This window comes from Schistocerca serialis, chromosome 9 (genome assembly GCF_023864345.2).
Source record: "Schistocerca serialis cubense isolate TAMUIC-IGC-003099 chromosome 9, iqSchSeri2.2, whole genome shotgun sequence".
Classification (NCBI taxonomy): domain Eukaryota; kingdom Metazoa; phylum Arthropoda; class Insecta; order Orthoptera; family Acrididae; genus Schistocerca; species Schistocerca serialis.
Genome location: NC_064646.1, coordinates 512,558,909 through 512,703,087, shown reverse-complemented (window position 1 = coordinate 512,703,087; position 144,179 = coordinate 512,558,909).

Below are 144,179 nucleotides of genomic sequence, written 5' to 3'. Positions count from 1 at the left end.
CTTTTGTAGGTTGATAGGAATCAATAAGTGCGTCAGTTTGCAAACTTATTCCTGACGTTTGCGTCTGACAGTCGCTGCTGAAGAAAACATTATAGGAGCAACGAGTATCAGACGCAAACGTCAAAAATAGACTTGTAAATTACTCGCTTATACTGATTTCCATCAACATTTAAAGGCTCCAGAATGTTTTGTGAGTCATAAGAAGCAGACGCAACACTTAAAACAGACAGTAAGTCGAAACAAGCTTGTAGTGTAAATGGCTGAAGCTAAATTAAGTTGTAGCAGCTAAATTGGACTACAAATGTTCCTGAATAATAGGTTTGTCATTGCTGTATTGCAATGTGCTATACCTGTGCATAGAATGTCCGGAAAACTGAGATGAGAAAATTACAAGGAAAAAAAAAACGTACATGAACTAGGAGGGATGCAACCCGCAATGTTTATCCTTTATTAGTTAATCTCCATACCACTAGAGGCGCTGCTGTCGGTCCGTGTTTCCCTTTTTTAACACAGGAGTTGCGTTTCTCTTTTCTTGTTGTTCTGTGGAGCCATGTAAACAGCTGTTTCGGAGCTGTAGCGTTGGTGAGTTGAGTACCTTTGTGAAATCGTTTGCTTTTCTGCTCTTTGAAGTGTATACTGCCTGTGGCAGTTCAGACTGATTATCACCTTGGTGAATAAATGTCATGGTCCTGGTTGTGACGGTAATTATGACGAGAAGAAGAATGTTCATATTTTCAAATTTCCAGCTGATGAGAATACACGAAGGAAACGGTTATCTGCGATCAGAGGGGAGAACTTCATTCCTAGCAGACATTCTGTGGTGAGTGCCTTTAATTTTAAGCCATACTTATCGACGAAAGTATATGGCAGTTGAAGTTTGAGTATCAGTACAAGTTTCAGCGACATTCCTGCAGTATATTACTTTTCACTTCGTCTGCCACTTGCACTTCTGCGATGACGATATACTGTGGGAAACATAAGCAGTAGACTGAAAAACTGGGGCTATGTTAACTGCACCACTAAGCAAGCCACAACTCTGGCAAAACGCAGTCCCAAGCAAATTTCCTAACTGTCCTTCGTATATTTCAAAAGTTGTACCAAAAACCAGAGAATCTCCTTCTGAAAAACAGGAGTAAAGGGGAGCTGCTGCACTGAGAACATCCATAGAGAACAGTATTAAGTCTCTATAAGAATATAATAGGACGTTTTCCTACAATTTATTTCAAGAACTGATAAAGAAGTTTGACTCTGTTACTTATAGTAGGTCAAAAGCAGTGAAAAATTATATATTTGCACTGTTTTTTTATGTAGGCACTGAAAGAACACCGCATCATATTTTGTACATAATTATTAATCAGGAACTCAGTGTAAGCATTTATGTTAAGGGTTGTGAAATCATTTTCAAGAAAGTTCCAAAACTGTACGTAATATCCATGATCTAGACAATATTATAATATTTGTTGAAGGTTTAGTGTGCAAAAAGGAAGAATAACAACTTCAACACATCATTATTGAGTTGTTAGATAACTTAGAATGTAAGGGGAAAACTAAACCTGATGCTGAATTCATAAGAATCCAGTTTCAGTTAAGCTTTTCGCCTCCTGAGAGACATAAGTTTCCTCCCCACACTTTAGTATTTACTTCTTTGTTGTTTTTTTTTATTTCAAGCCATGCTTACAGATTCATACAGAGCACTGGAAATATTATTCTGTCTCATCCTAATACTATTAGAAACATCTGTGCAAATATTAATGTTGATCCTAACAGTCCAATCTTTCTTATTTACATAAGGGAGAAAATACCAAACCTGAAACATCATGACTGTTTTGTGGCACTCATGTTAGATGAATTACACATTAAGCCAGCCATGGTCAACAAAGGAGGGAATTTAGTTGGCATGACATGTGATACCACTACTTTTGCATCTACTCGTGTGTTTATGGTGCAAGGTGTAATTTCATCATTTATAGATTTGTCTGTAAATAAAATGACTGCTGCTCTGTTGTCCCATGTAATTGAAAAAGTATTGATTGGGTTGGAAGACTTAGGTTTAAATGTTATTTTATTTGTTCTGACAATAATTCAATTAACAGAAAAGCTGTTTGTAATTTTGCAAATCCACCACAACTTAGTATTGCTTACCCACACCCTTCAGATCATTCCAACCCTTCTTTTATCTTATAGACCCAGTACACATTTATAAATGCATCAGAAATAACTGGGTGAATTTGAAAGATGAACTTCTGATATTTTACTGTCCCAGCTTTGAAAACACATCTGTGAGAATGCAAGCTTCATTTTCTGCAATTAGGTCTATATTTGACAATGAAACGAACAAATCATTGAAATTTGGGTATGGCTTAAGTATGAAAACTCTGTGGCCCTCTTAACTAGAAAAACAAAATGTAAGGCTTGTTTGTCAAATTTTCAATGACAACATCAAGTGTAGTTTACTGGAGTTGAGGCCTACAAATAACACTAAAAATTATGAAAGAACTGCTGAATTTATTAAAATAATAAGCACATGGTGGAAAATTGTGGATGTTAAGTCCGCTTTGAAATACCTTAGACATAGAGAGGAAATGCAAAAGCCCCTAACAAGCCACAAGGATGATGAGAAGTGTGAATTTCTAGAAAGTTTTCTCAATTGACTAGACAACTGGAGCTCCATGAATTCTCCAAGTGGGAAGCTCAGTAAGGAAACACACTCTGCCCTCAAGCATACAACTTACGCATTCTTAGAACTAAGAACATATTGTCTGTCAGAACTTAAAATGTCATACTTGCTGTCTACAAAATTTCAGACTGATGGCTTGGAGGCCAGGCTTCGATAGTATTGACAGCTATCTGGATACCAGTACAGTGTGTCAATGAGGCAAATACGCTGTGGCTGCTCCGGGGGAACTGGGTTCGGTCGCGGCGGCGGCCGATTTAAATACCCTCCGCCCGCGGCGCACTCCCTCCACCGTCGGCGCCCCGCGAGACGGTAGCGCAGTGGAACAGATTGCGACGGCGTCTGAGATGACGTCGGTGTGATGGCTCTGTCCGCCGTGGTCGTCACAACTATAAGTTTGCTCGATTTACTCTTGATTAACCCAATCGCTGGTTGCCAAGCCTTGCTAAGATTATAGCCACAGTCACGGTTTATGAGGTCGTCATTGGTGCGAATTTCGATGGCCTGTCTAACAGCGCTGTCCCAGTATCTCGACGTCTGCACCAGAATCCTCGTGCGTTCATACTCCATAGCGTGATTTTCCGACAAACAATGTTCAGCGACCGCCGACTTGCTCGGATACATCAGTCGAGTGTGCCTCTGGTGTTCACGGCATCGAACCTGGACGGTACGCATCGTCTGACCAATATACGACCTGCCACATTGACACGGAATCTGACACACGCCGGCCTTCCTCAAACCGAGGTCATCCTTGGCGCTCCCCACCAGTGCACGAGTTTTATTCGGAGGACAAAACAGTTCCGACCCGGTGTTTCTTCAAAATGCGGGCGATTTCCCCCTAGAGTGCGCCTGTATATGGAATAAACCCAGTGCCTACCTCCTCCCTCGTGATTTCATCCATCTCCACACATTGTGCTGTAGTGGTTGGGCGGAGAGCACGTTGAATCTGCCACTCTGAGTACCCATTTTTTCGAAATACATCTCTCAGATGTTCCAATTCCTGGGGTAGACTCTCTGCGTCAGAGATAGTGCGCGCCCTATGTGCTAGAGTTTTAAGTACCCCATTCCTCTGTGAAGGGTAGTGGCAGCTGTCTGTGTGCAAATACAGATCAGTGTACGTTGTCTTCCGATACACCCCATGACCTAGGGTGCCGTCAGAACTTCTCTTGACCAAGACGTCAAGGAAAGGTAATTTACCCTCCGTTTCAGTCTCCATAGTGAATTTGATGTTGGGATTTATGGAGTTTAGATGTGTAAGGAAGTCAAGGAGTTTATCCATACCATGTGGCCAGATGACGAACGTGTCGTCCACGTAACGGAAAAAGCAAGTAGGTTTCCATTCGGATGACGATTGGGCTTCCTCCTCGAAGTTCTCTATGTACAAATTCGCTACCACCGGTGAGAGTGGGCTACCCATGGCGACTCCCTCCGTTTGTTCGTAGTATCCTCCATTAAAAAGAAAATACGTGGAAGTCAAGACATGCCTAAAAAGTTCAGTGGTCTTCTCGTCAAACTTCTGGCTAATCAATTCTAGTGATTGTCGCAGGGGCACCCTCGTAAACAAGGAAACGACGTCAAAACTCACCATGATATCTGACTCATCCAACCTGAAGCTATCAAGGCGTTTAACAAAATCCACGGAATTACGGATGCGATGAGGACATTTACCCACATAAGGACTTAATATTCCCATCAGGTATTTGGCCAACAAATATGTAAGTGCCCTGATGTTGCTGACAATGGGGCGTAATGGTACCCCCTCTTTGTGAACCTTCGGGAGTCCATATAGTCTAGACGGTATCGGACCTTGGGGTAACAATTTCTTAGCGTCACCGTCCGATAAATCTGCGTCCTTGAGAAGCGACCTCGTCTTGTTCTCCACCTTATTTGTAGGGTCCACGCTGATCTTCCGGTAGGAATCGTCATTTAGCAGGCTCTGCATCTTATCAGTGTAGTCCTTATGGGAGACAACAACTGTTGCATTGCCTTTGTCAGTCGGTAAGACAACGATTTCAGAGCGCTCCCTCAGATCACGAATGGCCGCCCTCTCTTTACTGGTGATATTTGATTTCATCGGCTTGGATTTCGTCAACGCACGACAAGTTTCACGACATATTTCCTCAACTGATTCAGCGGAAGTCGAGCCGTAACCTGTTCAACAGCACTAACAATTTCTGCGACCGGAGTGAACTTGGGAGTGGGAGCGAAGTTGAGACCTTTCTGCAAAACCGAGACAGCATCATCACTCAACACCATGCCACTCAAATTGATGACAGTCTTGCACAGAACCTGCAGAGATGGTTTGTCAAGGAGACGTGAGAACTTAGCTGTTCGACACTGTAGACCGGCAGTACACCCGTGGATATTTTGATTAGCATGTAAATTAATTCTTGATTGTGTCACGGCCAATGACGATTTTGCAGTAGATGTCTGTGACAAACATTCAGCACAGGAATTGTGTAAATCTGTTGTTTGGACAGGTGATAATATTTTACTTAATAACTATTGTAAAATGGAAAATGACAAGGTGAATAGGTCATTAAACAAAAGGAAACTGAAAAGTTGGTGGAAAGACATATTTTAAACAAAGAAACTAAAAAGAAATGTACATAATTTTCACTAGCGGTTGACCACTTTTGTTATCATTACCAAGCAAGTTTTCAGTACTAACTACAGCACATCTAAGCTCTCCCTATACGTATTTCTTTCTTCGCCTGTGATGTTACAGAACTTTCACCATTTTCAATATACTTTGTGTCTAGTATGTTACTGTAATGATTATTACTTAGTGGAGTTTAGGATGGTGACTGAGCTGTTAAGTGTTAAGAGGAAGGTCTGATAAGTGTATCTAGTCATAACTGTTTGTCATGTTCCTCCTATTACATATTCTCAATGTGTTTTAAAAATACTGCTGGCACTTGTTATTCCCATAAGTGTGGCTCTTGCCTCTGATGTACGATATTATCATTTTAGATACTATGCAAATGTGAAATATTTAGTGTGGGTGCAGGATGATGTGAGTGTGCAGTTAGGTGGTAAGGGAAGGGGGAGATAAGTGTCATTAGTCATAGTTGCTTCCCTTGTTCCTCCTATCATTTTAATGTGTTTTGAAAATATTTGGTTTCTGATATCCAACAAGTCATTTAAGAGTTTTCTAATTTCTATTGTTCTTTGAGTGCTGCTTTCCTTAAGAATGAGGGGTGTGCTACTGCTGACACTTTTTATCCAATTCCTTTTACTCTTATCCTTGATGTGAGGTGATGTGGTTTCACATAGTATGCAAATGTCAAATAGTGTGGGTGTGGGACGGCGTGAGTGAGTTGTTAGGTATTAAGAGGAATGACAGGTAAGTGCATCTGGTCATAATTGCTTGTCTTGCTCCCCCCTATTGTTTTCACTGTGGAATATTTGGTTTCTTATATCCACCTGGTTATTTATGAGATGTCTATTTTCTATTATTTTTATTTGAGTTTTGCTTTCTGGATGGGTGAAGTGTGTGTTTTTTCTGACACTTATTCCCATACGTTTGACTCTTGTCCCTGACGTGAAGTGTTGGTTTTAGTTAGATAGTTTCAGGCTCCATGGATCATTTGGCACAATAAACCATAATGATATGGAATGAGTCATTTTAAATTCACATTGCAAATTAATTTGTACCTATGGCTAAATGCTGAAGATTTTTAGGTGTATTTTACCACGCAAATGTGAAATGAGCTGTTCCACACTTGTTACCTGCTTTTCTGTGAAATATTGTGCTGGTCATATGCACCACTTTTCATATTGATATTTGAACTAGTAAAATCTTTGATTCCTAATGTTTTAATATGTACTTTTTCTTAGTTATGGTGCCGTTTTTGTGCTACATTGTGTGTTTTCCGAACATGTGTACTCACCCTAATATTTAGATTGGTCTTTTTCTGCTATATAGCATACCCTATTAATTAAAAAAAAAAGCTGTTTCATCCCTCTAACAATCTGCTTGTAGTTTTCCATTGGAAGTAGCAAACTCTTGTTTCACGTTCAATATGCAATGATAGCAAATTTAGTGACTCTAAGATGGCTCTCATTCATGTTGCACAGCGTTCTTTGCCACATTGCCATTTTGTAGAGTATGGTGAGAAGTAGTTGCATGTCTTTGACCACGTGCTACGTTGATCCTGCTTTGAAAGTTAATTGTGGCTGGACAAGGATGTCATGTTTGTATTTCCTTTATGTATCATGAATTTGGATTGTCTTGTTTTTCTTCCTCTATTTGCGTGAAAGTGAAACGAACATAGCAAATGAAAACAAGGCTACATTCTTGAGGACTGCTAGTTTGTAACTCTGTGCAATGTTTCCATAAGTGTAATGTAAAATGAATGCTTTCATTGTTAGAGTAATGCTGGGCTGTTCCATGCAATTCGTAGATACTTCTGTATGTTTTGGTTGTTCTCAAAGGTTTAGTGAGAGTTATCAGTAATCTTTTTTCCACTTTTATTGTTTACGATTTACTTCAGACCATATATTTGAAATATGGATGTATATTATTAGTTGTTGAACATCGTTTAGATGTGTAAGCTGTATATTCTACAAATTTGTGTCAATTTTACGAGAATGAAACTGTATCAGTGTAAACTTTGGTGCAATTGAAGGGGATGGCCTTGCCGCAGTGGATACACTGCTTCCCGTGAGATCACAGAAGTTAAGCGCTGTTGGGCGTGGCTGGCACTTGGATGGGTGACCATCCAGCTGCCATGCGATGTTGCCGCTTTTCGGGGTGCACTCAGCCTCGTGATACCAATTGAGGAGCTACTCGACCGAATAGTAGCGGCTTCGGTCAAGAATACCATTATAACGACCAGGAGAGCGGTGTGCTGACCCCACGCCCCTCCTATCCGCATCCTCCACTGAGGATGACACGGCGGTCGGATGGTCCCGGTAGGCCACTCGTGGCCTGAAGACGGAGTGCAATTGGAGGGGCCTGTGGAAGAAAATGCTAGCCATCAATGAAGGATTAAACTGTTAACTTGTAAGGTGGTAACGGCCTTGCACCTTAGATGAGTCCATTTAACGTGACACTTTAGGTTTCGTTGGAATAATACTCTAAATTACAGTGTAGGAAATCTATGTGGAAACGCATCGGCACGCAAGAATTCCGCGATTTTGTAATTATAAGATTTTGCGGAAAGGCAGTACGCGAGACAGAGATCGGCTACGTCCCCGCCTAGCCGCCGAAGGCCACAGCCTGACGGTGTGAATGGTGAACTGGGGGATTTCTGTAATCCGTTTAGAGAGGCCACAGCGGCTGCCAACCTCTGAGGGACGCGCGGCTGCAGGTGTTCAAGTGTTTACCAAAACAGAGCAGTGGATAGCTGGACGGGCTTTCCTGTGCTTACTCTCGCCTATGTCCCACTAATTTTACGCCTTCGAGTAAGTGGGGCAGGCCAGGAGTTCCGAATAACAAACTTTCAATGCAAGAATCTGTGTTCGCTACGACGAGGAATCTCGAGTGGTCTCTTGGGAGAAAACTTCCAGTAAACGTGTTATTGCCCAACGCTGTGGTTCTTCCCAGCCGGCGAGGGCGGAGTTTGATTGTGAAATTTTGTAGAAATAAAAGAATTGTGGAAAAGAGTTCTATTCCCAGTCCTTACATTGGTCGGCACTGGCAAACCGGGTATTTTGAGAGCTTCTAGTGATGTGATTCGCTTTGTAAAAGTTGAGGGTAGAAAACAAAGGTGAAGAGCGATCTTGCTGGACTCTCGGTCGTGGTCTTCCGTTCTGGGCTCTCGTACTGAGAGGGCGTCAGCCAAGTCGTCTCCCGTCTTGGTCTTTCGTTCTGAGAGGACGTTAGCCGCGCCAGCTCACTGCTGTCGGAAACAATGTCGCAATTAGAGAAGTTTGCGGATAGCAGTCTGGTGTTCGAATTCTGTAGGAGTGTACTTCCCGAGATGCCACACGCCGACCGCACGGCCGCGCCGGCGCCGGCGCCGTCGGAGACCGCCGCTACAACAGGAATGTTACGGTGAGATCGCTCCCGCTTCGGCCTGTGTTAGGAGTAACGTTAAATAGTTGGATCACGTGCAGTTGCTGTTTCCACAGAGGTTTCACGGTACTTTGGAGTGTAGTGGTTCTTCGTATATATGTTGTAAGGGATCGCGTTTTGGACCGATTTTAACACAGTTACTGCCAATGCCAGTTAGGAGGATAATTTGTAAATTGTTCATTGTGTTTTATTCAGCATTGATCTGAAGGTTATAATAAAATTATTGTGATTCAGGAGAGCCTTTACTTTCAGTAGTTGATCCTGAATTCACCCTTTTGCTTTACTTTATTTTTGTGTATGTGTTTGATGTCAATGAACACCCTAAGTGTTCGTCATCGTTCGTGTTTGGAAGTAAAAAATAGGTGTGATTTATCGTCAACACTACCACCGCAGATTAATTAGGGTGACAGGGCCACATTTAAATATAGCGTTATCCATTTTTGCGTACAGTTCCACTCCCAATTTGTCTGTAAGTTGCAGTCAGGGGCGAACACACGCAAAAATCAGACAAGCAACTGGTGGGGTGTTGCAAACTTTATTTGTTTCCCCAATACACAACGTTCTGGGAGGTAGTAGTTTCATGTGTACCGTCAGAATGCACTGCCTACTCTGTTTATGTCCTTGTCTTTAAAATTAACGAAACATATAACATACAATAACTCAAAATATGCTGTTGTTAATTAGCACTGTTTTCCGCCGTCTGCTTCAGTGTCGTAAGTTATTTTACACCTGACATACCTTTAAAAATAAGTTAAGTGCTTTAAGCCTAAGTAATGTCATTTCTTACGGCTCGAGATCTTTTAGTCCCTGGAATTGCCAAAGTTGTGTTAAGCGCAAAAACGTTTCCTGATTCTATATGTGACACAGCTGAAAACAGTAAATGTTGCCGCTTTTTTCCCAGAGGTAACAAATAAACTCGCAGTAATTTCACTTATAGTCGAAGTTCGATCGACTTAACGTCTTTTACTGTCTTATCTTCAACCGTTTCTAAAACGGCGTTACCGCAACGATTTGGCGAAAGGCAGAGTTGACGCTAAGTGCCTCGCCTGCATTGCGTGATGTCATAGCTGAGCTGTTTGGCCTTGTCATCTAGGTGGCGTTGGATGTGCGGTAAAACGAGCGTTACCCAATTATTTATTGTTCAGTTTTATTCCTTGCGAGAAAATTCTGTAGTTAGTTTTATGTTTATTCAATTTTGATGAAAGTAGCTTCAGTCTAGCTCTTGTTCCACGATCATGGCAACAGGTGTTTGTGCAGTAATTATCATTGTTATTTTTCGAGTATACAACTGACGGGTAAATGTACACACATGGTATAGTTACAGTCCCTAGAGTTCTGGATAGATCTTTACAATGAGCTCCACTGCTATTTTTGGATAGTCATATTTTGTGTATTGTTCCCCAGAAAAGAACTGCACAGCTAAGACTTGAGTGTAGGTATGAATAAATAATACAAGGGTTGGAACTTAAATAGTGGCAACTATTAATTCATAATCGATACAAAAGAGTTACATATTTGCACCTGTTACTGTCCTTCAAAGTAGTCACCAGCGTTGTGTATAACACGTTGCCAGCGATGTGGAAGCCGTAGTATACCGTTAGCAGAGCCTGTTCTGTTAATGGTGCGATTGGAGCGGTCTACTGCCTGTCGAATCTCTGGAATAGTTCTGAAGCGAATGCCACGAAGTGGTTCCCTCATCTTCGTAATCAAATCAAAGTCACAAGGACTTAAGTCCGGGGAGTATGGTGGATGGTACAGTACTTCCCAGTCCCATCGACCGAACAGAGCAGCCACAGCTTGCGCTGTATGCGCCCGCGCATTGTCGTGCAAAATGATGGGTGGGTTGCGCAGAAAGTGTCGTCGCTTCTTTCGCAAAGCTGTTCGCAGGTGATTCTCCAAAAACGAACAGCAATACTGTGCACTGACGATCTGACGTGGAGGAACGTAATGCGTTAGGATAACACCATCACAGTCGTACACGAGAATCATCATAACTTTCACCATACTGGGGCTCTGATGCACTTTCGACTATCGTGGCGTCCCACGTACTTTCGACTTTGGCGGCGTCCCATAATGACGCCATTCGTCGGATTGGCATTCCAGTTTTGGCTCTTACGATGTGGTCCATGTCACATCCAGTGTTACGATACGGCGTAAGAAAGCCTCTCCTTCGCGCTCGTAGCGCTCCAAGGGCGTCTGAGCAACGTCGTAAGGCATGCATTTCTGCATTTCCATCAAGTCATACGGAACCCATCGTGATGGAATTTTTCGCACGCCCAGACGTTCCTTCAGGATGCGAAGCACAGTCGTATGTGCTAATCCGATTTCAGGGGCTAGCTCGCGAATTGTATGGCGTCGATCACTGTCAATTAACGCGGCAAAAGCATGCACTTTTTCTTCAGAAGACGCTAGGACGACCTGCCCGATAGATGTCTGTCACAGTTTGCCGACCTTCGTCGAAGGCTTTTACCCAACGTGCCACTGTTCTGTACGGCAATGCCGACTGGCCGCACGCCTCTGGAAGACCTCGATGACACTGTCGTGTTGTACGACCTCTGGCACATTCAATCTCGATCCAATTCCGTTGTTCCTGTTTCGAAAACATAGTGACACCGTTACGTTAGACAGCTCGGTCACAAGTGACTGTGTTTTCCTCGATCGAGCACACGCCTTTGACGTGGGACGGGCGACTCTATTTGCTCGATGTAGATATGTCAACAACGTGTGCTATCAGCGGCAATAGTAGATTCCGTTGCATAGTGTCTCCACAGCAGTGTTGCCACTATTTAAGGTCCATCCTACGTATTATGATGTATCATGCAGCGTAACTTGCTGTGACAGTGCGAGAGAGAGACAAAGATATTGTTTATTACTCTGTGGCGGACAGCGCTCACATAATTATTCTTAGGATATAGTTTTTGTTTGTTCTGGTTAAGAGTAATTTTTAGTAGAGGAGAGCCATTCTTGTGATGTAAAAAATCGACGCCATTGCGAGTTTTTGTTTCACATTGTAAAATATAAGTGTATATGGAAGGAAATCAGTTAATAGAACAATAAAATATTGTTCATTTCAAGAAGGTGCATCTTATTATACACCCAGCGATGTACTGCTATTGTGATTTACTAATAAACACCAGTTGAGAACAGTTCCGACGGGAGCGTTCAGTTCTAGTGAAATAGTTCGATGTTTTCTTCGGAAAAGAAGTCACTTCATGGATCATTCAAATCCACAATAGTTACTGGACATTTCTCAGAACTGAAAGCAATCTGATTGCTATGCAACAGACCCCAGAAGAATATTTCTCCGTATTTTGGTTACCACTTTCAGCTCAACACGGTATCTGCAGCATCTGGAGCAGATTTCTACAACAGCGGAAGCGTGTAATCGCAATCACTTTCACACACCGCCCTGTGTACGCTGTATGTATTTACCCATAACAGTGAACATACAGTTACTCACACAAATAGAAAGACAATACTAGGTGGTGGGGGAAACATTTCAGTATAATGGCCCTGTAGAGCTAAACAGTAATTAGCCTAGTAAGAAAAGGAGTCGTTATAAATGTCTACCGTTAGACAGGACACGATCCTGATACAACACTCATAGTGAACCTGCAATATAAATGTTAGTAATTTAGTAATTAATGTTTCATTGTGTGTATATATGTCTAGTTTTACAGAGTAACTACATTATGGTCCTTTGTATGTTTCATGCTAACTGAAAGTGCGGGAGTATCTTGTGAAGAGAACGAGTACGCCGTCCCAGCAGCCGAGCAGAAACTTCAAAAAGGCCAGAACATTTGAATTACTAGCTTTCTTGAGCATTTATGCATTGTAGTGACCCTTCATGTAGAAATTTTCTAAGTATAAATAGAGTTGCTATATTACTTTTACTAGAATTCCAGTATTTCAGTAGATATAGTAAGACAACATTTTATGTGTTATCTATGCACTGTTTTTGTGTCACATTGTAAAGTGTACATTAACAGCATTAGGACATTAACGTTTTTGCGTGTGTAAAAGTTTAATAGTCACTTTTGTGGGACTTATTTAGAGGAGAAACTGTCAATTGCTCATTTACATGGTGATAACGAGATCTATGTTCAAAGCCAATAAGCAAGCACGCATCACAATGCCACAAAATGAATTAAATAGTGTGAATGCATCGTCAACTAGTGCCACAGAATTTAATACCGCCGTAGTTAGCGATATGTCGATTACGGCTGAGCAACCAGCAATAATTAATGCGCTCATGCCGTCGACACAAACGGTTGCTAGTTCCGACATTCATATGTCGAAAGAAGTCCAGAGAAATATGCAGCAACCAACAAACAACATGAATTTCATCTCTGACACAGACGCGTGCGAAAACGAAATGACTGTACCGAAAATTGTGTCGGTACAATCCTCATTAAGCCCAGTGCAATCGCCAATTGCTGAGAATACCGATTTGTTATCCCAGCTGATGTCAAGTTTGACTGTCATAACACAAGGGATTAAGGCATTGGAAACATCGCAATCTAATCTTGCAACGGCACAATCCACGTTTGCAAACGACATGAATCGTAGATTCCAGGCATTGGAGAGTGCGCAATTTAATTTGACTCAGGAGCAATCTAATAAACTAAAAGAAATAAATGATAAGATTACTGAAAAATTCCAGAGTTTGGAAACAAAGCAGAGTCACTTGATTACCAGTCAGGCACAACTCAATAGTTACACAAGAACAACAGTATCAGGAATTAACAAACAAATACAAAGACATCTTATGTCGTCAAGATACACTAAATCATCAAGTGCAAGAAGTTATTCATGTACAGAACACTATTGCGCAAGACGTGAATACAATTAAGCACGATAACGAGCAAGCTGTCATTGAGCTTACTCGGAGGATAGACACTCTCAGTCTCGAAGGCGAGAAACACATAGAGAAACTTTTCAATGAACATAAGATCGCATTTTCTAAGGACATTGAAGATTGGGCGAAAGAGCAAACCGAGACAGTGCGAAATTATGTTGACAAAACCTTGAAAGAAACGGCTTCTAACGTGCAAGTTAACAACGAAGCTGCACAAGAACAACTTAAAGCAGAAGTTAAAGAGGTTAAGGAGAATATAGGAGATGAATTTCCTGCTTGGAAAGCAAAGATAGAAAATACATTAAAAGCATGCCAGCAGGGTCTAGTTAATACTAGAGGGGCACATACTACTTGCAGTTTATCAAAAGCAGACATCATTCCTGATGAAACCAGTGAAATCGAATCCATGCAACAATATCCATGTACTGGTGCATATTTACGTAATCAACCAGAAACAAATTATCGAGATTATCATTCACCGCGTAGTAGCCACCAGAATACACCTGTGACTATGAATGAAGAAAAAATGGTTAAATATCGTCAATTCCAGATATTTATTCCCGAAAGGAAGTCGATCAATCCCGTGGTATTTATCAAGCAATTTAAAGGGATATTGCCGCGAATGTGGACTGAGCAACAAAAAATTATGTACGCTGCAGGATTCATACATGGAGATGGATCGATGTGGGCGTCAGAAGCATCCGATTGGTGTCAAGATTATGACCAATTTGAACGCGCTTTCTTGCACAAATACTGAAATAAAGGTGTACAAGAAAGACTACGTAAGGAAGTTTTTGACCCACAACCTTTTTCTTCAAAAATGGATCTTTAAGAGAGTATTTCGAGAAGTATATAAATAAAAGTAAATACTGGAATGAACCAATCCCGACGCAGGATACCATTCGAATATTAAAGGGCAAACTTCCACTTGAAGTTAAGGAAAAACTTCTACATGTGCCTGAACAACATGTGGAAGATTTTCTAGCCACATTGGATTCAATAGACATTCTGTTCGAAGAATCTCGTATGCGCTATAACCAACCAAGTTACCAACCTAACAAATACAATAGTAACAACAAACAGTATGGAAACAAACCTTTTGCACACAATTCACCAAACCCACAGGTGAATTATTTCCAGAAAAACGTGAAATTTGGTAACGAAAATCCCGACAAGTGTAATCATGACCAACAATGTGAACAAACATATAAACGGAAATGGAGGAAGAATAATAAGAAGAGGAAAGGATACTATCAAGAAGGGAATTATCAGCAAAAACGCCGATATCAGCAACCAACCCAAGAATATCACAACCAACCACAAACTTCAGGTTGGATACCAAATGATAATGCAAATGAATGGAGAAATCAACCACCAATAATAACCGACGTAACGGAGCAGACATCTACTAATAATGGACAATCGTCAAACTAAACTCGACTGTCAGAAGCCCCGACGGTGCAGTCGAGGAAGTTTTCAGGGGCGAAAATTCAAGCGTCAATTTATTTCGGTACAATGATGGCAAATTATTAATAGAAAAACTTCAGCAGGATATGATGCCTTGTCAAGAGGAACATATCACTGAACCTGTTGCGAAAATTCAGGCGGCAATTGAAGGCATTACTGTGCAAGTTACTTTAGATACAGGAGCAGCAGTAAATGTCATTTCTGAGAAGTTATTTCAAAGAATACTTCAGAAAGCAGATCCACCGATTTTTCCTGTTCAATGTTGTAGAATTGTAGGTCCTACTGGTCATAAGTCTTCTCAGGTTAAAGTGCAGACTCAACTCCAGTTAGATATAGGAAATGTAGCTATAAATTGCACGTTCCTTGTAATAAAAAAATTGGTTGAGGACTGTATCCTGGGTATAGATGAATTTAGAGAGAGAAATTGGCATATCGATTTTTCTCTAGGCCGTGCCAGTTTTACAACAATGGATCAGAAACATCAAGTGAATCTTCTCAGGGAATATAGTACCCATGGAAAGTATTGTCATGGACGAAAGCTGCAAATAAAGTGGATACATAGCAAACCTGTAAGGTATTACAAAATTAATTACTTGCAACTAGTTTTAAACCCTGAAGATATGGTATATGAAAAGGTACAAGAACCTGAATATTTGCAACAACATCAAAGAAAGCAATTATATGATCTTCTACAGGAATATCATGAAGTCTTTCAAGAAAGACCTGGTGTAATCAAGGGATACACATGCCATTTATATGTGATACCACACCAAGTTTTCTGCCGTATTTTTTATCCAGTACCGTGGCACCAACGAAAGGCGGTTGATGCGGAAATCCACCAGATGCTTGAATGGGATCTGATCGAACCTTCGACGAGTCCATACTGTAGTCCGCTTCATGTTGTCTCGAAAAAGGGAGGAAAAGTTCGTCTCGTGCTAGACGCACGGCAGATAAATAAGATTATCATGCCCGTGCGAACTCACCCGGAAAACATCGATGAGCTAATTCAAAAGTTCGAGGGGATGAAATACTTAACAAATATTGATTTGAGAAGTTCATTTTGGCAGGTGGCTCTAGACGATCCATCAAAAAAGTACACCGCATTTGTACATGCAGGTAGAAGCTATCAATTTAAGGTTTTACCTTTTGGGCTAAACGTGAGCTCAGGAGTTTTTATAAATGCTCTAGATCATGCATTGGGACCTGCACTTCGAAGCAATTTAACTTTATTTGTGGACGACATGCTCATAGCTACGAGCACACGGGAGGAGCACGTTGATTTATTGAGAAGAGTGTTAGAACGTTTCAAGGAAGCAGGCATAACCGCAAATCTGCAAAAGTCCCATTTTGCTCGAGATAAAATCAAATTTTTGGGTCATCTTATAAATGAAAAAGGCATCTTACCGGACTCCGAGAAACTAAAGCCAATCAAAAACTTTGCAGTTCCAACAACAAAAAGACAGTTAAAGGGCTTCCTCGGAGTTGTCTCTTTTTTCAGGCGTTTCATTCACGACCACTCTATTAATGCAGAACCGTTGTACAGCTTGTTGCGCAAAAATACTCCGTGGGTGTGGACGCAACAATGTCAGAATGCATTTGAAGCAATAAAACATGCCTTAGTCAATTCACAAATATTATATCATCCGGATATGAGCCAAGAATTCGGTTTAATGGCAGATGCTTCGGAAATTGGAATAGGTTCATGCCTCTTCCAAGTAAAGACGATAGATAGGAAATCAACTTTCTGTCCAATAGCTTTTGCTAGCCGACTCTTAACTGCTTGTGAAAGAACATATACGACTACCGAAAGGGAAGCGTTGGCCGTAGTCTGGTCATTTAAGAAATTTTACTATTACTTATATGGAGCGAAGACAACAGTATACTGTGACCACAAAGCGTTAAGTTTTTTGCAAACATGTAAATTATTACATCCAAGATTAGCAATATGGACGCTCTCACTCCAAGAGTTTCAATTTGAAATTAAATACCTAAGCGGACAGGATAATTTCATTGCTGATGCACTGTCTAGAATGCCAGATGGAGATTTGTCAACTATCAACATCACCGGCAATCCGTCCGAATTTAATGTTCTTATAATGACTGATAGAATATATAGGAAACATTTTCTTGACATGTGTAAGAACATGGAAAAACTACAGAATGAAGATCCTCGTTGGCATTCAATAAAGGAAACTTTAGCAAAACCTGGAAACGATGATCTGAAGAGACTGTACAAAGTTGAGGACGATGTCTTATTTTTCAAAGGGCATCTTGATTCAGATAATTGGAAGGTGTGTATTCCCGAGAAGAATGAGAATGACTTAATTTTGCACACGCACATCACTTGGGGACATTTTGGAGTATTAAAGTGTGCAGGAAAGTGCACAGACAGTTAAGGAAATGTAAAATTTGTCAGCTAGCCAAACCAGGAAATTTTTGTGTGAAAGATTTCCTACATCCTATTATACCCACTAAACCGCTGTCAATCATTTAGGTCGACGTCTGTGGTCCTCTACCATCATCAAGGGGAGGATGCAAATATATTGTAGCTTTTCTTGATATATTCACTAAGTATGTCAAACTTTATCCATTAAAATCAGCTACTGCTGCATCCATAGCCAAGAAGCTGGTCAAAGATTATATAGTCAAAGTAGGCAAACCAGAGGCTATTCTTTCTGACAATGGGTCAATGTTCACTGGATTTCGTTGGAGGCAAACATTAGCCAGTTGTGGTATAAAACAAATTCTAACATCAGTGTACCACCCTTCGGCGAATCCCGTGGAACGAATTTTTCGTGAATTAAACTGGTTCATGAGAACATATTGCCACAACCAGCAACCCAAATGGATCGATTATCTTCACGATTTTCAGGAAATTGTAAACAATATGCCACATACTACGACAGAATACACCCCATACGAACTGATGTTTGGAAAACAGGAACAGAATGACTGGATTCGACCAATTCCTAAAGTAGCTATTAACAAAATAGACCTACAAAATAAAGTACGACAATCCTTACTCAATATAATGGACAAGGCAAGAAAAAGGAAAATATATTTTGACAATCGACTTGGAAAAATAAAAACATATAAAGTGAAAGACCAAGTTTTAGTAAAAACTCATCCTAAGGCTTCACTTATACAGAGGAAGAACACAAAATGGCAATTATTGTATCAAGGACCATTTGTGATTACCAAAATACCCCATCCAGGAACTTACGTTTTGAAGGATGTGAAGAATGGAAAGGTGAAAGGAATGTATCCTCATCACTTGTTAAAGCAATTTCATGATGACTGAAGATTCTGAAGATTGAAAATACTATTCTTATCAAATAATATTGATTAGAGAATTTTCATTAAACCTATGAATCATACTTAGGATAGTTTCTTTTTTTTGCAATTTAGTAGTTAGTTTTCCTTTTCAGGCATACTGTACGAGAGATATGCAGACATTATGTATAGGTTTTCCACTGTAAGGATAAGTTTTCTTTTCAGTATGCAGAGAATTTAGCTATAGTATGAATGATTTCTTTTAAAAATTTTTATTTAGTAGATAGTAATTTCAATCAGGTTTCACAATGCATAATGACCATGGGTTAGTGACTCAAATGAATCTGGTCTATGGCAAGATATTTTTTCTTATGTCAACTTAACAATCTCAATGTATGTTTGTATTTGCTTTTTTACTCGCTGAGCTAAAGTCATGCTGTTCGGAAGGGGTAACCCGTTATCAGTTTTAAAAGGACGCCTATTACTTTGTTTCAATCTTTTGTGACGAACATTGTCTTTAGAATTGTACTATTGTTGTAACATACCTGTGTATGTAAATTATGTTATATCAATTGTTGCCCGCGAAGTTACCAACTGAGCGAATGCTTTTCAGTTATAAGCCCATCAACAAGTGTTAAAGTCCATCTGAAGGATGACGAGCATAAATTGACACGGCAGCTCCAGTTGGATTTGTGTATAGTGCATTCTAGGGTTGTTGATAGAAATGAAGAACACCTTACGACTTCCGAATATTTCGAATTCAGGACAGAGAATTAGAAAGAACTTTAGATTAGCTTCTATTTCAGCTCAGCATAGATCAAACACCTTTTCCACGGAACTTACACTGACTCTTATTTTCATGTTAACCATATGCGGAAAACCATAATACCCACGAGGAGACGGTGAAATGGGAATAGAATTCCATCAGTTACCAGGAGATGACAGATAGAAGGGAATCGTAGATGGACGTAAACCAACGCGTCGACGGTTCACCTCAAGACACAGAAGATTAACAGTGTTGTGTTTCTTTTGTGAACAGTGTTTAAATTCATTCAACAAAAAAATTCCATATTGTAAATATTTTTTTTTATTTTCCATTGTAATTCAATTAATTATCCTTGCAAATGAGAAATACGAGGATGGTAAATCTACCCCGAGGTTTTCCTTGGTTTTCCTTTGTGGGGCTTGGCCGAATGGCTAGATTATCCGTTTGAGACATCCCAAGGCGAGTGACAGAAGCTTTGAATGATGATAAAAAAAGGTTTCTGATCACATCTCATGCCATCCTCGACAAATGAATAAAAGCAAGCATGTAAGCTATGCATATATGCTGCATCAGGAATTCGGCACAGGCTTTGTCAGCAGTATATGCACCCAAATCAACAATTTACATTTAGATAGTCATTCACTAATACCAAAATATCATAAGAAATACAGTGGACATTAATACTCTAGTGGACTTTAATACAGCGTCATAAACAATCACCGATATAGTGTTGTGTGAACGCTCGTGTTTGTTTTTGCCCAAAAACGTTCGTCCACAAGAGGGGCATATATGATGTATCATGCAGCGTAACTTGCTGTGACAGTGCGAGAGAGAGACAAAGATATTGTTTATTACTCTGTGGCGGACAGCGCTCACATAATTATTCTTAGGATATAGTTTTTGTTTGTTCTGGTTAAGAGTAATTTTTAGTAGAGGAGAGCCATTCTTGTGATGTAAAAAATCGACGCCATTGCGAGTTTTTGATTCACATTGTAAAATATAAGTGCATATGGAAGGAAATCAGTTAATAGAACAATAAAATATTGTTCATTTCAAGAAGGTACGTCTTATTATACACCCAGCGATGTACTGCTATTGTGATTTACTAATAAACACCAGTTGAGAACAGTTCCGACGGGAGCGTTCAGTTCTAGTGAAATAGTTCGATGTTTTCTTCGGAAAAGAAGTCACTTCATGGATCATTCAAATCCACAATAGTAACTGGACATTTCTCAGAACTGAAAGCAATCTGATTGCTATGCAACAGACCCCCGAAGAATATTTCTCCGTATTTTGGTTACCACTTTCAGCTCAACACGGTATCTGCAGCATCTGGAGCAGATTTCTACAACAGCGGAAGCGTGTAATCGCCATCAGTTTCACACACCGCCCTGTGTACGCTGTATGTATTTACCCACAACAGTGAACATACAGTTACTCACACAAATAGAAAGACAATACTAGGTGGTGGGGGAAACATTTCAGTATAATGGCCCTGTAGAGCTAAACAGTAATTAGCCTAGTAAGAAAAGGAGTCGTTATAGTATGTAGATAAAAGATTGGTCGTTACACACTAACGACAGGACTCTAAACGTAAAGTATGCTGCTGACATTCTGTCTGCAACTATCTTTGTGCATTCGCGTCACTTCAACCGAGAATCAGTATTCCCTCCTAGAAATGTTTTGTTTGTTACGCAGTCTATAGAGGGAGGCGTCGTCTACATTTCGTTTCACAGTCTCACTTTCCCTCTTCTCTCTGCATTGCACGGAATTTGTTTTATTTACGTTCAATGTCACTCGACTATATGCTGATCAGCTGTAAACTTTATTGTGGGTTGTGTTTGTTTTCTCTCGAAGGAATCCTCTCGTTTTCCCAGTGACTCTTAACATTGCGGTCGTCAACAAGTCAACAAATGGAATTTTGTCAGTATCAGTATGGGAAAAAAAAGAACGACGCACCACGAAGGAGCTAACCCAGTGGGACGGAAATGGTACATGCGTGTGGGACGCACATGTACGGATAAGCAAGTGATCACAATTTCAGAAAAATTCAATAAAATTAGCTTCAAAAAATGAGTAAATCGATAGCGCGTCGGTCCGTGTCTCGCCCTTATGCAAGCAGTCTTTCAGCTTGGCATTGATTGATAGAGTTCTCGGGTTATCGGATACCATCGTGAGGGATATTGTGGCAAATTCTGGCTAACTGGCGCGTCAGGAATCTCACTGGGTGGAGTGGAAATGTCCTGAGTGACGAGTCCCGGCGACGTGTCTGCAGGCGAGCGGTGGGGTGGCAGGCGGCCGCCTGGCTTACACTTCAGCAAGATAACGGCCACCCGCACCCGGCGAGAGTCTCTACTGCTAGCCAAACCCTACCTCGGATGGCAAGGTCGCCGGATCTCTCCACGGTTAAGCACCTTTGGAAAGTTATGGGCAGGGCCCTCCGACCGTCTCGGGATTTTGACCATTTGACGCTCCAGCTGGACAGAATTTGCCACGGTGTTCCTCAGGAGGACATTCGAAAACTCTATCGATCGATGACGAGCTGGCTAACTACTTGCATAAGGGCCAGAGATGGACCGACGCGTTATTGAGTTGCCCAATTTTTGATGCTCTTTCTCTCGGATAAATCATTCGATGTTTCTGAAATTGTAATCGTTTGTCTGTCTCTACATGTTACAGTGTATTTAGATATTACCTTACAGTAGCATTGGTTATCACGACATAATAATCACAAAATATGTTTTCTTTACTTTCCTTTAAGCAGTTAAGAACTTTACAGCACCGAGGACATAACTGCTTTTAAGATTTTCGTGGCAGTTCTACTAACGGCGTCTTCTGATAACTACAGTATATTACTGAGCAACTATCCCGGAAACCGGAACACTCGACCGCACAGCAGTTCCGGGCTGCCTGTCTATTTGCTTCCGGAGGCATCGACAGCTCGGTTTTCAGTATTCCGAGTAGTTATTGAAAAATTTAAAATACTGTAATTATCCGCATTACGGTTAGAAACTGTGTCTTTGTCTCGACTCGGGAGTAACTGACCCGGACATCATTCATCCAGTGTTTGAGAATGAGGGCGTTTAGCGACTTCTAGCAAACTTAACACGCAGTTTCAAACCTTTACGAAACTTTTTCTCGCTAACACACCCCACAAAATTATCAAAGGGGAAAAGTATCTCGGTTACTGCATTTTCGCTGTTCGTACAGTAAAATTTCAGTGTGAGACACAACGTTTTCATTTATTACTACATTAGCACCCAAATTTCTCCAAAGTTTTTGTCGATTACGTGCTGAACATCAAATATGTGGCACATTAACTCGTTTGAAGCCGTTCTACGCACGGCAGTTCGAGTGTTTAAGGAATCGGGGATATGCTGGTTACAACTCTAAACATCGTTCAGACGACCTTCCAGTCACCAGAAATTTCAGTTTCTCCTAATGTTTTTTCAACTTTAATTTCCTCTCTAATAACTGTCTTTTTTCTCTATTGTTCCCCGTGACGCCATTAATAATTTTTCGTAGTCGGCAATAGAAGTCGGAATTCAGCGAGCAAATTAACGAGAAGTATGTCGGTATTCTTTGTTATCACTTTTCGGCATTCATAGTTAACAATATATTAGCTTTTTCAAATCGCGTCGCCAAATGAGAACACTAACATAACTCTTGACGGTGGTTTCAATATGCGATGTGGACCATAAGATTGTTCCCTCTCTCAATCATTGGACTTTGTTTCGCACAGTGCAGTGGTAGTCACGTGTGAACTTGTCCTGGCTGAAGTGTTCGTAAGTCAGTTAACACTAGCTGTTTGAGGTTTTTTTTCTTTTTTTGTTACGTAAAAAATGGTTCAAATGGCTCTGAGCACTATGGAACTTAATATCTGTGGTCATCAGTCCCATAGAGTGCAGGGGCCGATTCCTGACTGGAAAGGGGATTCTACGAGCACGTGTCCGGAGGTGGACGGTGTGCGCGCGACGTGGACGCATCGTCCCGGAACGCGGCACACAGCTGCGTCGCGCCCACGCCTCCACGGTGGCCTCCGCGGGACTGAAGCTGCCCGAGGCGGCTCGCTCGGGCGGCTGCAGCTCGTACCGGGGTCGAACCCGGCCCTCCACGTCTGGTGTACGCACAGTCCGACGTCCCCCGGCACTTTCTCAAAGGACCCACGGTCGCACAGAAGCCGAAAAAGTGCTCGAAATGTTGTGTGACGTGGTCGGTGTCTGTGAATGTACTCGTTTTGGTATAACCTTGCTGCCTCTCGACCGTTCCCATCTGCTGGGCCGTACATAAACACCGTCTCGGCTTGTTCCCGACACGAATACCGGACCACTCTGCCGTTACAGTACGCTGCGTCAATCGTACAGCCTGCAACACGCAGGGAACACGCGGTACGTCGGCATCTACCGTGGGACCGATGCATTTCTGGACACGTGTCTGCATTTCCATTTCCAGTCAGGAATACGTCCTTGCAGTTTGTCGGTTTTAGTAATGTTCAGACTCCACAGACCGGGAGCAGCAGAGGCCCTGTAACAGTCAATTACTACGAACTGTGAAGTTTCTGGCAGTCCTTCATAGGTACGCAATTTGATTAGAAGTCGCTTGTGAGGAACGGTGTCAGAAAAGCCGTTTGTGAATCTAGAAATAAGAAGTCAGACTGAGATATCCAGTCAGTAGTACCCTTTACTTGGTGAGAATAATGACCCTGTTGCATCTCCCAGCAACTCAGCTTCGATAAGAGGTCCGAGTGGAATCGTTCTTGGGTACTCGTCGTGATCCCAGCCGCAGCTGGGCTCGGCCGGCGCCGGAGCTCCCCGGGGTCGGCCGGCGGCCGCCTGCAGTCCGTGACTGCGGCAGTCGTGTAGCCGCGCGCTCCAGCGGCCGCCGGTCACACTCCCCCCGTTTACCGTCCATTTGCTGCTCCACCCAATGCGCTCCAGAAACAAAAGACAGGCGTTACTTTACTTTTCTCACACGTCACAGTGAAAGCTGTGGGTCGAGGCAACCAGCTAGATGCAATGTTTCCTGATTTCCGAAAAACATTTGACTCCGTTCCGCACCTACGCTTATTGTCAAAGCTATGATCGTACGAGGTATCGAGTGAAACTCGTGACTGCATTGAGGACACAGCATGTTATCTCGGATGTTGGGACCCTTGCCGTTCGTGTTATGTATTAACGACCTTGCAGACAATATTAATAGTAAACTCGGGCTTTTTTGCAGATGATGCAGTTATCTTTAATAAAGTACTGTCTGAAAGAAGTTCCATAAATGTTCAGTCAGCTCTTGAAAAGATTTCAAAGTGGCGCAGTGATTGGCAACTTGCTTTAAATGTTCAGAAAAGTAAAATTTTGCACTTCACAAAACTAAAAAACGTAGTATCGTATGACTATAATATCAATGAGTCACTGCGGGAATCGTTAAACTGATACTGTTGTGGTTGGCAGGAGAGCCAACACCGTGTTACTAGAGGAGGCCGAAAGGCACGCGTCTTAGCTCACGCAGGCTGCCGTGAGTTCTGGAACAGGACAAGGAAATTAGAATTTAGAAAAACGGACGTAACTTTAATCCATTAATGATGAACGTCGCTCTTGACGGTACATGATTCACAATATCAATAGTAACTGAATATGGCGCCTTGCTAGGTCGTAGCAAATGACGTAGCTGAAGGCTATGCTAAAATATTGTCTCGGCAAATGAGAGCGTATTTTGTCAGTGAACCATCGCTAGCAAAGTCGGTTGTACAACTGGGCGAGTGCTAGGAAGTCTCTCTAGACCTGCCGTGTGGCGACACTCGGTCTGCAATCACTGATAGTGGCGGCACGCGGGTCCGACGTATACTAACGGACCGCGGCCGATTTAAAGGCTACCACCTAGCAAGTGTGCTGTCTGGCGGTGAAACCACAGATACAAATACCTGCGTGCAACACATTGGTCCGATGGTGGGTAAAGCTGGAGGTACTCTTAAAAGGAATTGCTTATAAATCACTTGTGCGACCAGTTCTACCATACTGCTCACATGTGTGGGAGCCATACCAGATAGGACCAACAGGGGATATTGTAGGTACACAGAGAAGGGCAGCACGATTGGCCACAGGTTTGTTTAACCTGTGGGAGAGTGTCGCAGAGATACTGAGGGAACTGAACTGAAAGACTGTTGAAGATAGTGTATTAATAAAGTCTCAAGAATCAGCTTTAAACGATTACTCTAGGAATATACAACAACCCCCTACATATCGCTCATATAGGGACCGCGAGGATAAAATTAGAAGAATTACTGTACGCAGAGAGGCATTCAGTCAGTCATTCTTTCCGTGCTCCATACGTGAATGGAACATGAAGAAAACCTTAATAATTGGTACAAACGGACGTACCCTCTGCCATGTACCTCACAGTGGTTTGCACAGTATAGTTGTAGAAGCCAGCCGCCGGTGTGTGACGGGGGTGGGGTTACCGGGCACCCGCCTTTATGCCGACACGTCTGGCTGCCTACGGTCGGGACGTTCGGCCTGTGTGGCTTTTCTTTACCTTTGTAGCGATGAAGCACAGAAAGCACAACTACGGCTTGCTTCGAGCTAATGAAGTAAATCTCCGATCAAAGTTCTCTCGGATTTTTAAGGCGATTATCAGAGACACATCAAAATCAGGTGAAAATATTTAGAGCAACGTGAGTAACACGTACGCAATTGCCAAAAACTGTTTAAAATCCTGGACATGTGAATTTAGTGCCTAATCACAGCACTTTCAGTGGATGAGATTAGCTGGTTTTCAACATGGCAACAAGCAGCAGAAACTATATACAGTTTACGACCCAACCGAATTACAGATATTACCTGCCAGTTGGCATTGATTTGTATCAGTGGGGCAAACTGAAAATTTGTCCCGGACGGCGATTCGAAACCGGGCCTCCTGCTTGCTAGGCAGACGTGCTGAGCAGTATGCCATCCGGATACACAGTGGTGACATCACGTCCCAGAAAGTAAAATTCTTTCATAACGGGTTTAAATTTGGTGTCGTGTAGTTCCCATGCAGCAACAGATCCCAGGGTGAACAGTGTGTACAGTCAGACATACGCTGACGGTAAAAGATCGAACACGAGGAAGGAGTCGCGTGACATAAAAGAAAGGTGGTAGGTGTGTTTCTAGTTTGCACGTGGTGAGTTGATGTTAGAATGCGTTTAAGGAGACAAAGACGTCTTTGTCAACCCCCCTCCCCGCATCCCCTCCCCCCCCCCCCCACGGAGTTTGAACGAGATCGAGTAGTAGGGCTACGAGGAGCTGGGTGTTCCTTCTGCGACACTGCAGAAAGACTTGACAGGAACGTAGCCAGCAGTCGCCACGAGAATGTACGCTCGCCAGAAGACCGCTCTCCGAATGGCCACGTGGCACTACCGAGCGGGATGGCGCGTCGTACTGCATCTGCAGCGGCAATATGAGAAGCAGTCGGCACCACAGTGTCACAACAAGCTGTTACAAATCGGTTACTTCGTGGACAGCTCCGAGACAGACGCCCTGTAGCGTGCAGTCCACTGACCCTAAACCACCGCCAATTGCGACTCGAGTGGTGAGCTCCCTGGAGGGCAGGCTGGACGTCTGGTTCTACCCCAGTGCCAGCGACGGCCGCGTGTTGCTCACAAGGAGGGCTGCTGCGCGCTGGACCCACACGAGGCGACACGGCCTGCAGTGACAGCAGCAGCAGTCTCTCGGATATCCCACGCACCCAGGCTGAAAGTCTGTACGACACTCCGGGGATTCCACATGTATCGCTGCAGTTGATGAACATCAGGCCAAGGTCTGTTTTCCAACAGGATAACGCTCGCCCACGTATCGCTGTTGTAACCCAACATGCTGTGCAGAGTGTCGATATGTTGTCTTCGCCTGCCCGATCACCATTTCTCTCTCCAGTTGAGTAATTGTAGAACATCATCGGACGACAACTCCAACACATCGACAGTCAGAATTAACCGTCCCCGTATTGGCCCACCAAGTGAATAGTGTAATACGAAATTTTATTACGGAAATAACTCTGTCAGATACTGTTCTGCGTGTGGGAACTAAAGAAAAGCGAGCGTTGCCATGATATTATCTCTGATTTTTATTATCTCTGTTGTTGAATGTAATGCTAATGAGTACGATTTTGTTCTCCCTCTGATAAAGACGAAGGCAGCTTATAACTGTGAATATTACGTATTACAACTGGATAGTAACAGTTGTATTTAAGGAAGAAATAAACTAGTACTCATCTCTGATAAATAATTAGGTGAGACTCGAATGTAAATATTACTCTTTCTAAACTCTGTCCATCATAAGAATAAAGCTGATGTAAACTACGCCATGTATTCTTCCACGTTTGCTTGAATCTCATTGGATTCCGTTTCACGTGGAGCGGAAGCCAACCTGTGACCAGTACAGTCAAGTACGATCGTAAGGATACGTTTTATGCTGTCTCACACGAACACAGACTGAGCGGTAATGCGGGACAACAGCTTTACCGGCTCATTAAACTTGGACAGCACTGGCCAGCCAGCTGGTCTACAAAAACTGCAGTGATGTGAGCAGCTGCAGTTCAGACGTAAAAAGAGACGAGCAAAGAAATAATACAGCTTCGAAAGTCATGTAATTTTTTAACAGAATGAGATAACATTCGACAAAACTCCAGCATTACTTAGGGGACCAGACGGAAAGCATAAAATACGCTCGTTCTCACCTGACATAGTATTCTAATTAGAAACAAAGAGTGATGAAAATTCCTAACTTAAACAAAGGATAATTTTTCTGAGCGAGCCATATGTGATGCAAAATCATACTGGAAGAATTTCACCGTAATGCTGAGTGCTGAAGCCACTGGTGATATTGCAGTCAGTCGTCTTCCGTATCCGAATCCGAGAAATACATTTCAGTTCTGTCATCTGCTACGCTGATAACGAGTCGATCAACATCAGAATCCACGAAGCCAACCAGGCGCCGCTTTTCTCCTCTTCTTTTATGACGAGCCGTTCTGTATTCCGCCATCGTTCAGCAGTGACATGTGAAAAAGCCGTGTGCCTTAGTTCCAGTACGTGTGGCAGCTTAACAATCCTCTTACTTCTCGGCCCAACTCCCGTAACTTGACTCCAGATCACTTCTGTTGGGTTCATATTGTAATGGTACAGCGGCGAATGTAAAAGTGCAACATTTATATGGTGTGCTTGATGCTGTGAAAATGTTTCTACGACATTTATCTGCATCTGTGGCATAAACCAAAGGACATAGTCCAAGTAAACAGTATTTGGTTTTTCATATTTGCCTCAAAAAATTAAATTTTTCTGGTTTCTTAACTTAAATAACCTTTATAATTAAGAATTTATGTTTGAAATGAGAACAGGAATTTCGCGTGCAGTACGCAATTAGAAAAAAGAAGAGTGCATTTATCATAAAAAATGATGATGAATTTTACAATTACGAGATGTAGATATTTCAAATTGAGTGAGATAAAAAATACGACTGTGCTGAGAAACGTGCGAACCGTTTACAGTAACAGGTTACGAAACTACTATTCTACTGACTACGGTATACGCTTTTTTTTTTTTTTTTTTGTTAATCTCACTTTATCCTACCTGGTTCCTTGAACTGGTTCGTGGCGGACGTCCGATGACATGCGTTCACGTTTTCGTTGATCCGTTCACTCAGTATTTTTACTACCGAGGGTAGCTAACCCCTCTGGCCGAACACGCTGAGCTACCGTGTCGGGGATACGCTCGCGGCGCTATAACGTCTCATTTGTATCTAATAACGACCCTGGGAAAATTTCAAAGCCTATTATCTCTATAATATTATGAAAAACATTGAGAACAACCTGTTTACTGGCACATTTTAACCGTGCCCCACACGCTTGTTTCACTACTGAACACGAAGCAGCAGCGCCAGCTATTTCCATACTCCGTATTAACAGCGCACATGATTTTTAAAATAAAATTTACATAGCTAAAGCGTGATTAAAAACATTAATGGCTGTTAATACATTTCAATATCTTAAAGTTTCATTTAATATAACGTAGTAGTAATATATCTAATATAAGTATAGCCTACATCCAAGAGCGCAACAGCACTAGTGCACGTGTGCTACGCCTTCTGACCAATCATCGCATTTGTGTTTGTTTACATCAGCTTTATTCTTACCGTGAGCGGAGTATAGTCATTCTAATAACTATAGTAAGTTTCAGCTACACTACGACGACGTGAAGTTGCGGAGACGCAGGGTAGGTTGGTGAACGAACCTGCAAATAAACGCGGCGACTTTCAGTGGACTCGACAGCGCACAACAAGAGGTCTGCTACAGGTCTTTGCCGAGATATTACCACACGACAAAACACGCGCAAGGCGAGTTTAGTACATTTCAATAGGAAGTCATAAGAAGTTTAAAAGTTCGAGGTGCAGTACCACCGAGATTTTATGGTCGTCCTAAAGTTACAAGATGGATAAGGATGAGCGTCTAGAGGACTTGTCTATCAGACCTATAACGAGCACTATTGGTTCACCAACATATTTTTCTACCAAATATTTAGCTTCCTTATTATAATCATTGGTAGGAAAATGTAGTCACCACATTCGTAATTCTGTGGATTTTATTCAGAGACTTAATAATGTCAGGCTAAATAGTACGGATGTGCTTGTTAGTTTTGACGTGGTATCATTTTACTCCAAGGTACCTTTAAAGGACTCTTTATCTCTTATCGGCCAATATTTTGATGAGAACATTACGGCCTTATTTGAACATGTGATTTCATCATCTTATTTTCAGTTTAATGGTGACTTTTATGAGCATATTGATGGTGTTGCCATGGGAAGCCCCCTCTCCCCTCTGGTAGCTAATTTATTCACGGAAGACTTCAAGGACAAGCCACTGGACTCAGCAAGTTTAAAACCTACGGTCTTCTGGAGGTACGTGGACGACACATTCGTGGTATGGCCCCATGGTATGGATGAATTACATCGATTTCTTGAGCATTTCCATTCCATCCATGCTAGCATTAAATTTACTATGGAAATAGAAAAAGAAGGCTGTCTCCCTTTTTGGATGTTGTCGTTCGCCGTAAAAGTGATGGCACATTAGGACATGCCGTATATCGGAAACCGACGCACACAAATCTATATCTTCTTGCCAGTAGCTGCCATCACCCTTCACAGACCATAGGTGGCCTTAAGACCTTAGTGCATCGGGCGCACTGTATATCCGATAAAGACAATTTACAAGAAGAGCTCACATACCTCAAGAGCATTTTTAAATCGAATGGATTTTCTCCGCAACAAATTCGTAGAGCATTCGATGCGAAACCTAAAAAGCAGGGATGTGATGGGAAAGAAGATAGTAATCCCTTCAGATCTAGTGCGTTTTGCCCTATGTGGGTGCTCTTTCCTCAAAGATAGGACGTACCCCTGAGAAACACTGTGTTAAGGTGATCGTGATCTTCCGCCCCCCCCCCCCCCCCCTCCCACGAAGATTGCAGCTGTACTCGGCTCTGTGAAGGACGATTTACAGCTTCGTAAAGCGTGGGTGTATCAGATTCCTTGCGGAAATTGTGAGCAGTCATACGTAGATCAAACAACACGCACCGTTCATGAGAGGTGTATGGAGCATCGAAGATACACACGCTTATTACAGCCAGACAAGTCAGCTGTGGCCGAACATTGTATTGATACAGGTCATTCCGTGAATTACAGTGATGTGAAGATTTTAACATCCACCTCTTCTTTTTGGGAATCTGTCTTCAAGTAAGCTATAGAAATTAGATGAGCTAACAATTTAATAAATAGAGATGATGGTTTTAATTTGGACAAAACATGGAATCCAGCTCTTGGAGTAATTAAACTGCAGAGAAGTCGTCATCGTGTCACCGCCGCCGATCATACATCGATAAGCGAATCGAATGTCTGTACGCCTTCGCCACAGGCGGCGCATGTGTAATCGTACGTCTCTGCCGCCGACCAGTGTCTGTGACCCTCATGCGCAGTACCGCCGCAGTGGAGCATATAAGGCCGCGCTTGGCATCTTGTCGTCAGTCTTGTTACTCACTCTGAGGATGGCCGGACGAGACGCGGCCGAAATATCAGTGGAGGAAATTTTATTTGCGCGGCTGCATGACCGAAAGTTAATGGATTATTTCAATACACCATTTGAAGACCAAGAAAACATGCTAATCTTATCTATAAAAGCATAAAATACGATTAAAAAAGCAATGTAAGAGGCACGAGCCTCCAAGCCACAAACTGACATCCAGCACTTGTACAGCACAATGCATGCACGTTTGCACGTTTGCATTCGTCATTGTGGCGATATCGCGGTTGTTACCGCATCAGCATTTCATATTTGGAGTAGCTTATCTCGCGTTTACAATAACCTGCCATTTTGCAATGTTAATAACTTTACCTATGTTAAGTAGACAAATTAATTCCCAGAATTTCCTTACCACAAGTAATTTTTTTTTTTTTGATGCGATTTTTTCCCGTCAGTGTACTTTAGTGATCTACTGTGATCAATAACCGAGTTTGAAACTACTGGAAATTACCCTTTTATAAGACGACCAGCACTCTGTCTGCAGCAGAAGGCTTGTGCTATGCAAGCTGATACGCTCTGCAGGCATCCGCGAAACCCGGACCCTTCTACCGGATTGCCAAAGGACACATCCCGACTCAGCCGTGTCCAGTTACCTCCTGTCCAGTGGCGCGACAGGAATGTGTGGCTTAGAGGAGCTCGTCCGCCGCTGTGCCCCATTCTTCTTAATTCTGTATGAGCAGTCATTTTGTTGGCTGGACTGCTAGCAGCATTTTGGAACTCACGGTTGGTCCCTTCCGCTGATTTCATATGATTTATTACAGCCACCCTCTCCAGTGCTCGATGGTTCCTACTTGTCAGTAGACGAGGTCTCCGTGACTTGGTTTAGCTGTCGTTGTTCCTGACGTCTGGTGGCAAACTCCGCATTACAAAGGGGCGCCCGGATACTTTCGATCCGATGCTGTATTTGCTGTCTGTAGCGGGTACAGTCAACCGAGGTATGGGCCCAAAGCATCAGTAGTAGCACAACCTGCCAATTTTGTTCGAAGTAGTGGATCCGAGATGGTGGCGATCGATATGGCAGCATCACAATGACTCTCGGTGGGAAGTTAAAATTTTTTCGAGAAAATAGGTCAATTGGTCTACCTCACATAACCTTAGAAAATGGCGGAATAAAGTTCACTCGGGCTGTCCCCAATAACCTAAGTCATCCCAACGCCACCTCTTCCTCGGAATTGGTGGGAAATGGACTCAGCCTGTGCTGGGGTGCTGGATAGGGTGGATGTAAGTCTTTATTTCGAGTGCAGTTTTCATTTAAACAGTTCGAGTCGTCATCGGCAGTAGATCCGTCCGGCGCGTTCACCATCAGGTCTGGCGTCTGACTGACGTAGTACACAGTACCACCACCAGAGGCTGCTGTCGTCCTGTGGCAGTCTGGGGGGGGAGGGGGGTAAATGGCGGGAAAAGGACTCAGCCTGTGTTCAGCTCCTGGAGATAGGAAGGAGTGCACTTCATTTATTTTGGAACAAAAAATTTAAGGACAGATTTTACATAGTTTATTCATTACACTAATACAAAACACTCACTCTGATGTGCTTGGGGTCACAGTATACAGCCTAGATACCTGAAAACTACTCTTAAATCACTGAAACAATGCAGTACACTGATGTACAGACACGAAAACAAGTCGTAAATTGTCAAAATAATGTGTGTAAAATGTTATGCAAACATGCTCACTAATTATAAACTGTCGAAATAATGCACTGCACAGCCCACAGACATATTCACAAAATTGTGCAACATAAATGGAAACAACTCGTAAATTGTCAAGAAATAATGCATGTGTAACACTATTCAATCATTGTGAAAGGGTACAGTACCACCCGACATTGAAAATAGGTACAACATACTTCATTATTTTTGTCAGAAGAACACATTTTTTTTTTTTTGTAAAATAACTCAATTTCAATTAATACAGCGAAGCTGGATACCAGTGTGGGAAAGAATGACAATTTATTTATTTAATTGATCACATGTGCACTCCCACAAAGTAAATCCCTACATCCAGTTTGGTGAGATCTGTGAAATGAATGAATGTATGGTCGTCTGCTAACCGCAGATGGTGAATGTGAATATATGATCATCTTTGAGTCGATCCTCTGGCCACCTTTGGTGGGACCAAAGAGATGAAATTTACCAGAGCTTTGAGCGCCTGAAATGTGGCTGACCAATACGATAGCAAGGTGCTTCCACCACCTCGACAGAGATGTGAGAGCACCTAGAGAACGGCTATGTTTCAGCACTCTGCTGCTGGATCTTGTGCTGTTAAGACCTGTTTTAGTTGTGCTCCGTAATGACGAAAGAGTGGAGACATGGTATGCATGTGGAATATTTAAGAGTAGTTTGAAATATTAATTTCTCTATTTCAGGAACTTTTGTGGGGAGAATTACATGTCAGGCAGGTAATATTAATGGGATTGTAGGAATCTTCGGAAGTGACCAACGGTCACAATGAAACCATGTGTAGCAATAAGTTGAAATACTTCCGTGTGCTTAAGTTAAGCTGAATTACTAGCGTGTGTACAATAAGTTGAAATATTTAAGAAATAGCGTGTGTACCATAAGTTGAAATATTTAAGAAATGGCGTGTGCAGGACTTGAAATTAGAGACGAGTACTTCCATGTGGTGAGTACTGTGTGAGTCTCAATCCGTGTATGAGACAAAGGATAAAGAGAAGTACTCGTCCATGGTATCAGTTGAGGACTCGCGTGTGTGATGTTCTTAATATTATTTTGCGTGATATGATTCCGTGTGACGCTTGATTCAAACTCTGAGAGAGAAGCAAGGTGAGTCGGCCGTCTATCCAGCAACGCCACTTGGCTTGCATTGCACAGGAAGATGTGCGAATATCTCCAGAGTTCATAGTAGGAAAGTAGAACTGCGAAGTGGGGCAGTGTCGTGTGAAACTGGGATAAATATTAATTGAAGTGGGAAAGCTGAAAGTGATAATGTTGTGACCATTCTCTGTGTAGTATTTCATGTTGTAGTGTGGTGTATGTCATGTAATTTGGGTATGTGTGGTTTGCACGGGAGAGTAGCGAGGTAGTTTCAAAAGATTAGTGGGTTATGCTTGTTCCTTCGGTACCGCTTGGTCTGGAGGAAAGTTTAGTGATGATGATTGTGAGAGTCGAAGTGCACTGTAGCGTGAAAAATAGTTACGAGACCATAATATAGAGATTCACCATTGTAAAGCCATGCCCACTGGGCGGAATTTCTCACGTGTTATTGTTGTAGGTTATAGAATTTGTGTGTTTAGGTTAGAGAATTTATCGGAATAAATAAGATAGTGAAAAGAAAAATATTGGTGACTTTTCCTTCGAATTGTATGTTGTAATAATGTCCCGAATTTATAATGTGTGCGCCATTCATATTCAGTGCGGTGCTCACATGTCGATAAAAGCCGTTGAATAAAAGACAAAAAGAAAATGTGGTATTGCCAGTGCATAGTGTCCAGTCAGAGTTCTGTAAATTACTGATAGTCAGATGCGTGTTTCCATTGCGTATTACTCATATAGGAGGATAACTTGTAACTTAAGTGTGAGTACTAGAGTTCATGTTACTCGATAAATAAGAATGAATCCACTCGCTTGGCAGACCACTCATCTTGCAGGCCTGACTGCCTGATGCCACAGTATGAGCAAGGCATGTGGGTGCCTCTCATAATTTCGACCCTGCCAGGATATTTTGTTGCCAGGATAATTTGGCCAGGAGATATTTTGCCAGGATATTTTGCTGTTAGGGTTTGATGGAATATATTGTGATAGCGCTAAGAAGTAAATTTTTTTCTGTCTGCAATTTCTTCTGGATTGGTGAGGATCTTTTATTTATTTTATGTAATTAATTGCTATATCGTCCAAGGCGGGAAGATCGTTGTATAATTTTTTTTGCGTAAAGTCCGTAGTAACTAGGTTGCAGTCGAAAAGTGTAGTCACCATGGAGAATAGCGATTCTGGCGTGAACGTAGCAGTGCAGCAGGAAGTAGCTGTTGACCATGGGTTAATGAGCGACAAAGACAAACACTCCGAAGGGGCTGTGTTGTTCAGTGGACCGCTGCTGGGTGATCCTTTATGCGGCGGGCTTTGTTCACAGTCGGGGGCTTTTCCTGACGACGCGGGCGAGCCAGGACTAGGTCAGGTATGCAGTGAAAGTGCAGCTACCCTTAGCGAGGCTACGGTTTCTCAGGCGAACGAGGTGAGCGCGTCGAAAGTAGCAAATGATAATGTGATTCTACAGTTTTTACAGAGGATGGATAGAGATAATAGGGAGAGAGATAGGGAGAATAAGGAAAGATTGGAAGCAATGGATAGGCAGTTTAAGGAAATGGTGGACGCGATGCGTAGAGGTAATAAGGAAAGATGGGAAGCGATGGATAAAGATAGTGAGGAAAGTATGGAGGCATTGGATAAGGGAAATAAAGAGGCAATGTGGAAGCTACACACAGTTATCGATGAGCGTCTGCCCACAGTTAATAATCGGTTAGATGAGGGAGAGAAGAATCTGGGTGCGTTGAAGGAAGTATGTGACGCCGTGAAAGGAAAAGCTAATAATTTGGAGGTACGAATAAGTGCAATAGAGAGTGATACTACTGAGCATAGGGACGTGTTGCCGGATGAGCGAATCAAAGAGGTAGTGGTCAGAATGAATACGATTAGTGCAGATGTAGAAAAGATCAGTATAAGAGGCGAGACAGGCTCTGACAGTACGCAGCGAGAGGTTTATGCCAACCAGGGGGAGATACAATCGCTATTACAGCTTAAAGAGGCGCAATTAGTAATAAGTAGGAAACATAGTGAAGAACTAGCACAGTTGCAATTAGCGTGCAGTAGCGAAGGTGACACACTACCAGGTAGATTGCAGAGGGAGATTGAGATAAACTCAAAAAGCGAAAATAGGCAGAAAGAGGAAGACGAATTCAGAGAGTCAGAAGAACGGTTGTGTCGGATAAAGCAGGTGGCAAACCCAACTGAGTATAGTCCAAGGCTGTCTCAATTTCAAGATTCATTTTCATCGTGGGGACCGCTCCTCAAAATGAAGTTTGTGTGTAGCCATTTGAGGGACGAGGCTAGAGCGAAAATGCAGGAAGTTATTAAAGACTGTAGTAGCTACAAGATATTTTGTGACAAGTTTTTAAATGAGTTCTGGTCGAAAAGTAAGCAGGACCAGGTTAAGCAAAGCATATTGATGATGCCAAATTGTAACGAAGGTGATATAAGAGATCCAGTGTCGTGCTATCAGGAAATGCTGAGACGAAATAGGTATTTGGATGTGCCATACGAACCTGGGGAGTTCATTAGGATCAGTATAACGAAGTTGCCAGTGAAATTGCACAGAGATATAGCGATAGCAGGCAGAGGCTTAGACGATTCTGCGTCATTTCAGCACTTGTTACAAGAATTGGGTAATGAGAGCAATATCGTGAATGGAGACACGACTCATAGGTCAGATAGTGTCGAGGGTAGGAACGGCAGAAACTATCAGAATGACAGGAGAGCATGGAATCCTGGCATTTCATTCTTGTCATAATGGACTGAAGGATAGGAGAAACTAATCCAACATATCAGCCCTTAACATCTTGCTTTAAAACACATGCCACTGGCACTGAAAATTGTCTATGTAGCAGACATACTCTACTGATATGTAGGAATGCAAATACCATACTTCTGATCAGAGAATAAAACACCAGTAATGGCTTCTGTTAAGCTGGTCTCTCAGAGAAAAATTTGAAAATTTTTATTTCGAACAGTAAAGTAAAAGAACTGTTTCTTCAAAAAAAAAAAAAAAAACAGTTGCTAAAAATGTTTGGTTAACGCCAATGAGTCCAGTTTAATTGGTGCGATTTGATTATGGCTGGTACTTAACACGTAATGTATAAAGTAAACATTGTGATCTGTATGGAACAGGGTACGTTTACACTGCTGTTACAGGTAACATCTGTAATGTGATCGAAGTTTTTTAAATTAGATGCCATCTGATCTATAGTATGTCATAGTCGTGGTGACAGTTATAATGAAGTGCTGTGTGTGGTTGTTCGGAATCTGGTGTTAGTGAAAGAGGCCACTAGCACCAAAGTTTCTAACACTTGGGCTGTCCCATCTCTCCCAGCTTGTATATTCTCTGCACACATTTAATTTTCATGTAAACTTAGATTCCTAACTAGCAAATTCTTTACTGTGTATAGTGGACCATTCAGAGTGAGGCGGATTGTCCATGAAAATGCTGTACTGATTGAGACGATCAAGGGAAAACAATCTCGTGGGCTTCATCACATTTCTAACATCAAATTATGGAAAAGTTAAGGATAGATCTAAAGTAGGCAATTTATGGTAGATAGTCAGTGTATTTATTTGTGGTGTGTAGCGTTGTGCAGGGTCAAATCGAACATAAGAATTTTTAGGCGGGATGTCAGGAAGTATGACGGAATAGACTGGTCAGATGAGTCATGAACAGGAGTCGACAGAGTGGTGCATGTACGTATTTTTTGTCATATGAATAAAGATCAAGCAGAAACGACGTGATGATTAATGAGTGGATAAAGATGGTAGATAGAGAAGCGACGTGATAAATAGTAGTGGATAAAGGTGATCTTTAAGGAGAGAAGCGACGTGAAGCCGTGTGATTAATAAATAGAGATTCGACGTGATGAAACAGTGGTAAATAAAGGTGAGTAGAATTAATAATGTGGAGATGTCTTAGATGTATGTTACAGAGAGGCCTGTGTATGCTGCAATAGAGATTGATGCCAATGGCGAAGGAAGACCAGGAAATGATGGAGTAATGGACGGACGGAGAGCCGAAATACGAATGAAGAGATGAGGACAACTGCACAATGTGAAAGGACATAAAGGGAGTATGAGATCCAGATGGTGAACGTTGTGGAATACTGACGTAAGATGTAATATAAGTGTAGATCTAATTCTTAGCATAACATATGCGATTTGGCAAAAATAATATTTGTTGTTGTTGTTGTTGAAGCCTGGTACCAGTATAACTAAAGAAAACGGTACCAAGAATGTGTACAGTTATTTTGCAGGTTGAATAATTTGTGTATTTTTGTTCTTAGATGAAATGTCGCAATTCTAAAGTTACATTTAGCAGGAGGAATAGTCGGTAAAGCAAATGCAGAGGTAAGCCGATGGAGAGAGGTGCCAGAGTGAAAGGACGAATTCGGAGACTGGAATGCTATCTCCGAAACAGCTTCATGTGTTATGTGGTTGAGTATAAGGGAGCAAAGGTATGGTATGTTGTGAGTGTGGTGGTGTTATGAGTGTAAGGGAGCAAAGGTATGGTATGTTGTCGTGAGTGTGGTGGTGTTAAGGTTAGCTGACTTCTAGACCTATTCTGTTAGTGTATTAATGGATTGAATGAGAAGGAAAATGTGATGTCTGGTGAGTGAGAGTCGTAGAGTAGTGTGATCAATGCGCACACTCCTGTAAAGGGGATGCTACCGATCTGTAACTAAAACATTATTGTGTATTGTTTGATTTGGATGAACCTCGGTGGCAGGTCAGGATCTGACATCATGTGGATGGTACATACGTGTCCTAGAAATGTTGTTATACATAATAAAAAAAGGTAAAATATATAAAGAGATACTAATTTCAGTCAGTCACAAGCACAAAGGTGCATTGTATGTTGTAGATTTAGAGTCACCAGTTTCTAAAATGTTTATTGTGATAGGATGTTAGAGTAGTCTACCATTTTATATTGTAATTATGAGTCGTATAGATTGTTTATTATTCCTTTTGTTTTTTTTACACTTTCATGTTTTGTATGAGGGACGACAGGTACAATCAATAGCGCAAGTGTTGGCTGTATATAGAAAAGGGATAAATGTTGATGTATGTGTAGAAAACTAGGGTGTATAGTTTTATGTTTTTTAGAACAAAGATTCTTTCATTACCAATGTATCTAATAGATCATACATGAAATCAATGAGTATTTAAATATATCCTTTTGTCTGTAATGTTGCGAGATGCATGGAAGGGTCTGACTGATTGGGTGTCGTAACGCCCATACCGCTAGCGGGCCGAGCTGACGTAGCCATGGCGACGGGCGACAGAGCCGCGGCACTCCCCACTCCACTGCCGGACGGGGTACACTCCACGTGCCCACTACAGCAGGTCAACGGCCTGAGGCGACACGCACGTACCACTGGCCATTCATAAGTTCCGCCACCCTTACGACTGGGGAAAGTATCCCGGAGAGGCAACAGCGGGTGGTTTCTTCTGCTCAACGGCGTGCGCAGCGGCGCCACGGCAGAAAGGACGACGCGCGACAGAGCCCGGCGGGCATTTGTTACCAGCAACTATTAACTAGTACTGGACTGTGCAGCCATGAAGCAAGATGACTGCTCGTATGTCTCCATAAGGTGGAAAGTGAAAGACTGGTGTTCCCACGTTGTGAGTAGTGGAAAAGATTTTGTCTTTAGCAGACAGGACGATCGTTTTGTTTTGTCTTGACCACTGAATGGTGGGATCCATAAACTTTTGGCAGTGACTTGTTAAGTGTGCTTTGTGAATTGCATGTGGGACGCTTGGTATTCTTGAAGAGGACAGTTGTCGTTTGGTGACTAATTATTGTATGAACGCAAGAAACTAGAGTGGGACATTGACATTTTCGTCTGTAGTAGGAGACATTTCTTTAATTGGTGCGGGAATAAGTGCTGTTTATTGGAACTTACGACTTTTAATTACACCATGAACTGAAAGGACAGAACCGTGGGTAATAGTTGTTGTAGGGCCATTTCTGGACGACCAGATTGGTGTGGATGGTACGCTGAGTGTGGCTATGACATTTGTGTTTAATGTGAGATACAGTTTACTGTTCAGTGCATGTTCAAAATGCCGATTTGAGTGACTTAAAGAGTTTCGTCCGGGTAACCATGGGAGAGCTTTGACACCGAGACAGTGTTTCTAGGGAACCTGTCAGCAACTTTTTAGACCCCAAGAAAATCACAGACTGAAATGATTCTGTGTGACTCGCAATATAGGGAATAATGTATTTGTAATTGTGTAAATGTATTCTTTTATGTGTTTCATTACTGAAGGGACAGCAAGTGTAATTGTATTTTATTAACATTTGTGTTTAGAATAGTTAGTGTTTTTTTTGTTTGTTCTGGGTTATCAAGTTCACGTAGCATGTTTATTAGAATATTTGGTACAATGATGCTTTAATTATTAGCCAGTGGCGTAATACTAACGTAGCGGCCCTTGTAGCATTGATCAGTAAGATTGTCACAAGGGACAAGAGTTTGCATTGCACAACAAATATCGGCATTAACTGATGCATTTTGATGTCGTGGACAGTAATGATCTTGTTGGTGTGTTGACTGAAGCCACTTATTTTATTATCACAGTGGTGATATTTCACATTAAAGTGTAACAAAGGCTAGTCGAAATGCAAGTTCTTGTGGTCTAAATGTGTGACAACAGAGAAATGAGCAGTAGAGTAAGATACGAGAGCTACTGGTGGATTCAAGCACTTATTGCTAACTATTTATTGCGTGTATTGATATGGAGCCTGACTTCTACGTGTAACTAGTGTACGCAATTTTTTTTCTTTTCTTGATTTTGTTTTGTACTTAGACATTGCCGTGTAAAGATTATTACAAAGCAATTTATGAGTATTTTCTTTTATTTGTCATAGAATTAGTGAAGTTTGGATTACTCATAAAAATAACGGAGATCCCGGTAATTAAGCAATTTTTTATCTCACCATTATTTTTTATTTGTATGATGTAATGTTTTATTTGTCATGTGGATTGTTGCAAACTTGTATGTGTACGTTACTCCGGATTGTGGAGAGTACAATAATGGAACAATTGTGTCAATACTTTGGTAAAGTAACAGCATTTGGTCGTCTATTTGAGGTCACCAGGGGCTAAGGTCTCCACCTGGTTATATTGATGACTTGCTACGTTTGTTCGAATACAGTTTTCTTTAAAAAAATGTTTGGAACTACCCTCGCATTGCAAGGATAGTACCATGCCATTTTTTTCTGCATGGGTAGCCGGTCGTGAAAGGGTACAGTACCACCCGACATTGAAAATAGGTACAACATACTTCATTATTTTTGTCAGAAGAACACATTTTTTTTGTAAAATAACTCAATTTCAATTAATACAGCAAAGCTGGATACCAGTGTGGGAAAGAATGACAATTTATTTATTTAATTGATCACATGTGCACTCCCACAAAGTAAATCCCTACATCCAGTTTGGTGAGATCTGTGAAATGAATGAATGTATGGTCGTCTGCTAACCGCAGATGGTGAATGTGAATATATGATCATCTTTGAGTCGATCCTTTGGCCACCTTTGGTGGGACCAAAGAGATGAAATTTACCAGAGCTTTGAGCGCCTGAAATGTGGCTGACCAATACGATAGCAAGGTGCTTCCAACACCTCGACAGAGATGTGAGAGCACCTAGAGAACGGCTATGTTTCAGCACTCTGCTGCTGGATCTTGTGCTGTTAAGACCTGTTTTAGTTGTGCTCCGTAATGACGAAAGAGTGGAGACATGGTATGCATGTGGAATATTTAAGAGTAGTTTGAAATATTAATTTCTCTATTTCAGGAACTTTTGTGGGGAGAATTACATGTCAGGCAGGTAATATTAATGGGATTGTAGGAATCTTCGGAAGTGACCAACGGTCACAATGAAACCATGTGTAGCAATAAGTTGAAATACTTCCGTGTGTTTAAGTTAAGCTGAATTACTAGCGTGTGTACAATAAGTTGAAATATTTAAGAAATAGCGTGTGTACCATAAGTTGAAATATTTAAGAAATGGCGTGTGCAGGACTTGAAATTAGAGACGAGTACTTCCATGTGGTGAGTACTGTGTGAGTCTCAATCTGTGTATGAGACAAAGGATAAAGAGAAGTACTCGTCCATGGTATCAGTTGAGGACTCGCGTGTGTGATGTTCTTAATATTACTTTGCGTGATATGATTCCGTGTGACGCTTGATTCAAACTCTGAGAGAGAAGCAAGGTGAGTCGGCCGTCTATCCAGCAACGCCACTTGGCTTGCATTGCACAGGAAGACGTGCAAATATCTCCAGAGTTCATAGTAGGAAAGTAGAACTGCGAAGTGGGGCAGTGTCGTGTGAAACTGGGATAAATATTAATTGAAGTGGGAAAGCTGAAAGTGATAATGTTGTGACCATTCTCTGTGTAGTATTTCATGTTGTAGTGTGGTGTATGTCATGTAATTTGGGTATGTGTGGTTTGCACAGGAGAGTAGCGAGGTAGTTTCAAAAGATTAGTGGGTTGTGCTTGTTCCTTCGGTACCGCTCGGTCTGGAGGAAAGTTTAGTGATGATGATTGTGAGAGTCGAAGTGTGAGGTACAATAAAAGATCCACCATCCTATCCAGAAAGTGCACTGTAGCGTTAAAAATAATTACGAGACCATAGTATAGAGATTCACCATTGTAAAGCCATGCCCACTGGGCGGAATTTCTCACGTGTTATTATTGTAGGTTATAGAATTTGTGTGTTTAGGTTAGAGAATTTATCGGAATAAATAAGATAGTGAAAAGAAAAATATTGGTGACTTTTCCTTCGAATTGTATGTTGTAATAATGTCCCGAATTTATAATGTGTGCGCCATTCATATTCAGTGCGGTGGTCACGTGTCGATAAAAGCCGTTAAATAAAAGACAAAAAGAAAATGTGGTATTGCCAGTGCGTAGTGTCCAGTCAGAGTTCTGTAAATTACTGATAGTCAGATGCGTGTTTCCGTTGCATATTAATCATATAGGAGGATAACTTGTAACTTAAGTGTGAGTACTAGAGTTCATGTTACTCGATAAATAAGAACGAATCCACTCGCTTGGCAGACCACTCATCTTGCAGGCCTGACTGCTTGATGCCACAGTATGAGCAAGGTATGTGGGTGCCTCTCAATTGTCACAACAATTAAACAGCCGAAAACAATGCAATGCAGAAAACACTCATTGCACGTAAAAACACTTTGGAACTATAGTCAATTACAACGTACCAGCGAACTGTCGCCTACAGAACTCCGAGGTACGCAAACGGGGCAGCGCGCTGTCGCCGGTCACACACACGAGCCGCCTCTCGGCTGTGCGCACACGTCTACCACTGCTGGCGCGGTGCCTTTCTACTTGCAGTCCAGCGATGACCGAACTGTCGAGCGGCTCACCGTCGTTGGCGCGGATAAAAGGTTGTCAGTGGTATGCTGACGTCACAGGTCTGTGTAAATAAGAAGCAGATCTCCCTCTGGACGCACTATAGTAATGTTTTGTAATGCTTCCCAGAAAAGCACAGGTGCATTCTTCCTAGCGATAATAATGAGGCAGCCCCTCCATAACATGTGTTTCTTCCCAGAAATCTTAAAGTGTCGCAGGAATAGTTAACGGTCACTTTTGTAGGAGCTTTCGTGATGTCTCAGCTTGTCTGCATAGAAATTCTTGCCCTAACCGGAGCTGTTTACGATAATAGCCCAGAATAACAGCGATTGCATTCTTCCTGATGGTTCTAAAGAGGTATTCCTAGAAATGGCGACGTCCTGCTTCCAACATAGTCTCAGGAGTGGCCTCCCCCGCGTCGGCCCCCTGCGGCTGGCCGCCCGCCTGCCCCACGGGATCGGCCCGCGCTGCTCAGGCCGCCCTCTGCTCCGCACTTCTCGGCTCATTACGACTCGCGCAGAGCCAGCGTGAATTTTTGGCGACTTTGAGCTGTAATACCTCGTGCAATAGTTTTTGTACAGAAATCAAATTTGGCCATCTTGTACAACTTTAGGCGTTTTCTTAAGAATAATGATGAAAAGAATTTTGCTAGCCGTATTGAGCCACAAAATTGTAGGTAAATCGGCCAAAAAAAAAGGCGCACGAAAAAATTTCAAAGTTTGGCTTCTTGTATCTCCTGAACTAACGCTATGACGAACGTGAAACGTGGCATGTAGTAACCTAACAACACAAAATTCTCAAATATAAAGTTTCATTTCCATAGTTCTTTCCAATACTGAATGAATTAAGCACAAAATTGAAGATTTTGTAAAAAAACGTCAAAAAAGCGGTATTTTCGTTCTGATTTTGCTAAAAAACTATGCTCTCTAAACCATACCAAGCTGTATAACTGGAATGAAAGTTGGGAGTGAAAATCAGGTCCGAAAACAGTGTTAACTTCTGATTCGCTTATCTAGTAGAGTCAACGCATGATGAAAATGAAATTTAGAGTGCAATAGAGTGACAGCACAACGACAAGGAATAAAAATTTTTAATCCCCTACTATTTTCCAATAATCTACAAATTAGTCGAAAAGATGTTGATTTTTATGAAAAGATGAAAGCAGGGTATATTCATTACTTCTTTTACAAGTACAGTTTTCTATTAGTGCTTCAAAGCCAGTCTCATTCGAACAACAAATTTTAAGCGCACCACCCTCCCCAGAACAATGAGTTTAATTTCCAATATTGGCTAGCAACAGAGGCAACGTAGTAAGAAAAATCGCATTGAGAACAGAGTTTTAACTTTGGCATGTTGTTTCTCGTTGATCAAAGGCGTTTAAATCACTTATGAACAACAGGTTTTGTACAAGTAGACGGTGTCGTCTATTCTCCGCCCTGTGAAATTTCCGCCCAGAAAAGATCGAGCAAGGGCGCACCAATCCCCTGGGGACGCGAGCTAGCATACTCAAGCCGTACGGTACGAGCCATACTACATGTTGCATGTAAGAATTTCGGTGTTATTAGTTCTGATATGCATATGTTTTTACTTAGAGAGTTCTTAGTGATTAAAAGTAAAAATTGATTCTATTAATTTATGCAGAAATTTGGTTTAGAACAAATACACAGCGATGTTGCTCAAGTGGAGCACAAAATAAGTAAATCAATAAATAAACAAGTAATTTGCGGTCAGGTTTTTGAAGGGCCATTTGTTGGCCGGTTCACTGCTAGTGCTCAGAGCCATTTGAACAATTTGAACCAAGCGTGGAACAAGTCTAACTGTTAACAGAAATACCTTATCTAGACAGCACCTCAAACGGAAGAATGGTCCTATCGGAATTAGTAAATAAATTAATGATTTTGTAAGGATGGTAACTGGTGAGGATGACAGAAGTCCGCGTTGGGTTCCAAAATACATAGCTAAACCACTGGGTTAATTGCAAGTCTGCAGCAGAACAAAGTATTCGACGTGCAGGTAACAAAATAGGAAATTAATACAATTCTGTGTGAGATCGAAACTGACCACGGCAAATATCGCCAAGTCATTCAATAATTTAATATTTAAATACCTCAGGAGTCTCATCTTTGCATCAATAGTGCGCGTCTTTCTGAAGTGAATGGGAACTCACAAAAAGCAAGTGTACATTCCTAAGACATGCTTAATTTTAGCTCAGTATATGATCATTCATCATTACAACCTAGAGAAAACCAATTTTGCGTTTGGGTTTCGTGTAACGTCCGCAGTTGTGGTCATTAGAGATTTAGATTTCGCTCGGATTGTTGGTTACGGGAGAGGTTCCTCTTTAAGGAACCTTCACAGCATTTGCTTAAACAAGGAAAACCAAATACAGAAGACTATGGACGGCCAAATGATTGATCTCTGGTTAGCCACTGCGCTAACCTCGCTTGGTACGATAAACAACAAATAGACAGTAGAGAGGACAAAATAAGACTTCACAGAGACTGTAGAATATTTCAGTACATAAAGAAGATTCGGTTCTTTTCCAGCACCAGACAGCAGTCATTGTCAATAGACATATTTTCATAAAAGTGCACTTATTAAATACACGGAAGTATTAAGTGGCATTATGTTCACACATGTGTAGTGTAGCTTAATTTTAACTGTTAACTTGTAAACACTTCTGAGGCATGTGACTAGTGGCGCTTTGGGTTTAGATGCGTTAGAAATCACATACCTACATTTTTAAAAGTAATCTGATTCCCATCGCAGTTTATCCAGGTTTTGGACTGGTTAAATGGCAAAAGTAATTTTTTTGTTATTTAGGCTTGTTTAAAATCAGCTTGTAAGCTTCGTCAATTTTTTTTGTATTTTTTAAGATTGATATTTACATTTCATACATTTTTTTTTTATATACATATTCTGATACATTATTTAGTCTAGTTTTTGAAGGTAGGAGATAGCCTTCAAGCAAGCCCTATGTTACCATCCTCCTCGTACTTTTTCAGTATTTTCTCCAGCGTTTCATTCCGTTTCATGTACACTGCTTTCTTTCTTTTACCTTCCATATTCAACTCTGTTCTCATTAATGCGTACGATGAATTTTCTGCTTCTGTTTTCGTGCAAGTGATTACATCACTAATTTTAGGATTTGGTTTGGAAAGCATATTATTAATTTTGTCATGTCAGCCCTCTACAGAGTTAGTTGTTCATTGGAACCGTTTGTAGCAGCTCCAAAAGCTGCTAGGGTTTTCTTCATTTTCCAACCATCTCTCTACAAAATAGTCGAAAAAGTCAGAAAGCCTAGGAACATCCGGTGCCTGTGAATGTATTTCCAGCCCGCCATCACATACATCTTCAAGCCGTAGAAACGCCAGCGCAGCATAAATGCGAATTTTTTGTCTCACTTCTTCATTATCTTTATGTTCGCAAGTGAGTCCAAGATCCTGTACTTTCTTCCAGAGAGACTTTCTCATATTGGAATATTTTCCAGCACATGTCTGAAAAGTCGGATTATGTCTCTTTCCTTTTATTTGATAATAATGAAAATGCAACTGGATAGATATTAGCCTCATTTTTATTATTTCCAAAATCTGCACGAATTGTATATATCTGTGAAAACTGTTTGCTACAGCACTTGAACGTGCCATCCATAAGAAGTCTCGTTTACTTCTTAGAGTCTTTCTCCCTGCTCTTCCACAGAAAACTATTTCCTGTCTCCTGATTTATCGTCACTTAACAGGAAACTGCTGCCATCATTCATAGTTAATAGCTCTGCTTTAAGTTCAATCTCTTCTCTTGTCTCTGGATCCCTCTCACTTGTATAACGTCGTCTTCGTTGTTTGCTGCTCTGGCACTTCTGTCACAAAGTCGTACCCTCGATTATGCAAGCTACCTAGCTCCTCTGAATAGATTTTGGAAGTTGACGTATTTTCCTCTCGTGTCTTCTTCTTTGCCTGGTTCAGAGTCCTCTGTAATTCCAACCTTGCGTCATCCGGAGCTCCACATTGATGCACGCGCGAAAAGAGCACTGTAGAATCCTCGGTTTTGAGCTTTCCTCGTCAATGCTTCTCTTTCTGTTTTGAACAGCGCCAAATCACAGTCTCATCTTCCTTCGTTTTCTTCACCGTGTAAGAATAACCTTCATAGTGGCAACTAGGCTTACCACGAATTGTAGTTGAAACTTCCATATCACAACTACTGAGATAGTAGTATCCAAGTGGCACGATGTAAAGTCTACGAAAACTAGAGCGATACTGTAACAGGCAGACGGGTGTGTGCGGGCGGAGTTGGGCCGAGTCCAGGGAACAGGCAGAGCGAGGCGGTTAGGACGGCCCGGCTGCAGGCAGGACGGCACACAGTGGACGCAGGTACGAGGCGGAGAGTTCGCAGGTTTCTAGTGGGGCGGAGAATAAGTACATTCAAGTAGACCGAATGTGATCTACATTTGTACTACTGAGGATAAAAGAATATAACTGTCAATCTTACCTGTTAATGTTTTAAATGTGTCGTACGTAAATTAATATATGGGTTTTGTTATACTGGCGCAATGTACTCGACGTAATTACAGTTGCCACAGTACGGATATTGCGCCTCCTCAATCACCAAGTCCGTTCATTTGCCAGTAAACTGATACACGTGAAGAAGTCAGGCTTCGTTTGAATAATTTTACACCTGTTCCATCAATTTCCCATCCTTCTTTTCGATCCGGGCTTGGGACCGGCACTGGCAAAGTTGAAAATTGATTTATATATATATTTTTACATTCTTGCCTTTTTTTAGTAATTCATTCAGAAGTGTCAATAAATTTTCTCAGATTTAGTTCCCAAAGATCAGTAATGCTTCTTTGTATCATAAGTCTCAATATAAGGTACAACACACAATTGAACGTTGCAAGTTTCGCATTGGTATCTAGTTTCCCAGCGCACTTTCTGTTTCGTGCAAACCACGCATCTGCGCATTAGCGTGCTGTGCTGCGAATGTGCACTCACTATAGCAGCCGGAAAATATCTCCCTGTGAATCTCAGAGGATTCTCGTCATCGTAGTGCCTTCCCCTATCAGCTTTTTCCCGTTCTGTAGCATATTTTTCTACAATCTCCCTTACGAGAGGTAGGTGAAACTCTGCGAGTGCCATTTTCCGCCCTGTTAGCGACCGGTGGAGAGCATGGGCATTTAGAATGCACAAATCCAGAATGTGGAAAAAATATTTCTTGCACCATTTCACAGCCTTACGCACTGATCCCACTGAGCTCAGTACGAAGTGACAACGGTCACGTGTACCCAGACCCGAATTGTAATCTGCAATACACTGCGGTTTCTTTATTTTTTCTCTGTTTCAACCATTTGTGTTGTGTGACTTGTGGTCAACATACACACCTCTCTCTTATCGCACCACTCGATAGCAAGGATCTTGTCAGTGGACGTAAACTCAGTTTCTCCTCATTGTAATTCCTTTGCAGTTTTGGCATGCTGCGCCTATTCTTACGAACAATGCCATGCGCGGCTGTTCCACAGTTGTGAAGCCAGAGGAACAGATCCAGTTATCGACACATAGAATATGACCCTGTCCCAAATACGATACCATAAAGTTGCCACTACGTAGCCTCTTTTTCCCAAATTGTGGTACCCAGTTTCTGTTGTTGCGTCTGTATATACAATAAAATCCAAAATATACCCACTCTGACAGTCACACAGTACAAATGTCTTAATTCCGAATCTTCTTCGCTTGGTTGGAATGCATTGCTTAAAAGACAATCGTCCTTCGAACAGCAAGAGACTTTCATCTATGCAAAGCTTGTGATGTGGGAGAAATGAATTACGAAACGTCTTACGAACTTTGTCAACAATCGATTTTAAATAGACTGTCACCTCCAGTACTCATAGAGTTATCACTGAAGTGTAACATTCTCAGAAGTAGACAAAAACGGTCTCGGGACATAATTTCGCTGAAAACTTATGCGTTAAAAAGTGTATCTCTGGGCCAATAATCACTCAATTTTAACTTCTTATTGCGCCATTAAAAGGCAAATAGCAACAAAACAATACATTTCCTCAAATCCAATGTCTTTCTATTTTGGCAGTCGAGAATTCACAGATTCTGTAGTATTTTCTCTGGTGTAAACGTAAATACGATTTGTTTCGTCTGCAATAAGTTGCAACAGTTCTTGACGCATAAATATCACAAAAAATAAGAGAATCTAATCGACATTCGTGTCCTGAACTCGAGGCATCGAAGTAATCGTTTAATGGCTGGAAATCGGTGTCTTTTCAGTCAAATGTGTCACTTAGGCGTGCTCTTTTCCGAACCGTTTCAGTGTCACTTTCATTCCTCGGGTTCAGAGGAACAGCTGACTATAATTCTTTCTCTCCACTCTTTAGTAAGGGGTTGAGGACTACAGCTTCTGTTGAAGACTTGTCACTGCTAACAACGTTAGACAATTCACACACACTATCGCTCTTAGTGAGCATATCCAGGATTTCTTTATCTGTGCAACCACGGCGACGTGAGATTTCTCACGCAGAAAACAAGAAAACTGGCCAAAACACAGGAATCGAAGTCGAATTCTGCAATGAGAGAACACGGCAACAAACATATATGCACTCTCGAACTATACAGTCAGGCCACTGGACAGCTACTGGAAGCTGGAAGTCTGTAGCGCTCAGGTAGCTGTGACTAAACTTGTCCCTAGTGGTGGAAAGGCCGTCGGGGCGGTATGCGTCAACACGTCCTTAGCGCTGTAGGGAAGACCCGAGGGCTACGCTCATACACGACACGAGCACCAGGGAAACGGCGAGGCATGACGACTTAACACGTCCACAGCAGTCAAAGGGTTTCTCGTTGTTAGGAGAAAGAGCACTGTCTAAGCACAGACGTGAAAAATCAGAACAATTACGCCAACAGAATTCGAAGAACTGCCATGCAGAAGGGAAAAATGCTGGAATTTTCGGTGCCCTACAGCTGCTGGAAATGTCCCAATGCCACAATAGCAGATGAGGGACAGCATCCGGCTGCAGATACCCTACACCATCTTGTTAGAACCAGTCTGCAGAGGCTCCTATGTCCCAGCGCAAAGGATACCTTGTGAATGAATGGAGCATTCTGATTGGCTCTTACTGAAAATACCCACCAGATTACTGATACTGCCGGTGCCGGAGCACTGTCCGCCTCCTTTCCTGTAGACAAGACTTTCAGCGGCAAAACTATTTTGTACAGATCGCATACTGCACAGACAGTTAAACCTTGCAAAAGTGGTCTACAGATCGTCAAATACGGGAAGACACTTGCTCAATTACACTGCTCTGCCACTTACGACGGAAGATTGGATATTTCAGCATGAAACTGATCAACAACCCGGTTATATATCACCACATACCATATCGATGTAGTAAACATGTAACTCGTATCCTGCGCCATACAATGCCACTACTTCTGCACCCTGCATGTAGCTAGCGTCTGTCAGAGACTCGTGCATAAGCCGCGAATACTGTTGCACAAAAACTGGGTCGGATCCCCTCCGCACAAAGGCGTTACTGTTTCTGGCCCCTACCTGGTTGCTTGCTACACCCATGTCCAGACTCTGGGATTACAAGAACGTATGTATTTTCACGTGGTGTACCAGAATATCATACCATTTTTGCGATAATTCTCGATATCAAGCACATAGTAGTATTCTATCGATTGCTTGAAAAGTATAATTTCGAATATATAGACTGGAAATTATTTCTCTCGAAACCAGAAACTTTAACGAGGTGTAGCGTGCTTAAACCACTGAATAACTAGAAACTTATCCCATCTGCGAAGACCTTTACGTGAAAACTCGAAAAAAATAGAAGAAACTTATATTTCCACTTGTGAATACCTATGTCAATGATATAGCAGATCACAAATCATTCTTATAATTTACAGAGTCAACTAAGGTGTTTCTCATGTCTAGAGAGCTAGCAAACATGTCTTCCACCTGTCTTTCACCTGCTAGATGTACAAACCACAATCGATGTTCTCTCAGCCAAATAAGGATGGGAAATATGCAGAAGCAGTCAATTGGACAACTTACATGGGAGGGAATAATGGTCCAGCGCAAACAAACAACTTCTCAAATTTCCACGCGATCACGAAGACTATCCAACACATACTAAGTATTAGCTCGCTATTGTGCCATCTAGAGGACGACACAATTAAGGGCCGGCCGAAGTGGCCGTGCGGTTCTAGGCGCTGCAGTTTGGAACCGCGAGACCGCTACGGTCGCAGGTTCGAATCCTGCCTCGGGCATGGATGTGTCTGATGTCCTTAGGTTAGTTAGGTTTAACTAGTTCTAAGTTATAGGGGCTAATGACCTCAGACGTTGAGTCCCATAGTGCTCAGAGCCAGAGCCACACAATTAAGTAAGCTACATTCCTGCATCCTAGCAGGCCTTTCCATTAGGACGGCTAGCGGGAAACATAAATCATTCTCTCCACAGGCCACCGTCGTCGTGCTCCACTCTCCCCTAATAATCGTCCTAGGAAACGCCACATACATATTTGTTCGCTATACTTACTATTAAGTATTACGATCGCGGTCTCAATTGGACGATATTTGACGATGAATGAAGTATCGGAAATACACCCTGCTGACGGCTGTGGCACTGGAAATAGAAATAACTGTACCATTCTTATGAGTTGATGTACTTTTTCCTTTGCTATCACAGTATTCCACGTCAAATCCATAGCTTCCTTATGACTGGACATAGTCATTTCCTTTGCACATGTCGGAACACGTACGCATACTTTGCAAGCCTGATGCTCAAGGCGAATCTATGTCACAGCCCCTTCTACTAAGTATAATTCTTCACCAATAACTGATTGCTGGCTATACGAAATAATACTGACCGAAAATCAGCGATTGGTAGACATGTCTCATAAGTTTTTCTTGCGAATGGTACCACTGTGTCTTAGAAAGAGAAACGTAATCGTCATAGAAACCGCCATAGATTAAAAAACACGATCGCAACAACTACTGTATGTTACTGTCGTCACTTTATTTTTCATTACAAGCGATCTTGGTTCTCCAGGTGCTCACAAGTATCCATGTAAAAATTTATACTGGCTTTATAAATCGAGGCATTGCATTACCCCTGAATGAAGTGGTTTTCCAGACAAATACTGAGACACTGAATATAGATGGTGATCACCAGAGTGTATATTATCAGTAAAATTCCCATGTGGCTTTTTAGGCATTCCCTATGGCTCTTGCAACTGCTGACATTCCTGCAGCTTTGCACATGTAATCGTTCCAATTCAAGTCAGAACTGAGCAGAAGTCCCAGAGGACTGTGTCTACCACCTTCTGCAACCGGTATAGAAACAGAGTGACCAGAGTTAGAGCGACAGGACCGTGTTTTGACCATTCGGTGGAAATGGGAACATGTTGTTGTATCTCTGCCAACAGTGTATGATGTGTAAGGTCAGTGCCAAACAAAGCCTGCTCCTGCAACACGAGGTGGTATAAAAGACAGTGTAGGATCTGGGAGAAGGACGAGGATTTTGCTACTGCATTGTCGTGTCCCCAAACTACATACAGGTACTGCAGTCCGAAGCAGATCCGCTTCCCTCAGGGTCCATTCACGTCTATCATCCCAACATTCTGTCATCATTATTCTGTACCATCCAACAGAGAAAAATTACGAACTACAAAAGCGCCATTAACTTCATCCGATAGAGCACTCGTTAAGATTTTTACCGCATCTCTTTCCTCCCCTATATCGGAAACAAATACCATCTGCATGCCGGCATCAAGCACATCTGACAATCCTATTAAATATACAGGTATTGATCCATTGCACAGACCAGAGTAAAACTGCATCGCGTGTACTGTAGGAGGATGACTGTATCCGACAAACTATACTGTAACTCGCAACAGACGCTTCCTGTGACACTGTGTTGTTCGAAACATTGTTTTTATCGGCTGTAGCACGCTTTGAACACTGTCGTACATTTTTATTTATTTATTTATTTATTTTTTTTTTTTTTGCCATGACTTCGAGGTCAGTGTCAGGTTCTAAACTGACATTAACAGGTTCTGATCCATTGCTTCTCACAGAAAACAAGATGTCGCATGGTGTAAATCACGTTGCACTGCTGCTACCATAACACACCAGTCACACACTGGATGATTTTAAATAAAAGGCAGTTACAAGATATAGGAACTGGAAGAGTTTGGCGGCGTTGTGGAGCGTTTCCAAACTGCTGTACGAATGCTATTGATAACCTCTACATTTAAACTCATCTGTCACAGTGACGGAATAGCTGGTGGCTCTGCATTCCGTTTCGACTGATTCCTTATATTGCAATCATGTACGCAATCACTGTTTTGGTGCTGGCCATCCCCACAAGGTGTTTCTATTCCACCAAAACACTTTCTCCATGGCAAACAAGCGATGTCAGTCAATCTCTATGTGGTAAACAACAGTGTACCAGTGGATGGATGGAATGGAAAAGACACCGTCTATGTACTGTAATAATAAACATCATAGTTGATAGTGCGAACAATTTTAGCAATTTTACAGTAATTTCAACACCGACCAATATTTTCCCAAGCATGCACATACATGATGAAGGCTTTTAGTGGTGAGAACGTTTACCGCTTCTGAGACATATGTTTAAAGCAGGACGTCGCGATTTCCAGGAAGGGCAGCACAGGATGCCTCGTTGGGACCATCAGAAAGAATGCATTCGGTGTTATTGTGAGCTGTTTTCGTAAACAGGTCTGGGTAGGGCGAGAATTTCCATGCAAACAAGCTGAGACATCATGAAAGCTCCTACAACAATAACAAAAGCGACCATTAACTGTTTTTGCAACACTTTATGATTTCTGAGGGGTAGACTTGGCTCTTATTTATATAGACACGTGACGTTTAACCCTGGCAGCCTTTTAGCCGCGCCTGCAAGGGTGAGACACTATTCAGACACCTCTCACTTGACAATTTGGCCTCTGTTGGACTCCTAAATCCAAAATCTACGAATCAGCCACGGTAAACACTTGCGTGGCTAGACGCATCTTACATTTCCCATAAGGATCACTAGAAAGAAAGCATGCTGTGCTATTCTGGGAAACATTGCAAAACATTTCTATAGCGCGTCCAGAGGGAGACTTGTCTCTTATTTGCATAGCCCTGTCACGTCAGTATAAGTAGAAAGGCATCGCGCTGGCAGTGGTAGGCATGTGTGTGCAGCCGAGAGGCGTCTCACGTATGTGACCGGGCTGATACGTTATGGTTGACGATAGTTCGAAAGTGTTTTTACGTGCAATGAGTGTTTGTGCACTGCAATATCTTCTGCTGTTTAAGCGTTGTGTGTTCGCATAGCTTTACACGTGTATTATTTTTTGACAGTATACGAGTTCTTTTCATGTTTGTTGCATTATTTTGTGAACATGTATGTGGGCTCTGCAATGCTTTATGTCGACAGTTTATAATTAGTGAGCATGTTTGCACAACATTTTACATGCATTATTTTGACAATTTATGACCTGTTTTCATGTCTGTATATCAGTGTACTGCATTATTTCAGTGATTTACGAGTACTTTGCCGGTCTGTAGGCTGTGCAATGCATTATTTCAACAATTTACAATTTGTGAGCATGTTTGCAGAGCATTATACATGCATTATTTTGACAATTTACGAGGTTCTTTTGTGTCTGTACATCAGTGTACTGTAATATTTCGGTGATTTACGAGTAGGCTGTGTATCGTGACCCCAAGCATGTCAGAGCGAGTGTTTTGTATCAGTGTAACAAATAGACTATGTGAAATCCATCCTTAAATAAACTGTTTCAAAAAAAAAAAAGTACAGTCCTTCCTCTCTCCACCAGCTGCACATAGACTGAATCCCTTTGCCGCCCTTCCCACCCCCCCCACCCCCTCCCTCAAACCGCTATGGGAGGACAGTGCCCTCTGGTGACGGCACTGTGTACTAGATCAGTTGGACTCCAGACCTGATGGTGAACACACTGGATAGATCTACTGCCTATGACAACTCAAATTGTTTAAATAAATCCAGCACCCCAGCACAGGCTGAGTCATTTTCCCACCAATTCGAAGGAAGAGGTGGCAGTGGGACGACTTACATTAGTGGAGGTAGCCCAAGTGACCTTTCTCCTGTCAAAATTTGAACTTCCCGGCATTTTCTCGGGGAAGGAGAGGGTTGGCGTGGGGGTGTTTAGGTTAGAGGAGGTAGCCCAATTGTCCTATTTTCCCACGAAAATTTTAACTTCCCGCCATGACGTCATCACGACGTTGCCTTATCTCTTGCCGCCATCTTGGATCCGACATCTTGAATAAATTTGGCAACAATGCGACATGGGACCATATGAAGGTTGTCCTACTACCAGCGTCTACCAGGATGGAATGTCTCCTGCAGGCATTCAAACCACAAGGCTTGCATGTGCACATGAAATAGTCGCTCGTGTTATATCTATCTCGTTAATTTTGTGTAATTCCTCCGATTGTTTGACGATTGTCGTGATACTTTGTTTTCTGAAGATTAGAAACTCGGAAGTTGATATACATAAAAATACAAACCATTTTCGTAAAATATTGTCGGGAGTAAGGGGGAGGGGAGGTGTTTCATGACATCAATAGCTACCCTGCCTCCATTACTCTTCTCCCACCTGCTTTGATCTGCCCCTCTTCCTTCCTCCAACATTCTGCCGAGAACCTCCTCATGTCTTTCTGAAGACCCCTCGGAGAGGAAAAGAAAAAGAACCATAGCAGTAACTGTACGAAACCACAGGTCACATTCGTCTACGAAAAGGGTAGTAAAATTGATCCACTAAATTACCATCCATTTGCTGTAGAAGCTTAACACATCTTTCGTGCTCAAACATAGTGATTTATCTGAAACAGAATGACATCATCCATAGCATGGATTACGAAAACATCAATCACGTCAAATGTAGCTCGCACTTTTTTTTCACATCTGATACGTATCGAGGCAGTCAGGTAGGTAGAGAAATTGTTGGTTTCAAAAAAACGTTTGTGTCAGTAACACACCTACGTTGATTATCGAAAGTACGACAGTATTGGGTATCTAGCGAAATTTGTGAGTGTATTGAGGACTTTTTGCTAGGTAGCACACCCCATGTTATCTCGGATGAAGAGTCAAATGGCTCTGAGCACTATGCGACTCAACTGCTGAGGTCATCAGTCGCCTAGAACTTAGAACTAAGTAAACCTAACTAACCTAAGGACAGCACACAACACCCAGCCATCACGAGGCAGAGAAAATCCCTGACCCCGCCGGGAATCGAACCCGGGAACCCGGGCGTGTGAAGCGAGAACGCTACCGCACGACCACGAGATGCGGGCTGAAGAGTCATCTTCAGATATAGAAGTAACTTCGGGTGTGCCTCAGGGAAGTGTGTTAGGTTCCCTTGTTGTTCGTGTTGTATATAAATGATCTTGCGCGCAATATTAATAACAACCACAGATTGTTTGCAGACGCTGCTGTTATCTATAAAGAAATACTGTCTGAAAAAGCTACATAAATATTCAGTCATATCTTGATAAGATTTCAAAGTGGTGCAAAGATGGCAAGCTTGCTTTAAATGTTCAGGAATGGATAACTGTGCATTTCACTGAAGTAAAAAACTTAGTATCATATGGCTGTAATTTGAATGAGTTGCAGCTGGAATAGATCAAGTCGTAACACTTTCTAGCGACATGAAATGGAATGATCACATAGTCTCTGTTGCGTGTGAAGCAGGCAGAAGACTTAAGCTTATTCGTAGAATACTGGGGAAGTGCAATCGGTCTACAAAAGGAGTAGCTTACAGATCGCTTGAGCGGCCCATTCCGGAATACTACTAAAGCACGTTGGACTCGTACCAAATAGAACTAACTGGGGTATCGAAGGCATACAGAACAGGGTACCGCAAATGGTCATAGCTTTGTTTGAAGGATTTGGTGGAAGGGACTGTGTTTGGCGAATGCCTGTAGAGCGTTAAGTGTGGTGTCAACAGTGAAGGGGAGAGGAGCTGTTATGGTATGAAGGCGTTCTCTATGCTCGGTGTGAGCCAACCGCCCCCCCCCCCCCCCCATCCCCTTTACGCTTGAGAAAACGCTAAATGCCGAAGGAAATGAGCTCATTTTACAGCACTGTCTACTGCTTAAAGTAGAGGAACAATTCGGATCGGAGAAGTAGGCGGCTTCTACCAGCCGGGGCCGGATTAAGGGGTCTATATGCCCGGTCTCCAGGTCGAAGGGGGACACCACTCTGCTCAAAATCTCAACTGGCTGTGTAAAAGGAACTAACTGTACAAGACACGGTTATCAGCGTAAGATAAAATATGAGCAAAAATATGAAACTAATTTCTTCGCTTGTTATACGCACTGTCTTCACAAATTAGCGCAATTCAGTTTTAAACAAGAACATCCAATGTAGTACATGATAATCGTGATACATAGTTTTCTCGTTGCACAGAAGTGATCTGTAGTCTCATGTAATTATTGAATACCTAAGAGCTTAAGTGAGCATGTGTATCACGAATTTAACGGCGAAAGGAGACGCAAAATAATAAGAAAATTCCCTGTTAGAGAGAAATCAGAAGAACTGAGTGGACGTGATAAATTTCATGTGCCACCTATTGCAGTTGTTAATAAACTACAAGCAAAACTAAATTAAGCGAGAAGAAAAGTATTGCGAAGTAGTCGATCTTTTCCGAATTTAAACAAAACAGTTAAGCAAGACGCTAAAGAACTCTTTAACAGAAACGTCGAAAGTTTGAAAAATATCGAGGTGTGTTCGAAAAGAAATTTTTTCGTTCTGAAATCCTTCATTTTAGTGAATACTTGAAGCGTTTCGTCAAAGAAAAGGTGCTAAACATTTTACCAGTCGAATTATATGAAGTGATGGTTGAAAACGATCTCGGTGATGTTTTTCCGAATCTAATGATTGCTTCAGGATTTTTCTCTCAATACCGATCGCGAATTGTGAAGCTGAGAGAGTCTCCTCTAAACTAGCCCTTATCAGGAACTAATTTTGTGCTACAGTACGAGAAGAACACATCACCGCTCTCGCCTTGCTATCACTTGAACGTGAGTTGAACAGTTGACTTCCAGGATGCGATAACGGACGACACTAGGACGCAAGATAGGAAAAACTTTTTTGAGGTACACGTTTCTTATTTATTGCTGTTATATAGTAGGGTACCTTTGTGTGTTTTGTTATGCATTTGCTAAATTGCATTAGGTACAATATCATCTAACGCATGGCACTACTGATATGTAAGTACGTGTATTCCCTTAACTTTTCCACCGTACTTTCGTAGAAATGTATTAGGTCTACAACAAGTCGTCAGGCGCTTCACATTTTTTTGTAGCCTCAGGCCTTCACGTGGGTTAACTCGGCCCCAGTACCAGCATAGGAAGGCCTCGGAGATGCTGAGAGAACTGAGTTGGCAGATTTGAAGATAGATGCAAACTGTTCCTAGTCAGAAAATGTCTAGAACCACCTTTGAGTAATGGATCTAGGAATATATTACAGGCCCCTGCGTACCACTCTTCCAGGCACTGCGAAGAAAATATTAGACAAAGTACAACATGCGCAGAGGCGTTCGAGCAATCATTCTTCCCACACTCCATACGTGATTGGAAGGGGGGAATAAACCCAATAACTGGTAGAACAGGACATACCCCGTGCCACGCACTTCGCAGTAGTTTGCAGAGTGTAGTTCTTATCGATCCATATTGGAAGGCTGATGCCTGTAAAAAAGCAGACTTGTACGAGGGAAGTCAGGGTTTTCCCTTTGTGTGTGTGTGTGTGTGTGTGTTATCAAGTAGCGACTGACGCCCGAGCTGCGGTACTCTGCGTCTACTGACGGCATGCCTGCAGCGCCTCTCTCGACCTGTCAGCCTCGGCTAAGCCTCGATATCCGCTCGTTGCTCTTATAGGACGGGTGTCTTATAGAAAGAAGTTTTCCTTTGTCCGAGACAACAGCTACATACACAGCACGTTTCACGACAAATGCATACTAACGTCATAAACGTCAAAGAAACTGTCTATTATGCGTTCTCGTCTAAACCGCTGAAATGATTTTGATAAAATCTGGCGTGGGGATAGCCTGAAAGCTGACGGAGAACGCAGGTTACTTTACAAAGAGTGCAGTAAAACACCTTTGAATATGACACGAAGTGAGGAACAATAATCACTCTTTTAAAAAGCTATTTGCTCTTTGAATTTGAACTTTAGCGTATTTGTGAATATGCTTCTATTATTTGATATGGTCTACATAACACGATTCAAAGTAATGAATACAGTGTTTATAGAATCCTTTACATCTTCGTTCCGTAATCATGCGGTTAGCATTGCTGTTTCACAAAAGTGAGTACCTGGGTTCAGTTCCCGTTTGGATTATATATTTGCCGTTAAAAAGCGCAGTTGGACTAAACTACATTGCCAATTCCTTTTGCTGCCTTCCTTGCTGCCCAGACTTCCCTCATTCGCTCGTTGTGTTTCTGTTTCCGGTCCTCTGTCCATGCTTTTTGTCGGCTTCGTGTCTTCGGCTTCATCTTGGTAGCCTTTTTGGTTGCCCATATTTCTTTCATCTCCCGGCTGTGATCCTGTTTGCGTTCTTCGGTCCATTTTACTCCTGTATATATATATATACTCCTGTACATATATATATATATATGTGTGTGTGTGTATATATATATATATATATATATATATATATATATATATATATGTGTGTGTGTGTGTGTGTGTGTGTGTGTGTGTGTGTGTGTGTGTGTGTGTGTCTATGTGTGTGTGTGTATGTATGTATACTTTGCTCATGTCTGGATGTATGCGGTATCCTCATCATCATTTTATCATCACCGCCGTGCATTCTACGTGGACCTAGCTCCCGAAGACATACCAACTGGGATGTCTCGGCCAATGAAGCCATAAGCACATTCCACTTTATTTTACCGATCAGCGAGCGCAGCCGTGGGTGCCAGCTAGAATACAGTGCACATACGAGGGTTGACTGAAGAGTAATGCCTCCACCTTCGTAACTCTTCAACAGTTGGCAGCATTGGTATTCGGCAGGTACTGCCTTGTTCCGTAGCCTCTTCTCTACAGCTCCAGTTGGCGGGAAGCCTTAGCATTGAACGGTTGTGTTGTTACAGTGTGAAGAATGGGACCCTGCGCAGACGCTCAGTCAATGCGATTTAAGCAACGTGCAGTCATTCTTGACAGCAGAAAGTGTCACACCAAAGGAGAATCATCAGAGAATCAAAGCAGTTTATGGTGACTGTGTTGATGTGAGTACTGTGCGTCCTTCAGGGAGTAAGTTTAAAGATGTTGAGGTGGTGACATCTGATCTCCATGACAAACAAAGAGTTGGACATCCTGTGACAGCAACCACCGAGTTTCACAAGCAAAATGTTGACAGATTGATTCAGGACGATCGTCGTATCACTCAGAGAGAAACTGCAAGAACAATAGGAATTTCACAAGAACGTGTGGGACACATTATTGCTTTTCTTGGCTATCGGAAGATCTGTGCACGACGGGTACCCCGGATGATGACTCCTGAAATGAAAGCGCACAGACTTGAAATTTGCCAGGAACTACTCTCGCGTTATGAGAATCAAGGTGACGCCTTTCTCCATTCAACTGTGACAGAAGACTTGGGTAAACCATTACGACCCGGAGACGAAACAGTCTATGGAATATCGACACATAGACTCGCTGCAGAAAATGAAATTCAAGACGAAGCCCTCAGCTGGAAAAATCATGGCCACAGTGTTCTGGGACGCAGATATTGATTTCCTTGTTCGTGGGAAAACGATAAATTCAGAGCGTTACATGACAACGCTGCGAACTCTGAAACGACGGCTAACAAAGGTCCGAAAGGAAAAGGGAAATGTGCTCCTGCAGCATGACAATGCCAAACTACACACTTCACGTGCCACTTCAGAGACTGAATCTCACCACCGTACGGCATCCTCCATACAGTGCACATTTAGCACTGTCTGACTTCCATTTTCCATACAGTGCAGATTTAGCACTGTTTGACTTCCATTTGTTCTCGATAATGAAAGACGATCCCCGAGGACATCATTATGCTTCTGATGAAGACGTTGAGAGAACTGTGAGACTTTGGTTGCGGAAACAGAGTGTCGATTACTTCCGTGACGGCTTGAGAAAACTTATTTATCGTGGGCAGAAATGTATCCGATTGGCTGGTGATAATGTGGAAAAGTGAATATTGGTAATTAAGGATCACATTCCAAGGATTATTTCTGCGTTTGATTTATTAAAGTATTCTCATCCAAACCCAATTAACGAAGGTGGAGGGATTACTTTTCATTCAACCCTCGTACAATACTCATCGTGTTTAATCCATGCCAACGCATACTTCTACACTAGCATTATAAATGTCAAAAGCAACTTTCTGTGTTTCATTTTCACGAGTAAACCACTGAACCGATATCCATGAAATGTGGCATGAGATAACTTGAACCCTGGTGAAGAAGACAGGCTACTTTACAAAGATTGTAGTACAAAATATTTATTGATTTGAAGAATATTATGCAAATTAAGGAAAAATATTTACTCTTTGACAAAGCTATTTACTCTTTCCGTTTCGACCATTGTCATATCTGGGAAAATGCTTTTGTTGGTTTATATATTGTAAGTAATATGATTCACCGTAATCGATACACCACTTATTCCGTTGTCGACGTGTTCAGTCCATTCTAGTACCAGTATTACTAACTGAGAAACTAACTCACGCTTTCGCGGCTCCATCACTGGAGTGACTCCGACGTTATTTGGTATGGAGACAGCTTGAACTCCGAGGAAGACCATAGGTTTCTTTAGAAATCTATATCTTTCTCAGTATTATTAACAGTTTTAAACGTGGGGCTAATGTGTGCCACGCAGACGACGCTTAGTGCCTACAGTTTATCTCGTGACAGTACAAATCCAATGTTGTTGTGCACGTGGTATATATATTTCTATGCCATCTGGGGCAGCTGGAGAGTCTTGATAACAAAATCGGACGGCAAGTCCGAGACCCACATCTAAAGCTATTACTATAAGCCTCGCAAACCTAAATCTGATTTATCGCGTAGTTGTACGAGAGCTCGAGCTGCGAAAGTTATTCGAATCCAACAAACCTCAGAGTAGTCTCATGTCCGCCGGAACGTGGATGCAGAACGTCACGTGATCTTAAGAGCTACAGAGGCATCAGAGACGAGGGTGTCGTCGGGAGTGCCCCAGGGAAGTGTGACAGGACCGTTGTTGTTCTCTACATACGTAAATGGTTTGGCTTATTGGGAGAATTATAGGAAAGAGCGCTTCACGTGTAAAGGAGCCCGCGACCTATTCTTGAGTACGAGTGTGTATCATCCGAACCAAGTCGGATTGAAGGGCGACATCGAAGCAGTTGAGAGGAAGGCTGCTAGATTTGTTACCGGAAGGTTCGAATAAAACTTAAAGTGTTACGGAGATGCTTCGGACACTCAAAGGGGAATCCCTGGAGGGAAGGCGGCGTTCTTTTCGGGAAACATTGCTGAGAAAATTTAGAGAGCCGGCATATGAAGCTGACTGCCGAACGATTCTGCTGTCGCCAACACACAACGCGCGTAAGGACCACGACACGAAAACTTAGAGCTCATACGGAGCGTACAGACAGTTGTTTTTCCCTCGCCCTGTTTGCGAGCGGAACAGGATGGGAAACGGCAAGTAGTGGTACGGGGTAGCCCCCGCCACCCACCTTACTGTGGCTTGCGGAGTATCTACGCAGAAGTAGATATAAACGAACTGTCACACAAGCCCCCGCATTTCAGCCGCTGGGCGTCACGCGTCTCTTTCAGCTTCCGAGATCCTCGAAGAAGCACAACGACAGCATCATTTAAAGCAAGGTTATTAAAAAGAAGGTTGGGTCCGAAGCGCAACGGACTTTGATTAGCTGGCGCAATGACGTCACTACAGGAGTAAAGCGAAGCAGCGACTGTCGGAGCGAATGGCTCTCCATGCTTATGACTGCTATAAGTTCTCATAAAAATATTTAAAGCAGTTGATTTACCCGTTTAGATGCTAGTAGCGGATGATGACTGCCAGTGTCGGGATTTTAGCTTTTTGCTGCTGTCGCCTTTTGTATTCTCAGCTTCATATTAAGAAAGCGCATGCGAATATGAAGTATTGTTCTGTCATACAGTTTAATGATTTATGGCGAAAAACCAGCATATTTAGTGTGGACTGCAGTGTAGATCAGCCAACGGCTTTGCCGCAGTGATGACAACGGTTCACATCAGATCGTCCGAGTCGAGCACCGTCGGTCTGGCCTAGCACTTGGATGGGTGACCATCTGGTCTGCCGAGTGCTGTTGGGAAGCGGGGTACACTCGGCTCCTGTGAGGCAAACTGAGGAGCTACTCGACTGAGAAGTAGCGGCTAGGAGTCTCGTAAACTGTGATATGACGGGGAGAGCGGAGTGCTGACCACATGCCCGACCCTGCGTATCCGCATCCAGTACCTTCTGTGGGCTCAGGGTGACACGGCGACGGGTCGGTACCGTTGGGTCTTCGTGACCTGTTCAGGCGGAGTTTCGAGCAGTGTAGATTGGTTTCACTATACTTCTTTCCTTCGAAATACTTCGTAAACCGTTAAATTCGTAAAAAATAATTTCAAACTGTGACAGTTCATGTAGCCAGTCATCTGTAAGCCCACCGCGAGACAGGACTTCAGTCCAGCCAAAATGTTTCACATGTGTTGCAGAAGGACCTAAAATATCAGTAGACAGTGTTCCCAGTGTGTCGTCATATTTCTTCGCGCGGTATGCGGCGTGGCCAGCCAGGCATCGGAAGCCTTCTGCAGAGCATTCAGCTCCCTCGCTGACAGCTGATTCTTCTGGTGCAGGTTGAAGAGGAAAGTTAACATCTTGCTGTTCTCTTTCACCATCGCCCATGTCGGGCAAAATTCCGCTGAACAAGTGTGACGTCAAAAGTCCACCGCTGTCATCTGCGTCTACCGAAGTTTCATTTGATAGACGAATATCGTGAGTATTGTGCCCCAGGAGTGCCTTTTGTTGGAGAAGTGGAACTGACCAGGTCCTCTTATCTGCGAGAGAAATTTTTCCAAAGTGTCTTGGTTCAATTGTGCAGTCAGAATATGTCTCGCGTGTAGCGGCTGCAGATTTGAAAACAGTCCAAACAAAGACCGAACAGCTGTCATGGTGCCTTTCTGGGATGGGGGCAAACGGTTTCTACTGCCTACGTACATTTTACCGGCACATCTGTACAGTTCCCTTAACAATCTTCCCTGAACGTCTTTCTGCATCCCATAACCACAGGGTAATGTATTCTTGTCATGGATCTTAGGGCATTCGGGATGTCAAAGTGGCCTTTTGCAAGCTGAAAAAAATTTGCTGCTTCCTCTTCTTCGGGCATCAGGTATCTTATTTCTTTAGCCGTTGTACTCTTAAAACTTCCATAGCTAAATAAACCCCCTGATTTTCTGTACCCTTGACACTGTGGTGAATTTTAGATAGTTTAGGCGACAAGTTCATTTCACTCCTATGCAACTCAGATTTGTTGCCAATGCGTCTATTTCCTCATTAGCAACAAATCTGAGTAGCATGCCCAAAAACATTAAATTCTCCGTTAAGTATGAGACCAACAACAGTATCCATTTCCTAGCCGTAAAAATGACCAACAAAAACCATAACTTTTGAGATTTATAGAAAACCAACATCCACTATCGTATGTATCAACACATCTTGAAACCCAAACGAGCATAAGATGGCATATTTTAGATACACACTAAATCGCCTAAACAAAATTCCACTTGAACCAGTTCAAAAAGAAAAAGAAATCAGTATCACTAAAACCGCAGCCTCAAACAATGGATACAGCCCTCTCATGATAGACACTAGAAACCATGCAACTTACACAAGACACAATAGAAAACAGCCGAAATATATTGCACTACCTTTCTTACAGAGCATATCCTATAAAATAAGCAATTTGTTTAAAAATACAAGCCTTAAGATAACTTTCCACACAAGCAACAAACTCCAGCAGTTAGCAGTTCACAAATTAAGAAATAACAACCTCTCCCTCCCCCCCGCCCCACCTCCATAGAAAAAATATGGCATATACGAACTCAGCTCTCGAAGTTGCCCCTCTTACTATATAGGACAGACTAGAAGACGCATTGAGACCCAGTTCAAAGAACATATAGATGCCATATGTTTGAATAACATTTCAAAATCCACATTTGCCTTACACACAACTACTAACAGTCATGGAATGAAGAGCGTTGAAGACCATGTGCAAGTATTGCACCATGCTGAGAAAGACAGCTTTATGAATTTGCTTGACGAGATTGAAATATATGTACATAAAAGCAAATCACCACAAAATCTCCCCAATGAACGAAGCGACTTAGCCAATGCAGCCTTTCTTCAAAATTTCATTCATCTGTTTTCTTATTTAAAGAAAAAAAAACAATGAAATGCCCACTGTTGTAATATTTATATATGCACATCCATCCCAAACCATTTACTGTGCTTTCAACGTATGCCATAATATGTCCATAGTTGCAATATTTATGTATGCCTAGCCCTTATCATTTACTTTGGTGCCAATGTTGTTGTTGTGGTCTTCAGTCCAGAGACTGCTTTGATGCAGCTCTCCATGCTGCTCTATCCTGTGCAACCTTCTTCATCTCCCAGTACTTACTGCAACCTACATCCTTCTGAATCTGCTTGGTTTACTAAACTGGTCATCCATTGATGCCTCAGAACATGTCCGACCAACAGATCGCTTCTTCTAGTCAAGTTGTGCCACAAGTTTCTCTTCTCCCCAATTCTGTTCAATACCTCCTCATTACTTATGTGGTCTACCCATCTAATCTTCAGCATTCTTCTGTACCACCACATTTCAAAAGCTTCTTTTCTCTTCTTGTCTAAATTATTTATCGTCTATGTTTGACTTCCATACATGGTTACACTCCACGCAAATCCTTTCAGAAACGACTTCCTGACACTTAAACCTATACTCGATGTTAACAAATTTCTCTTCTTCAGAAACGCTTTCCTTTCCATTGTCACTCTACATTTTATATCCACTCTACTTAGACCATCATCAGTTATTTTCCTCCTGAAATAGCAAAACTCATTTACTACTTCAAATGCCTCATTTCCTAATCTTATTCCCTCAGCATCACCCGATTTAATTCGACTACATACCATTATTCTCGTTTTGTTTTGTTGATGTTCATCTTATACCCTCCTTTCAAGACACTATCTATTCCGTTCAACTGCTCTTCCAGGTCCTTTGCTGCTCTGACAGAACTACAATGTCATCGGCGAACCTCAAAGTTTTTATTTCTACACCGTGGATTTTAATTCCTACTCCAAATTTTTCTTTGGTTTCCTTTACTGCTTGCGCAATATACAGATTGAATAACATCGGGGATAGACTACAACCCTGTCTCACTCACTTCCCACCCACTGCTTCCCTTTATGCCCCTCGACTCTTATAACTGCAATCTGGTTTCTGTACAAATTGTAAATAGCCTTTCGCTCCCTGTATTTTACCCCTCCCACCTTCAGAATTTGAAAGAGAGTATTCCAGTCACAAAGTCAAAAGCTTTCTGTAAGACTACAAATGCTAGAAACGTAGGTTTGCCTTTCCTTAATCTAAGATAAGTCGTAGGGTCGGCATTGCCTCACGTGTTCCAACATTTCTACGGAATCCAAACTGATCTTCCTCGAGGTCGGCTTCTACCAGTTTTTCGATTTCTCTGTAAAGAATTCGTGTCATTTCCAATGTATACCATTACACTTACCTAATAACACTACAGCAACACTTTATAACTGACTGCTTTATTTGTTTATCCTAATGTGAATCAGTTCTCTTTCAATGTAAATAGTAAGTAATGTAACATGAGCAGTTTGTAAATTTCTACTGTCACATGCATGTACATAACAAAATATCTCTGAGAGTGGAAGTCTTCGGCATTGTTGTGGTTGTAATGTCGCCATCCTTGTACACACAACTCCATGTGATGAAACTTCTTAGTGTGTGAATGGTGCTTTACATTGCGCGCATAAATATGTACATAAAAAAGTGCGTTAACTGTTTTCGCTCTTACAAGATCGTAAGCAGTCTGCACTGGAACATAATGGTGCAGATTCTTCATCTTTAAGTAACCGAAACATCTTCCCTTTAATAATTTGTGTACAGTAGAACCCCTCTAATCCGACCTTGGATGGTCCGTCACTCCGGTTAGTCCGACCATGCTCAGGTTCGCGAGCCTGTGCCGACTTGTCACTGACTGGACGCCTGTCGGGCCACTGTTGCTGTGTCTATCGTTGTGTATATTGTTATACTGTACGTTATTGTGCAGTTTCATCCTTTGTTGGGATTAAAAAACTTTTTTGTTTGCTTTATTCCGTGTTCTCGACAGTACTTATTACTGTAGATTCATTGTGTGTACAGTTGTCTGTGTTTCAACATGTCTGGATTCAAAAGTAAACACGTAACTCTTTCACTAAATGAAAAATTAGCAGTGCTACAAAGACTGGACAAAGGAGAAACGCTCCAAAAAATTGCAAAGGAACTGAATGTAGGTGCTACGACAATTAAGGATTGGAGGATGAATCGGAAAGACATTGAATCCTATACAGTTACGATTGATGGTGAAAACACTCTGAAGAATAGCAAAACATTAAAAAGCCTAAACTTGAACTGCTTGATAACGCATTTTGGGTGTGGTTTTGTCAAGAAAGAAGGAAAGGAACTCCAACATCCAGGCCAATTCTCAAACAAGAAGCGATAGTTTTGCACAAAACACTGGAAGCCGAAAGTAATTTTGCTGCCAGTGGAGGCTGGATTGATCGTTGGAAAACTCGTCATGGTGTCCGATTTGTTTCTATTTCCGGTGAAAAACTGTCTGCCGATGCCGCAGCTGCTGAGGAGTTTTCTGCTAAGTTTCAAAAAATTGTAGAAGAAAATGAACATCGACAAGACAGGGGTGAATATTAAAATGTTGCCAACAAAAATGCTCGCAGCTTGAAATGAATCCGTGGTAGGAACGAAACTTATAAAAGATAGAATAACAGTCATTCCTTGTAGCAACGCAGATGGTATCCACAAGCTCCCCATTGGCAAATCTAAGAAGCCAAGGTCTTCAAAAATATATACTTATCTTTCTTGCCGGTTTATTACCGCAATAAAAAATCTGCTTGGATGGACTGCAACCTTTTTTAAATCCTGGTTTTTCTACGAGTTTGTGCCATCGGTCGACAGACTTGAAGCAAAAAAATCTGCCTGTTGGTGCTCTACTGCTGTTGGATAACGCACCATGACATCGATCTGAGGAAGACTTGGTGAAAGGGGACATAAAAGCTCTCTTTCTGCCTCCTAATGTGACCTCACTCATTCAACCAATGGATCAGGGCGTTATCGAATGTTAAAAAGGCGATATCACAGAGAGTATAGAAGCTCAATCTTGGAAAAATCTGAAGGAGGTCATAACTTATTTGAGGCAATGAAATCCCTGAACGTCAAAGATGCTATCTACACAATCGTTGCAGCATGGGATGAACTGAAACCTGGCACACTGCGGAAATCGTGGCGTAAGCTTTGGCCATAAGCTATGACTGAAAATGAGTATGCCGAAGATGAGCAAAACAACGACGCACTGGAAATCTTTAAGGATCTAGAAACTCTGGAGCCGAACGTTCCTGCCAGTGAAGTTGAAGCTCCACAATCAACGAATGTGACAAAGACTGTGACACTCTTGAAGAGGTAAGTGACGACCAGGTTGTGGTCGCTGTTAGCCAGGCAACTGTGAATGAGGGCTCGGACGGCGAAGACGAGCCTCCCACCCGGATTTCACACCACGATGCAAAAAACGCTTTTGACATCGCCCTTCAATACATCGAGCAGAATCCAGCTTCAACTCCAATGGACGTCTAGTGGATAAAAGAAATGGAGGGACACAGCAGCTAAATCTAGAATAACATCTGCTAAGTAAAAATGTATCACTGACTTTTTTTCAATTAATTTCTTTTCGTTTTTACTGTAAAAAAATGCATACGGTATAATCATTTCTTAGTTTATACATACATTAGTTTATTTCTTTGTAAAAAATTTCTTTTTATATACAGCGCTACAAACATTTTTTGGTTTACAGTATATATCGTTTATACGCTCTTAAGTACTGTAATTTGTTTGTCGTTTTTCCTTTTAAAACCAATACATATTGTAGTGTGTGTAGACGTTTTTTAGTTAATATATTGTTTAACACTGTGTAAAAAACATCTTTTTATATTACTGTAGACGTATTTTAGTTCTTAATTCGTTTAATTTTTTGTGCTAAATGTCTTTTTATATTTTTTGCAATAAATATTAGATTTTTCGGATAATCCGACCTTTTTTCGTTCCGACCATGATCCCGGTCCCGAGGGTGACGGATTAGAGGGGTTCGACTGTATATCACTTAAAATCGTTGTGAGGCGCGATTACAGTTAAAAATACATTGTCTCACATCTTGTTTTGACCACCACCCCAAGAAAAAGAAAAAAAAATTGCGACAGTTTGGAAAACAAAAGACGAAAGCTAATGTAAAACGTGAACTAGCCGTCTGAAGATGAACCTGTCGGATCGAAACCGGTAACGGCGCTGTTTAAACAAATAAATAGCATTGTAAAAAGTGGCTGGTTGCTGTAATCGTCTACGTAAGAGTCATGCTATGTTTTATACACAGCCCTGGCTTCAAGATGTCAGTTTTTAACAAAATAATACGATCGTCAACAGAATCGTTTGTAACGCTGCTGTCTACATTCATTTCGTTGTATGAGAGCACACATACACTTTCAGTTTTCGACAATACAGATTATTAGGCTTTCATTAGTTGTAAAACATACGTAAGCAAACCAGGAAAGCATCTGAAAGAGTGTAATTTCCACCTTTTCAGTGTTGATAGTCCTAGAAGCGGGAAACCCGTCTGATTTCTTAAAAACAAATAACACTTCCTAGATACGGCACGATGAGTAGCTGCTTTACAAATGTCTTCATTTCCACTTCGCTTGTTTCTCTCACCCCAGCAAGTAGTTAACTGCGTTCTTGAAAATAATTTGCCTAATATTCCAGTCACCTTTTCCTGCACTGGTTTCATTTGATACTTCTGCTGATGTTTGATTTTCGAAGCACAAGCTTTCACTTTTAGTTTCAGGCACTTCTCACATAACTGTCAGTTTGTTGTTCCGTATTCTAATTCTTCTGTGCCTTTACGAAGTTCACTAATTTGTTTACTGTCAATCTCACATCCTTCTGTAGATGTTGTCTGGTCCATTTTTCTTTTTTTTTTTTTTTTTTGAGAGATACATCAGCCAGGTCTGAAGCGCACTTTGCATTGTCTTCCTGGCCTGCAACCCGTCTGCCCTATTTGAAGAAACTGCATCATCTGCATTCGCATTACCACTTGGAACACTTCTTGGCATGTTTACATTCGGTACTGCGTCTGGACGATCCAGAACGATGTGCTCGGATTAAAATGGGTAGAAGACAAGTATGTAGTCTGTTCAGTCTGTACACCGAAGAAGATTCAGGAGTGGAATTAAATTTCAAGGTGAAATGAAGTGAATGATACTAGTCACTGATGACATTGCTATCCTGAGTGAAAGTGAAGAAGAATTACATGATATTCTGATTGGAATGAACAGTCTAATGAGTACAGAAAAAGGGGTGGCGAGTAAATCGAAGAAAGACGAAAGTAATGAGAAGTATCAGAGATGAGAACAGCGAGAAACATAACATCAGGATTGATGGTCACGAAGTAGATGAAATTAAGGAATTCTACTGCTTATCAGCAAAATAGCCAATGATGGATGGAGCAAGGAGAACATCAAAAGCAGACTAGCACTGGCAAAAATGGCATTCCTGGCCAAGAGAAGTCTACCAGTATCAAACATAGGGTTTAAATCAAACAATGGAAAACCCAGGATGGAATGCAACAATATCATGAGAAGGAAAGTTGCTACTCATCATATAGCGGAGATGCTGAGTCGCAGATAGGCACAACAAGAAGACTCTCACAATTAAAGCTTTCGGCCATGAGCCTTCGTCAACAATAGGTACACATAAGCGCACACACACACATACACACACACACACACACACACACACACACACACACACACACACACACACACACACACACACGAGTGCAGTCTCAGGCAACTGGAACCACACTCAGTTGAGTTTACAGTCTTTAGAAATGTGTGATTTATCGTGTAACTGAAATTCAGTGGATTCTTTTTATTGGTTATGTAGATGACTTTACACTTTTCATTATTTAAAGTCAATTGCGTAATACATACATCTTGTCTAAATAATTTTGCAATTCGTTTTAATAATCTGATGATACTAAATGACGGTAAATGACAGAATCATCTGCAAATAATCTGAGAGGACAGCTCAGATTGTCTCCTAAATCGTGTATGTAGATCAGGGGCAAGATAGGGGCTGTAACACTTCCCTGGGGAACATCAGATATTACTTCTGCTTTTCTCGATGAGTTTCCATCAATTTCTATGAACTCTCGTCTTTCCCTCAGCAAATAACAAAGCCAGTCATACAATTGGAACGATTCTCCATAGGCAAGCAATTTAATTAGAAGTCACTTGTGAGGAACTGTGTCAAAAGCCTTCTGGGAATCTAACAAAAACGGAATCGATTTGACGTTCCCTGTCAACACCGCTTAATACTTCGTGGAACGAAGAGTTAGTTGTGTTTGACAAGAACGATATTTTCTTTATCCGTGTTGGGTATTTGTCGACAGACCGTTCTCTGCCCCATTGGCCGAGCGGTTCTAGGCGCTTCGGTTCGAATCCTGCTTCGGGCATGGATGTGTGTGATGTCCTTTCGTTAGTTAGGTTTAAGTAGTTCTAAGTTCTAGGGGACTGATGACCTTAGATGTGAAGTGCTCAGAGCCAATCGAACCATTTTTTTAGACCGTTATATTCGAGGTAATTCATGATGTTCGAGCACAGTCTTGTATGCTCCAAAATCCTACTGCGGACCGATGGGTCTGTAATTCAGGGGATTCTTGGGTATTGTTGTGACCCGTCTAGCTTCCCAGTGTTTGGGTACGCATCTTTCTACGAGTGATCGGTTGTATACGATTGCTAAATATGGAGCTATTGTATCAGCATTCTCTTAAAGCAAGCTGCTGACTGGCATATATTCTGGAACGGAAGCCTTGCCTTTATTAAGCGTTTTAAGCTGCTTCGCTACACCGGGGATACCTACTTCTAAGTTACTCATGCTGGCGGTTGTTCACGATTCGAATTCTGAAATATTTACCTCGTCTTCTTTTGTGAAGGAATTTCGGAAACCAGTGTTTAGTAACTCTGCTTTAGTGACACTGCCATCAGTAACACCGGCACCGTTATCACACAGTGAAGGTATTGTGTACTTTACATAAGATCAAAATCTCTTTGGGTTTTCTGCCAGTTTTCGAGACACAATTTCGTTGTGGAAACTATTAAAAGCACCTCGCACTGAATTCGCGCTAAATTTCGAGCTTCTGTATAACTTGGCTAGTTTATGTGTTCTCTTAAATTTGGCATGCTTCTTTCGTTGCTTCTGCAATAGTGTTCTGACCCGCTTTTTTGTGTACCAAGGGGGATCAGTACCATCTCTTATTAATTTATTTGGTATACATGTCTCAGTTGTCGCCGATACTGTTTGTTTGAATTTAAACCACATCTGGTCTACGCTTATACAGTCCCCGGATTTTTATCTGCTTTTTTTAATAGATGTACTTTAGGTTAAAGGGTGCGAGTATGTTCGCAGGGAAAAATTTTTGACGGGGGAGGCAGAACTAGGCTTGATGCTGCTGGTTCAGTGCGTAATCTCCTGTCAGAGTCTTTTAAAGAAGAGACTACTTGCCTTTTTGTATTCCGGCAAGATCATTTTTCATTTGGTATAGTTACTGATCTAATTTAAAATTTTAAAATGATGTCACAGCCTACCCATTAGGAGGCATAATCTTACAAAAAAGATTTGACACAGTAAGTCAAGTGACAGTTGGAAACTGTGTGTACATGTCTTGAAGCAGAACACTTGTTGGCGCGCAGATTACCCACACCATATTCCTCCAGTATTTGAGGATGAGAGCGCATAGCAAGATTCAACAAACTTTACGTACAATCTCAAACCTTTTAAAATCATGTTCTCGCTTCCACGAATTAATGAAAGTAAACATTTTTACCACTTACATTTTCTGTGCTCATGCACTAAAACTTCAGGTTGAGGAATTACTTTTAATTTATTACTTTTTTTACTATTAACTCGATTCACAGCACGTTTTCAGACAGTAGCCTTATATACCACTGAGTATACTGCAAAATGGCACACCATTGCACGGCACATCGTTCAGGAGATACGACGCCATTAACAATGAGATGCGAGAAAAGCTAGCTTTCGCTTAAATCGGAGCCTAATCACCCAGACTGTATTCGTGCAGCGTTCCACTATGTGAGCACTTAGCTACTCGTACTTCCAACAAATTTTAAGAAGAATTTCAAACCTTTTTCAAACTTTTTTCTCGCATGTTTGCTTAACGTCAAATACACACTATACTATCAGAAAAAGTTTTGCGTCACCTCGGTTCCGAGAGTTCCGGAACCTATACAGAAAACTGGAATAGAGATCAACATAAACATCATTTCCGCCCGTTTTATTGCTCATGAAAACCACACGTTGCGTGTTGTACCACCATACATTCAGAGGTGGTGGTGGTCCATATTGCTTTACACACCGGTTCCTCTATTACCCACTATCTCGTCCTCTTGCATTGATGCACGCCTGTATTCGTAGTGGCATACTATCCACATGTTCATCAGGGTACTGTTCGTCCAGATTGTCCCGCTCCTCAACGGCGATTTGGCGTAGATCCCTCAGAGTGGTTGGTGGGTCACGCCGTCCATAAACAGCCCTTTTCAGTCTATGCCAAGTATGTTCGATAGGGTTCATGTCTGGAGAACATGCTGGCCACTATAGTCGAGCAATGTCTGAAGGAAGTCATTCGCAAGATGAGCACCATGAAGAGCAATGCCTCGTCAATATGGTGCCGTTATGGTTGCACTGTCGGTAGGAGGCTGGCATTCACGTATCGTACAGCCGTTACGGCGCCTTCCATGACCACCAGCGGTGTACTTATGCCCCACATAATGCCACTCTAAAACAGCAGCGTACCTCCACTTTGCTGCACTCTCTGGACAGTGTGTCTAAGGCGTTCAGCCTGACCGGGTTGCCTCCAAACACGTCTCCGACGATTGTCTGGTTGAAGGCATATGCGACACTTGCTGATGAGAAAGTGATGCCAATCGTGAGCGGTCCATTCGGCATGTTGCTGGGCCCATGGCGTCTCGGTTGCAAAGATGGACCTCGCCAAACTGCGCATCATGCAGCCTATTGCGCACAGTTGTAACACGACGTCCTGTGGCAGCACCAAAAGCATTATTCAACATGGTGGCGTTGCTGTCAGCGTTCCTCCGAGCCATAATACGTAGGTAGCGGGTCATCCACTGAAGTAGTAGCCCTTGGGCGGCCTGAGCGAGGCAGTTCTTGTCTCTCTGTATCTCCTCCATGTCCGAACAGCGCTTTGGTTCAGTCCGAGACGCCTGGACACTTCACTTGTCGAGAAGCCTTCCTGGCACAAAGTAACAATGCGTACGCGATCGAACCGCGATATTGACCGTGTAGGCATCGTTGAACCATAGACAACACGAACCGTGTACCTCCTTCCTGGTGGAATGTCTGTAACTGATCGGCTGTCGGACCCCCTCCGTCTAATAGACGCTGCTCATGCGCGGTTGTTTACATCTTTGTGCGGGCTTAGTGACAGCCGGCCGGAGTGGCCGAGCGGTTCTAGGCGCTACAGTCTGGAGCCGAGCGACCGCTACGGTCGCAGGTTCGAATCCTGCCTCGGGCATGGATGTGTGTGATGTCCTTAGGTTAGTTAGGTTTAATTAGTTCTAAGTTCTAGGCGACTGATGACCTCAGAACTTAGGTCGCATAGTGCTCAGAGCCATTTGAGCCATTTGAGCTTAGTGACAGCTCTGAACAGTCAAAGGGACTGCGTCTGTGATGCAATATCCACAGCCAATGTATATCTTCAGGAGTTCTGGTAATCGAGGTGATGAAAAACTTTTTTGTTGTGTGTATTTAACATGTCAACTCAACTATAAAGTAATTAGACGTTTGAAACTGTTTTATACATGGGAGTACCTTCTTTAAAGAATCTGGTCTATACCAATACAAAAAGGCGAAACCTTTGTTTACAAATATCTCAGACGTTCTTCTCCGACTTATTTCAAATTTTACTCGATACTGTCCAAAACAATCTGACTAACGTTGGCTATATATTTTTTCAAGCGGCAAAGTACCAGGTCTGTTCAAAAACTTCCGGAACATCCGTAATATAGCGCTAAAGGTGTGTTGAAGAGAAATGCATTTGGCGTCCCTGCACACGCCAGTGTTTAAAGTGTGACTGCCGGAAGTTTTGTTCAGTGCCGTATTGAGTAGAATGTTGTGTGGCACAGTTTGCGAATTTCGAGATGGCAGACTTAGATGAGCAGCACGTCTGCGTTAAACTTTGCGTGAAACTCGTGAGAACCTTTACAGAGCCACACGAAATGATGCAGGAAGCCTACGGTCATGAGTGCTTAAGCTGTACTCGGTGTTACGAATGGTTCATACGGTTGAAAGGCCGGACGGAATTTAAGATGACCCTCATTCAGGGCGCCCTTCGCCGTCTACCGACGATGCTCACGTCAGGAACGTCAACAAAACTGTGCGTGCCGAGCGAAGACCGACCGTCCGAGAGATTGCAGGAGAATGTGGGTCGTGTCATGAAATCCTGACACAGCATCTTCGAGTGCATCGTGTTGCCGCCAAGTTCGTCCCACGAGACTCGTGAATTCGTGCCACAGGGACGGTACTACCGGGACGTGTTGCGACGCCTCCGAGAAAATATGAGAAGGAAACACCCTGAAATGTGGCGAGACAATTCGTGGCTCTTGCATCACAATAGCGCAACCGCACATTCATCCGTGTCGGAGCGTGACTATTGCACAAAAAACGATCTCACTGTGCTGGCTCATCCTCCTGGCCCCTGGGGACCTTTTTTTTTTTTATTTCGAAAGCTGAAAACCCAGGCGAAGATTTGCAACGATAGACGACATAAAAGAAAATTCGGAGATGGCGCGGGGAGCAATCGAGCACAAAGCGTACCTAGACTGCTTCCGGAAGTGGATAAGGCGTTGCGAGCGGTGTATCAATTGTCGAGGGGAGTATGTCGAAGAATACCCTGCCCGATAAGTAATAGGTAAGCATAAAAAATGTTGTGGACAAACTTCAGAATTTTCTTGAACGCACCTCGTACAAGTTCTCTGCTGAAACAGACAGCGGAAAACAAAATGATGGCGTGTGATGTGAAAACGTGAAGTTTCGTTTTCTGACGTAGAGTTGGCTTTAACTACGGCAGCAGATTATTTAAGCCGCTAGAAAATTTTTTCGCGCGGGGTGACTAATGTTCTGTCGGGTGATGAAAATACACTACTGGCCATTAAAATTGCTATACCAAGAAGAAATGCAGATGATAAAGGGGTATTCATTCGACAAATATATTTTACTAGAACTGACGTGTGATTACATTTTCACGCAATTTGGGTGCAAAGATCCTGAGAAATCAGTGCCTAGAACAACCAACTCTGGCTGTAATAACGGCCTTGATACGCCTGGGCATTGAGTCAAACAGAGCTTGGATGGCGTGTACAGGTACAGCTGCCCATGCAGCTTCAACACGATACCACAGTTCATCAAGAGTAGTGACTGGCGTACTGTGACGATCCGCTTGCTCAGCCACCATTGACCAAACGTTTTCAATTGGTGAGAGATCTGGAGAATGTGCTGGCCAGGGCAGCAGTCGAACATTTTCTATATCCAGAAATACCCGTACAGGACCTGCAACATGCGGTTGTGCATTATCCTGCTGAAATTTAGGGTTTCGCAGGGATCGAATGAAGGGTAGAGCCACGGGTCGTAACACATCTGAAATGTAACGTCCACTGTTCAAAGTGCAGTCAGTGTGAACAAGAGGTGACCGAGACGTGTAACCAATGGCACCCCATAAAATCACGCCGGGTGATACGCCAGTATGTCGATGACGAATACACGCTTCCAACGTGCGATCACCGCGATTTCGCCAAACACGGATGCGACCATCACGATGCTGTAAACAGAATCTGGATTCATCCGAAAAAATGACGTTTTGCCATTCGTGCACCCAGGTTCGTCGTTGAGTACACCATCGTAGGCGCTCCTGTCTCTGATGCAGCGTCAAGGGTAACCGCAGCCACGGTCTCCGAGCTGATAGTCCAGGCTACTGCAAACGTCGTCGAGCTGTTCGTGCAGATGGTTGTTGTCTTGGAAATGTCCCCATCTGTTGGCTCAGGGATCGAGACATGGCAGCACGATCCTTTACAGCCATGCGGACAAGACGCCTATCATCTCGACTGCTAGTTATACGAGGCCGTTGGAATCCAGCACAGCGTTCCGAATTACCCTCCTGAACCCACCGATTCCATATTCTGCTAACAGTCATTGGATCTCGACCAACGCGAGCAGCAATGTCGCGATACGATAAACCGCAATCACGATAGACTAAAATCCGACCTTCATCAAATTCGGAAACGCGATGGTACGCATTTCTCTTCCTTACACGAGGCATCACAACAACGTTTCACCAGGCAACGCTGGTCAACTGCTGTTTGTGTATGAGAAATCGGTTGGAAACTTTCCTCATGTCAGCACGTTGTAGGTGTTGCCAACGGCGCCAACCTTGTGTGAATGCTTTTAAAAGCTAATCATTTGCATATCACAGCATCTTCTTCCTGTCGGTTAAATTTCGCGTCTGTAGCACGTCATGTTCGTGGTGTAGCACTTTTAATGGCCAGTAGTGTATATAAATGTACTCTGCCGGAAAAGAAAATGGAACATCCTGAAGGACAAGGTCATTTCATTGAGAAGTGAGGTGATGGACGGTTCATCATTGTATGAGTGTATGACAATAAACGCAGACCAAATGAACCACACGCGTCAGAGTAAAGAGTGCCCAAACAGGTGTATCTGTACACAGTGTGGGTCCGCCCCCCCCCCCCTCGCAACCCCTTGTTGGTGGCAACGCAGGCGTGTACTCTCGTGGTGTTGCTCGCCAGGGTAGTTGCTGTGCACCACAAAGAGCGCGTTGCGTAACGGCAGCGGTGTGTGGTTGTGCAGTGTTCTGCTTGAAAAGCACTTCGACTACCTGTCGAAGAAATGCCAGTAGCTCGGGAATAGCAATCGGTGCCGCGTAGCAGCCACAGGATGCTTCACCATGCAGGAAGACCAGATCTGACCACGAGATGTAGTCGATGCCCCCCCCCCACCCCCACCCCTCCCAACAGACACCGTGAAACCTCGGTTAGGACGTGCGTACTGTGCACTCTACAATAGTCAGCCCCTCAGGCGTACGCCTTAGTCACGCACGCCCACTTACTCTCACCACTGAAGACGACAGATCGTCATTCCACTGTGCGGTCGAGACTCTGGTGCCCGCGCTCTGTGGCGTCGCGGCGTCAGCGGTAGCCCGGCTCCCAGTGTTCCGTGGTGGCGCGGCAGGTGCGGTGTGTCTTCCCCGTGTGTGGGAACGTTCCAGAGGAGCGTCACACCACCAGGCGATACGTCCGTCCAGTTGCCGCAGGCTTTCAGGTCGACGCAGTTCAAAGGGCTGAAGCTGTTCCTCGGGAGTACGGAGTCGTCGGCGGGTCGTTGTTGTACCGTCGAGTGTTTGTTGCAGACACTCTTCACGTCTGAACTCGGCACGCTCACTGTCTGCACAGTCGAAACAGAGGCCGTGCGCAGACGGGCCCCTTAAACCCCGTCTGGTCGCCGATGACCGCGACGAATGAAACACTCACACCACAACCCCTGAGTACGCACACACGAGAGCTGTTCCACAAATTCCGGAACTTTGCCCACAAAATTTTTCCACCCTTACCTTTTGCTTACTGTGCGTGGTCTCCTTAGGAATACTCTCTTCCACAGTTGATACACCGCTCCCAACGCCATTTCCATTTGCGGAAGCAGTCTCGGTACACCTCGTGCTGGATGGCGCGAAGCGCCGTCTGCGAATTTTCGTTTGTCTCGTCTATCGTTGTAAATCTTCGCCCTTTCGACGGGGTCTTCAACTTTGGAAATAAAAAAAGTCCGCAGGCTCCTGGTCTCGAGAATACGAGGGGTGAGGCAGGAAAAAGATTTCGTTTTTTGCGCAACAGTCACGCACCAACAGGAATGAATATGCGGGTGTGTTATTGTGATGCAAGACCCACGAATTGTCTCGCCCATTTCCGCCCGTTTCCTGGTTATGTTTTCTCGCATGCGTCGCAACACGTCCCGATAGTACCATCGACTAACAGTTTGTTCCTGTGGCACGAATTCGTGACGAACTAATCCTTTAAAATCAAAAATATCAGCACGTATTTGACGTTTGACCTGACCTGACGAGCTTGTTTTGGTCTTGGAGAACCTTTCCCGACCCACTGTGAAGACTGAATCTTGGTCTGAGCATCATAACTGAAGGCCCACGCCTCATCACCAATTACGACTCTTTTAAGGAACACGTCGTTCTCACTTGCGCGATCCAAAAGCTCTTCACAGGTTGCGAGGCGAAGGTCTTTCTGGTCTTGATTAACGAGCCGTCGAACGAACTTGGCGGCAACACGATGAATTCCGAGATGCTGTGTCACGATTTCATGACGTGATCCAACTGAAATGGTACATTCTTCTGCAGTCTCTCGGACACAGTCTTCGACTAGCACGCAGAATTTCGTTGACTATCCTGACAAGAGCGTCGTCGGTAGACGTCGAAGGGCGTCCTAAATGAGGCTAATCTTTAACTTCAGTCCGGCCGTTTTTTAAACCCTGTGAACCATTCGTACCACCGAGTACGGCTTAAGCACTCATCACCTGAGGCTTCTTGCATGATCTGGTGTGCCTCTGTTTAGGGTTTTTCGGACGTGTTGCTGACGTAATTCCACCATCTCGAAACACGCATATTATGCTTACAGCAGTCTACTCAATACAGCACTGAACAATAACTAACAGACATACGACGATAAAAGCTCCGGCAGTTACACATTAAACACAGGCGTGTGCAGCGATGCCAACGGCGGTCTATAACAGCATCCAGGATGACGATAACTTCGTTCAGTTCCGATAGATTTTCGGCAGATTCTCGGCAGCATCACAAGGGAGTTTTATAGAGCTGTTATCGGTTCCAGTCTATATAATAACGATCTGGTGGATACTGTCGGAAGATCTGTGAGAAGGTATGCTTCCATAGGAAGACTGCAAAGCCAGACGAGGGTAGGGAAATGATGGAAGACTAATAGAGGTGAAGGGACTCGGAACTGACACTCGATGTAAACAAATGTAACGCACTGCGAACGAAGAGGCGAGCACACGAATTATTGTTTCATCGCGCTGTTGCCGATAAATCAGCGTAAATGGTAACTCTCGTAATATCCCTAGAATTAATCGTTTAGGAAAAGCGGAAAACAAGGTGAGATTCATTGGGAAAATCGCTGACATCATCAAGCCGAAGAGACCTGCTGCGGGCTGCTAGACACGAGTGTGTAATTGAGCTGCTGCTGATTGTGTAATCATTGTTATCGAACAGAATAAGTTTCTCCGTTCCCAGGTCAATGGAGCAACCGAGGTGATATCTCGAAGAGTCGTGTAGACTGATAACAGTAGCAGGGTGATGATAAGGAACGCAGACCGATACACTCAGTAACAACTACGTCTCTCCTTATACGAAAAAAAATGTCTGAGAAATTATTGCATACACAGCGTGAATCACCTAAAACTTGAACGGCAAATATTGCTGAAATGGAAACTGTACCGTTTTCACACAGTACGAAGAACGCAATGCTTTCTCGTACGCTGTCTGCGGCAAGATATCCCAGTAGACGTCAACCATCTCAGCAGTTATTCGTCAACCTGAGATTACGTGAAAGTGGTGGTATAGCACATAGGCAACATAACAGAAGGAAACAAGTGACGACAGAAGATGGGGAAATTAATGTTCTTGCTGCTCTGGCACTTGTACCGCACGTCAGATCCTGCGTAGTTGCGTGAGCAAGTGTCCAACGCATTTCCATCGACCTAGGTTCCACCCCCGTCACATCGCTCTCCATCAAGAGCTACATGGAAACGATTATGAGAATCGTCTTAAGTTTTGTACGTGGGCATTACGACAGGGTATTCCAGATGTATCGTGTATTCTGTTTACTGATGAAGCCATACAGTGTGATTTTTTCTACCCTGTACAAACTTTAGGGATTGATCGATGAGAGGATACGGAACAAAAAATATCTAATGGTTGGTTCAAATGGCTCTGAGCACTATGGGACTCAACATCTTAGGTCATAAGTCCCCTAGAACTTAGAACTACTTAAACCTAACTAACCTAAGGACATCACACACACCCATGCCCGAGGCAGGATTCGAACCTGCGACCGTAGCAGTCCCGAAATATCTAATTAAGTTACGCCGGGAAATGCATGGTTTCCATGCTATAGACCATTTATTCAGTCATAATTGTTACAGAGAGTGCAGTCTAGTACGTGCTGTGTCATGCAGCCATACTGTATGTATTGAAAATGGTTTCCTTGCGCCTCAAAGCACGCGTGTACGCACCGTAGCAAGTTGTGCCACACGTTCACACCGGCCAGGCTGCATCCGAACAGCGTCAAAGGCAGCACAGAAACGCTGCTCCAGTGTCTCCACGTCTGGAATGGGCTCTGCATACACGATATTTTTGAGATGGCCCATAACCAGAAATCGCACGAGTTGAGATCCAGTGAACGAGCAGCCCGTGCAACTGGACCACCTGGTCCGATCCAGTGACAAGAGAAGACACGGTTGAGACGCATCTGGACGTCAACGGTGAAGCGAGCTGGGGGACCATCGTGTAGCAGCCACATAACCCTTCGAATCGTCAATGCCGCTTCTTCCAGCAGGGGAGGCAAAGTCACCCGCAAGAAAAGCCCATAGTTCCGGCCCGTTAGGCGACGTGGAACGAAGACTGATCCCAAAATACAGTCGCCAATTATCCCGGGTCACACATTCCAGTTGCACTGATGATGATTCGCTGTCACCATACCATGGGTGTGCTGCATACTATCACACAGATGACTGTTATAAAAGTTGAAGATACTACTCTGCTTCAAGGTGGCCTCATCTGTGAACGGAATGGGCGACACAAATCCCGGAATCGTGGTTGCGTGGTGAAGAAACCAGTAACAAAACCGCTTCCGATGTAGTAAGTCTGTCGCCAATAAGCCCTGCTCACGCTGTACGAGACAATGATTGAAACAATTGTCATGCAGGATGTTCTATACGGTCATCAGTCTTAGCCTGTACTGGCGGGCCAATTCACTGACACGGCGGTCGCCATGCGTACTGTTATTCACGTTTTCCTCCAAGTCTGGCGTCCAAACATTTCGGGCACGTCCCTCGTGATTTCCTGCTTCCTGAAACGACCCTGTCTCAGATAAACGGCGAAACTCTGTTGCAAACATTACTTTGTTTATTGTCGGCGGGGACAGATCTCCTGATTCAACCTTGCTGCCTGCCGCCCTTTGCATTTGCCTCTCCGCAAGTAAACACCATGCCGCCAAGCTCTCGATCGAATGCGGAACCATTGTGTACAACGCTGCACCACATCCACTAAAAGGTGAGTCAGCAAGAGAGGTGAATCGGACCCGATATTACCAGTAACTGTGGCAGGAGAGGGCGCTATGGCATGTATGAGGAACAGTACCACACGCTAGTAGGAAACCATGCATTCTGTAACTGTAGCTGCATGGCACAGGGCATATTAGACCGCAGTCTCTTTGACAAAGTATGATTGAACAAATGGTCTCTACAATGGAAACCATGCTTTTCTGGAGGTAATTTCATTCGACCTTATATCCTCCCTATCCTCTCATTGATCAATACCTAGAGTTTTTACGGTGGAAAAAATCACCCTGTATATACTGAGGTGACGAGAAGTGATGGAATAGCGATATGCACGAGATAGTATCGTGTATAAGAGGAATAAAAGGCCAGTGCTCTGGCGGTGCTGTCGTTTGTAGTCAAGTGAGTCATGTGAAGAGGATTCCTTCGTGGTTGTGGCCCCACGACTGCAATTAACAGACTCTGTATGCGGAATGGTAGTCGGAGCTAGACCGTTAGTACATTCCATTTCGGAAATCATTGGAGAATTCAGTATTCCGAGATCTACAGCGTCAAGAGTGTGCCGAGAATACCAAATTTCAGGCGTGACCTCTCACCACGGGTAATTAAGGGGGCCGACGGTCTTCACTTAAGGCGTTTGCGCACAGTTGTCAGTCCTGACAGACAATCAACTATGCGTGAAAAAACCGTAGAAATCAATGTTTGACACACAGAAAACGTCGCCGTTACCACAGTACGGAGAAATTCGGCATTAATGGGCTATGGCAGCAGTCGACGGACGCGAGGACCTTTGAAGTAATAAACAGTTTACTTATTTTCCCCATCTGTCTCGTTTTCACTTACACATAAGTGAAAGGTGCACTGTAAGCATTATAGACAAGAAGAGAGCAGAAGATTTGCAATTGTGGTGCTACAGAGAATGTTGAATATCAGCTGGATGCATCGGATTATTAATTAAGACGTAGTGAACTGAAACTGAAGAAACTGCAAAAATATAGGAATTTAAGGAGATGGGACCTCGATAAACTGAAAGAACAGAGGTTATAGAGAATTTCAGAGAGAGTATTAAGGAACGATTGACAAGAACAGTGGAAAGAAATGCAGTAGAAGAAGAATGATTAGCTTTGAGAGATGAAACACTTAAGGCAGCAGAGGATCAAGTAGATAAAAAGATGAGGGCTAGTAGAAATCCCTGCGTAACAGGAGAAATATTGAATTCAATTGATGAAAGGAGAAAGTTAAAAAATACACTAAATGAAGCGGGCGAAAAGGAATAGAAACGTCTCAAAAAATTAGATCGACAGGAAGTGCAAAATGGCTAATCAGGGATGGCTAGAGCACAAACGTAAGGATGTAGAAGCATGTATCACTAGGAGTAAGACAGAAACTGCCTACAGGAAGATTAAAGAGAACCACCTGTATGAATATCAAGTGCTCAGATGGAAAACCCGTCCTAAGCAAAGAAGGGAAAGGAGAAAGGTGGAAAGAGCATATAGAGGGTCTATAATAGGCCGATGTAATTGAGGGCAATATTGTAGAAGTAGAAGACGACGTTGATGAAAATGAAATGGGAGATATGATCCTGCGTGAAGAATTCGACAGAGCATTAAAAGACCTAAGTCGAAACAAGGCCCTGGGAGTAGACAACATTCAATTAGAACTACTGATAGCCTTGGGAGAGCCAGTCATGACGAAACTCTTCCATCTGTTGAGCAAGATGTATGAGACAGGCGAAATACCCTCAGACTTCAAGAAGTAGATAATAATTCCAGTCCCAAAGACAGCAGGTGTTGAAAGATGTGAAAATTGCTGAACTAGCAGTTTAATAAGTCATGGTTGCAAAATACTAACACGAATTCTTTACAAACGAATGGAAAAACTGGTGGAAGGGGAAACCTCGGGGAAGATCAATTTGGATTCCGTAGAAATATTGGAACACACGAGGCAGTACTGCCCCTACGACTTATCTTAGAAGATAGGTTAAAGAAAGGCAAACCTACGTTCTTAGCATCTGTAGACTTAGAACAAGCTTTTTTTTTGTAACGAAACCAGATGGCAGTTATAAGAGTCGAAGACCATGAAAGGGAAGCAGCGGTTGAGAGGGAATTAGACAGGATGTAGCCTATCCCCGATGTTATTCAATCTATATACTGAGCAAGCAGTAAAGGAAACAAAAGAAAAATTTGGAATAGGAATTAAAATCCATGGAGAAGAAATAAAAACTTTGAGGTCTGCCGACAACATTGTAATCCTGTCAGAGATAGCAAAGAACTTGGAAGAGCAGCTGAACGGAATGGACAGTGTTATGGAAGGAGGATATAAGATGAACATCAACAAAAGCTAAACGAAGATAACGGAATGTAGTCCACTTAAGTCGAGGGATGCTGAGGGAATAAGATTAGGAAATGAGACACTCAAAGCAGTAAATGAGTTTTGCTATTTGGGGAGCACAAAACTGATGATGGACAAAGTAGAGAGGATATAAAATGTAGACTGGCAACGGCAAGAAAAGCGTTTCTGACGGAGAGAAATTTGTTAACATCGAGTGTAGATTTAGGTGTCAGGAAGTCATTTCTGAAAGTATTTGTGTGGAGTGTAGCCATGTATGGAAGTGAATCATGGACGATATACAGTTTAGACAAGAATAGAAGCTTTCGAAATGTGGTGCTAGAGAAGAACGCGGAAGATTAGATGGGTAGAGCACGTAACTAATGAGGAGGCACTGAATAGAATTGGGGAGTAGAGGAATTTGTGGCACAACTTGACAAGAAGAAGGGATCAGTTGGTAGGACACAATCTGAGACGTCAAGGGATCACCAATTTAATACTGGAGGGAAGCGTGGAGGGTAAAAATCGTAGAGGGAGACCAGGAGAGACACTAAAGCAGATTCAGAAGCATGTAAGCTGCAGTAGTTATTCGGAGATGAAGAGGCTTGCACAGGATAAAGTAGCATGGAGAGCTGCATCAAACCAGCTCTGGACTGAAGACCACAACAGCAATACTGAATGGAAACGACGGGAAATGATATTTGTGACACAACTTCAGTGAAATAGTGTATCGGTTGGCAGGACACGTGCAGAGTCATCAAAAGATCGTCAATTCGGTTATGAAGGTAAGTGTGGGTGATAAAATTTGCGGATAGGGACCGCAGCTTGAATGCAAGTAAGCACATCCAATTGGATGTAGGTTTCAACAGTTTTCCAGAGACGAAGCAGCTTGCGCCGGTTATAGTAGCGGGGAAGGCCGTATCAGGCCAGTCTTCACACGGAAACTCACATCAACAGCACACACCCTGTGTTGACCAATACTCAAACTCTTTTACCAACCTGCTGTCACAATATGAATGTTTGGCCAAAAAGACTGCGTTCTCCCACACGAGTGACAAGCACAGTCGTTAGCTCTTGCGGTATGATGAAGATTCCACTCACCTGTGTTCCAAACGCGTCGTTTGATCGAGGATGTCTGGCGAAATCTCGTGTGCGGAGAGGAATGTCTGCCAGTGCTTCACTCTTATCTCGTCTCATTCGTCCAAGATTGCAGTGCCATCTTATCAATCAGAACAACTCCAGAATCTCCCCGGCAATCGAGTGCTTTACATTTCTGAGAATAGTGACTTGCGTAACTAATTGTCCTCTGCCACTTGAAGCCTCAGGAGTTTTTGCGTTTTAAGAGTAAATCGGCCGCCAGACCGTTAATATTAATGACCTTTGGCCTAGGCTACTCAATTACATTGCTAGTAATATTGTGCAACAATTCTGTGGCTCTGAATCTTGGTCAATAAAGACACTGCTGCTGTGATAATTGCTCTACATTACTGCAAGTAGAAAGAAAAGAGCGATGAAAAATTAGTTCAAGGAGAGTCAAAGACCGAGAGAATTGAGATTGAACGAAAATGAAAGATTATCATAACTGTTTGTGTGTTGATGGTCGAACATTACTGGAAAGGATTCCCACCATACATCGGCATTCCCATACATAGGCTTTTGCAAACCCCCCTCCCTCCTGGATAAATTTCTGAGGACCCCCATATCCCCACCATCTAAAAGCAAAACGATACAATGACGGTCGCATCTAAACAGCGCTTTCTATTATGCTATGATACGTTGCTACTGGCAGTCTTTCGAAGACTTGAAATTCACAAATGCAGTTTCACCGTACAGCATCTTAGACATAGTTGTGGAAACGTCTTGTGCAATAATGCGCGCTCTCCAATAAATTGTATTGAGGTAAGTACACAGAGTTAAATATCTACATGAACTCTTATTCTTTACATTAATTAAATTTTTCGAAAACATCTTGCTTTTGCGCGTTACCTATATTTTTTGATCCACAAATCATACGATTAATTAATCATTCTTAACAATTCTGTTCTCGCACTTCTGCTCTAATATCACACAATACCGGCAATGATTTGTAAATTCTGATGGACTGTAATAAAATTACGTTTAAAGCATAAAATGATAGAACTCCAAACAAATTTCTCATCAACATCGCTTGGTTGCAGATGACAAGCTACTGGCACGAAATATTACGCAAATGATCCTGCAAAACCATGCAAACCGAGTGTAAAGGTATTAACCAACAGAAACAAATGGTTGTTTCAACTAAATATTTCCGTAATCATGTAAACCCTTAGTAAAAATATTTACATTACAGATTAAATAAAACAGAAACCCATTGATGATGGCACAGAGGTGCTGAAACATGTTAGGGAGTTTTGCATTACTGGCGGACCTTACATCCAACAATTCTAATAACAGTGTTCTTTTGTGTTGTTCTGAAGGCATTTTTCACGCAACAACAACAAACCTAACCGAACCTCCTTTGTATGTATAGTATGCGAGAGACTGTCAAGGATATTATTGTCAGTACTGCCCACAGACGTCACAATATTTCCGGGCGGTGCAGTATATTTCGACAGTTTTTGATGTTCTCAGTATCATTCCGCAACATCTCAATCTCACTCCAACACGGTCAATATTATTGCGCTTTCAGGAAATATTGTTAATTTTATTGACTGTCTTGGGGCCGCTTCATTTAAAAGTGGTGATATGGGTTGAGAATTATTTTAACCCTGGCATAGCTACGAACTGATGTAAGCATCATTTACTTAAATTTATAGTCATTTCCAAAGCACTATATGGGGGCTTGAGCTATGTTCAGATCAATATAATGACAGCTGTTATATATTCACCAGTCCACTACTGAATACGTGGAAATTTCCTGTTTACCTACGTGAGTGATGTTTAATTTGAGTTTGTGGTGAGGAACAGACGACGGCCACGGCGACCACCAGCGCAGAGACGAGCCGAAGACATTAGTCAGTGGTCGCACTGACTTTCGATTTATTACCGTACTCTCCAAAATTACCACTGTACGAACGGCTAAAACAGAATAAAAATTTTCGTTTTGTAAATAAAAACCGCCTTTTCTACATGCAACGTATTTTATTTGTTACAGACAGGTTTCGCCTTTCACTTTAAGGCATCGTTAGTGGAGTCTAGAATGATAGAGCTGTGTTTCAATATGCAATATTTGTGGGTTACAAAACAGCTGACGACTTGTTGCTTACGTAAATAAAGTGGTTACTTGCCTTTTTTTTCTTTTTTTTTCTTTTTTTTTTTTTGCATCTGCGTTTCCTCTCCTCTCGTCACATGCTGGAGGTCGCACTGTGACTTCACTTACGAACAGGAAGTATTTTAAAATACGGAGTGTGTATAGTGTGCCACACGCTATGTTCGTCTGCATTATAAAATGGCTAAACAGTCACTCGTTTTCCATGGGGACGCTCTGAAGTAGCGAAAGTTAAATTATAACCACCTTGTGTATCGCCGTTTAGGCACACTGGTTGTGTCTCTAAACGGGAAAGTAGCCGTCGAGCAAGCGTGCCAGATACAAGCGTGGAGAGGATGAGGGGAAGTTTCGTAAGCAGTCAAAAAACAATCAACAGTTCGCACGCGCCAGGAAGTTGGAATACGCAGCAAACTGTGTGGAAGATTTTGTTGCAACGGCGGCTACATTACGAGCCGTACATTCTTCAGCTCCTGCAACAATTGAAACCGGAAGATCATGGTCGGCACCTTCAGTTGTGTTATCACAGTGCAGGGAGCACTTGAAGATGAACGTTTCGCCCCCAAAGCGATATTCAGAGACGAATCAACGTCCCATGTACCTGCAAACGCGAGGGTGTGGAAAATCGCCATGCAGTTGTGGCGCACCAACGAGGTTCGTCCAAGGTGAAAGTTGTCTGCGCAGTGTCGCAGACGAAGTTGTATGGGCCGCTTCCCGTCTGCGAGAAGAGTGTGACGGGTATCTTTTACCTTCACATGTTACAGTTGTGGTTATTTGCACAACTCGCTGCTGATTCCGAGAATTTCATCTTCCAAAAAGACACGGCAGCCTCTTCGCAGTATCGGTGTTCGTCGCTGCCTAAACGACGGAACACCGCGTCGCTGGAGTGGTCGTAGTGGTGAAGATGACGCGCTCTCGTGACGTTGCAAATCATACAGAGTCGCCATCTGGCAATGAAAGCATATCTCGCCGTGGATCCGGAAGAACAGGAGGTGTCTGGTTCTCGCGCCGGCACGGCTACTGGGCCGAGTGAGTGGTGTGCTCGGCTAACTGTATAATACGTTGCACGTACGCTCTACGAATCTGAGCAAGTACTGTTAAATATCAGTCGATCTTTTTCATACTTAGTATTCCAAGTTCTATGGATAACACGACCATACTATTAAAATTGTAAATCTAACTTCACTATTTTCACAGATATAAATTTTTACCTAAACATATGATAACCGTGCTGGTACTGTGAAACCGAGTCAGGGACTGCAGTGTATTCATCTACAGTAGCAACTGAAACTACAACCAAGGGGATGGGTTCATACAATCTAATTTTCTGGAATTTCTTTAGTTTCATTACCACAAATTTCTGATGTAATTAAAAATACTTAGGAAAACTAGTACTTCATCGCGTTTTCGTTGCGTGAGTGTTTTGGAGAGACTGAGAGAGCGAACGGAGGAGATACATAAAGTAAAGTCAGCGCCGGCACATCAATCGAGAATGGCAGAGAAGAGAAGTCTGTGACAAGAGGTCAGCCAGTCGCACTCTGACCGACCTCCCTCCAGGACGACAATGCGCCAGCAGCGACCTCTAGGTGGAGACGACGTAAGCACCGCGCCCCACTTCGATAGCAGCATCAACGTTAGCCACTTCACTAGGCGACACGTCGTAGCCCTCATCATTAGTAATCTCTAGGTAGCACGGTTAGAGATCATCAGTCACTACTGTTCAGTTGACTGATTTTTGTTAGTAGCGGTCGCTAGGACCAGAAGTGTTGCTTATGTTTGTCTCTTCTGGTTATTTTGTATATCGCCCTTCGCTTGCCACGCATCAGTTTAACTGCCCTCTTGGAATATCACGTATAAAGAACTACAAGAATTCTCAGATCAAAGTTATTTGTACTTGTTGTAATAAAACTCATTAATACAAGTTTTTTGATTGTTTATCTAGTGAATGGAGTATGCAGGGTTCCTAGACATAACAACGTGGCGACGAGATGTACGAGTAACATGGTGCAGCAATAACATAGAGACAACCTGTTAACGCTTTGAGCCCAGACCCACTAGCTGCTACAAATTGCCTCTGTTTTGTTTTGTCGTGGGCTTTTCTGCTTTGCGGAGCCTTAATTCTACCTCGTCTTTTCTTTGCAGGGGTGTGTTTTCATGTTTTTTACAATGTTTCTTTTAGTGTTTTTGCTATTCAGTGTTTTAATGTGAGCGTTGCAGAAATTTTCTTTGCTTTTGTGCTTATTTTTATTGCGAAAAACAGCGCAACATGCAACAACTGTAGCTCCAAGTGTCATATCACCTTTTTGCAAGTTTAATGAAAAAGAAGAGGAATGGCTCGATTGACTGCAGCAGTACGAAGCCCACATCACTGCTCACAGACTGTCAGGTACTGTGAATCTACATAACTTTTTGTCAACGGTAGGAAGAGAAGTCTTTCGCCTTATTTAGAAATTGTTCCCTAACGCCACTCCGAGTTAACCTTGTAGTTTCTCTATTATGACCAACAAGTGAATGTGGTGGCAGGTAGGTACCGATTCTTTTGCTGCAAGAAAAGGGCAAAACAAACTTATCGTGAGTGGGTAATAGGTTTGCAGGGTATGGCAAGTAAATGAGAACTCAAATGTGCTTGTGGTGCTTTATATTAAGATATTATGTCGTGCGATGTGATCGTGTTCAATGTAACTGATGTCAATCTTAGAGAACAGATTCTGAAACAGTCCGATCCATCATTTCATCATGTAGTGCAAATTCTAGACAGTACGATTCAGGTGCCTTAGTGGTCCTCTACATTTGAGCGGCCACCAATTTGTCGGGTTGCGCCATTCCTTGACCACGACCGGCCCAGCGGGCACAACGGCAAGCACACGCCAAGCTGCGTAAACAGTTCCTTGAACAGCGGCTACGTTAGTCAATAGATTACGTCATGCCCTCGGTGCTATTCACAGCACTAACGCCAACATTGACCCTCCAGACAAGCACAGTGTTATGAGTGCGGCAAGAAAAGCCACGTACAATCTATATGTCTGCAACAGAACAAACATAAAAATTGGGCAAACTCACAAAAATCTAGTAACCAGTCCCATGTAAGCAATGCAGTGCATTTAAAGCCTGCTGGAGGTTGGCTCAAATGGCTCTGAGCACTATGGGACTTAACATCTGAGGTCATCAGTCCCCTAGAATTTAGAACTATTTAAACCTAACTAACCTAAGGACATCACACACACCCATGAGCGAGGCAGGATTCGAACCTGCGACCGTAGCGGTCGCGCGGTTCCAGACTGAAGCGCCTAGAAACGCTCGGCCACACCGGCCGGCCCTGCTGGAGGCATTAGCAAAACTTGCAAGCAAACAGTTTCTTCAGTGCTACGCAAGTCCAACAAACATTTTGTTCATTTGCATCTTAGTGGAAAACTTGCGAAATTTCAGCTGGGCTAGCGTTCTTCTGTTACATTGCTGAATCGTAACACATATGAACTGTTACGCTCCCCACGCCTGTCTAAAACTAGCACGCACGTGACGGCTTATGGACAAGACATTCCCGATCTCGGAAAATGTACTTTGCCTGCCAGTTCCCTGCAATGTTGCGGAACTGCATTCAGACTTAGAGAAATCGGTTCTTACCGAATGCTGCACAAATTGCAGCTCCATCGCATTGCTTGCGTCGCAAGAATCTACCCTTCGTTTGGACAGATGAGTGCCAAGATGCTTTTCAAAAGCTTAAAGATGCATTTCTCAGTGATTCATGGTTGCTTCACTTTGATCCTGACAAACCAGTTGCGTTGCAAGTTGACGCTTCCTCTTGAGGAATCAGTGCAGTGATTTCACACAGATTTGGTGATAAAGACAGGCCTATTGCTTTCACATCAAAAGTGTTGTCCAGAACTCAGTGTAACTATTCACAAATAGAGAAAGAGACACTGGGTATTGTGTATAGTGTCGCCAATTTCCACCACTATTTGTATGGCAGAAAATTCTACTTCGTAACGAATCACAAGCTATTGCAGTAATTGTTTGATCCGATGAAGGCAATTCCTGTACAAACTGCTCAAAAATTGCAAGGATGGGCTTTGTTTTCTCAACACCAGTACGAGATTGTATATCGTCCAACAGCTCGACATGGTAATGTGGGCGTACTTTCACGTCTTCTGATTGGCCCTGACACAGATTTTGATGCTTTGCTGCATCGTATTCTCACATCGATGTTCACAATTCTGAATTGCTTCAATCCTTTCCTCTGAAGTGTAGAAAAATTGCACAGGCCTTGGAAGCTGATTCAGATTTGAACATTTTGGTGCAATACATTCGCAGATCTTGGCCTCGCTCTTTGCATAGCATCAAGAACACTGTAGTGCTCCATTACTTTGCACGTCGGCATACCTTCGCTATACAGTAAGGTGTGATTCTTGTCCAAAATGACACACGTGTTGATCCCAAAAGCTTTGCAAAAAAAAGCGTTGCAGTTACTTCACCAAGGACACTGGTGGATTGTTTGTACGAAACAGTTAGCGAGTCGACACCATACTTGGCAGGGTATGGACACACAGATAGAACAGATGACGTCACAGTGTCATGCATGTGCGGAAAATCAGACCGCTCCGCCAACGAAAATCCTCTGGTCGGCCTAAGACGCAATCACCATGGCAACCTGTGCACATAGACTTTGCGGGACCTTTATGGAAGATTCGTTGGTTGATTGTGGTAGACGCTTATAGCAAGTTTCCTATTGTTGTGCCAATGAACTCGACAACGTCACGTAGCACAGTTCAGGCGTTGTTCTCTCTTTTTTGCCTCGAAGCTTTGCCTGAAGTTATAGCATCAGACAATGGCCCTCAGTTCACGTCAAATGAATTTTAGACATTCTGTGAACGCAATGGCATACGGAATCTAACTAGTGCATTGTTCCATCCACAGTCCAACGGCGAAGCGTAAGGTTTTGTCAGAACCTTCAAGCAACAGATGGCCAAACCTCCCGCCGCACACGCCAGAGATGAAGCACTGCAACTGTTTCTCGTCTCCTATCGTTCGCATCTACGAGACGGACCATCGCCGGCGGATTTGCTTCATGGCCGCCGCCATCGGACACTGATCCACCCTCCTCAGCATCCAGTGCTGAAGGAAGGCCGCACGATATTGTATTTTCAGGCTTTTTGCGGCAGCAGACAGTGGGCGTGAGATCCTTCGTCGACTTGACGCATGCATGTATTTCACTTCAGGCCCAGACGGATTACACCGCCGACACAACGATCACATTCGCCACTGAAATGTGCACGGTGATCCTTCTGTATCTCTTGCCCCAGTTTCACGGATCCCGAGGACAGCGCGGCCACAGCAGCCGTCAGAGGGTGTCGTCACGACAGAGACGGAGCCTTACCTCCTCTGCCTCCTCTCGTCCTACCGGTGGAGCTGGACCTCCTGCCCACGGCCCACGCCGCAGCAGCCGTCGCCTTCTACATCTGATTATGGGCCTCGGGAGGTGGACACACATACTTTTGGTCGTTTTCTGGGGGACATTTCCGTCAGAGCAAAGGCCAGACGGTGCGATACGTCCGAAAGTCCCTTGCAGCCACAGCTTCCGGTCCATCAAAGCGCCCACGCTCCAGCCTCCCCCCCCCCCTCCCCAATTGTGGTGCTCCATATACGACGATGGTCCGTCGTTTTGGAGGAGGGGGGCGAGGAATATTATGGCGTAAAGTCAGCACCGGCAGCAGGGAATGACAGAGAAGAGAAGGCTGTGACATGACGTCAGCCAATCACATGCTGACCGACCCCCCTCCAGAAGCACAGTGAGACAGCAGCGGCCCCAAGGTTAAGACGACAAAAGCGCCTCGCCAGACTGGAGGTGGCCCACTTCGATAGCAGCTTCTGTGTTAGCCGCTTCGTAGCCTCCATCATTAGCAATCTGTACATAGCACAGTTATTGGTCAGCATTCACTGCAGTTCAGTTGGCAAACTTTTCTTAGTGGCTGTTGCTAGGACCAGATGTGTTACTTCTGTTTGTCTATTCTAAAGAAGACTGATTTTGTATGTCACCCTTCACTTGCGGTACATATGTGTAATTGCACTTTTGGATGATCACGCATAAAAGACTACAAGAATTCTCAGATAAAAGTTAAGTATTTGTACTTGTCTTGTTGCAATAAAACTTATTAAAACGAGTTGTTTGAGTGTTTATCTAGAGAAACGAGTATGCAGGATTCCTAGACACAACAGTGAGGATGTGATATTTTATGAAAACTATGGAAATGTATGCTTGAGAAAGATGTTGTGCAGTAGGGGAGTTTGACGTACGTCTGAGTGAGTTTTAGTTTGTAAAAAGGAGCCAGAAAGTGCGTTGAATAAAAATTTATTAGCAACTTATTTTGAGAAAAGAAATCGTGTTTTGTTTTCATTAAATTTAATTTAGTTTCGAAATTACGAGATTTATAATCTAAATTACTTTTGGTAATCTGACACAGAAATGCTCGAGATGATCTGACTGGGTGCTGAACATACTAGCCAATAGAAATACAGCATTTTTCCGTGCGTTGAGTAGGGCTTTGTGCCTCAGGTCTATGAGTCGATATAATCACTGGGAGTCGTCTACTGCTAAAACAGCTATCTTAAACCGCGCTAATCGAATATGTACCAAAATGGAGAAATTCCCGCGCGTTTAATCGGTTTTCGTATCATTGACGAACAGCGACTATAGTTTTGAGTATTTTGTGAAAGTCTGAGATTCGAATGGTTTGTGTTTGTGTTGTCCTCATCGTTTCATCATCATTCGTGAAAGTGGCGAGATTGGGCTGAGCAAAGGTTGGGACTTTGTACGGAAGCTGATAACCGCGCAGTTGAGCGCCCCACAAACCAAACATCATCATCATCATCATCATGGAGTGGTCTATTACAGGAGATTTTCACATGTGAAGATTTCATGTCGTGCGTGAACCCCAGGTGGGGTGTTTTGTGCAGGTTACGAGACATTTTGGGCTCCGTCTTTAAGCCACAAGTAGCCCATCGGGACCATCCGACCGCCATGTCATCCTCAGCTGAGGATACGGAGAGGAGGGGCGTGCAGTCAGCACACCACTCTGCCGATTGTTATGATGGTTTTCTTTGACCGGAGCCACTACTATTCGGCCGAGTAGCTCCTCAAGACTGAGTGCACCCCAGAAAATGGCAACAGAGCCTGGCGGCCCGGACAGTCACCCAGCCAAGTGCCGGCCTCGCCCGACAGCGCTCAACATCGGTGATCTGACGGGAACTGGTGTATCCATTGCATCAAGGCCCTTACACGAGACATTATGGCGAGCGTTTTTTTACAAAAAGCCTACAGAACGACTGATTGCGTTTACTCGCAAGTAGTTAATGGGTCAGTGATTAGGACGTTCAAAGAATCAGGTTGGACAAAATACCTTGTCGCTGATTTTGGGTGTGAACTAGTAACAGAGACAGTCAGTAACATTACAAAAATTATGTCGGGATATTAAATACGGACTTAATAGCCATTTTCGTTGCTTTAAAGACACTAAACTAACTTACAGCAAATTTTCGACATTCTTTTAAGCGAGTCATGTAAGAATCCCGAACGCTAGATAGTTTAACTAACTTTTAGCTACTGCCCACCTATTGAAGTTATGTGGCCTTTGCGTGGTAGGTATTTAGTCGTATATTCGTCAACGCTGCGTTTCTCGGCTAAATCAATATCTGCCATCGCAGAGTGAAGGGGCAGACAACCCAAATGCTATCCATGTAGGTGGACTGATTGTTTAAAGGATAGTGATAGAGTAACCCACCGACCGCACTCTGTTCCCTTGACCTGCCAGGTTGCCTGACCTAACGCCTTGTGACTTCGTCCTTTGTGGATACATTAAGGACGGTGTTTAAGTGCTGCAGCTGGCAGGCAGCACTGAAACAGCTCGAAGGACGCATCAACGATGTCGCGATAACTACTGACAGGATGCTGCTACACAAAGTATGGGAGGAACTTTACTACCGCTTGGATGGGTGTCGTGTGACCAGAGGGGCGCTCATAGAATGTCTGCGGAATGCAAAATGCAAACTTGGTGGGTTAAGGTCCAGTTCACTCAGCAATCGCATTTTTACACATATTACATTGGAAAATATAGAGATTCGAAAACGAATGCCCCCGTAACGCAAAGGTCCCGCGTTCGAGTCTCGGTCCAGCATACAGTTTGGATGCCGTAGGAAGTTTCATTTCAGGGCACACTCCGCTGCAGAGTGAAAATTTAGTTCCGGAATGAATCATTTACACTGAGGTGAGAAAAGTCATGGGATATCTCCTAATATCGTTTCGGACGTTCTTTTTCTGGTGTAACGCATCAACTCGGTATGTCATGGATTCAACAAGTCGTTGGAGGTCCCCTGTAGAAATATTGAGCCATGCTGCCTCTATAATAGTCGATAATTGCGAAAGTGTTTCCGGTGCTGGATTTTGTGCAAGAACTGACCTCCCGATTATTTCCCATAAAAGTTCGATGGGATTCATATGAGGTGGTCAGGGTGGCGAATAGTTCAGAATGTTCTTTAAACCAATAGCGAACAATCGTGGCCCAGTGACATGACGTCGTTGTTTGGAAGCACGAGTCCACAGGTGGCTGCAAATGGTCCCCAAGCAGCCCAACATACCCAGTTGCTACCAGTGAGCGGTTCAGGTGGACCTGAGAACGCAGTTCATTCCACGTGAATACAGCCAACACCACTATTGAGCCAGCACCAGCTTGCACAGTGCCTCGGTGCCAACTTGGGACCACGGCTTCGTGCGATCCGTGCCATGTTCGAACCCTTCCATCGTCTCCTACCAAATGGAATCGCGACTCATCTGAGCAGGCCACGGTTTTTCAGTCGTCCAGGGTCCAACCGATACGCTCACGAACCCAGAAGTGGCGATGCAGGCGATGTCGTGCTGTTAGCGAAGGCATTCGCGTCGGTCGTCTGCTGCCATAAACTATTAACGTCGAATTTCGCCACACTGTCCTAACGAATACGTCGGTCGTTCGTCCTACATTGATTTCTGCGGATTTTGCATGCAGTGTTGGTGGTCTGTAAGCACTGATAACTCTACGCAAACGCCGGTGCTCTCGGTCGCTAAGTGAAGGCCCTAGGCCGGTGCCTTGTCTGTGGTGAGAGGTAATGCCTGAAATTTTGTATTCTCGGCACACTGTCCTTTGACAGTGTGGTTTTCGTAATATTGAATTCCCTAACGATTTCCGACACGGAACATCCGCGTCTAGCTTCAACTACCATTCCGCATTCAGTGTCTGTTAATTGCCGTCGTGGGGCCGCCGTCACACACGAATCATACGGGCGGCAGTGCCAGCGCACTCATCACTGATCCTTCATACCTTTTGTATGCGACACTGCCGCCACCCGCATATCTGTGTATAGCTGTTCCGTGACCTCTGTGGCCGCAGAGTACTGATGCCACGTGCGAGATACCGTGTTGTCACGTGTTATCCGCCGTCAAAGTGCAAATACTGAGCTCGAATGAAGTTACTGAAACACAGCGACATACAACGGACTTCGCACCTTAAAAGGCCATTTCTGGTGTGCCCGCACTGCAGCAGTGGGATATCAGCAGCCACTCTCGTCACGTTATTAGACGACACAACAGAATATCAAATTCGTAAGCAGGTGTTTCCCACACGTATGCTAACATTGTTCTGAATCTCAGTGCAAATAATCGCATCTAGATAACGGAGCAAAGACAGATGGTGAAATATCGATAATGTGACGTGGCTGTCTGTCAGTTTGCAAGCGTGCGCACTAAACGTGAAGTGCTGCACAGAGCTCGTACCGACAATGAGGTGACAAAAGTCGTCGGATACTTCCTTTTATTCGGCGTAGCGCAGCAGCTCGGCGTGGTACGGACTCAACAAGTCGGTAGGAGTCCCCTGCAGAAACATCGTGCCATGCTGCCTCTACGGCCGTCCATACTTGCGGAAGTATTGCTGGTGCGCGAACTGACCTCCCGACTATGCGCCGCAAGTGTTCGATAGGGTTAAGACCGAGCGATCTGGGTGGCCAAGTCATTCGGGCGCATTGTCCAGAATGTTCTTCAGATCAATTGCGAAGAATTTTGGCCCAGTGACATGGCGCATTGTCATCCACGAAAATTCCACCTTTGTTTGGAAATATGAAGTCCACGAACGGCTGCAAACGGTCTAGCCATTCCTAGTCAATGACTGGCCCGGAGGACCGAGTCCATTCAATGTAAACACAGCCCACACCATTACGGAAGCACCACCAGTTTGCACAGTGCCTTGGTCCATGACTTCGTGGGGTCTGCGCCACGCACGAGTGCTACCATCAGCTCTCATCAGCTGAAGTGGGCGCTTCTACGAGCAGGCTCACCCGGTGCGGTCACGAGCCCAGGAGAGGCGCTGCAGGCGATGTCGCGCTGTTGGCAAAGGTCGCCTGCGGCCACAACCCAGTAGCGCCGAATCACGCCGCTCTGACCCGGCTGATACGTTCGCCGAACATCCCGCCTTCATCTCTGCTGTTATTTCGAGCAGTGTTGGCTGTCTCTTGACATCGTGGATCTCGAAATATTGGTTTCCCTAACTATTTCCAGAATGAAATGTCCCGTACGTCTAGTTCCAACTAGCACTCTGCGATCAAAGTCGTGCGGCCATAATCACGTCGGAAACCCTTTCACACGAATCACCTGAGTATAAGTAGCAGCGCTGCTCTTCTACACCCTGTGTGCGCTATACCGCCGCCGTCTGTGCGCCAGCACATTGCTACCTCAAGGCTTTTTGTTACCTAAGTGTGCATCACTGAGGCGTTGACACGGGAAAACGTGTTTGTCACGAAAGCTGGACTTCATGCGAAAAAGCGAAGAACATTTCTGGACGCATCAAAAAGGAGTTTCAGTTGTATAAACTGATTGTGAAACACGCAACATCAGTGGGAAACAAACTATGTGCCACAAACAGCAGAAAGCCTTCCTAGTAAAACACAGTTCGGTAAAAATAACATTCCTTATTAGTGCACAGACAGCTCTCTGCATGATCGTGAACAAGAGCTAGACTGAACTTACACATACAGAGATACAATAAACATAGAATTCAAAAACGGCATTTTCTATAGATGAATAAAACTGTACAGTAAATTGCCCAAGGAGTTTAAAGAAATTCCTAAAACAAACATATTCAAAACGGTACTTAAAAAGTTGAGCATTGCATTCCGCACATTGAAAGATTATTTACGTATCGCAGAGCAGCGGTTCGCTATAAAAGTAACACAAATAAATAATATACTGATATTAAGACATGCGCCATTGCACATAACGTTTTCACACAATGACTTTCGCTTCTTTTTTTTCTTTTCTGGAAAAAATTGCTCCCAAAGGTATGCAATGTAGAATAATGTGTATTGTCCAGACATCAGCTGATAGTATGTGTACAGTGTGTGGGAGTGAGACACGAATGAACAGTGTAGCACTAGTCTTTTACATGACTAAAATAACTTCTCTGTAAAAGGGTACGATACGCTACGGACCAACAGAACGGGGTAACAGAATGGCCTCGTTTCAGGTAGGTGATGGCTCTAGTCTTCATCCGATGACCCAGTTTTAGGTTCTCTGTGGTTTCCAAAAATTTCTTCAGAGAAACGTCGGAATGGTTCCTACTACAACGCCGGAGACGACTACCTACCCCATCCTTGTCAAACTACATAAGCTTGTAACTATATAACTTCCTGTGTTATTATTATTTATTTAAGCCCACTAAGGAGCGCTTATGACTAGTTCTTCTTCAATGGTCTCTTCCGTTGCCAATACCTCTTGAGCCCTGCTCATAATTTCTCCTTCCTCTCCTGTGAAAGGGGCTTCCGACGTTTAGGGACTCTAGGTGGTGGGGTCAGAGACACTACCGTAGCACAAAATTTGGAACGATCTTCTACCTCAAGATCAGAGAGCCCACCCGCATTCCAGTCCTTCAGTACTTCATTGAGCCACAGGCTTCCAGTCTTGTGACTTTTAACCAATGAGAAGTTCTTGGTAAGCCTGTCGTTCATTCGTTGTAGGTGCCAACAGATCTTGAGTCTCCTACGTCGCATACTGGTGTTGGCTGATTCAAACTTTACATACAGTTCAGAATTATTCTTCAGTCGTTAGGCCCCATATGGGAGCAATATCGGGCCACGAATTTTTCTGAGAATACATCTTTCTGCTTCCTTCAGGTCATCCATCCTGCCTTTTCTATTCATCGAGAGGGTCTGTGCGGCATACAGAAACTGTGGTCTGACACCATTTCTGCAATGACAGACCTTAGCATTCTTTGAAATGCACTTCTTGTTGTACAGAGTGTGGGACAGATGGTATGCTGCGTTGAGTTTGTTACGCCTTTCTAAGATGGATGTCTTATAAACTATGTAACTTTTGTTGTTCTTCAATCGTAATTGCAAGACATGTCCAATATCCTTGTAAAAGTGATGTGTAGATAAATGAAACCACTACTACTACTACTACTACTACTACTACTACTACAGTATCATCAGTGTATATTTATCCAGATTGATATTTTCACTCTGGAGCTGAGTGTGCGCTGATACGAAACTTCCGGGCAGATTAAAACTGTGTGCCACACTGAGACTCAAACTCGGGACATTTGCCATTCGTGGGCAAGTGCTCTACCAACTGAGCTACCCAAGCACGACTCACACCCCGTCCTCACAGCTTTACTTCTGCCAGTGTAGCTGTGAGGACAGGGTATGAGTCGTGTTTGGGTAGCTCAGTTGGTAGAGCACTTTCCCGCGAAAGGCAAATATCCCGAGTTCGAGTCTTGGTCCGGCACACAGTTTTAATCTGCCAGGAAGTTTCAGTGTATATTTATCTTTGCATCTATGCTCTGCAAACCAATGTGAAGTGGACGAATTTTCTCCCTGCAGCAGAGCGTGTGCTGATATGAGTATTGGGGTAGAGTATTGAGTGTTGTTGCCAGATGTATCCACGATGGGGCGATGACGTCATCCAAGATGGCGTCATGTAGACTTGGCAGCAGCACATGACATCATCCAAGATGGCGGCCATGACGTCATTCAAGATGGTGGATTTTGGCGGCAAGTTTTAATTTTGGTGGGAAGAAGGTCAATTGGGCTACCTCCACTAACCTAACCCCTCCCCTCCTCCAGAAAAATGGCGGGCGGGAAGTTCAAATTCCAGCAGGATATTGCATCACACCAAGGTTATCTCTACTAAGCAAAGGAAATCGCGGAAAGATAGGCCACTTGGGCTACCTCCACTTACCTAAGTCACCCGACCCCCACTTCCTCCTATGAACTGGCGCCAAGTTTGAATTTTGGCCATAAACAAGGCTCAATTCAGATATTTCTACTAAGCAAAGAAAATGGCGAGGAAGAAAGGGCACTTGTGCTAACCTCAGTGGCCCAACCGCCCATCTCCTCCTAATGATTCATGGGAAAAGGAGATAAGTCTTTATTTAAACAATTTCAAGCAGTATAGGCGTCCGGTGTGTTCACCATGAGGTCCATAGTAGAGTCCTGCATGACCGAGTAAGCGAGCACAAATTAAGAGATGGGGCGAGCACACCCTAACTGGATAGGCTGCCCGCACTAGTTCTAGTGACCGAGCATAGAAGCCGTGACCGAATACGTAGCCCGTAACTTCAAACACATTACACGTGTCATTATCCATGAGAGACTGCAGCCAGTATGGGCTTCTCACTTGTGGTATGTCTCTCTCTGTAACAATGCAGCGCGAGGAACCCAGTGCAGTAAGACATAAGATTGAAACCAATGTTTACACACTGAAAAAATGGGAAGGTCTAAAAAGCCAAGTATGGAGTACATTTCTGTTGCTTGTAGACGAAAACAGTGCGTCTACTGGGTACATATCATTCATAAACTGTTCCACATTACTGTTTCCAGTCGGGAACCACTCATATAAAGAAACACAGTTGCAAGAAACCTCACAAAGATACAGCTCCTTCAGGGATACCGGCAGTAATAATAAATAGCATTACAGCAAAGTGTGTTGCAATGTGTGCTAAAGATATGAGACCTTTTAATGCTGTTTCTGGTGAAGGTTTCAGAGATCTAGGCCAAGAATTAATACATCTAGGTGCGCATTATGAAGAAGTTAATGTGGCATTGACATCCCTCTATTATAAGCAGACATGTCAAACAACAAGCTGATGCAATACGAAACAGCATAATGCCTTCTCTTATTGCGGAAGTTATTAATAAAACATGTGCTGCGACAGTTGATATGTGGATTGATTCGCATAATCAGGTGCACTGTTTGATGCTTACAATACATTACATTAACACAGATTGGTCTCTTTTGAACAATGTTATGTTTACAACAAAATTCCCAGATGTTAAGAAGAAGGGAATAAATATTATAAAAGAAATTGAAGAGATGGCTGATTGGGACATTTTGGCGGACATGTTGAACAGTTTTGTTTGTCTCTACAACCAGGGTGCCAATGTAATAAAGGCTTTGGAAACGATTCCTTGTGGTGCTCGTTGCATAAGCACAGCACAGCCATACTTTCGATGAAGATAACTTCTTGTTAAATCATGTCCCGAACATCGCATCAACAATAAATACTGCAAAATGCATTGTAAGGTATATTAAGAAAAGTGGCCTCTGCTCGTCTTTGAAATCATCGTTGAAACAAGAGGTCTGCACACGCTGGGACAGCTTGTACACTATGCTGGAATCCTTACACACTCATTATAACGAAGTTGCTACTTTGCTGACGGAAAAGGACTCCGCTTACAGATTGCAAGGATATGATAATGAGCTTCCAGGAAAAATTGCGCATTTTCTGAGACCATTTAAAGAGGCCGCAGATGAATTGAATGGCGAAAAAGAACCGACAATCCAGTTAGTTCTTCTTTGGTTTCACAAACTGTCAGGTGAATAATTACTGCAGTTAAAAGAACTGTTTCATTATGATATGTGATAGATTTATAACTGACTACCGTAATTGATGTGTACTAACAGATATGTATTTTTTAACAGGAGGTACAAAGGATTAAAAATCGAGCCTTGACTTCCGTTTGTGAGAAGATTGTGATCACTTCCAGACATAAAATTGCTACGCTTCTTTGGTCGCCATTCCGTGATCTTAATATACTTGAAATAAATGAAAAGCAGGAAATTCTTAGCAATGTGCTACAAATATGTACTACTTACGCAGGTACAACATGCAGTCATTGACATAATCGTTTTTGCATAGATAGTGTATTATAGAGAAACGGGAGTGTTATAATTCGTATAATATTTCATTAACGGCAACGTTTCGATGATTTCGACACCAGTTTGTATTACTTCTCTCTTTTGTTTATTATCATAGAGCCTTCAAGTACTGTGTCATCACCACCCAGAAACAGAGACCGTTTCAATGAATGGAGGAACAACAGATCATCCACAGCAGATGAAGTAGACCTCTACATTTTAATGCACCCCAGAGATGATGATGTCTTAAAGTGGTGGAACAGACATGAAACAGATCTGCCAGGCCTTGGTGCAGTTGCAAGACTTATTTTATGTATCCCAGCAACAAGCGCACCTAGTAGAAGATGCTTTAGTTAAGCCGGCATGTTATTAACAAATCGCTGCAGCCAATTAAATCCGGAACGCGTTAGTGATTTACTGCTGATCAACAAAACTATAATTTTGTTTCTGTTGCAAACAAGTGACAAGTACGACAAGTTACGCCTGTAAATGTTTAATGTTCTTTGTATGCTTTCTTTACTAAGATGGTTGTCTTATACATAGATTACAGGGACAGCACTTATATAATGTTTCCTGTTAATGAAAGGAAAAATATATCTTCTGTTTGGAAATGAGACTCGTCTTCTATCTGTGATTGTACTGAAATGTCATTTTATTTTCCAAGTGCTTAATGAATATAACTGTGTCACGTACACGTTCTTGGAAACGTTACTCTTGTATTAAAAGAGACAGACAGAGATAAATACATTGTATGTGTGTGTGTGTGTGTGTGTGTGTGTGTGTATGTGTGTGTGTGTGTGTGTGTGTGTGTGTGTGTGTGTGTGTGTGTGTCTGAGAGAGAGAGACAGACAGACAGTTGGATTTGTACAGTACAGTGCAGCGATCCAGGGTGAGGCGAGGTGAGACATCAGCAGTGACCGGTCACGCTCAGTTATCCGCGTGTCCGGAATCCAGACAACAGACATGGGGTGTGTACGTGACTGAGCCGAGTCGTGTGGGGTCGGACACGATTGACTCGGTCCCCCCATCAACAGGCAAGCCGTGACTGGTCAAACATTGAGCGTTGCAGCACTCTAGTCCAGAGCCCAGCTGACTGAGTACACATCGCCACCACCAGAGGGCGCTCTCATCTGTGACGTAATCCAATATGGTTGCACCCAGTGTGTTCACCACGAGATCTGGACTCCAGCTGACCTAGTACATATTGCCACCGCCAAGGGCGCTACTGTGACGACAGCTGATGACACAAGTACCGTTATCCAAAATGGCAGTAAGCAGTGTCACGCCATGTGGTCTAGGACACAGCCAGAGCACGATCCCATTAAGTAATCCGTGATTGTCGCTCGCAGTACACGTGTCACCCCTGTAGTCAAGTGCTGAGAGAGAGAGAGATGCTGCAGTGCTTTCTCTTTCACACGTTTATAACCGGACATGCACCTCGTGTATAGTCCGTGAGCCTGCGACTGCTGACATTCGTACTGGTGCCACAGATAGTCTTGTGGAAATATGCTAACGAGGTAACTGACACATGTGGCACCCACATCGTACATATAATGTATGAATTACCTAAGTACTTAAGTCCAATCCAATTTTAATCATACTCCATAACTGAATGGATCATTTGGATATTCAGTGACCAAATGAGAAGTTCGAGGTTTCCCCTCTAGGAGCGCAATGATCATTCGTTCATGACGTAGCACTCTCCACCCCTAGAATGCAGCACTCCTATTGGCTACTACATTAGTGACGTGATTCGACGTTGTAGAACCTATATAAACCAAACCACAGCCCAACTCGCCCTCACTCTGCTTCTGTACTTGGTTCGCGCTACTTTTGGTTTCATCATGAAGTGTACAGGCACCACCAGCAGCAGCGACAGTGGCAGCAGCAGCAGCAGCAGCAAGCGCTGCTGCGTAGATGAAGATCAGTTACCTGGTAAGTACTTTTTCAGTGTTCAAATATCTGTTTTAGCCACAATCCATAGACTGCTGCGTCCATTAACTGACTGTATGTGTGTTATATCTGTTTTGGACCGCACTCTATACAGAATGCTGCGTCCTTTAACAGATTTTATGGGTTCATTGTCTCTGTGTTCAAAGTCTCTATGTTATATCTATTTTGGACCGCACTCTACCCGGATTGCTGAGCCCTTTAACAGATTTTGTGTGTGTGTGTGTGTGTGTGTGTGTGTGTGTGTGTGTGTGTGTGTGTTCAATGTCTCCGTGTTCAGTGCCTCAATGTTATATCTGTTTTGGATCGCACTCTATATCGAATGCTACGACCTTTAACAGATTTTATGTCTGTGTTATGCGTTATATCTGTTTGGGCCACAGTCCACAGACTGCTGTGTCCTTAAACGATTTTTGTGTGCGCTATACATGTTTTTTGAACCGCAGAATGCTGCACCCTTTAACTGATTGTGTCTGTGTATGTATGTGTGTGTGTGTGTGTGTGTGTGTGTGTGTGTATTCTACAGAGATTTTTTTTCCATACTGAACTTTATACTTAGTCTTTTCCATCTTTCTAGAATTCATCCCGTGGATGTTAGCCAAGCTAGACCAACAGCTAGAGGTCGAGAGGGCTGAAGCACATCACGAATGTAAGTACGTTTGTAAAAAAAAAAACCTAGTTCTTACACAAAATATTTTTTTGTAATATATATTGGTTTTCCAAGTGTCTAGATTGAGCTTTCTTAGACATATTCTTTTCTTTTCTTTCTAGATGATTCCACCCATAGGGAGGGGGATGCCTGGGATGGCGTGCAAGGCGAGGGTGAAGTCCCTGACTGCGCCCACGAGATGGCGGCCGCGGTGGATCAACAACAAGAATCCGAAAGGCCCAATATTATGGCCATTTTAGATGAGGAGGTGAATAGTCCCGAGTGGGTGGGAGACCTCAGTGAATGTGCTGATGAGTTGCTCAAGCCATGGAGCCAGAGTGGAGAACGTGAATATTTCTGAACTTTAGCATTACAGCAAATAATTATCATCGTTTAGTCTTATTATTTATTGTTCTTTTAAATCAAGATCATTAAACTTGTTTTTTTCTTATTTATGTTACAGGTATATCACACAATGTACACCGTACACCTAGAGCAGTGGTTGTGGGGGCGGGATTCAGCAGAACACCACCACAGAGCCCCACTGCGCCGTGTGCAGCGCCAAAGCGCCAATCAGAGCTGCGCGAGAGGCAGCAGCAGCTGCACCTCCCCCCTGCGCCACCGCAAGCCCTCTGGCGCCCTTGGGCTCCTCAGCCGGTGGAAGAAGAACAACAACAGGTGCATCTGTCTGCCACCCCACCGCTCGCTAATGGGAACATCACGCCCCGGTGGTCATCGCTGCAGCCCAGTTGTTCCAGCCGACAACCACCGCCTCAGCCGCCTCCTTAGCCAGCTCACCCCCATAGTCACTGAAAGGTGTGTGTACCAGTGTGTCCACCCCTCCCTACAGATGACGCACCGTCACCAGCTCCATCTTCGGCGGGGTGGACACCTAGCTGTAGTAGTAATAGTAATAGTGATTACCCTGTGGCTGGTGGTAGTGCTCTCCCCCGTCCTGTTGATGGCGAAGTGCATCAGAATAATGGTGTAATGACCCCTCTAGATTACTCAGCAGTTGCTAGGGCTTTTGAGGGGCGCATCTCTTTCACGACGATTGAGAATCTGGGAGGTAGGGACCGCTAACTTGTCGGATTTTTAGAGGTGTGCCTCCCTGTCTTGGAGACTGAGCTCCTCAAAGTCCTAGATGATCCGGTATTTAACGCCATTAAGTGCAGTGTAGTACTATGCTGTGAGTTGAATCACCCCCCTAAACATCCAGGTGATGCAGACACTACAACTCTGCACTATATATGGGGTGATAATGACGTTATTTCTCGGAGCACCTCCATTGCTGAGTGGTATCGTGAATACACATTCAGCACTATCATGGCACATTTTCCGAAATGGAAGTACACGGGTCCGCTAAAGTGCTCAGCTATATACCACACCTTGACATCCATATACTTGTCTATGATCCAGTAAATGGAGGTTCCAGTTATATTAAACTCCCTGAGGGTATAGTTAATAAGCAGGCATGCATCAATGTCGAAAATAGAAAGGATCAAGCTTGTTTTGCATGGTCAATCCTGGCTTGTGAGAGAAAGTACAAGACAAAACCGCAGCATCCGAGCAGTTACAAAGTCAGTCATATTAAGACATATTATAACTCTGATGGTATAGAGTTCCCTGTAAAGGTCCAGGACGTACCCAAGTTTGAGGCGCAAAATACCGGAATATCGGTTCACGTTTATGGCCTGGAGAAGAAGAATAACGAAAGTCAGATGAGCAAGAGAAGCACACCATAGTCAGCCCCTCCATTTATCAAATTTTGCAGGTGAGTGAAAGCTGCATTTAAACATGGCGAAAATTATCACTATGTCTGGCTCAAAGACATGTCCCAACTACTTTCCTCCAAACTTTCAAAAAATACCGTTAAAAAGCATATTTGTTTAATGTGTCTGAATTATTTTTCATCTGAAGAGTTATTAGCTGTACATCTATTAGGTTGTGCTTCCAAGGAACTGGTACGTGTGATTATGCCCACAGAGGAAAATAACTTCATTAAATTTCAGAATGCTCACCACCAGCAGCGATGTCCTTTTGTAGTGTACGCCGACTTTGAATGCCTGCTGGCTCCTATTACCTGTTGTGAAGGGAACCCCTTAGCCTCACATACAAACTTCACACAAAAACACGTACCTTATGCGGCAGCATTCCAAGTTGTATGTGGATATGATTCTAAACTTAACTGCTACCAGTCCAATATAGGGGACAATTCCGCGGTTTGGCTCCTCACTGAGCTTGAAAAACTTTCATGGGAAGCTCATAAGTTCTATAGCACCAACATTCCCATGACCAAATCAAAGGAAGATTATGAATTGTATGAAAAGGCGGTTAATTGCCATATTTGTGGGCTAGCCTTAGATAGAAAAGTGGAAACTCCTCGTAGAGACCACTCTCATCTTATGGGTAAGTTCTGCGGTGCAGCTCATAACACATGCAATTTGAGGTATAAGTTGCCTAGACACATACCCGTCTTTTTTCATAATTTGAGTGGGTATGGCGCTCATTTTCTCGTTGAGCACTTGGCTAATTTCGGTATGAAGAAAGATCAGGTCAGTGTCCTCCCTCAAAACGAATGGCGCCAAAAATTACGCTCCGATTCCTTGACTTTACGCTTTATGCAGTCTTCACTCCAGGAGCTCGTTGAAACTTTGCCTTGGAATGATATGCATATCACTCGATCTGCATTTCCCGATGAGGAAAAGTTCTAACTTGCGACTAGGAAAGGAGTTTTCCCATGCGAGTATGTCGATAGTATGGCAAAACTCAATGAAATCAGGCTTCCCAACATATGTGTATTTACCAGTACTCTCACAGGCGATGCAGCATATTATGAGCATGCCGTGAATGTCTGGCAGGAATCTAACATCCACAATTTCGGAGAATATGCAAGACTATACATGGACACAGACATGCGTTTCCTTGCAGATGTTTTTGAAAAGTTCCAGAGTGTATGTATGGCCACATAGTCACTGGACCCTGTCTTTTATTACATGGCAACTGGGTTGTCCTGGGACACTATGCTCAAAAAAAACAGGGCGCAGCATCGACCTTTTTCTATTTTTTGAGCGAGGGGTCCTTCGGGGACTTTGGCAATGCACTCACAGGCATGCCAAGGCAAATAACCTGTGGATGGGTGTCGGGTTTAACGCATCCCTTGATTCAAGTTACATTATGTACTTAGATCTGAACAAACTTATACGGGCACACCATGATGCAGCCACTGCCGGTTGGTGGGTTTCGATAGGTGCCCAAAAACGAATTGAAGGGATCAGGCGGACAAATAATGGGTCCTGCAGCCGATTCTGATGTAGATATGTGCTTGAGGCAGACATCACATATCCTAATAATTTTCATGGAGAGCCAAGCGACTTGAAGTTCTATCCAGAGCAACAAATTCCATGAGTAAGCATCATCCCTAAACTGTTGGCTACTGTTGGAGGTAAGCAGAAGTATATTATTCATTATCGCAACCACCAGCAGTGCCTCAGATTAGGGCTGAAGCTTGTTACAATCACCCGGGCAATCCAGGTAATCTCCTTCAAGCAATCCTCCTGTTTGAAGAAGTATATTGAAATAAATACCGAAAAGAGGTCAGTCGCGAGTAATGTTTTTCAAAAACATTTTTATAAATCAATGAACAATTCCATTTATGGAAAAACTATGCAGAATGTAGGAAATGAACACGATATTTTGATTAGAACCAAACAGGAAGGGCGTTATGGTGTGAGAAAGTGTACCGCCAGGCCAAATTTTAAGTGTGCCACCATCTCCAATCAAAACTTTGTTGCTCTGGAAATGTCGATGACTGCAGTAGAGTTTGAAGCCTAATTCTACATGAACCGCTTCCACTACGAGTTTGAGAAACCTCATTTTGTAGAACTAAAGTTGCTTTATGTGGATACAGAAAGCTTTATCTACTGATTAAGAACTGCGATCTATATGAAGTAATTAGGTGCATTGGTAAGGAAGTCGACACGTCTTCTTGTTGTTGTTGCGGTCATCAGTCCTGAGACTGGTTTGAAGCAGCTCTCCATGCTACTCTATCCTGTGCAAGCTTCTTCATCTCCCAGTAACTACTGCAGCCTACATCCTTCTGAATCTGCTTAGTGTATTCATCTCTTGGTCTCCCTCTACGATTTTTACCCTCCACGCTGCCCTCCAATACTGAATTGGTGATCCCTTGATGCCTCAGAACATGTCCTACTAGTCTTCTAGTGAAGTTGTGCCACTAACTTCTCTTCTCCCCAATTCTATTCAATACCTCCTCATTAGTTATGTGATCTACCCATCTAATCTTCAACATTCTTCTGTAGCACCACATTTCGAAAGCTTCTATTTTCTTCTTGTCTAAACTATTTATCGTCCACGTTTCACTTCCATACATGGCTACACTCCATACAAATATTTTCAGAAACGACTTCCTGACATTTAAATCTATACTCGATGTTAACAAATTTTTCTTCTTCAGAAACGCTTTCGTTGCCATCGGCAGTCTACGTTTTATATCCTCTCTACTTCGACCATCATCAGTTATTTTGCTCCCCAAATAGCAAAACTCCTTTACTACTTTAAGTGTCTCATTTCCTAATCTAATTCCCTCAGCATCACCCGACTTAATTCGACTACATTCCATTATCCTCGTTTTGCTTTTGTTGATGTTCATCTTATACCCTCCTACAAGACACTGTCCATTCCGTTCAGCTGCTCTTCCAAGTCCTTTGCTGTCTCCGACAGAATTACATTGTCATCGGCGAACCTCAAAGTTTTTATTTCTTCTCCATGGATTTTAATACCTACTCCGAACTTTTCTTTTGTTTCCTTTATTGCTTGCTCAATATACAGATTGAATAACATCGGGGATAGGGTACAACCCTGTCTCACTCCCTTCCCAACCACTGCTTCCCTTTCATGCCCCTCGACTCTTATAACTGCCATTTGGTTTCTGTACAAATTGTAAATAGCCTTTCGCTCCCTGTATTTTACCCCTGCCACCTTCAGAATTTGAAAGAGAGTATTCCAATCAACATTGTCAAAAGCTTTCTCTAAGTCTACAAATGCTAGAACCGTAGGTTTGCCATTCCTTAATCTTTCTTCTAAGATAAGTCGTAGGGTCAGTATTGTCTCACGTGTTCCAACATTTCTACGGAATCCAAACTGATCTTCCCCGAGGTCAGCTTCTATCAGTTTTTCCATTCGTCTGTAAAGAATTCGCGTTAGTATTTTGCAGCTGTGACTTACTAAACTGATAGTCCGGTAATTTTCACATCTGTCAACACCTGCTTTCTTTGGGATTGGAATTATTATATTCTTCTTGAAGTCTGAGGGTATTTCGCCTGTCTCATACATCTTGCTCACCAGATGGTGGAGTTTTGTCAGGACTGGCTCTCCCAAGGCTGTCAGTAGTTCTAATGGAATGTTGTCTACTCCGGGGGCCTTGTTTCGACTCAGGTCTTTCAGTGCTCTGTCAAACGCTTCATGCAGTATCATATCTCCCATTTCATCTTCATCAACATCCTCTTCCATTTCCATAATATTGTCCTCAAGTACGTCGCCCTTGTATAGACCCCCTATATACTCCTTCCACCTTTCTGCTTTGCCTTCCTTGCTTAGAACTGGGTTTCCATCAAAGCTCTTGATATTCATACAAGTGGTTCTCCTTTCTCCAAAGGTCTCTTTAATTTTCCTGTAAGCAGTATCTATTTTACCCCTAGTGAGATAAGCCTCAACATCCTTACATTTGTCCTCTAGCCATCCCTGCTTAGCCATTTTGCACTTCCTGTCGATTTCATTTTTGAGACGTTTGTATTCCTTTTTGCCTGCTTCATTTACTGCATTTTTATATTTTCTCCTTTCATCAATTAAATCCAATATTTCTTCTGTTACCCAATGGTTTCTACTAGCCCTTGTCTTTTTACCTATTTGATCCTCTGCTGCCTTCACTATTTCATCCCGCAAAGCTACCCATTCTTCTTCTACTGTATTTCTTTCCTCCATTCCTGTCAATAGTTCCGTTATGCTCTCCCTGAAACTCTGTACAACCTCTGGTTCTTTCAGTTTATCCAGGTCCCATCTCCTTAAATTCCCACCTTTTTGCAGTTTCTTTAGTTTTAATCTACAGTTCATAACCAATAGATTGTGGTCAGAGTCCACATCTGCCCCTGGAAATGTCTTACAATTTAAAACTTGGTTCATAAATCTCTGTCTTACCATTGTATAATCTATTTGATACCTTTTAGTATCTCCAGAGTTCTTCCATGTATACTACCTTCTTTCATGATTCTTGAACCAAGTGTTAGCTATGATTAAGTTATGCTCTGCGCAAAATTCTACCAGACGGCTTCCTCTTTCATTTCTTAGCCCCAATCCATATTCACCTACTATATTTCCTTCTCTCCCTTTTCCTACTGACGAATTCCAGTCACTCATGACTATTAAATTTTCGTCTCCCTTCACTACCTGAATAATTTCTTTTATCTCATCATACATTTCATCAATTTCTTCGTCATCTGCAGAGCTAGTTGGCATATAAACTTGTGCTGCTGTAGTAGGCGTGAGCTTTGTGTCTATCTTGGCCACAATAATGCGCTCACTATGCTGTTTGTAGTAGCTTACCCACACTCCTATTTTTTTATTCATTATTAAACCTACACCTGCATTACCCCATTTGCTTTTGTATTTATAACCCTGTATTCACCTGACCAAAGGTCTTGTTCCTCCTGCCACCGAACTTCACTAATTCCCACTATATCTAACTTTAACCTATCCATTTCCCTTTTTAAATTTGCTAATCTACCTGCCCGATTAAGGGATCTGACATTCCACGCTCCGATCCGTAGAACGCCAGTTTTCTTTCTCCTGATAACGACGTCCTCTTGAGTAGTCCCCGCCCAGAGATCCGAATGGGGGACTTTTTTACCTCCGGAATATTTTACCCAAGACGACGCAATCATCATTTAATCGTACAGTAAAGCTGCATGTCCTCGGGAAAATTTACGGCTGTAGTTTCCCCTTGCTTTCAGCTGTTCGCAGTACCAGAACAGCAAGGCCATTTTGGTTAGTGTTACAAGGCCAGATCAGTCAATCATCCAGACTGTTGCCCCTGCAACTACTGAAAAGGCTGCTGCCCGTCTTCAGGAACCACACGTTTGTCTGGCCTCTCAACAGATACCCCCCCGTTGTGGTTGCACCTACGGTACGGCCATCTGTATCGTTGAGGCACGCAAGCCTCCCCACCAACGGCAAGGTCCATGGTTCATGGGGGGAGGCCAATAATCCTTACGGTATTGTTCCTAAGAACAAGAAGGTTATTGGTCTCATGAAAGACGATGGGAATGATTTAATGATTGTAGAGATTGTGGGCTTGAGGTCCAAAATGTATCCATATATGCATATTGTACAATAGACGGGGGCACCCAGGGGCGGGCAAAGGGTGTTAGATGTGCAGTGTCTCGAGCTCTTACGGTTGAAGATTTGCAGTGCCTGTATGGTCGCAGCATTCATGGTACTCCTTCACACATCGTTCGGCAAACTAGCATTCGATAGTGAGGTCACAAGGTGTACACTGTACTGCAATCTAAAGTCGGATTGTCTCCTCATGACAATAAAAGAGTCATTTGTGAGGATGGGGTGGAAACCCTCCAATACTTGCACTATTTACTTGAAGCGAAAGTAGGGTTGGGGGACTCTGGTTGATAGATAGAGAATGAGCGTGTGATGGGGGGATTTATGCATCGAATAATATGGCTCTTTTATCATAGTGTAAATAATGGATTAGTGTGTTGTGTGGTGTGTGTCAGTCTCTGTGGTTCTGTGTATGTCTGACTGTGTGAATGAGCGTAGGAGCCTGTGTGTAGGAAATAAGTATATATATATATATATATATATATATATATATATATATATATATATATATATATATATATATATATATATTCATTAGTACAAATTAATTTGCCAAGGAAAAAAATTAAAAACTGAAAACACTATCAAGAAAAAAACAGTCTATGTAAATACATTTCATGGTTCTTAGTAATTAATATGGCCAGAAAAAGGAAAAACCAAGTTTTCGCACTTCATATGTGCGTGTGTGTGAGTGGTTATGGATTAGATTTTAGTTCGTAAGTTTCAGCTGCTGCTTGCCATCCAGTCAGAACTAATTTTAAGTATGTGACTTCCACTCAATTAAATTCTTTATATATGTGTTTACTTGCTTGAGGTAGTGGAAAATGTTTAGAGCCACCCACTTCAGAAACATAAATGTTCATTTGCTTGTGGTAGTGGAAAATGTTTAGAGCGACCCACTTCAAAGAAATACGTTCACTTACTTGTGGCAGCGGAAAATGTTTAGAGCCACCCACTTCAAAGAAATAAGTACACTTTCACCTAAAAATCTTTTCTGTTTCAGGTGAAACTTCACTAGCGATAGTATTTATCCCAGATAGCGTAATTAGTTTGTAGTAGTACCTCTGTATTAGTTGTAAAATGATATAATGTAAATCTGAATCGTGTATCTCTAAAGTGATATAATGTAAATCTCAATCGCGTATCTGTAAACAGGGGAATGTTGATATTTCTCAAAAAAATTCTAAATATGAATCAAGCATCTCTAAACTGATATAATGTAAATCTGAGTCAGGTATCTGTAAACTTATATTTCACGAACAGTCCTAAATCTGAGTTTAATAATACATTAACTTATTTTTTTGTAAAAATGAAGAATGTTATTATTTCAATCCTCAGTCATCATTCTTTTGATTAAAATCATAAATGTATTTCTGTACAGTGGGCGGCTACATCGGCATTGCTCGTGCGACTACATGATGTACCGCCTTGAGCACTCACACATTTTCAGAGACTTCCCTCCAAGCGAGGGGCGACGAATGTGAAATCACATCTATTAATAGCACAGGTAGCACTAATCCCCAGGTGAAAGCGAGCAAGGGCTGTGGTAAGTGGGTCAGACAGTTCCAGTGGAATGCATTTATAGATGGAGGCGATAAACTTACTTGCTAAGGACGTAGGTGTCAAAAAAAAAAAAAAAAAAAAAAAAAAGTATTCAAGGATTGTTAGGGAAGAAAAAGTTATTTGTTTCTCATCCGACTTAAAAGTAATTTTACATTCTCATAAGCAGATACAACAGTACTTCTTTGATACATGTTCTTGAGTACGGCGGGGTCAGGGATTTTCTCTGCCTCGTGATGACTGGGTGTTGTGTGATGTCCTTAGGTTAGTTAGGTTTAAGTAGTTCTAAGTTCTAGGGGACTGATGTTAAGTCCCATAATAAGTCGAATAATTTAAGCACAATCACCATATCTTTATAGTGTATGCCAGGATCAGTCCAGTGAATTCCACGGTAGAAATGTGTTAACCACTTTGCGCTCTTCCTTGTCTTAGCGCACCTCACTTGCTTGAAAAGTCTTGGTGATGCAATGTTTGCAGAGAATGTCTCTATTATTCCAGAATCTCTGTGTACGTTACAAACGCAAAATCCTTAACTACAAACTGTCTACACTCACCGTCATAGAAACCTTGAGTATCCGCAATGATGTCCACACCGTGACACATCATCGTGAAATGCTCTAGGTATGGAGCAGTACCTATTCACTTATACAGCTCGCTGCACAACACCTGTGAGCAGACAGTAGTTGATTACACAGCCATGTAGAACTAACGCATTTGCGGCAGTGTGTTCTGGGAAATTTGTCGATGATTCAAATTCAATTCGCACATCTATAGGTCTAGACTTAATTATCTCAATCTGTTTCGAGCAGTCTGTTATGATGGTCAGTGAAAGCTCTTTGAACTTACGTGGACCAAGTAGATCCTCCCTCTCCTTCAGCAATTTCATAGTAAGAAGGGCGAAACCTTGCATACATGTCATACGCCAGGCTGTATACAGTTTGATTCCACTGGAGATGTAGATTGCCATATGGGTAGAATTCTGAATTGAGGTAGACTTTGGCATTAGTTAACCTGCAGTTATTGAACACGGTGGATTCATTTGCTACATTACCTCTTCTATCAGTCTGAATCGCAAGTATGATGAATCTAGGTGTCTCTAAATGGCCGGCGGTTTGTCTGTCTGCTCGCCATCGGTAACACTGGGTACTCGAAAATCTCCCACGAGCGAAATGTCAGTGAAAGAAATGTACCTGAATTCAGGACTTTTCAAAGCTTCAAACGCTCCTCGTCAGGAGCTGCTGTGAGGCATTTTCCATATTATCTTGCTGATTGTGATCATATTCTCCTCTTGAGCTCCTTGAATGTATGAGTTATTGTCCATCGCACTCTGCACCAGAATGAGTTCTTGTTCAGCGTTTATAATAGTCTGTCTCATGTCCTCAAGGTATCCGATAAGCATTTTTAGTGGTGTGCATGCAGTAAATCGCTTGTACTCTTCAACTGCTCTATCCTCTGGATCGTCTATGAACCATGCTGCATTTTCTAAACTATGCAAACCTGCTGGTGATGCCGAGATGTATGTTTTAAGGGTTGATGTTATGCTGACATTGCGTGTACGGTCGATCTCAGACCCATTGAGTTCATAGCGTATCTCTTCGAACAGGAATGCTAATGCGTTACGTGTCAGCTTGGATCCCACTGTATTGCAGCTGCCAGTTTTCTTGAATGATCCCTCTAGATGTATGAAACTTTTGCATGGAAGCATGAGTGCGTCTTGGTGCTGGATGACAATCCTGATTTCATCGTTCTTGATAAACGTGGTTGAAGACTAAGGTTTATGAGAGAAGTATTCCTGAGGTATAATTCTCTCATCATACTCTACTGGACCGGTTATATTGAGTGATGACATCACTGCTCGGCTTCAGGCCTACTGATTTAAGAATCTCGTAGTTCGCAGGTGTTATCACTTTGCTGTTCGGTAGCGAAGTAACACGCTGTGGATTGTGTGCACTTGTTTTATGCCGTACACGCATCCTGACTGAGATGGAATCATACAATAATTTCCTCACCACGAAAGTCAACAACTTGATTATTCTGGTCAACAATACTCAGCTCCAAATAGCCCAATGTCTAACCTGTCACTGGAGGGTATATTGCATTGGCAGGGGTCTAAAAAATCTCATACCCCGTTGCAACTGAGGGGAAGAATCCGTAAACAGTATGAATCAGACTATCGTTGAGATAGTAGTTCGTTGCAATGTTACACTCATAGATTGTGCTGACGGGGAGTATGTCCACTGTCTGATCTGACTTGTAAAATTTACTTGGATCGTCCTTCAGAATCTGTCCTTTCGTGAAAACCAGCAGGTGTCCTATTGAATCTTTCTGGTTAAGCTCAATCGTTGCATTTACAGTTCTTATTTCAGATTTAAGTGTATTGATGTTTGCATGTAGTTCAATACCTTTTCCAAACTGTTTTAAGACTTCGTTTAAATCGTCGATATCATATGCACCCAGTTCTATTTCCACAATATCTTTTTCACCATTAATATGCAGGTGCAGTTTATTGTTAGACTCTGTGATATTTGGGATGCTGTTGTACGTCTTCAGTCCAATCAATGCAATACTCCATTCACCAAAGCTCAAATCAATTGGTGCGAAGTAATTTGCACGCAATACAGATGATCGTCCTTTTAACGTCAAATTGTACAACATTGCATCTGAACCTCAACTGTTGAATGAACGTTTAAACCTCCTACTTACATAGGGTGCTTATTCCTTTTGAACGTCAAGAGAAACATGATGCATAGATATCCACAGAGGTGTGTATTAAAGTCGTGATAGCGTCGATAATTGTAGAGCACATGTCTTCTGTGATTGAAGTATTGCTGTAATTCTTCCGGTGGCTGCAGGTCACCAAATTAGCCGAAACAGTAGACGGTATCCGCATCTTTCGTAACATACGACACCCAGTGGGTGCCGGGGCCTCCAGTAACATCTAAATTCACAATGCCACATTCACCAGTCTTCTACATAGTCTTCGCTAATGTATTCCGCATAAACACACCACGGAATCTTGGTATCTTCTTCCCGCATCTTTCTGCTTCAGTGCGTTTTTAGCTGCACACATTGCTGTAAGGATGCAGTTCTTCAAACAGCCCTTCTTGTTCTTCTTCTTCTTGTTTAGTGCGCAACGTGCAGCATTCATAACTCGCTTGAAATAGCGATTTTTCCATGCTTGGCTTTATCAGCTGCAAATGCTGCGATGCGTTGACCTATATCAATATCCTTTCTTCTCCGTATCGCCTTAGCCTTATCAGCTAAAATCCTATCTGCAATGTGACGACTTGATAGATCTTTATTTGGAGCATATGCAAAGTCGTGTTCCATACACGCTTCGTCGAGCAGATTAACTCCCTTATCACCTCGCGCCAAGCGTTTCTGAAACTTTGTCTCAGATCCACAGTAGTTATACCTAGGGATGTGTAATTCCACTGGTAGTTTGTCTAAAATACCACCACCTCCTCTAATGCGGCTCCTAGCACGCATGTTACGCTACTGTGGTGGTTGTGGACGCCCATTGCATAGTCGCAAATTGTCGGCATCAATCCAACTGTTTTGTGTAGCAGGAAAACCAAGCCGTTTTACTAGTGCTTTATTTCTCCGACGTCTTATGACTCTCTCCACGAGAAAAACCCGGTTCCGAGCTTTTCTGCATCTCCTCGGTGCAGAAGCAGCCTGCAATTTCTTCACCTTTACTATCCTTCAGTATACAGGGTGTTACAAAAAGGTACGGCCAAACTTTCAGGAAACATTCCTCACACACAAATAAAGAAAAGATGTTATGGGGACATGTGTCCGGAAACGCTTAATTTCCATGTTAGAGCTCATTTTAGTTTCTTCCACCTACGCTCAATGGAGCACGTTATCATGATTTCATACGGGATACTCTACCTGTGCTGCTAGAACATGTGCCTTTACAAGCACGACACAACATGTGGTTCATGCACGATGGAGCCCCTACACATTTCAGTCGAAGTGTTCGTACGCATCTCAACAGCAGATTCGGTGACCGATGGATTGGTAGAGGCGGACCAATTCCATGGCCTCCACGCTCTCCTGACCTCAACCCTCTTGACTTACATGTATGGGGGCGTTTGAAAGCTCTTGTCTACGCAACCCCGGCACCAAATGTAGAGACTCTTCGTCCTCGTATTGTGGACGGCTGTGATACAATACGCCATTCTCCAGGGCTGCATCAGCGCATCAGGGATTCCATGCGACGGAGGATGGATGCATGTATCCTCGCTAACGGAGGACATTTTGAACATTTCCTGTAACAAAGTGTTTGAAGTCACGCTGGTACGTTCCATCATTAATGTGATTTGAAGAAAAGTAATAAAGTGAGCTCTAACATGGAAAGTAAGCGTTTCCGGACACATGTCCACATAACATATTTTCTTTCTTTGTGTGTGAGGAAAGTTTCCTGAAAGTTTGGCCGTACCTTTTTGTAACACCCTGTATAAGTTCTAGGATTCGTTCGTTGCACTTTTGCAACTGTAAATATCTCAGTTGACCAGTTCAGTAGGTATGATTTCTCAAATGCCGTCTTGTGTTTTGAGATACGCACCAAATCACCTACATTAAATTTCTGTTTGCGTGGATCCAGCATCTTAATTCGATAGTACACCGTATCCATGAGTCCATTATCACGAACATCGATTTGTTTCATTTTTATTGTGCTATTTTTGGTTCGATTATATTGAGAAATTATTTCTGGGAGGGTATCTGTCAATTTGTATGAGCCGCGAAGGTTAAAACGCATCTACATTCGATCTTTTATTGTTCTGTTCAGGTGCTCCACGATACTCGCCTTCAGTGTGATGTGTTGCGTACCGCTGCATCACTGTCTTGAAGTACCACCCCACATTGTGATTGGTTTGGAGGTTGTCTGGGCATCGATTCGTTCTTGTCTGTAGCAAACGCTCAAAAACATCGGCGATATATCGACTCTTTTTTATTTTGACAGGTAATGTCCAGGCAAATTTGGAGTATGTATCAATAACGATTAAAATATATTTGAATCCATTATTCTACCGTGAATATTTCCTCATATCTACAAGATCGGCCTGCCAAAAGTCATACAACCCTTTAATCATAACATGCCTGCGAGGGTACAATTTGAGTGCTGGTTTGTGCAGTTCTCGAACTACTGTCTCCATACTTACTCGATGATACCTCTCTCTCTGCGATTATTGAAACAACCTCATTCGAATGAGCTGTACTACCTGCAGCAGCTGATGCCATGAGCAGCCATAGTCGATCTGTTAGTTCGTTAGGGTATATATATATATATATATATATATATATATATATATATATATATATATATATATATAGCGAGGGATTCGACTGTTCACTGCTTTATGCTATATGTCAGTACCATCACAGCTGCTGCTGTTGTTGTTGTTTTCGCCTTCAAGTATTGGTTTTATAATGGTTTTATATTTCTTGTTGCTCAGGCTTTTCGTGATCTTGTGTACACCAGTCATGTGCAGTATTTCACGGTACGTTTCCCTATCATTAACTGAATAATTTATAGATTTTTTGGTAAGTCTTAGGAAAATAAGATTCATTAATCCGGATGTTCTCTGAAACCTTCTATCACCTATCTCTGTTGTGTCTTCAGTTACAGTTATAGGATGCGTACCAAACATGTACGGTCTTCCCCTGCTAATGCCGAATGTCCTATCTATCTGACGGGGGGGTGTGACGAATAATGAATTCATCAAAGGCAGCACCCTCGTTATCGTGTGTTTTTGTTTTTGCTGAGAGCTGTCGGAGGGATCTGGTAACCGGCTTAAAGGTCTCCCTTAGTGTTTGCTATCGATCCATATTCCCTAACCTCAGCAGCTGTAATTTCTCACGAACTGCTTTACGCGCCTGAACCACTTTCGGCTTCGTCGACATCTCGGTGTATACTAAGCAGACATCTCCACAGCTTCAGGTTTCATATATGCGGTCATTTTCTTCCATCTCCTACTATGATCCTACTCGCCCTTTTCAACAACGAGGAAGTCTACATCTATTTTCCCTCAATAGCATCGACCTTTTCACTTATGTCGGTTACTTTCTTACTGACTTCATTAACTAACTCATTTAACGAATTCACCATTCTCAGAAGAGTCTGGTAATATTTCTCTAGTTCCCTGCGCATACCTGTAAATTTATGTGCGATAATCTGATTTTTCACATTCATGTACAGGCGAATGTTCTGTTTCTGCAATAGCTGATACTTGGATTGAAACACTGTTTTCGAGAATGCACAAACACGTTCAATTCAGACCCCATCTACATGTGTTAGCAGAGTCATGAGGACATTGGTCTTCCCACAATTGGATGGACCTACAATAATTGCTCGTATATTGTCAGGAAGGAGAAGTCCGCTCTTTTTGTTCTTCTTCAGATCATTTGCATTTTCACAGGACCAGTCACCGACAACAAAGTCCTTGTGGTGAGAGCGCTTCACCCAACGCGCAATGATACTAACTGCGCCAGGAACACAGTTGAACAAATAATAATAGTACGTGTAGCCACTGGCTATATTGACTACACAGAGAAAACATCAATATATTTTATGGATGAAGACTAACTTGATTATCTCAGTAACTCGTATAGCACTGAAAAAAATAATTGTAATACTTTAATTATAATGAGAGAGTTATAAAATAAAACACAAACACGGTTTGAGATTATACATAAATTATTTATTTAAAAATCATACATGGGTTGTAGTATTTCATGAATATCATTACAATCTGTATGTATCTTCTTCTTCGTACCTGTACAGTATTTATCAAATAAAGCTTTCTGGCAAGCAATAAATTCAGCGCATATCTCACTAGACATGTTGGTGCTTAACCCTGTTGAACAAAGATGAGGAAGCATTAGATATGGACCAAGACGTGAAAACTTTGAATAATAATAGTAATAAGACTAACCAGAGAGAATGATGTGACATGGGACACTTACTTTTCCATTTAATCCTGATCTGCATGACTGTGCTGGAGTACGACTGCTGTTGACACTTCATGGTTCATCTGCTGACTGACTGAATGAGACTGAGGAGCTGCTGAGCCTCACCTACATCTCCTACAATGACGTCACCAGATACTTCCATCCTACTGGCTGAAGTCGAACACATGACTGGATTAAGGGTTCCCACCATTTCTCCCACCCCAGGACGTCATCAGCTGACATCACAACAGTGCCCTCTAGTGTCGATGCTGGGTACTAGGTCCAGACTGAAAAACGGTACTTGCGTCGTCACTTGATGTCACGGTAGCGTCCTCTGGCGGTTGCAATATGTACTAAGTCAGTTGGAGTCCGGATCTGGTGGTGAACAAACTGGACACTCGTACTATTTGAAATTGTTTAAATAAAGACTTATCTCCAAGTCCTTTTCCCATCAATGCTTAGGAGGAGGTGGCGGTTGGGTGACTGAGGTTAGCCATTTCCTCTGCTTAGTAGGGATATCCAAATTGAGCTTTGTTTACAGCTAAAATTCAAACTTTGCGCCAGTTCATAGGAGGAAGTTGCGGTCAGGTGACTTAGGTTAGTAAGGGTAGCTCAAGTGGCCTGTCTTCTCGCGATTTTCTTTGCTTAGTAGAGATAACCTTGGTGTGATGCATTATCGTGCAGGAATTTGAACTTCCTGTGATTTTTCTGGGGGAGGGGCAGGGTTAGGTTAGTGGGGGTTGCCCAGTTGACCTTCTTCCCGCTAAAATTGAAACTTGCCGCAAAAATCCTTTATTTTGAATGACATCATGGCAACCATCTTGGATGACGTCATGCACTGTTGCCATGTCTACAGAACACCATCTTAGATGACGTCATCACCGCCATCTTGGCTACATCTGCCAACAATGCAGAGCAGCCTCGTGCATACTTTGCCCCAACACAGATACGACCCTTCCTGTCAGATTAAAACTGTGTGCCGGATCGAGACTCGAACTTCAGACCCTCGGCAGGCAAGTGCTCTACTGACCGATCTACCCGAGCACGACTCACGACGTGTACTGGCGGAAGTAAAGCTGTGAGGATGGGTCACGAATCGTGATGGGGTAGCTCGGTCAGTAGAGCACTTGCCTGCAAAGGGTCCGAAGTTCGAGTCTTAATCTGACAGGAAGTTTCACAGAAAAGAGACTTAAAAAGATAGTAAAACCTTCACTTTAGAAGAATAACGTGGAGTCAGGAAAGACTTATTTTTACAGTAAGAATGCTGACACAAAAGTACTGTGAATACGGAAGAAATCTTGTGCTTGTATTTGTGGACATTGAAAAACTGTATGACAGTCTTCCTCAAAACAAGATATGGGAATGTTTGGAAGACCTAAAGGCCCAACTATCTAATTGATTAAGTCAAGATGCTATAGCATAAGTGTAACAGATGTGTCCAGATAGGCAATGGACGATCAGAATGATTTGAAACAAAGAGAGGTGTTCAACAAGGAAATGTCCTCTCACCACTTCTGTTTGTAATGGCAGTACAAGTGTAATATTGCTACAGTAATTTGCTATGCTGAAATCTGGTGCTAATAGTAGAATAAAAGCGGGTTAAAAGCTGTGATCTGTCTGGGGACGTTAACCGTGGATTACTGGGCAACTGTTTCATCAGATATTTAGTCTAGGTTTACCAAGCAGACTAACATTAATGATAATCTTTTAATAGTCATACAAAACCGGTAATATATATATATATAAAGAGAATTTAAATAAAAAGAAAGAAATCAGTTTATATTTGGAAATTTATTTTAAGATTGTTCATTGAAATTTCAGCATATTATACGTGAGTTATAACTGAGCTGGTGCCTTATTTAGATTGAAAAATGTGAGATTGTAATCTTACGGAACACATAAAATATGGAGCCAAGACTGGGAGACTGCATACGACACTGCATTCATAAAATAACTCACGAAGAACATTGAAACATAAGCAAGAAGAAATTAACCACAACCAACAGATTCAGTTTTTTACCCAAAGAAATTACGTTCGTAACACAATCCTGTCCGTCATGTAATTACCACACACTGGTATACTAAATTCATATTAACTCTTTGTGAAATCTTCCCAAAAAGAATAGCTGAAGGCTACTTTGATGGTTACACCACATGCTCCAAGTGGTCAACTTGGTTTACACAAAGCGTACAACTCCACAGTAATTTTGATAATTAAAATACATTAGATCGAAAAGCAATTGACAAAAGCAAAACCTTGAACTGGTTACTAACGTCTTACTATTAACCTGATGGGTCAAACAGTTATATAAGCACGTGGTAGTGGTCTCGCAAAGTACACTCCACGTGGGCTGAACATAACGAAAAGTTGCTATATTGAAAATATAGTCAAGACGAGACGTTATAATCACACAAGCATTCGCATTTAAGATTGATCTTAGTTAGAGTTACTGATCAACACGTAGTTCCACTTTACTCACAAAGTAGTAACAAAGCAACTACCGGAAACTAATCTGAACTTCACACGAGAATAATACTGCGCTGCAATTTAAGATAACATCGGATATTTTAGACCTAAACCCGAAATAAAGGTGATTAAATTTTCAGTTAGGCTGAACTTAAGAAATCCATTGTCCTACGGGCTTAACAGACACGCGCTTAGCCGGAGATCTTACCACTTCAGACGCTCGCCACGGCCACACTGCCACTGCCTACTGCCGAGCGTGCTTCCTGAGGGTGGCTCACAAAGACAAACGGAAGTGGCCAGAGGGGCAGCTTCCTATACCAACATGACAACGGACGGACAGAACCATACTAAGGATAGAAACCTCTCTGCTTTAAGAAAGCGTAGCTACCTGTTCCGACGTTGGTCCTACTGTTCTCTAGCAGACAGCCTTGTCTGCTACCCTCAAGCATGCAACTACAAACACATTTGATCATTCATCCTCTCACACAGAAGGGAAGGGGGATGACAGTATCTTATCATATACAGTATATAACAGAAAGCGGATGTAGGTTCCGTATGAGACTGTGTGACATGAATTACATATAAACTGTGTTTTAAAGTGTAGTAGTGTGACAGATCGTTCTTGTTTACGTGTAAAGGTAACACGTTCCACTACTCAGTCTCCTCCCAGATAGTCAGAAACGCCACAGTAAATTTAGAAGAGGAATTTATTCCATAAATGACAACAGATTTAAGAAATCAAACATGAAAGGAATCCAACAGAGACCTTTCATAACCCCAACGCTCCGGGAAATACTGTGCAGGGAATTTTCTGGCCATGCTAGGACATTCCCAAGCAGGCTTCTCACACCCTACTTAAACCAAAAGTGTAAAGAAAAGGCAAAAGGTCACCAGCTACTTGCTAAAACACAATAATTTCAACAAATCTTTAAAATCTACTAATTTCAAACAGAAAAAAAAGAACACAATCTGTGACACCTATTTAAAAGATAGTGTAGACCTAATTCGGTCAGCAAGTAAAAACAATGGTTCCTGTGTCATTAATATGAAAACAATTTCTGGTTGTTACCCTTATGGAGTTCACCAGTATTTGCTCATTGCAAGAGCCAACTGATCAAAGGCAAATTTATGACTGTTTATTAACAAGCAAAATTTCTGAAAATAGCAAAGGTGCCACAGCGATTAAAAAAGAACATGAAATAACATCAGTATTATAAAGCAGAACATTACAATGCACAATCCGCAAAAGCAAAAATTGATAAGAAAAAAAACATGTTTTACAAAGTGGTTATCGCAAAAAAATTCTATATCTTATAAAACTAATAATTTGTAGAATTAACATAACTATGTGGAATTAATTTAATCACTCTACTATATTTCAGTTAGTTAGCAAACAATGAGCACTGTGTCATTATACTGAAATTACAATTAATTGTGTGATTGTTACCCTTAAGGGGTTCCTCACTTTAAATATGCCCCATGCAAAGGCTAATCGATCACAGTCCAATGAGAATGAATAGCAATCTGACTGATAAACGAAGCAATGCCACATGAATGAATTTACGAAACAAAATAACACAAATCTAATACATCACACAAGAACAAACATTGATCAATAAAACAGTACAATAGTCAATATCTAATAAAAAACACCAATAAATAAAACACCTGCAAAATACAAGAGTCAAAGTCTAAAATAAACAATAAATAGAACACCTGCAAAATACGAGAGTCAAAGTCTAAAAAAAAAAATAATAAATAGAACACCTGCAAAATACAAGAGTCAAAGTCTAAAAAAAAACAAAAATAGAACACCTGCAAAATACAAGAGTCAGTCTAATAAACACCAATAAATCTAATCCCTGCAAAACACACGAGTCAAAGTTTCTGTGACAGAAACACACGTATATGCATTGAACTAAGAACCGTATAATCACTGTTCACTGATACACTCACTAGTTCCACTGTTCCGAGGCACAATATAAGGGGAGGGGAAGGGGGTGCGTCGCCGCAGCTGTCAGTAGGGATTTTTGTCCATCTGTTGCGTGCAATCCCGCCGTCTCTGCCCTCTCATGAAGTTTCTCTTGGTGGTCTGTGTCACGTACATCTCGATTTGGTTCCATGTTTGTGTTGTCAAATTCGTGCGGTATCCTCGATTGACACGCCAGGTTGATATTCCTGGGCAAGGATGGCACTTAGTGGCCCTTCTTTTGTGCCACCCTTAGCGACCAGAGAACATCGAACCATGATTTACTGTCGCTTGACAGTAGGCATCCATCAGGAAATGTTGATAGGCGTCGTTGAAGTCTGCCAGTTTCTCTGGACAGTACCTGTCAAAAGGCTCCACGCCCCTTGTGTTGTTTCTACGCGGCCGTCTCGTCACGGTCGCGTGCGTGTGGTGCGTTGCCAGCAGATGGATTTCCGCGCGGTGGACCGCTCGCCCATCTCAGGTCGTCGCCTTCAGGCAGGGTCGCACGGGGCTGCCGCCCATTAGCTCGAGGTGCAAGGGAAAGTGTTTGCCGCATGCCCTTCTTTTGTGGTCGACCGCGCTCCCGAAGTGGCCCGGTTGACAGCGTCCCCCGCTGGGAAACCCGCCAGTTTACAACTAGTCTGGCTGCTCCCGCTGTCTCGTAAGAGTTTAGCCGGTTCGCTTTCACGTTCTCAACTGCATTCACAGAAAAATTTTTTTATCGTAGTTATGTGATTACACAATGTCATACATAATACCACTTAGTATTGTCTTTCACAATTTTTAAGAACAAACGTGAGACTTAATTTTTTTTTTTAAATTAGATGAATCGACAATATAAAATAAAGTTTAAATGACTTGACAATGTAAAAGAATAAAAATGAAATGACTTTACAATGTAAAAAAAATAAAAAATTAAATGAACTGACAATATAATATTTAAATCCACATCACTAATGTGGTTCACTTACGTTTTAATAAATCAATTGCTACTTATTAATTCACTAAAATGAATAGGATTATGCCTTGTGCAAGTATAGGTCAGGACAGCATAGGGTTCACATGTTATTTACACACACATACATGCACACCTGTTGTCTATTCTACAAACTAACTACCCATAAACATGCATTACTCAATATTCTACTTCTATCCACTACTAGTTAAGCCAATAAGCTACTTCAATGCTATTTCAACACCGTGTATATACCACTACAACATTGTTCTAATTCGTCCTCTTCTTGACGCTCGCGACATACGTCTTGTCACATGATAAATATGGAGAAACTTTCCTTAAACATACACAGTAAAAAGAACAATGGTTATTTACACTCCAAAACATTTATACCAGTTCGCACACCTGAAAAGAGACTCGCAATTATACATTTATCATACTCATATTCACACATAAAACAGTAAGAAAATTTCATCTAAAATTACGTTATCACAAGAATTAATCACACAGATGGCTCTGAGAACGGTAAAAATATCTGCACTATACAGATTATACTACATCTTCTTACCCATTTTGCTGCGATTTCGTTCCTTCTTTAAGGTACCTCTCGCTTCCAAATCAGTCATTTCGCCTGTGGTGGTTATTCTGGATTCATTTCTCATGAATGGCAAAATTTTGGTCACCTCTATTCTGTAAAACAGTATCACCTTAACATATTGAACTTACAACAGACACAAAAGATCCGAATCCTCCTGTAGTTTAAATGACAAATGTTTTGCTTCATCCTTATTACCTTAAACCAAGCTTTCCTTCGTTCCCATAATCAAAATTATTTAATCATCCTCTACCTTCAAGAGGGAAATTTCCTCAGTACACATCATATAGGCTGCAGTGCATCCCGCACCAGCGAAAACAGTAAGCTGTAATGCTCACAGCATCAGCAAAACACATAAACGTCGCTTTTCTAGGAGAAGTATTAACGCAGAATAATTTTTTAGGCTCTGGCTCAACATCAGTGAAGACTACAAAAAGGATCCACATTTCCGTTCCATTCTCCATTTGCTGGAAAACTGCTCGTATTTGACTGCCACAATAATATTTCAGGGCGACGTAAATTACACAAACCACAATTCTTATTTCACCTTGAAGGGAATCAATCTACTTACGAAATCCACAGACAGCACTTTCCGTACTCAGCTATAAAGAACAAAAAAGACATATATCATCAATATTAACATATCATCGCATATTGGGAAGCCAATGGTTAAACAATCGTATTATCGCATCCTGTTTTCAAGATTCCAAACTTACTCATTCCTTTCTCAGAGATCTCCTATCTTAAAATATTCATACAGCACGCATACTATAGTAAGAGATCCTCATTTATACTGACAGATATAGAATAGTAATAGATAGATAGTAGCACTGAAAGCAGAAAATCGGAAACAAGGCTACTAACAGCTGGGGACCTGGGTTTGCCAGACCCATAATACCCACAGATCGGATATTCCCCTGAGTTTTGCATTAATTCAACACAGATCTTGCTTCTCTCAGGAGCGGCTCTTTTCAATTTACACACACAAAAAAAAAAACAGCATTTCACTCGTTCACAAGGAAACCTTTTATCTTTACGTTTGAATCAAACTAAATCCTAATTGCACAAGGAAAGAAAACAAATTAACAACATCACTTCAATCAATCACATAAAAACATCTTTATCATTAATTTTTACCAACATATTATTCAAAATGCATGTCACAAATTTAAACTAATCAATTCATTCTCTTCACCGTCCTCTCTACTTCTCACTGTCCTTTCTACTCATTTGCCATGTCGCTCATTTGTTCCGATTGGGCGCCTTCTGCGCTGATCGTTAGTCATTGCCGGTTTTGCTCATTTCTATTTGCTGGGTTGTGTCTAGGGTTAGCCGGCCGAATTTCAACATCATGAGGTGCTCCGCCTACAGTCCTATTCCCACCGTGTTCACCGTGATATCGATTCTGGTTGCCGTAACTGTTCCGTTCACGATTCTGTCCACGTCCTCGATCATTTCTGTTGTTCCACCTGTGTTCGCGACTGTTACCCCAGTTTCTATACGGCCGGTCCCGATTATTGTTTCGTTCGCGTCGCGACGACCAGTCACGCCGTTGATTAGTAATACGGCCACGACTGCGGTCGCGCTGCTGTGCCCCGTAATAACTTTGTGCCTGATTAGGCGGGCATTCTGCTGTATTATATTCCAACTCTTGGAGAAGTGTTTTAAACGTTTCCACGTCCTCTTTGCATCGTCCCGCAAGAATGACGTGCCGCAAGTGCATCGGCAATTTGGTGATGCATATCCTAATTAGTTCCGCAGGCCCGTATGGGTCGTATAAAAATTGATTTGCCTGCAGCATGTGGTCGAATAGACGTGCAGGGCTGCCGAAACCAGACTGGTTCAAATTTGGCAGCATAATTATGCCATGTTTGACTCTGTCTTGTGCCGCTTCCGACCAATAGGCGGAGAGAAAGGCTTGTCGAAACTCCCGAGTGGAGTTGCAGTGACGCGCTGCCGACCTCATGCGAATCGCCGGTTCGCCTTCCAAATAGCCACACATATATTCTATCTTATGTGAACTTGCCCAGTCAGGAGGAAGACAGAACTCAAATTGCTCGAGCCATGCTCGTGGATGTATTCCTTTTTGCGAATTTCGGAATATCTCAAACTTTCTTACCGTAAGGAAATGTTTGAAATCAAATCCCCGCATTTCCTCCTGTCGAGGCCCTTGAATGTTTCTATTTTTCTCATGTCTGCCCATCAAATTACATTCTTCCCTGTCGTCAAAATCTCCCTCGTGGCCGGAGTCCCTCTCTGCACTGTTCGTACGGCTATTTTTAGTGCTATTGGCGAGTTCGGAATCACACGCCATGCGGTTTTCCAGATGCGCCACGCGTTCTTGTAATTCGCCTGTTACAGCCTTGTGTTGCCTGTTCACTTCGAATTGTCCCTTCTGAAATCTCAGAAGCGAACGCACTTCTTCGGTCTCTGCGGCCGCTACCGGTGTAGTATTGTTCTCGCTTTCCGTCAGCTTCATCGTGCCTACAATGTCCGCAAATGCCGCAATCTTATCATCTATTTGTCTCTTGTCCTCCGCCCCAGTCTGCTTCAATTGTTCTACTTGCTGTTCCAACGCGTGGATCGCTAAACTGTTGTCCGCTATTGTGTTGCTAACGGACATGGCACAATGCGTTTCTGCCTCTTGGACCCTCGAGAGTACCTGCTTATGTTCCCTTTGGCATTCTTCCCTCAGCTCTTGGAAATTCCTAAGTAGCCGTTCTTCGCTTTCTTTAGATTCGGCATCGCCACTCCGCTTACTCTGTTCTAAGGCTTGCAGACGATCATCGATTTGTTCAAATGTACGGCCTAATTCTTTCATAATATCACTTTTTATTTCACTTGCCAGATTGTTTATTCTTTGTGAGATATCATCGGACACTCTCTGCATCGACTTGCCGACTTTATTTGTCTGCTGGATTAGTTTTTCGTCTATTTGTTCGCCTAGCTCGCGGATAGATTTTTCAGATTTCTGCGTCATTTGTTCGCCTAGCTCGCGGATCGATTTTTCGGATGACTCTTTTTGTTCTCGGAACGATTTTTCAAATGATTCTTTATTTTGTTGCAATAAGGTTTTCATGAGTTCTGCCAAATCAATTTGGTTAGTAGGAGGCAAATTTATTTCTGGCTCTGCTGTGAGCCCGTTCGTCCTGTTTTGCATTTCGTCTGAAGTATTTCCCATTGTATTTTCGGAACTGCCCGACGCATTAACATTCGAAATCAAATTATTATCTCCTTGGTCCATGTTGCTTAAGTTGTCGGACCGCTTACTTTTAGCTTGGTTACGTGTCTGCATTAGTGCAATTTATACCCGGTACGCGACACACTAATCAAAATAAATGTGTCCCCCAAAAATTACGACAGTCACACGAAAGATACCCAACCTAGTACGCACTTTTTCACACGCAAAACAAATTTTTATCTTTGATCGAAACAGTGCAATGTACAAGCGAGAACAAAAAACACACACAAATATAAAACACACAAATATAGAAAACAAAACAAGACAAACAACACAACGCCGATCAACAACGCCGTGAATCTTTTGAACGTCTGTTCGGAAACAACGCAGAAGTTGTTTTAGCGCTGTAGGGAAAAAAAATTAAGATTATAACACGCTCGCAATCTAACGTTTCAGAGATTCCAGAGTCTAGCGGAATCACAGAACAGGGTCGCCATGTGTAATATTGCTACAATAATTTGCTATGCTGAAATCTGGTGCTAATAGTAGAATAAAAGCGGGTTAAAAGCTGTGATCTGTCTGGGGACGTTAACCGTGGATTACTGGGCAACTGTTTCATCAGATATTTAGTCTAGGTTTACCAAGCAGACTAACATTAATGATAATCTTTTAATAGTCATACAAAACCGGTAATATATATATATAAAAAGAGAATTTAAATAAAAAGAAAGAAATCAGTTTATATTTGGAAATTTACTTTAAGATTGTTCATTGAAATTTCAGCATATTATACGTGAGTTATAACTGAGCTGGTGCCTTATTTACGATTGAAAAATGTGAGATTGTAATCATACGGAACATATAAAATATGGAGCCAAGATTGGGAGACTGCATACGACACTGCATTCATAAAATAACTCACGAAGAACATTGAAACATAAGCAAGAAGAAATTAACCACAACCAACAGATTCAGTTTTTTACCCAAAGAAATTACGTTCGTAACACAATCCTGTCCGTCATGTAATTACCACACACTGGTATACTAAATTCATATTAACTCTTTGTGAAATCTTCCCAAAAAGAATAGCTGAAGGCTACTTTGATGGTTACACCACATGCTCCACGTGGTCAACTTGGTTTACACAAAGCGTACAACTCCACAGTAATTTTGATAATTAAAATACATTAGATCGAAAAGCAATTGACAAAAGCAAAACCTTGAACTGGTTACTAACGTCTTACTATTAACCTGATGGGTCAAACAGTTATATAAGCACGTGGTAGTGGTCTCGCAAAGTACACTCCACGTGGGCTGAACATAACGAAAAGTTGCTATATTGAAAATATAGTCAAGACGAGACGTTATAATCACACAAGCATTCGCATTTAAGATTGATCTTAGTTAGAGTTACTGATCAACACGTAGTTCCACTTTACTCACAAAGTAGTAACAAAGCAACTACCGGAAACTAATCTGAACTTCACACGAGAATAATACTGCGCTGCAATTTAAGATAACATCGGATATTTTAGACCTAAACCCGAAATAAAGGTGATTAAATTTTCAGTTAGGCTGAACTTAAGAAATCCATTGTCCTACGGGCTTAACAGACACGCGCTTAGCCGGAGATCTTACCACTTCAGACGCTCGCCACGGCCACACTGCCACTGCCTACTGCCGAGCGTGCTTCCTGAGGGTGGCTCACAAAGACAAACGGAAGTGGCCAGAGGGGCAGCTTCCTATACCAACATGACAACGGACGGACAGAACCATACTAAGGATAGAAACCTCTCTGCTTTAAGAAAGCGTAGCTACCTGTTCCGACGTTGGTCCTACTGTTCTCTAGCAGACAGCCTTGTCTGCTACCCTCAAGCATGCAACTACAAACACATTTGATCATTCATCCTCTCACACAGAAGGGAAGGGGGATGACAGTATCTTATCATATACAGTATATAACAGAAAGCGGATGTAGGTTCCGTATGAGACTGTGTGACATGAATTACATATAAACTGTGTTTTAAAGTGTAGTAGTGTGACAGATCGTTCTTGTTTACGTGTAAAGGTAACACGTTCCACTACTCAGTCTCCTCCCAGATAGTCAGAAACGCCACAGTAAATTTAGAAGAGGAATTTATTCCATAAATGACAACAGATTTAAGAAATCAAACATGAAAGGAATCCAACAGAGACCTTTCACAAGACCATTAAAATCTAGCAAAAAAGTTGACAGCGAACCAAATGCCTGGTGGAATAACAAATTCAAAAATTTCTGACTAAAATTAAGTATAGCAAAGACAGTAGAAACGACCACGAACAGGCAAGGAACAATATCAGGTACATTTATAGAAGGAGTCAAAGTAGAATCTGTTTCACAATTCAAGTGCCTAGGGAGCATGTTCTCGAAAGACAACACCATTAAGCAGGAAATACATAGCAGGACACAGAAAGCACTCAGTTTTTACAGTCAAATCAGAAATCGGAGCGTGGAATGTCAGATCCCTTAATCGGGCAGGTAGGTTAGAAAATTTAAAAAGGGAAATGGATAGGTTGAAGTTAGATATAGTGGGAATTAGTGAAGTTCGGTGGCAGGAGGAACAAGACTTCTGGTCAGGTGACTACAGGGTTATAAACACAAAATCAAATAGGGGGAATGCAGGAGTAGGTTTAATAATGAATAGGAAAATAGGAATGCGGGTAAGCTACTACAAACAGCATAGTGAACGCATTATTGTGGCCAAGATAGATACGAAGCCCACACCTACTACAGTAGTACAAGTGTATATGCCAACTAGCTCTGCAGATGACGAAGAAATTGAAGAAATATATGATGAAATAAAAGAAATTATTCAGATTGTGAAGGGAGACGAAAATTTAATAGTCATGGGTGACTGGAATTCGAGTGTAGGAAAAGGGAGAGAAGGAAACATAGTAGGTGAATATGGATTGGGGGACAGAAATGAAAGAGGAAGCCGCCTGGTAGAATTTTGCACAGAGCACAACATAATCATAACTAACACTTGGTTTAAGAATCATGAAAGAAGGTTGTATACATGGAAGAACCCTGGAGATACTAAAAGGTATCAGATAGATTATATAATGGTAAGACAGAGATTTAGGAACCAGGTTTTAAATTGTAAGACATTTCCAGGGGCAGATGTGGACTCTGACCACAATCTATTGGTTATGACCTGTAGATTAAAACTGAAGAAACTGCAAAAAGGTGGGAATTTAAGGAGATGGGACCTGGATAAACTAAAAGAACCAGAGGTTGTACAGAGATTCAGGGAGAGCATAAGGGAGCAATTGACAGGAATGGGGGAAAGAAATACAGTAGAAGAAGAATGGGTAGCTTTGAGGGATGAAGTAGTGAAGGCAGCAGAGGATCAAGTAGGTAAAAAGACGAGGGCTAGTAGAAATCCTTGGGTAACAGAAGAAATATTGAATTTAATTGATGAAAGGAGAAAATATAAAAATGCAGTAAGTGAAACAGGCAAAAAGGAATACAAACGTCTCAAAAATGAGATCGACAGGAAGTGCAAAATGGCTAAGCAGGGATGGCTAGAGGACAAATGTAAGGATGTAGAGGCTTATCTCACTAGGGGTAAGATAGATACCGCCTACAGGAAAATTAAAGAGACCTTTGGAGATAAGAGAACAACTTGTATGAATATCAAGAGCTCAGATGGAAACCCAGTGCTAAGCAAAGAAGGGAAAGCAGAAAGGTGGAAGGAGTATATAGAGGGTCTATACAAGGGCGATGTACTTGAGGACAATATTATGGAAATGGAAGAGGATGTAGATGAAGATGAAATGGGAGATACGATACTGCGTGAAGAGTTTGACAGAGCACTGAAAGACCTGAGTCGAAACAAGGCCCCCGGAGTAGACAATATTCCATTGGAACTACTGACGGCCGTGGGAGAGCCAGTCCTGACAAAACTCTACCATCTGGTGAGCAAGATGTATGAAACAGGCGAAATACCCTCAGACTTCAAGAAGAATATAATAATTCCAATCCCAAAGAAAGCAGGTGTTGACAGATGTGAAAATTACCGAACTATCAGCTTAATAAGTCACAGCTGCAAAATACTAACACGAATTCTTTACAGACGAATGGAAAAACTAGTAGAAGCCAACCTCGGGGAAGATCAGTTTGGATTCCGTAGAAACACTGGAACACGTGAGGCAATACTGACCTTACGACTTATCTTAGAAGAAAGATTAAGGAAAGGCAAACCTACGTTTCTAGCATTTGTAGACTTAGAGAAAGCTTTTGACAATGTTGACTGGAATACTCTCTTTCAAATTCTAAAGGTGGCAGGGGTAAAATACAGGGAACGAAAGGCTATTTACAATTTGTACAGAAACCAGATGGCAGTTATAAGAGTCGAGGGACATGAAAGGGAAGCAGTGGTTGGGAAGGGAGTAAGACAGGGTTGTAGCCTCTCCCCGATGTTGTTCAATCTGTATATTGAGCAAGCAGTAAAGGAAACAAAAGAAAAATTCGGAGTAGGTATTAAAATTCATGGAGAAGAAATAAAAACTTTGAGGTTCGCCGATGACATTGTAATCCTGTCAGAGACAGCAAAGGACTTGGAAGAGCAGTTGAATGGAATGGACAGTGTCTTGAAAGGAGGATATAAGATGAACATCAACAAAAGCAAAACAAGGATAATGGAATGTAGTCTAATTAAGTCGGGTGATGCTGAGGGAATTAGATTAGGAAATGAGGCACTTAAAGTAGTAAAGGAGTTTTGCTATTTGGGGAGCAAAATAACTGATGATGGTCGAAGTAGAGAGGATATAAAATGTAGACTGGCAATGGCAAGGAAAGCGTTTCTGAAGAAGAGAAATTTGTTAACATCCAGTATTGATTTAAGTGTCAGGAAGTCATTTCTGAAAGTATTCGTATGGAGTGTAGCCATGTATGGAAGTGAAACATGGACGATAAATAGTTTAGACAAGAAGAGAATAGAAGCTTTCGAAATGTGGTGCTACAGAAGAATGCTGAAGATTAGATGGGTAGATCATGTAACTAATGAGGAAGTATTGAATAGGATTGGGGAGAAGAGAAGTTTGTGGCACAACTTGACCAGAAGAAGGGATCGGTTGGTAGGGCATGTTCTGAGGCATCAAGGGATCACCAATTTAGTATTGGAGGGCAGCGTGGAGGGTAAAAATCGTAGAGGGAGACCACGAGATGAATACACTAAGCAGATTCAGAAGGATGTAGGTTGCAGTAGGTACTGGGAGATGAAAAAGCTTGCACAGGATAGAGTAGCATGGAGAGCTGCATCAAACCAGTCTCGGGACTGAGGACCACAACAACAACAACAACATCAGAAATGTTCTCTCGGAAGATAAAATGCCACGAAAAGCAAAAGCGACCGTGCATCACACCTATTTCGTACCAGTCCTAACATGTGCTTTTAAAAACATGTACCCCACTAAACAAAGAACTCAGAAAAATTCGGGCAACAGAAATGAGATTCATTAGAACTACGAAACAGACAACTAGAAAGAACAAAATCAGGAATGAGGTGAATAGAAAAGTAGGTGGTACTGAGGTTCCGTATTACCAGTGCCATAAAGAAACACAGGCTTCAGTGGTATGGGGCCATAATGAGAATGAACAGCCAAAGATCTGCCCAAAAAGTATTGCAACCTGAACGTCGTAGGAAGAAGACCACGGGGAAGACCGAGAAAACGCTGGCTTGATCAACTGTAAGATCAACTGTGGAGGAGAAAGGGCACAAATGGGAAGCTGTTCTGGATCGGAAGATGTGTTAAGGCAGAAGGAGACGGCGAGCGCTCGTACATCACACCTGGAAAACTGGAATTGCAAAACGATGATGACGATGAGGAGGAAGTTTCACAGTGAAACAGTGAGGTTCCCTGCTGCTCAGTCACTCGTGCGTGAAAGCCAGTGGACGCGGGGCGCACGTGCCAGCGGCGCCGCCCGAGCGCTCCGGAGTCCCGCCCTGGTCAACGACGGACGCCCGCAGACAGCGGCGCCGCCGGGCGCGCGTGTCGTCGCCCTGCGATTGGCTGTTTTCATGTGTCAAAAATGTAGTTCGCTCTGTTATTATTATGACTCAATATAGTATTTAAATAGCATTTACCGTCGATATTCTCACAAAATATCTGTTAGCGTAAATATCATTAAATATCAAGATCTGGTCACGTGATCGAAAACTCTGTTATTGGCTGATGCTCTGGTGACGTCACATGCTATGAGTCAGACGAAGCTACTATATTTGGTTTATAGTAGCGTTAGCCGAAGTTACGACGTTTTTATGTGCAAACAGTTTAGCTATTTAGTGATGGAAAACGCAATTACAACTTTTAAGTAACAATAGAAGGGATTTTTGTGAACGCTGAAGGTAGAAGCCTTGCGGAAACTGGTGCGTTTATGCTCCACCCATTGAGAGCGGCAATTATGCGTAACGACACACGTTCTTTCCCTGCTCCCGGCAACTCGCTCAAAACTAAGGAACGGGATCTTTTGCAAATGGTTTCGTATTTTGTAACTAGACTGTCGACTATCAGTCGTGAGCTACGACATAAAGCACAAATTATTCTTGCTGTAACTTGCTGTAACTTTGTGCTGACTTGCTGTGTAGAACACACGCACTAGACTTTCAGTATCTGTCAGGCGTTCCGTAGCGCAACGGACAGCGCATGCGACTGCCGGGTAAGGGGTCACATGTTCGATTCCTAAATAAATTATATATTTCTCGAAGTTTTACACGAAATACGTAAATATGGTTCGCAAGAACTAATTGTAGCAGTTGTTTCGATTGTGGGATGTATTATACATAGTGCCACATTAGTCGTAGGGTGAGAAACGGACAACAGACAACAAATGCATTTACTTTGCGAATGAACACTTCACTTTTTCGAAACCATTGCTAGTAGTAGAGATAAAGCTGTAATCACAGTACATGTGCAGGGCGATGAGGTTATACAGAGAGATATAAAGCGTGTACAACATTCACGTGACGCAAAGGTAACAGCTCTGATGTTTGTCGTCTAAACTAACGTCACCGTCTGATGCAGAATTTCTTCATGAAACTGTAAAGTTTAAACAATAAGGATCGTAGCTAGACAGTAGGAAGATAAAAAACATAGTTTTTAACATGGTAAAAAGTGTGTCGTCACATTAACTAGAAAATATCCTTATGAATGTGACGACTGTGAACAGCGATTGTAAATGTAAGCGCATGTAAACAACAAAGAAAACACAATAATGTAAATGCAATCGTAGGCTTCCGCAGCCGTAGTCACAGTGAATAAAATTCTTCTGGGTTTGTGTCTACTCTGCCAACTACAAAATTCAGACACTCCGGCGATTACTGCAGGACGGCCTGCTCAGAGTGTATCGCTAACTGCTGAATGGGTTGTTTTCCTTCATCGTAATTTCATGCCTCAGCTGAGGCATGCTGGCAGCGGCCTACATACGCCGCTCTTCGGCCAAAAGACACGGAAGGCTTAGAAAACATAAAAAACATGATAAACACAAGATGAACACTACACAAGAGATCAGAAGTCGTTCAACGGAAGACACTGTAATGAAGGGTGGCACCAGTTGAAAACAGATGAAGACGTCCAGGTGGAGACACAAACGTAGGAGAAAACACTGATGAAGACACTGTACACAAAGGGAGAGACACTAACGCACAGAAAACACTGGCGACGATCATCGGCGAAGCACTCACACTGACGAAGGGCGGGGGGGGGGGGGGGGCTGCCTCCAGGTCAAAGGGGGAGTTAGGAGGGCGGGAAGGGGGGTGGAGCCAGTGAGAGAAACAAGGGAGTGTGGGGGGAAGGAGAGAGGGGGGTGGGAAGTCCGGGGGTAGAAGGGGGAGACGTGGGAAAGAGAAGGGGGGGAAGGAAGGTGAGGAGGGAGAGAGGGAGCCCTGCGGGGACAAAGAGGGGGAACAGGAGGGGAGAGAGAGAGCTGGTAGGAGGGGTAGATGGGCAGGACTAAGACATCATCAGGGAGGGGGAGCTGATGGAAGCCACCTTGGAAAAGGGTATGGAGGGTGTGAAGATGGAGGTGGGATGCAGGAATATAGGTGCAGCAGCGGGCGGGGATGGGCGAGGATGGGAGAGACAAACGGATGTGGGGGATCGAGCTTGCGGGAGGCATAAAGGATCTGTATCTGTTCGAGGAAAAGCATAACGTGCGGGAAAGGAATCAAGTCGTATAGGATCCGCATGGGGGATGGGAGACAGATGCAATAGGCGAGGCGGAGTGTGTGGCATTCAAGGATTTGGAGGGACTTATAGTAGGTTGGAGGGATGGAGATCCAGACAAGATGGGAATAGCAGAGGATGGGTCGGATGAGGGATTTATAAGTGTGGAGGATGGTGGAGGGGTCGAGACCCCATGTGCGGCCGGAAAGGAGTTTGAGGAGGCGGAGTCGGGAATGTGCCTTGGCTTGGATCATCTGGAGATGGGGGTTCCAGGAAAGGCAACGAAGGTACTTGAGGGTTGGGGTGAGGTGAATGGGACAGCCATAGATGGTGATATAAAAATCAAGGAGGTGGAAGGAAGGGGTGGTTTTGCCTACAGTCATTGCCTGGGTTTTGGAAGGATTGACCTTGAGCAACCACTGGTTACACCAAGTGGTGAACCGGTCAACATGGGGTTGGAGAAGGTCCTGGGAGCGTTGCAGGGTGGGGCCGAGGGCAAGGAAGGCAGTGTCATTGGTGCACTGGAGAAGGTGAATGGGAGGTGAAGGTGATGGCATGTCCACCGTATACAGAAGGTAGAGAAGGGGAGAGAGGATGGAATCTTGGGGCACACCGATGGAGGGGTAGAAGGTGTAGGAATCCGTGTTATGGATGGTGACAAAGGAAGGACAGTGGGAAAGAAGGGAGGCGATCAGACAGATGTAGTTAATAGGAAGGGCAAAGGTTTGGAGTTTGAAGAGGAGATGGGAATGCCATACATCGTTGTAGGCATGTTCAAGGTCGAGGGAGAGGAAGATGGCGGAGCAACGGGAGTTGAGTTGTTCGGAGAGGAGATGAGTGAGGTGGAGGAGGAGGTCATCAGCAGAGAAGGATCGCCAAAAGCCGCATTGGGTAGCGGGAAGGAGGTGATGCTGGTGGATGTGTTGGATGAGGATGGATTCCAGGATTCCAGGACATTGCTGAAGACTGGGTAGCAGGAAACAGCAGATGACGGTTTGTCGGGTTTGAGGAACATCAGGTTCCGGGAGATTTTCCACAGGTCGGGGTAAAAGCCGGTGGACAAGACCACATTATAAAGTCGGGCCAGGGTGGAGAGGATGGAGGCAGGAGCTTCACAGAGATGACGATAGGTAACACTGTCATGACCGGGAGCAGTGTTGCGTTTCGTGCAGAGTGCAGAGATGAGACCTTGAGTAGTGATCAGGGCTGACCTGTGAATTTACCTTCAAATTGTATTCTTAAAGAATTTACTTTATTTACTAGCGATTCATCAAGAACATTAACACATTTAGTCACACTAGGTGAGTGTGGAAGCAATTGCATGGAAGTAATTGATGGAAAATGAAATTACTTTTAACAAATGTGAATTTTATTCCTGAAAGCTTTTTCGAAAACAGATTTAAAATTATAAGCAGAAAAGCACCCTCGAAATATCAAGTTACAATTTTATTTAGCGGCAGAAAGAACAATATTAACAGTAGGAGCCTTCGGACTGAGAAGCTTGCCTGCCCCCTTTCGACAAGGCCGTAGTCATGACTGCTCACAACAACCTCTGAAAGAGTACCCTGGTGCAAATCTGGGACACACCAGATTACTTTAAACAAAAAAATTTTTAACAACTCACACAAACACGTAAACTATGCCCCCGTAAGAGGGATGCAATTTATTTGCCACCGAAAGTGCGATTTCTTTTTTTTTTAAGGACTCTTACGGTGGGAGGGGGCAACCTTATAGCCTAAAATGACTATTTAAATAAAACCCATAAAATGCAGACTTACATAAAATGTACAACATGCTCTACATTACACATATACCACCTCGCAAGATGATGGGCAAGATAAAAACATATTTCAAGAATTCGGCCTTTAAGCAATAAATTCGAGAACACCGAATCCGACAAACATGACAGAGGCAGCTATTAACGTATGGCAGATTGACGGAGGGAATGGGGGCTGGGGGGTTACAACCCGAACCGTAGATTGCTCTAAACCTTCCCTATTCCACAAGGGAAAAACGGACCACCCAATTCACCAGTAACCACCTTCCCGTGGGTGGGCAAACGGAGAAGAATGGTGGGAAGACCCTAAGCAAAGCGGCTGGTGACCTTACCAAGAAAACAAGTAGAATTTAACAAGTAAATGAAACAACATATCTCCAATCACTTAACTTCTAATATACTGCGATTTCTGGCGAAGACCTGGCGCAGCACCCACAACGCAGTTCCGAACCGTCCGCTGCCAGCCGCTTCAACGGACTTAGGAAGGCGCGCTGATCTCGCGTCTCTCGGCGTCGCAGCTCGCTCCGGCCAGCCCAATGTCGTGGTTTCACTCCTGTTGCTCTCACGTGAACCGCGAAGCCACTACCCCTTTCTATACGGCACTGCCCACTGGACTCACGTGAGGACCTCACATGCGCCGACGCTCAAGGCAGACAAGTCATCTCGTATCTCAGCGCGCGACCGACCAACCGACTGATCCAACCGCCAATGACCGTTGCCGGAGCAACTCGAGCAGACTGGCGGCCTAACGTGCAGACTCAGATGCAGGAACTAAGCCCCGACCGGGCGACCACTAGCTGAATTCTGTTACTGGCGGAGTGGCAAGACTCTCATTTTCTGACTTTTAAGTTTGACCCAAACGACAGACATACTAGCACTCCGACGACAGACAGACACCAACTGCCGCACAAATGCAAACGAGAGATAGACCAGGAACTGGTGACACGAGACTGACCTAGCCTCACTCCAACTTACCCCCTGCCGAGCTAATAGCGCCCCTTAAATGCACGTGAACAGGCAACCTTTCTGCTTTCCCACCAGAGGGAGACACCAAAGCTGCGACTACTACAGCGGCGCCACCGCCAGAAACGGAGGGCGACTGCTTCACACAACGCGCTTCGGAGTACTCTTCAAAACAGCGTTTCTTTTCCCACAGCTCAACCTCCACCCCTCAAAGTAGAACAGCCGCCCACATTCAGAGACTTGACCTGGCTCAAATGGACTCGATATTCCCTACCGGTCTTAACAGGTTAACGGAGCACCGTGCATGGACCTATAAATCAGGGTGTGAACTTCCTACCCGCCCCCCCCCCTCTCCACTCCTTCCTCGACCCTGAACATTCCTAGTATAAACGTGATCCCCCAGTTTTCTCTGATAAGTACGCCTATTGCGGTTGTACCACACGGCTTGACGACCATGGGCAGCCGCTATATTGCGACGAGCCCGATTCCAGTTCTTTCTAATTAACCCTAGGGATACCCACTGAAGAAGTAAGTCTTGGATGCGCCATAAGTCAGACAAAGGGAAATCGATAGGATAGGCCAATAAGAGAGAGGCCAGAGTAGTCTTCAATGCCTCATTAACTGCAGTGTTAATCGCAAAATTAATCCAGGGCAAGTTAGTATCCCACTTACTCGGTTTAACTTGATGATAAATTATTGAAGCTGATTTTAAGTTGCGATTCACACGTTCAGCAAAGGACCCCTGAGGGTAATACGGTGTTGTGTTTATGTGCTTGATACCATTCCCAAAACAAAAGGCCTTAAACTTTTTTTTTTTTTTTGTCATCAGTCTACTGACTGGATTGATGCGGCCCGCCACGAATTTCTTTCCTGTGCTAACCTCTTCATCTCAGAGTAGCACCTGCAACCTACGTCCTCAATTACTTGCTTGACGTATTCCAATCTCTGTCTTCCTCTACTGTTTTTGCCCTCTACACCTCCCTCTAGTACCATGGAAGTCATTCCCTCATGTCTTAGCAGATGTCCTATCATCCTGTCCCTTCTCCCTATCAGTGTTTTCCACATATTCCTTTCCTCTCCGATTCTGCGTAGAACCTCCTCATTCCATACCTTATCAGTCCACCTAATTTTCAACATTCGTCTATAGCACCACATCTCAAATGCTTCTATTCTCTTCTGTTCCGTTTTTCCCACAGTCCATGTTTCACTACCATACAATGGTGTACTCCAAACGTACATCCTCAGAAATTTCTTCCTCAAATTAAGGTCGGTATTTGATATTAGTAGACTTCTCTTGGCCAGAAATGCCTTTTTTGCCATAGCGAATCTGCTTCTGATGTCCTCCTTACTCCGTCCGTCATTGGTTATTTTACTGCCTGGGTAGCAGAATTCCTTAACTTCATTGACTTCGTGACCATCAATCCTGATGTTAAGTTTCTCGCTGTTCTCATTTCTACTACTTCCCATTACCTTCGTCTTTCTCCAGTTTACTCTCAAACCATACTGTGTACTCATTAGACTGTTCATTCCGTTCAGCAGATCATTTAATTCTTCTTCACTTTCACTCAGGATAGCAATGTCATCAGCGAATCGTATCATTGATATCCATTCACCTTGTATTTTAATTCCACTCCTGA